Raw genomic sequence first — 144,179 nt, 5'->3', positions numbered from 1 at the left:
AATACTGTGTTTTTACTATCAGACAAGGAATTAAAAACACAGTGAAAAGAAGGAACAAAAATGTGACTTGTAAGGTCTAGAATGGGTCTGTGAGAAAACAAGGCTAGGGAGAAAAATGAGCAGTATTTAACCAATCAAAAATAAAGGAACAGACAAGAAAATTCAGCTAAAGGGAGAACAATAAGGAGATATATTCCATATGCAGCAGGGAAAGGCACAGCCAAAGTCATATGCTGACAGCTTGACTTTAACAGGAAAAGGAGAGAAGATTATCTGGGTGTTATGAACATTGTCAACAGGTTGACATTATCTTCACTAGGAAATGGAGGGGAAGTGCAAAAAGAGAGAGAGAATGACAAGATGAAGAGAGCCATTTCAGTATGTTTGATTTAATAAGCTAAAATACCCAAAAGAGCGAGAACCTGTGCTACAGAAAACAAGTATTTTATCACAGAGATAATTACTTTCCAGTCTTCCAACCCACCTGGTTTTTTTGAGGAGGAAGAGAAAAATCAGCTGTCATTTTTCCCATTCTTAAACCTAAGTGTTTATAACTTGAGTTTTTAATATAATATCTGTTACAAGGGATCAGCAAATACCGTTCCTACTCTTTATTCCACCTTCCCATAGGAAAGGCATTACTCTCTCCTTTTCTTAAAGCTCAAGGTTCGGGAGCATTGATACAGACTGTAAAATCATTTCTAACCTCCACAGGCAGTTCAAACTAGGAAAATACAACCAAAACATGAAAAGACATTACTTCTTTACAAATTAATTGTTTTGGCCACTCAATTCTGCCATATTATTTCTTCTTGGCTGCCTCATCTATTCAATCTCTTTCAGTGCACTGAAGATGCTTATATAGACTCAGGTGCATCAAGGTACAAGAAAACATTGTGGTGAAGTGCAAAAAGCCCTTTCAAAACAAAAAAAAAGTACATGAAGTTCCTGCACAACATTCTGTACCTCATAGGAGCCGCTTTCCTACCACACAGGATCAAAATTATGGTTTGCAGTTCACAGATATAAGCAGTGCTGCGTTGTGCATTAAGATTTTCCAATTGCCTTTTATTATTACTTCAGCTCCACATCTGCTGTTCAGCTAGTGTCCAAACATGCCTGACCACAATGAATGTAAAAAATTTTATGCAAAGCTGAAAGGACAATGAAAGGAAGGTAAAAGTGAAAAGACTATACTTACATTTTAAACCAGCAACTCTCCTTTCAGCTTGTTTCTTTTATCTAGACAACCTTGTGTAAGGATACCTGTATTTTTAATAACTTTTTGTCCTTAGCTTCAGCAGCAAACCCACCAATATATTGTTACTTAACACCTAAATTGTTTCTTTTTACTGAAACATACATTCATCTTAACCATGGATTAAGTCTTTAAGTACGCATGCCTTTATTTACTAGCAATCAAAATATGAATTGCAGTGTCAATCACAACACAAAGTAAAAAGGCAGTTAAAAATTAAAGGCAAGATTATGGTCTTAGGACAGAGAATTTTTGGATTTTGATCATTAATCAGAGAGCATGAGATTGTGGGGAAAAAATTCATCATTAATAAGCTTTAGCCAACAGTAAAGCTGTTCATCTGCTGGTTAGTATATGCTGGATAAAATCCTGTATACACCAGCTTTGTGAGTATTTTTACTTAAAAAATAGCAAGAGAAAACAACAGAGCTTATGAATTGTTAGCAATATGGCAGTATTGCACATAGGTATGCACCTTTTCTTTATCAGAGACAAGGAAACTAATGTTAAGCAAGTACCAAGTTTCTGGAACACATATTAAAATCCATCAAGAGAATTAGTTTCTTATTTTTTAATGAAAACTGCCAACACCCTCGTAAACTTCTAGCACCACACTCTATCCCTGTTTCTTTTTCAGCCTTGGAAGGAGTTAAGAGCACATCTTTAAGAATAGTCAATGTATAAAAACAAAAACCAAATTCTAACAAACAAACAGAATATAAATACATTACAGCAACTTTAATCAAACCCATGCAATTACAACAGAGATAGCTTTAACCCACAGGCTTAGCTTAATCAGAGAGTGCTCTCATGTACAACTCTCACCAAGAGTACCGCCTCTAACTGTACAATTAGAGGTTCAAGCATGAAGACAGGAATACAAGCCCTAGTGAGCAGTTTCTAAAATGTGTCAACAGAACACATAGAGAATAATTCTTCCTAACCTGCATCTCTGTCCTTATCTCATCTTACTATTTTGAACCGCTGTAGTATCAATCCAGCAGCTCAAGGCGCTTGCTGGTTACGCTTCTGACATCGCTTACAGGATAAATATAAATTCACTAAATCTCCTGCCTTCTGTCTACATAATCCCTTAACCTCTCCCTTTCCACAGCTATGATTCACTGCCTTTTTTACATCTCTGGCCTCGCCACTATTTTCATTCTGCCTTCCCTTTTCATGCTGCCTTCTCTTTCCCACTTATTTTTTTTAAATCATTGGCATTCAGCATACCTTCACAGTGAGACTTGTGGTCACTGCTCTTTTGCTTCACAGCCTGCTTCAGCATGTTGTTTTGGTTTTTATTTTTTATTGAGGGGTGGGAATTTTAAATAGTGTTATCTGGTTAGCAAATATCTATTAAATTTAGCATTTGCCTATAAGACACAGACCACGCAGATAATATTAATCAAGTAGACAACTTTTCAGTGATAGATGTGCTACAAAAAGAACTAGAAAGAACAGTGTATGTCACATTTAAAAGAAAATTAAAAAAAAAAAAATTAGTCAAGCAAATAAATTATTAGCCAAAGTACAGGCAGCAGTATTCAAACTGCACAGAAGCTGCTCCCAAAATTAGATTAGCAAAGCACAAGACCATTCTACACTATTGAACTATCAGCAACAGAAGGAAGTGAGTTTTCTCAGATTTTATCACCTTCATTTTAAATTCTGCAAAAAAAGTTAAAAGGTCTAAGAACAGACCATGAGTAAATCAAAGCTTTATTCTGCTATATTTTCTCCCTGATTCCTAAACCAGTTTTTAAAAATAACATCTTCTCCTTGTTCAAAATCTGGACAAACATAGAAATTAAAGTTTTTTCTTTTAAGCAGCAATCAAATAACTGTTTAGACACAATTAAAAATAAAAATCAGTATTATAGCCAAATTATATTTTTGGGAATATCAAAACAGATTTTTGTACAGGAAAGCTCATTCAAAGCAAAACCTGTGTCATTAAAAAGGCCCCATTACAACAAAATTTTACACGTGTGCTGAGGCACAAGAAACCCAGTCATGCAGTATTTCTGCAAATAAACACACAGACAGCAAAGTTCATACCACTTTCAATAATAAGCTCTAAATGAGAGGAAAAGCTTCAGTCATGCCAAACTTATCCCCAGTTATACACAGCTGGACCTGAACGTCTCAAGTAGTAAAGCAAAACTTGAATTAAGGAGTAAGCAAGTGGCACGGGTTAAACCAAGGCTTGGTCTAGGCTATTGCTACTAAAAGGCTAAATTGCTGCTTGAAGTTGTTGCTTGAAGTCGGCAAAACTGGAAGATTTTACCCATTATGTCATTGAGTCAGAAGAGAAGTATCTCATTAATACCTCCAAAAAGGAGGTCTTCTTGCTGCTCCAAACTCATTTCCAATAGTTTTGAAGACCTACTTCCCCCACTGCTCTCTTCAAACCTTGGTTCTGTGCTTTATCAGGCAGGCTGCACAAGCAGGTCACCTCTTTCTCTTGCAAATGGAAACAGACAGTGGCCACTGGCCCTTCAGGCTGTTTTTCATAACCTCTCCATTTCAGCTGAGCCGCAGCCGCTTCACGGTCCTGCTGCTATACGACCGTCTGACTACAGAGAGCCTTCACAAACAAAAATCATGGGAAAATAAACATCACCATAAGAATTAGTTAGGTGTCCCTCGGGTCCCAGCCCATTCTTGTGTCTGTCACCACTTCATCTATTCCGCAATCACAAAGTCTCTCAGAGGAGGAGAAGGATGCATTGAGTCTTGACCTCTGAGCTGCAAACCTAGCCTTGAGCAACTTGGTGACCTACATGGCAGATGCACAACTCGATAACTAGTTGGCTGGAGTCTAAAAATGCATGATTCACTTCTGATTCTCCCCACACTGCACCATATGCTGTCACTAGACTATTTGCTAAAAAAATGTAATTTCCAAAAGCGCTTTATTAGTTTGGTGGCTTGATGAAACACTGATTTGAAAGAACTTTAATAATTAAAAGAAACATGTATTTTCTTTTCCAACCTAAACACTGAAATTTAGAGAAGGAAAAAAATACACACATATGTATATGTAGCTTTTAAGTATATCTGTTTCTGTTTATTTTTCATAAAACAAATTCCCAGTGTTTTAGATGAGTAACATACAATTCTGGTTGCATATTTTGTAGGGCCAAAGACCTACAGTACATCTGAAAATTAGCATACACTCTGCCCAGATATGGTACCAGGTTCCTGTGATACTAATCTATGTGTACAAGCCAATTGCTGGAAAGATACACTTGAAAAAGTAGGGTTTGGTAAAACTTGGTGTGCTAAACAGTATCAAATCATGCCTACACACCTCATCATCTAGACTAGCTACGTATTTCCCTACCCTTTTCCCTGAAAATGCACAGCAAGAACTTCAGTTGTTACATTCCTTCCTGCATCCTGTGTCCCTAGGAGACTCTGATGGCATTTCTCAGTGTTGTAGAATTAGGATTTCTTATCCTCTTAATGACCAAAACACAGCTGTCCAACATGTTCCAGCCAGCACAACCCTGGCATCTCTACTGCTCACCCAGCAGCACATCATCAGGGCTATTTTGTCCCAGTGAACATACATCAATATGCACATATAGATATAACAGGCAACTGGCAGTTCCTTTCATTAAAAAAAAAAAATAGTATTGTTAAAGCTCCAAGCAAATTTTGTCCACATTATGAAGTTCAAATACAGGTCTGACAAAGAGACTAAAGAAAAAAAGTTGAATGGTTGGGGATTCATTACTTCATTCTAGTGTCAAAAAAGCTATGCACACACAGGAGGATAAAGAAACAACCTGAGCTATTCCCACAATTTAAATGCTTTTGTCAATGTGCAGACACAGGCAAACAAGTTCTAAATGAGATTATAACAGAATTCAATCTTCAGAATTATCCTTAGGACTCTAATAGTTAAAATATTTTCAACAGTGATTTTTCTCCTGCCTGCAGAATGAGCCACAACAATGCAATACCATACAACTTGTTCTGAGCTCATTGCTTCACCTTGCCTAATATAACAGCTAAAGTGTTAAAGAAACTCTTTTTTTCTACCCTGTAGGCATTGAAGGGAATACTCTCAGCGTATGTAAATCTGTTGAATACTTCAAGCCCAAAGAGCTGTCATAACACCATCTCAGAATCTGACCTTAAATTTATGATTTTTTTAAAGAGAATAATTTTTAAATTTATTAAAATAAGTTATGCAAAGCTTGCATTAAACTTCAAGAAAATACTCTGAAAGCCATGCTGCTTGTTACTCAATAAATCTTAGAACCATCTTATAACTTCATTAATGAGAGCACTAGAATGATACATGTACAAAATGTTTTCAGTAATTTCCCGTTACTTCCAGGTTACGTGTTGTTCAAGAGTAACTAGTACACAATGGACTGGAGAGAAGTGTGTGTAGAGCAGCCCTGCAAAAGGGATCTGGGGGTGCTGGCTGGCAGCAGCTCAGGGTGAGCCAGCAGTGTGTGCCCGGGCAGCCAGGAGGGCAAACCCCATCCCGGGGTGCAGCAGACACAGTATCACCAGCTGTGATTGGGATCATCCTGCTGGATTCAGCCCTGGTGTGGCCTCACCCCGAGTCCTGTGTGCAGCGCTGGGCCCCCCACTCTGGGAAGGGTGGGAAGAAGGTCCTGGAATGGTCCAGAGGAAGACAGCAGAGCTGGTGGAAGGGCTGGAAGGCAAATCCTGTGAGGAGTGGCTGAGGGCTCTGGGTTTGCTGGTTTGGAGAGAAGGAGGCTCAGGGGTGACCTCATTGCTCTGTACAGCTCCCTGAGGAGGGGACCTGGAGAGGGAGTGCTGGTCTGTTCCTGGCGTCCAGCAACATGGAATGGGAATGGCTCAAAGCCACATCTGGAGAGGTTCAGCCTGGATACCAGGAAACATTTTTTACCAAGAGGATGGTCAAACACCAGAAAAAGGCTTCCTGGAACTGATGCCTCAAATCTGCCCGTGTCTTATAAAGAGACACTTGGGCAATGCCCTCAGTAACAGGCTTTATGTTCTGGTCAGCCCTGGAGAAGTCAGGCAGTTGGACTACATGATTGTTTTAGGTCCTTTTCAGTTGGAACTATCTCACTCTCTTCTGGTGTTATTTAGCTCCATTGGAACTAACAAAAACATAGTTTGGTCCCAGCAAAAATGGAACTTGCATTTCATGGCACTTAGAGTTTTTCAGCCGTAATGGTCTTAGTATAAGATTACCAACCGGATTTAAAGCTGTAGTTCTTTCTGTCAGAGAGGCAGAAATACCAACTGTGAGTGACAAACAACTTCCTAAAAGGCCATCCAGACCTTCTGCTCTGGATGCCAAGTTCATATCTGTTATTCTGTGAACACTACGGAAATTTCAGAGGGTAACTTGATTTTAATGCTTGCAGTTAAAACTGTAAGAATCTGTAAGTCTTCCATAGTGTAACCAGAGTTACAGTTCCTGTTAGAACACCTGAAATACCCCTGCTTTTGCGCATTACAAACATCGCTGCTCCACCACAAAAGCACAGACTCCTCAGTGTTAGCATCTTTATCCTTATTACTTGGAGGAATAAAAAGAGGGACTAAGTAATTAGGAAGAAGGACTCCGGCGAAGTTGGGATTTTTTGGGGTTTTTTTCCACAACCACACAGCAACTACTATCACTGAAAAGCCTGCTCCAAGTTATCTTTTGTCTTAGATGAAAAGGAAGAGGGGGCAGAGCTTCATTTTGAACTCTGCCCACTATCTCGGCAACGGCGGTTCCCGACACCGCACGCCGCGGGCCTTCATTCCAAGGCAGGGCTTTCCCAGTGTCGGAGAGCGAGTCTTCCCGCACATGGGCTCAGCAGCCTGCGGTGCCGTCTGGGGCGCCCCGTTACCGCCTCGCGGGACGGGGAAGTCGCCGCCGGGATTTCCCTCCTCGCCCGGGCCACCGCAGCCCAGAGCGCCGCTCTCGCCAGCGGGGACTCTGTGCCGGGGGTGCCGGAGCCCGACGGATCCCGCGGCTCCTGCAGCGGCCGGGCGGGCTCCACGCCGTGCAGTGCAACGCCGTGGCGCAGCACCGGGAGGCGGCGGAGCAGCCGCTGCTGGCGCGCCGCAGGTGCGCGGAGCCCCCGCCGAGAACGGGGCGTGCGGGGAGCGGAGCTCCGGCCGCGACCGAGCCCAGCCGAGCCTGGCCGAACCGAGCCCAGCCGAGCTGCCGCCCGGGCCCTGCGAGCCGCCGCCCGCACCCGGCCCCCAGAGCCACCGCCCCCCGAGCCGCCCCGCCGCCGCCGCCCCTTTCCGCGCCGGCACCTGGATGTGGCAGGAGATCTCGGAGTCGTCCAGCAGCCGCACGGTGCATTTCATCTCCGCGCTCAGCGACCTGATGCTGGAGCTCCGGAACCGGATCATCCCGGCAGCCGGCCCGCCGCTGCCGCCCCGCAGGCAGCCGCAGGGGGCCAGCCTGCAGAGGCGCCCGGCCGACCACAGCACGGCGCGGCACAGCGCTGCGCGGCGCGACACGGCGCGGAGAGGCGCGGCGGCAGCGCCACCCCTCAGCCCCGCGGCGCTCCGCCGCCGCCCGCCATCCGCCCGCCCGCCGCGGCTCGGGCCGCCGCTGCGTCAGGATGCGCTCCGCTGGCCGGCCTCAGCATCCTCCTGCGCCCGCCCCCGGCATGGCATGGCACGGCACGGCACGGCCCGCGGAGGCACCTCTCCGCCCTCACCTGCTCCTCCCGCTTCTCCGCCCTACCGGTCCCGGCTGCGCTCCCTGCGCGGCTCCGTTTCGTCGGGCTGGCAGCGCCCAGAGGGAAATGGACAGCGCGGTTGTTTGTTTTCGCCGCCACGGGCGTGCCTCGCCTGGTTTTGAGTCCACCTGGGCGACTGGCACTCTCGTGGGAATGCCCGATGCCCTGCAAACGGGGGACAACCCCTAGGCTGCCGGCGGAGAGTGGAGTCCCCACGCTGGCGGGCCGCCCATGTCTCCGGCGTATCCCAACACAGCCCGAGGCAGGAGGAGAAGCCTGTGAAATACATATATGGAGTCATATAAAGAACCTCACCAAAGATTAGTGTACCCTAATGAAACAGAAGAAAACAGAAGGCTTACTATAAGTGTGCAAGCCTTGGAAACTTGTTTCCTCAGGGAAAAAAAAGGACCCATTAGGGAGCAGCAGTCATACCTCATTTGTTGTCTAAGTGGGAAAGAAAATAAAACATCCAGTGGTTTCACTAGTATGTTCTGCATCACAAAATGGTGTACACATTTGTGTAAAACCTTGCTGGCAGAAAGCAAGCACCAAACTTAACCAGCCTTAAAACAGGGATCAGCACTGTGTTAAAAAATTAGCACTTACCTTTGACATATGAAACGCAAAACAGCCAGGGCAAAATGTGACATGACTGTAAGCTTAAAAACATAAAAGAAGCACTGACAATCAGACAGAAGATGCATTTCAGTTATTATTGCCTAGTTGTCTGTGATTACCTCTAAATGTCCATATTTTGAAAATAGCTCTGTGTGAGTGTGTTGTTCTTTAGAAAATCCCGTGTAAGAGCCTAAGTGCTGCTGCTGCTGTAAGCTCTTCCTTTGGCTTTCTGCTGGACTGCTAACAGCAGGAAATACAGGCAACCACAAACAAATGTGAAATATATAATGCTCACTACCATCAGCTAATAAATATGCAGAGCCCTTTAATGTGGAACATAAAAGAAAATCTCTAAATATATGCTTCTCAGAAATGATAAATGCTTTCAATTCCATAGTGAATAGTGAAGCAAACCAGTGAGTATTTAAAATAGATTATTCACCTCAGCAGCCACAGTCAGCCCACAAGTTATGGAAGACAGTCCTTATCAGCTGAGACACCAGGTGTGGACACCCACTCATTAATAATTAAATAACACTTTATGTCTTACAGTCCTGCAACATGGGAACTCAATAGCAGGATTTAAGCCCACATGCAGATTGACTCTCAGGTGACACAGATTTTCCTGCTTCTCAAAGAGAAGGAATCTTCTCTTTCTAAGCCAAGTATTTTAGCTTTCCTTCAGTCTCTGCAGCACGGTTTTCTCCACCCAAAAAGGGGAATTACAAGAGAGAGTTGAGCCAATGATGAAGATTAACTGAGCAGGTCATAGTCTACCACTGTCTGAAGGGGGGTTTTGCTTTACCTTCAGGACTACATGGAGAGGGATGAGCTTTCCAGAAGTTCTCAGAGTTACAGCAACAGTGATGACTACAACATGAAATCTGCACCCCCAAATAAGTGTGAGCACAGGAAGCGTGAACTAGTGTGTACCAACCGTAACACAGCTGCCTGAGCACAGAGCTCAGCAGAATTTTACTTGCCTGTTGTAAAAACAGGTCACTTCTGTCTTTTTGTTCACTTTATTTGCCTCTTTAATATCTCATACCATGATGACCTGAGGTGCCTGAGAACTCTGTGAGACATGTAACTCATTTCTGCATTTCAGCTACCACAGCGATAGTTTTATGGCACAGAATGTGCAGCCATCTGACAGAAAGACACCAGATAAATGAAACAATCAAAACCAAATACTCCACCCAAAAAGAAAAAAATCAAAGAAAAACCAAAAAAAAACTAATAAAGCAATGAAGGTTGTTTTTGGTTGAAAACCAAACACTCTGCGCAGTTGCAACTTCACAAAGTAAATCCATCAGATGAATTTTGCATCACATATTAGGACTACCACCCCTTCCTTATTCTAGGCTTTCCCCCCCCCCAAATCTAAGGCTCCTAAAATTCTCTTAGTATCATAAATTTTGCAGAAAACCCCACAAACTTACCTCAACACATATTACAGTGCACCTTTTTTTTGCTGAATCTTAGAGGCCAAACAGTCCTTACATAGCTTGTGTTTGGAAATACTACCTGAAAAGTCAGGTACTTCAGGAACTGACAAAATACTATGACAAATACAGGAAAACACAAAGCAACCCATAGATAAACTTAATTCAGTTATCAGAAAACATTGAGCTGATGGAGTATTTAAAAAAATATGCTGCTTGAACTTGCAGAATACGCTTTTGACTCAGGGGAAGCTTATCAGCTACTGCTGTTGCTGCCAAGACCATGTCATGTTATTGAGGTGTTTATTGAAGCTGTCACTTGGCTTTGTACTGCAGACCTTGGAAGTTCCAGCAGGAGACCTCAATACCAGGTAAAGCCAGCTGCAAGAATTGGTTGGTGGTGTGCAGACACATGCTTGAAACGCATTTTAGATCCATCAGTCTCAGAACCATTCCGTGCAATAGCCACGTTCTTTCTTCACCTCACTGGTCACTGAATGACTTTGCTTTGGGATGAGTATATGTGGATGGCCTAAAGGACAGTCGACAGCTTACCTAGGAATTGCTGCCAGATATAAAGTGGGACAGCAGGGAGCACTAATGAGCTTGAGTAGTTCTTTAGTATCTGAATGATTCTGCACTGAGTCAAATTACCAAATATAATTGTCAAGGATTTTTCCTTCAGTAGCTGAAAATAACAGCAATTTAAGATCTTTCAATTAATGTTTATAATTTAACCAAATATATAGACACTTGATTTGAATTTGTTTGGGGTTTTTTCAAAATACTTGAAGATAAATCCATAGGTACACCTGCTATGGCTGTAAACTCTGCCTGCCATGCGTCAGACCTTGAGTTCCAGCATAGGTGGGCCAAACACACAAATCACTGTCCCCAGAGGGGGTCCCTCAGCAAAGCCCACACCTCCTCATTGCCTCAGCCATGGGTCCCTCACAGGACTCTCCCAGTCATTAGCAGGCACAGCAATTAGCCTTTGCTCAGAGATCATGTTGTCATGAGGAAACAGTGACTTTTTTGTGAAGCCTGTGACAGTTTAGATTTTACCCAGTTCCCTTCTACAATAGTGTTAGGAACTCCAACACTTAAATATTTCAGATGCAGAGGCTTCTCCAGAAGCCTCTCATATCCTAAAGAATGGGAGGTTGAGGGTTGAACTAGCAATGAATCAATAGTTCAGGGAGTAGATTCCTGTAGTAAGGAAAGTCTGAGTTTTGCTGTCAAAGGCAAAATGGCACATACTGTATAAAGGTAAAATATATCTAGTTACTAAGCTGAAATTAGCAGAGAGGTAATTGAAGGCTGGGCATACCAGGCAACATGCAAAATTTGAAAACAAGTAAGAGATTCCACACATGTGGGATCTCTTCTGTTTCTGTCTTAAGTAGTTGTCTAAAAATCACTTCGAATCAAAAACAATTGAAAAAATAAAAACAAAATACCAGAGAGTTTGCATCTTGAAATAAAAGGTTTCTTACATGTAAATATTACACCAGTAACTTGAAAACTGTATAAAATATTAATGCATATATTGAAAAAACCCTAAGAGTATTAAAATATACATAAATTACAAAGAAAAATATATTTAAATAGCAAAAGTTCTACTGTTCACTGGGGGCAGACTTGAGTCAGAAGGTGAACCTTGAATTCACATAGGGTTTCTACTTTCTTTTGCATTACAAAATCAGTACAAAACCATCACATATTTGTTGTAAGAATGAGAAAGCAAGAAGATACATAAAATGCTACATTATTTGACAGCAGTCTAAAAAGACTCAGGATGTTTGTGTTGTACTCTAAAGGGAGCTGTCAAACCCTAAAGTTCACTAAAAAATGCAGGGCTATCACTGATATATTTGCCCATAACTGCCCCATTAAAAAAGAGCTGGAGTGTTATTGAAATCTGCAGGGCTGTATCACCACCTGCATGGCATGGATGGTCCTGTCAGCCTCCACCATCCTTGGGTGTACTTGTGCACCCCAACCATGGATTTCAGGGGGAGAAATGGTGAGTCAGAAGTAGGTATTTTCTTCCACGTTTGAGTTTAGCAATCTCTATAAAGATTCAGAACAAAGTACGGGAAGAACATTACAGAACTCACTTTCAGTAGAGAATGACGGGTTGAATTTACTGTACCAACTTTTCAGCAAATTTCCTGCAGATGTCATCTGGAAGCTCAAATTCCAATCAGCATTTGTCTGAGTTAAACTGGATTGCACAATACCACACTTGAAATTTGCTGATGGAAGCAAACTTTACATTGATTTTAATCTACATAGTACATCTACCAAAAAGGCAAATGTCAGCTTTTAGCCTTTGGTTTGAAGCGTACAAAGTCAGTGAGATGATTCTTGTGATTTACTGGGTCCTGAGACTTGCCAAGCTTTTCTTATCAGTAGGATCAAAAATGTTTCTTTGGTATGCTCTTCTCTTTTCAGGGAATATATAGCCAGTTATTCTAATCTCATTCTAATCCAGTGAGTCTAATATCCTTCTCTGGAAAAGTGTACTCTCTGTTTCCCATGCTGCATCTCCAAGAAGTGCTCTGAGGACCAAGTTTGTTCCCAAAAACTTTGTTCACTACAGTTTCTCTCTAGCTGCTTTCCCACAATCCAGTACTCTTACAGGCTTGGTAACAGCCCCAGAGAAACCCTGCAGCTACCACTGCTGAAAGATTTACAGTTTTTGCACGTGACACCACCAGGGGTTTCAGAGGTCTAGAGTTAATTCAGTACCTGGGAGAACCTGATTGTCTCATGCTGAATGCAGAGTGGCTGCCACATCCATTTATCTCCTTAGCCTACGATGAATTTTTAAAAAATTACCATACCAATGATTTGGGAATCCAAAAAAAAGACACTCTACCTCTTGATCAAGCTGCAAAGCACAGCTCCATTCTCCTGACAGTATTTCTGCATAGACAAAGAATACAGCAATCTGATCAATAAAATAGTTTGGTTTTTTTAACTAGGTAGAGATATCTTTGCAGGCAGTCTTGATAATTGGAGAAAAGAGATATTGCCTATCTGTAGCTTGAACAGTTCTTCCTTTTATAGAACTTATCTAATTAAATTGTTTAGTAAGACTCCAATTCAAATGCAATCTAATGTTACAACAAACAACCACATTTTTCAACATTATTATTGCAGGTAGGATTAAATTTGATGCTTCCTGTAACAATAGAATCATCATAAAATATATAAAAAACTGCTTTAGCATCAGTTACCTGGTGGCCAGTCCAGTAAAATATTCAGAGCCAGGCTTTGAAGAGCTCTCAGCATCCCAGAAGCCCTGTTTAAGGAGCACACAGAGAAACAGTCCCCACCACACACCTTTCTGTTATTGTTTTATACTGTTCTTGTTACTGGGTGGAATTTGGATGCTCATGGACAGAATTCTCTTGCAGTAACATCCTGTTTCCATGGCTGCTGCACGTGCACTTTGAAAAAGCTCCAAGTGTGGAGACCAGTTTCAGCTGATTTTATAGCTCCTTTTCTTCTTTTGGGGTTATTCTGACTTTTAATACTCCCATCATATGATTTGAATTTTACTTCATTTATCTGCAGTGGCAGTTGTCTAACTTTAAATGTGTTTGTAGCACTTTTCCACCCAGGAATGGTCCTCAAAATTGAGGTCTAATGAGGAATCATAATCTTACACCACGTCTAATTTGCAAAAAATCAATGTAAAGTCGCGCAAAATAAAACTTCTGCTTTGCAAAGATATGTCAGGTTCCTAGTGCATTTTGTGAACAAAGTAGGTATTACAGGGAAAACATGTATGATATACAACATGTATTTCAAGTTTGTTCATCTTGTCAGCATCTAATCTGTATCCAGAATCTGTTATTAAAGTAATTAGCACCACTATTTTTAAATAATAATATGCAACAATATTCAGTTTCTGACACATCTTCCTCTATAGCTTCTGGGTTCTGTCATTAATTCCTTTCCAAATTCCTTTCCAGTGTGCGGACTGTTGCTTTTTATTGGTCTGGCTCTTTTAATCACGTAAAAGCTAATATGACAGGATTTGAAGTTGAAATAAACCTTGTTGTTGAACCTCCTTGCACATGAGGGACTCTATGGCGTAAGAGCTAAGTGTGCTTGTAAGTGATTGCAAAAGGGAGGTTTGGCTACCCAGGGAAGAGATGTGGACTATATGGAAAAAAACCATCAGAGTCACTAAGACAGCATACTTCAAAAGCCCTCAATAGAAAATGCTCAGAAATTGTAATCCTATTACCTACTTGCAGAAGCAGCATTTTAAGATACATACTCTCCCTGACACTTTCCAGAGCCAGCGGGTGGCTCCATCTTACTAATGCTTTGAGTGCTTCCAAAATTAATGGTTCTACATCAGTGCACATTGTTAGTATTGTAAGTGATGTTGAAATATAGACTGCATAACTTTTCCATCCTGGGTCTTACGAGACAAGTACAAGATGAGAAGATAAAATAATTAATCTGTTGCAAAACCTGTACTTCCAGTGGAGGCCAGAATCTTTTAAAGCAACAAAATACTCCTGTAGAAGCAACTGTTACTCACACATGGACTGGAATAGAAACAGTAAAACTCTCCTAGATGCTCCTTTCAGCTCTGCCTGATCCCCTTTTGAGGAGACTAAAGAAAAGGAAATAGTCTTTCTGTAACCCTGTGGTCTTCTTTATTTCCATTCTGTCCCTACAGTAACACTGAAATTACACCAGACTGGATGTGACTGTGGCCTGCAAGCAGTAGCTGTGTGCTACCTCTGCTAGCAACTTTTCCAGGCAGAAAAACCCATGTATTTTCCTGACTGTGCTCTGAGTGCCACACATAACCCCTTGTCTCTCACCGCCACTTTTGGACCACACTACTGCAGCTCTAGTTGCTGCTCTGGACTGAAACTATTGTAATGTTCATATTTTTTATAGTCTCAACATGGCAGATAAATAAAATGGTATTTTATAAACGAAGTTTCAAACAAATTTGCTTTTTTTGAGAACTTCTCTGGAGTATTTATGCTAATCCACTGATTTTGGTCACTTCACCCAAAAAAAATTTTTATGTGGTAAAACACTGGGATTTCTTATACAATATTACATTTGGTAGGATGTTCATGCAAACCTGAGTTGTTATTGAAAGATTTAGCTAGGATTACACTGATAAAACCAAGTCCATAAAATGAAGAAATTTTCAAATCTAAGGAACAACCATGTAAAAAATGCAAGTAATTTTCCATTTCTTACCTACATGAATTTTATTGAAAGTCAATCAACTAGCCGTTATAAGCAAATCATAGTATTTCCTTTGCTGTTGTTAGGAAAATTTAAATAGTTTAACAATATCTTCTCTGTTTAGAGCTATGTGTATTTGAACTTTAGATAAATGTTTTCATAGGCTTCTCTGTAGAGAAATTAGCAAGCTAGGACATGTTCAGGTTGTAGTATGGTAGTATGCATTATAGTGTGGAAGTACTGCATTCCTCTTTTACCTTTTTACCTTCAGATGATTTTGTCATTCCTACAGCTTTGGAACCAAACTAGAGAAAGTACTTGTGTAACAAGCAAAAAATAAAAATTGTTCCCATTCCCTCTTACCTATTTGTTTGTTTGTTTGTGTTTGTAGTGCAAACTGGAAAAATAAGAAAAGATATTTACATGCTCCTTTTTTATTTTGTGAACATCAGCTCTGAGTTTCAGTATTTAAAAAAGGGGATGAGGTAATGTGATTTTAAAAACATTTAACAGCTTTAGTTTGATTTACTTACCCCGAATGTCTGAAAGTTTGACTCATTTATCAAATTGAGTATTTATTTTTCTCAGTACTGGCAAGGCCTGTTGGGTGCAGAAAGCCCTTATGCACTCAATTCTCCTGAGAAAGGACTTCAGACAATGTATTGACTGACTTTGCATAGCATAAAAAAAAATTCTGAAAATTGTTGGCCATGTTCCAATCAACATATCTGTAATTTGGTGATTATTTACTTCACAATGAGGACTGTTACCAACAGAACATGGCAGTATAATTTCTTTCAGCTACTTTTCTCAGGGTGAACATATTGTATTAACACTCTCTGCCTTGTATTTACTATCAATGCGTATTCAGGAATTGATTTGAACTCCTAAATGACTCGATAAATCTGGGCCTTAGCTTAGCTGCTTGAAAAATAGTCTTACTCCCCTTAAGGTTCAAGAAGCTCAGATTACTAATGTATCTGAGCCCTCACTTTTACAAGAAGCAGATGTCCATGAAAATGGATGCTCCTGGAAGGCTTTAAAATGCCTGTGCACTTTTAAAGTAGTTCATCTCTTGTACCATGGTAAGTTTCCATTAGGAATTACCATGGGAATGTTTTTTTCCTACTTCGAATTTGGCAATATTCTGAAGACAACAGACATTTCCAACAGACATCCACAGGAAGGAGATAGATACAGTGAAGGCAAACAGAAATAACTCCAGAAAAATGAAGTTCTCTCATTCATATTTCATGTAACCCTTCTCTAAAATTAGGCAGCTAATTTAAGTAGGAGATGAAGTTTTACTGAATTCCATAAATTCAATATTAGTCAATTAGTCAAACCAGAAAGGCACAGAAAGGCACTGAAAATACTCCCAATAGCCATAAAATATACCACATGCCATTTAAAAAAGTATTTAAAAATACAGTATCTAGAAAATTCTTTGGGGGCTGAGAAATACTTGTTGGGTTTTCTGATAGGTATTCTTGAGGGTTTTTGGCTTTCAATTCTAGACTGTTCATCCTTCACCATTATATTGTAATTTCACCTATTACTAAATAAAATCAATAAAACATCAGAAGACATTTACATTCCATTATCTCCTATTTCAGCTAAGTGAATGTACTCTGGAACTCATGACACCATACAAGATTTTTTATGCAGCTACATCAGAGATTCGGAATCAAGTTCTACATTCTGACAACATTAGAAATAAAAATAAATTTAAATGATAAGGAGAAGGCACCTATGCCACTTCCAGCAAAAGATCTTCAAAGAATAAGCGTCAGGATAAATTTCCTAGGATGTATATATATCACTAAATGATGAAGACTAATATGAAACTCTTCCATATTATTAAAGAAATAGTAAGTGTAAAGATATTTAACAGTTCTGTGACTACAACAGAGTGAAAGGGAAATCCTCCCTCACATTAAAACGATCCACACATTTTATTTGACCTACAACTTAAGCACATCTTAAATTCTTAACTAAAGCATATTCAACTTGATGCTGTTAAGCCAACCACTTGGCTGAGTTTTATCCAGTCATCTCTCCAGCTGACTACTAACATGAATTATATCTGCACAAATCAGATCAGCCACACAAGCAGAAATTCTGAATGTAATTGCCTTCTTCACATTGCCTATAGGCTCCTGTGTTTGCACAATTCAATCAGCTTTCTCCAGATCTTGTTGTCCTTCCAGCAGCAGCATCTGCAGAGCACACTACTGTCTGTAAAGTGCATGCAAACCCTGCCAGTGCATGCTCATGTTATGTTTTCCTGGGATTTAGTAAAAGATGGCACAACTTCCTGCATGAAAAAAGACATAAAATAGCTATTAGATAACATCACACCAGTCTAACATGGCTCTTCTTGCAAAATGTGAGAATATGAAGGATGAAAAGGTATCAAATAGAGAAGCTTGTTAAAGCTGGTTACAACAAAAGCCATTGAGTGTGCACTGTAGGCAGGCTAGTCAGTTGCTCTTCACGTTAGCAAAATCTGGGGAATTGTTATGACAGAGCAATTAAAAGTTCGACTTTTGGGAATGGGAATAGTAATTGTGATGCTTCCAGGGTCAAAGTGACCGTTGGTATTTTTGAGCTTGTTCATTTGGATCTCCCAGGAGCTCTCATCCAAATTAAGCATTTTTCCCTGTCTCACAATTAATAAGCCAACAAATGGAAAAGATACATGCAAATTCAATTACTTTAGCACAATCATAACCTATTACAGCAAAATATGTATCCAGTCTCATGGCGCCTTAAAGAAATTGTTGTAGTCTGTTAGTAATCCGAGAACTGGCCTGATTCAATAATAGCTTAATAATGTTGAAGGTTCTGGTCCTCATTAAGAATTTCTTAATAGGTATGTGAAATAGGTATATGAAATTCCAGATCTCAATTAAACGGTAAGAGACAGGCAACAATTTTAAAAAAAGATACATGTATCATTCATAATATTATTTGGCATGTCATTCAAAGGAACTACAATTTCATGCAGACTGGGAGACTTAAATGTACATTCTGAGAATTTATTCCAAGGTTTTATTGATGTAAAAAATATTAAGGGGGCGCACATCGTGCCCTCCTGAAGCCACCGGCACTGGGTGGAGCAGCTCTTACAGATGCAGCAGATGCTTCTCCGTTGCACCGGAAAACTTCAGCACTGGTTGGCAGCATCACTGCATTGGATCTTTGCAGAGCCTTAAAAATGTTGCTAGGTCAGATTTATGTATACAACAATAGCAAGAATGCTTGCTCCCTAAGAGAATTTCCACAATTTTCCATGATCTTGCCCTTCTTCTCAGCTCTGGTGAGGCCACATCTGGAGTGCCATGTCTGGTTCTAGGCTTCACAGAACAAGAGAGTCATGGAGCTCTTGGAGCAGATACAGCAAAAGATGATTGAGGGACTAGATCATTCTTATGGGGAAAGGCTGAGGGACCTCGGCCTGTTCAGCCTCAAAAAAAGACAATTAGAGAGGGGACCTCATCAATGCTTATCAGTATCTGAAGGGAGTGTATCAACAGGATGGACCCAGGCTCTGCTCAGCGGTGCTGAGCAATAGGACAAGAGGCATTGGGCACAGGCTGACACACAGGAAGTTCCACTAGAACATCAGGAAGAACTTTGTTACTGCGAAGGTGGCACTGAAACAGGCAGCCCAGAGAGGCTGTGGAGTCTCCCTCACTGGAGATACCTGGACAGAATCCTAATGTGCTCTGTAGGGTTCTGGCTGAGCCAGGGGGGTTGAACTAGATGACCCTATTAGTTGTCCTTCCCAGCCTCACCCACCAAGTAATTCAGTGATTTAAAAGTATGACTGAATTAATGCTTTAACAAATACTAAAATGGAGTTAGTCACAGCATGACTGATGCCTTAATTAAATTTTAAAGGCAGACCTTAATCACCAAAGGCTAATACAGAATTCAGTGGGCATCAATGCACACTTTAACATGCACTGCAGAAATTATTGTTTCTGTTAAATTCGACTGTGTTTCTGAGCCTGCAAATGACGAATACTGTGCGAGGAACCGCTGGAAGAAAAACGCCCGACGAGACTGAAAAGCCAGAGACAAAGAGAGTTCGGGAGAAGATCAGGTAACTTCAGCACAAGGAGCGGTCGGGGGAAAGAGAGAGCGGGGGACACGACACGGGTGTCTCGGGTTCCCCTAGAAGGGGAGCGGAGGGTCCCGAACAGCCGCGCGGGGCGGCGGCGGCGGGGCAGGAGGAGGCGCTGGGGCCGCCCCACGCCCAGGGCCCTCGGGCGGGCCCGCACCCGCCTCCCGCGGCAGAGGCCGAGGGCGGGCCGGGGCGGCGGCGCGGGAGGGCAAAGGGGCAGCGGCAGAGCGCGCCGGGCCGCCATGGTGCTGGTGGTGGTGATGGGCGTCAGCGGCTCAGGGAAGTAGGTACCTGGCGGGGGGCAGGCGCGGAGCGGAGCAGCGGCGGCGCTGCGGCTGTGCCGGGCGCTCGGCGCTGCCGGAGCCCTGCGGTGCGGGTCGGGGTGCGGGTCCGGATGCTAACTGGCCCTTTGTGCTTCCCCGCAGGACCACGGTCGGGTCGCGGCTGGCAGAGAAGGTAGGAGCGTGTGGGAGCCACCGCCTCGGAGGCGTGCCGGGGCGGGCAGGCACCCCCCTGCGCCGGGCCGACGGCCTTCCCCCGGGCTGCTGGTCCCCCGAGCCGGGCTTAGCTTGGGCAGTGTTGCCTGCACGGACTTCGGCTCAGTACCGTGATGCAACAGCTGCTTTAGTGTTTTTTGTTGTTTGGTTTTTGGTTTTGTTTTTGTTTTTTCTAATCATCATGCTATAAACGGTGATTCATACTGTGGTGCAAGAAGCCTGTAATTTCTTAGGTGTCGTCTTTGTAAATTCTGAAGTCCTTGTTGCTTCACCTGGCCTAGCTGAACAATCCATAATTAATTTATTTTTTTCTTAGTTGGGATGGAAATTCTACGATGCAGACGATTATCATCCTCTAGAGAATAAGAAGAAAATGAAAGAAGGGATACCACTAAATGATGAGGTACCTTGAATAAGCTCTGAAAAAACTGCTGTCCACACATTTATCTCTGTAACTTCATGCAGATCTTGTTGAAGTAAATTGTGGTCTGACTGTAAACACAGGTCTGCATTTGCTAAGGTGAGGGAGGCTTCTTGTGTAAAAAAAAATCTGCATAAAAAAGTAGTTTATGAAATGCTTGTCAGCTCGAAAGTGGTATGCTGCTGCTTCAGGATTTGTGAGAAATCTCCCCCTCTACAGTCCACACACAGAGTTGCAGTTTTGGATTTGAATCATAGAATATCCTGAGTTGGAAGGGACCCACAAGAACCACAGAATCCATTGTATGGCCCTGCACAAAACAACTCCAAAAATTTGTTACCCTTCTCTCAAATCACTTTACATAATTTATCACCACTTGTAGTTAACTTGGGAGGTCCCAGATGACTGGAGTTTGGCCAGAGTGGCCCATTTACAGGAAGGGTTGGAAGGAGGATCCAGGGAGCCCATAAGTCTGGCTTCAGTGTCAGGGAAGGTAATGGAACAGATTGAGTACATCACATGGCAGGTGCAGAACAACCACTGCATCAGGCCCAGCCAGCAGGGGTTTGGGAAAGGTAACTTTAACTCCTTCTATATCCAGGTGAACTAGTGGGTGAGGGAAAGGCTATGGATATAGTCTGCCTGGACTTTAATAAAGCCTTTGATGCCATTTCCCAAAGCATCCTCCTAGATGAACTGGCTTCTTGTGTCTAGATGAGTGCACTGTTCACTAGTTAAGAAGAGGCTGGATGGTCAGGCCCAGAGGCTGTTTGGATTGGATACAGGGATCAGCATCATGGCCAACTCTGGTTAATATCTATCAATGATATGGGGGGGTTGACTCCATTAAGTAAGTCTGCAGGTGGCACCAATTTGGATGGAAGTGTTGATCTGCTGGGAGGGCAGGATGGTGCTGTAGAGGCACCCAGACAGGCTGGATTAATGGGCTGAGCCCAATTATATAAGTTTCAACAAGGTGAACTGCCAGGTCCTGCCCTTGGGTCACAACAGCCCCAGGCAGAACTACAGGCTTGGGGTAGAGAGGCTGGAAAGCTGTCCAGCAGAAAAGGGCCTGGAAGTGCTGGTTGGCAGCAGGTGAACATAAGCCAGCACACACTTAGGTGGCCCAGAAGGCCAATAGCATCCTAGCCTCCATTAGCAACAGTGTGGCCAGCAAAACCAGGGCAGTGATTGCCCCCCTGTACCTGTACCTCAGATTGGTGAGGCCACACCTTGAGTGCTGTGTTCAGTTTTGGGCCCCTTAATTCAGGAAGGACATTAAGGTGCTGGAGTCAGTCCAGAGAAGGGCAAAGATGCTGGTGAAGACTCTGGAGTGCAAGTCCTGTGAGAAGCAGCTGAAGGAGGTAGGGTGTTTTTACCCTGGAGAAAAGGAGGCTCAGAGGAGACCTTATCAGTCTCTACAATTGGAAAGGAGGTTGGAACCTCTCGAGAAAGGAGGTTGTGGTGAGATGGGAGTCAGCTTCCTCTGCCAGGTAACAAGGAATGGGACAAAGGAAAATGATCTCAGGTTGTGCTAGGGGAGGTTCAAGTTGAGTGCCCGTCCCTCCTCTTCCTCTCTCAAGGAAGTTATAACTGCAGTGAGGTCTGTCCTCAGTCTCCTCTTCTTCAGGCGGAACAGATCAAGTGACCTCAGCCACTTCTCATACACCTTCCCCTCAAGGTCCCTCAGCATCCTCAAGGCCCTTCTTTGGATGCTCTCTAATATATTTATATTCTTCTTATATTGTGGTGCCCAAAACTGCACAGAGGACTCAAGGTGAGGCTGCCCCACTGCAAAGCAGTGCAGGACAATCCCATCCCTTGATGGACTGGCAATGCTTGAAGTACTAATAGCATAATGGTACAGCTTGAAAAAAAGGATTTTTCCATTTCCCATCAATTAGGACAGTGGTTTTACAGTTAAAGCCACTTTTCCTGTACAGAATCAGGAAGAATTAAAAAAGTTAATGTCCACTACTTCTGGAGAAATATACACTTATGACTGTAGATGAAGACTTTTAAACAAAGAATATAAACTAAACAATCCTGGTGAACACATGAAATCAATCTAAAAGCATACGGAGCTTAGAAACGAGCAAGATACAGTAAAAGAATATTTTGAAAAAGACTAAGAATCTAGCTGTAATAGAAAAATTTTGCAAAGCTCCTACCTCTTTTCTTCTTTTTTTGCAAGGCTTCCACTTTTTGGGTTTTTTTTTTTTGGTTTTTTTTGGGTTTTTTTTTTTTTTTTTTTTTTGGGTTGTTGGTTTTTTTTTTGTTTTGTTTTTGTTTTTGTTTTTTTTTTTTTTTAGGCCCTCAAATCTTTTGGGAGATGTCCTTAGCCAATTTAAACTGAAAAAAACCCTTCTAGTTTCTGGTTAAAAACTTGGATCTTTCACAAGTGGTTGGAAGCTTATATGTCGTCTGTAGCAGCATTATACACTTGAATGACTAAACCACTGGTGTAGGTTGCTCAGCAAGAGGAAAGTATCTCTTCTGAAAAATGAGAGGTGCAAAATTGTGAGGGCCTTCTTGAATGCCTAGAGGAAGTTACTGTGTAATGATAGCAACAAAAAATTGTGTTTATTTGCCCATGTTATCATTTGTTGTGCTCGCCCAGCAGTAACAGCATTGAAACATTAATGGGAGCAGTTGTTTAGTGCTCATTAGGCATGACAGAAATTTGCTGCAGCTTAAAATTTCAGATTAAGTAAGCATCTGATTGATCACTCATGTTTGCTTAAGTAATGGGCAAAAGTTTTGAGAAATTGTGATTGTGGTTAGATTTATTTGTGAGTACTACTGACATAATTATTGCAGATAACTAAATTTAGATCTGTTTCTGAAAGCTTCAACTTGGATCCAAAATGAGGATGGGATGTGTGTGTATGACACTATATCTGGGAAAAGAAGTAATGACTCTAGCTGTACATTTGAATAGTATAAGAGAAGCAAGAAGTAAGTTGACTGTCCTTCAGATGTTTACAAGGTGCATGCTGCACTTGCATACATATTACTTCCATCATATATTTGTAATATAAAAAGTACTATTCCACTAAAAGCATCTTATTCATAATATGCCTAGCACTTCTTATTAGACTTCAGGCAGTGGGAGCAAATCTATATAGGAAGAAAGAGATTCAAAACTGAACTTCCTGTATAGTTTAATGCTAATATTACCTCTAGTCAAATATCTGAGATGCTAGAAGCAATTGTTTCAAATTAATTTCTGAAGAATTTTTAACTAACTTGCTTTCTTTCTAGGACAGGATTCCTTGGCTTTGTGCACTGCATGATATACTAAGGAGGTAAGAGAATATCTAATTTTTAAATGTTTTAGCTAAAGACAGAAGTACCAGAAGTGCTTTTCCCCACTGCACTGCAAAGCAGAAATGTGACAGCGTAAAGAAATTTTGCAGGTAGTAAAGTCATTCTATTTTTACTAATCTAAACTGTCATAGTCATTGCGGATGGTGAGCTAATCTCTGAGAATTAAAATGGAAAATTGTTGCCAATGATGGTTGTTTCTACTATCTGTGTAAAAATAATTGCAAGGATCTAGTTTATTGAAAAGCCTGACTTTAGCTACTTACAAAGAATATAACCACAAAATACACCACCACCAACAGTAGGATAAAATACTGCTATTTTGAATAAGATACAGTGTCAAGTTTGCTTGACACTGTTTGTTTGCTTGAGTGTACTCTGCTAATTTGCAGATGACACCAAAATGGGAGGAGTAACTGATGCAGAGGGACCTTGAAAGGCTGTAGAAACTGATTGGTAGGAACCTTTTAAAAAGGCAAAATCCTGCCCCTGGGAAGGAACAACTTCAAACACTGGTATGGACACTGAGCTGGAAAGCAGCTGGAAAGCAGCAGAAAAGGGCCTGAGGTGGACAGCCTCAGTTGGACAAATGCCAGCAATGTGTTCTTCTGGCAAGGCAGGCCAGCAAAATCCTGAATTCTGGGCTATATTAGACCAAGTATTGCCAGCAGGTCAAAGGAGGTGATCCATCCCCTCTCCTTTTGCACGGTGAGGCCACACCTCCTGATCTGCTGTGACAGTTCTGGGCTCCTCATTATGAGAGAGGCATGGACATACTGGAGAGTATCCAGCAGTGATGAAGGGACTGGAGTATGTCCCAAACAAGGAAAAGGTTGGGAGGGTAGGGACTGTTTAGCCAGGCTTTACACTTGCTTGTGCACATTAGGTGACCATACCTCACTGAAAGTGAGATACCTCATTTCTCACTGAGAAATTTGTCTGGATTGATTTGCTGGATCCATTGTTTCATGCTAAGTGATAGCTCAATGCCACTGCCCAGCTCTGGAAACTTTACAAAATCAACCATATTTTAAAAGAGCCTAATGCCAATGTTTAATTATTAGTACTTATTAGTAGCTGAGGCTGTCACTGACTTACCTAGGTGACAATGGTAGGTATTAGAAATTTTTACTTCCCTTTGAACCAAAATCTGATAACCATAGAATGATTTTTAAATACGTGTATACCTGATTAAATTTTTTTATGAAATATATTTTCTTAGGCAGGAATTTTATTCACTCTTCATAGACACAACTAATTCTGGATTTGCTTTTTGGTGGAACAGACTCACCCAGAGTTAAATGCTTTATTTGAAGAAACCTTGTCAGCAGAAAATACATACGCAGTGCATTCACTGACCTGCAATCCCTTGTTTAAGCTGAAGTGAGTATAGATGCAATGCTACCAGTGAGTTGTAGGAAACTTAAATTAGAGTTAAATCTGAGACAGTGACAGTAGGTATTGAAAATATTGTGTATTTAAGAACAATGGTCTGTATTGCTTATCAGCCACTTACCCTTAGAGAGAATAGTATAGTAATTTTATAGATCAGAGATAGATGTTTCTATGGATATTTATTTCCTATTCTCAGCTATTTAGGAAATGAATTTGACCCTTCCTTGTGCTAGAATTGAATTTAATTTAGGAAAGAATAGTTGCTTAGAAAAGGCTATAGAAAAGGTCCCTCAGACTGAGATTTTACCAGAAGGTTGGCTAGCCTGGCCTCACTTTCAAATCACATCTTTACCTGGACTGGAAATTTGGTTTCAAAATCCTGTCAAAATTACCCAAAAAACACTGTCACAATGCCACTACTCCCATGGCTGGCCTTGTTGAGGAGCTATAGCATGTCTACTTTGTCCAGCAGAACTAACAAGTCATTTTTGTTATACCACATGTAGATATGTAAAGGTTTTTGGGGTGGTTTTTTTTTTTTTATTTTTGATAGAGAAGACACATCTAGACAAGATACAATCCTGGCCTGTTCTGCACTGAAGAAGATGTACAGGCGTGTGTTAATTGGTGGAGCATCTGCAATTGAAAGCAACCAGCCAGAGCAATCAGGAGAAAACCGAGCACTGAAGATCCTCTTTGTTCATTTGGATGGACCTAAGGACATTATTGCTGGCCGCCTGGAGAAACGAAGAGGTCATTTTATGCCACCTGAACTTCTCCAGTCTCAGTTTGATACTCTAGAGCCACCCAGTGCACCAGAAAACTTCATTACAGTCAGTCTAGAAAAATCTCTCCCAGAAATACTGCTACAGATTGAGAGTGCCATTCTTCAGGGTGAGGCTTTGCCAGAGTAATTTTCTGAATGACACATACCACATACAGAAATTCCCTGAAGGACAGCAAGGCAAAGAGACAGAATTTTAATTATTAAATTGATTATTAAATCAAACCAACTTATTCTTAAGAGCCGGTTTACTACTTATATTTTTTATCATGGCTCTGTAAAAGACATTTAAAATGTCTTTTACATCTTTTGCATATATAAGATACAAGAACTGTTAACTTTTTAAGACCTTCACTCTATGAAGTTAAAATTCTCCTTTTACTAAGAGCCTGCTTTTGAAAATCTTGGCAAATAAACACAGAATAGTTTATTTTCCTAATTTTAATATTTACTCTGTCAGACACTGAGATGGGCATATCTGCTATTACAAGATTAAATAATTTAGAGCTTTGTTAAAAATAATGTTATTTCCTAGAGGAGGCAGGAACATGCATGATGAATGTCATACATGTTACTACCCCTGTCTCACTGCTGGATTTGCATTGAGTTGTAGGTTGTGTTTGTACTCTTGCTGACCTCACCAGAGCACTGATCACTTCATGAGAATTTTTCTGATCTCTTACTGTATGTATTGGACACCAAGCTGAAAAATGTGAGAAAAAAAAAGGTTGTGGTGGCGATGCAGTATACAAAAATTTAATTGAATGGAAAGCTTTAGAAATAAAGTATAAGTGGCATCATACTGACTCTGAAGTTAGAGCTTTCATGTACAAAGTGCACATATTGAAGTCAAGTGTGAATCAACCAGTGATTTAAGGTACTGAATGCAAGGTTGATAGACATTTCTTTATTTTTGAAAACTTACTCTTTTGCAGTTGGACCTTCTCCTTCACTTCCCAGTGCTGGTGGGCACCTCAACGCATGTCAATGCAATTGCTTTAAAGCTTTTGATCACACTATTCCTAATATGTATTTTTCTCATCTTTTTTGATGAAGATGAGAAGAAAATTCCAAATACCCAATCAGTCACCTAGCTCACAGAATTTAAGCTTAAAGTCCTTCTTTACCACCAAGGTGTTTTTCAAAAAGAATTTCATGTCCAGGCAGTTACCAGTTTTAGTCTTCTACAGGGTGCTCTCACCAGAGCCAGGGTGCAAGGTGAAGACATAGAGGCAAAGTTAAATGCAAAAGACAGGGATGTCTGTATGCTTAATAACCTCAAATTTCAGAGACCCCTTCAGACCAAGTGACTTGTCAGATCTGTACAAATTTTGTAGCTATGAAAATCACAGATACAGCACCCTCTTGTGGCACCTCTGCTGTTAATGAGGTCTTCATCTTTTCCAAAACACCATTTTACTAACAGTTGACTAATGTACCCATTATAAAATACAGATTTATGCTTACTTCTTTCACACGCAATAAAGCCAAATCAGGACACTATACAGCAGCTGCATCCTGTTACACAGAGGTATGATCTGACCTTCAAATAATTCTTTTTTAAAGGTACATTTTTAAGCGTGAGTTCTAAGAAGGCCAGACTGATTTTCAGATCTACCTGTCCACTTTTATAGAATACTCTCAAAGTTGCTCCACCACTTTCACCACCAACAAAAACTTGTATTCAACAGTTAAAAATAATTCTTTTTCAGAGAGTTTTATGTAAGCAGCTTAGATTTTGGAAGGCTTCTAAACAAAGTTTGTACTTACAAACAGTTTATGCTTCTTCAAATTAGGTCAGGGTATTTCTTAGTCTTTGGTTCCATGTCGGGAATATTTCTTTCCCTTACCCTTTTAATATATTTGCATTTTGCTTTTACTTAAAAAATACTGCAAAGAAGGTTGTTGTCAACCTAATCAGTTGACTGTAACTTGTTACTCTGAAAAGACAACAAAGCATTATTTCTGTTCAGTTATATTCTGTGCATTACAAATTAATAGAATGTGAATTATTGCAATACTAATAACATAAGACTACTTTCAGATTGTAATCAAACTGTGCACGTGTGCATTGGAAGAAAAAGGTAGCAGAACAATCCCTACCCAAACACAATTCTACAATATTTCATTTACTTGATTTTGGTTTCATTTGTTTTTTTTGTTGTGAGGGTATATTTTTTGGTTTTGTTGTTTTGTTTTTAAACTAACACCACTATTCCAGGGATGTTATATTCAGGTTAGTTGGCAGGCTATTAATATTTAGCACAGCTTATCTGGATGCAAGTGCTGTGTGTGTATTTTGAAATTTATTAAGGAAATGCAGCAAAAACTGAGGAGAAAACACCTGGAGTTAGAAATTGCTTTCTCTGTCTCTAAGCACAAATTATTTATGCAAGGTACATGCACTATGCATCCTCATGAATTTATGCTAAGCACGGTTAGTAACATGCTGTATAAATACCGTACCTATTACAGCATAAAGCATAAACATTTTTCAGTGCTAAAATGAGGAAATAAAAATAAAATGCAATCTATCCCAAACTGAGCATTTTTCTATACAGGCAAATGAACAGACTAGCTGCCTGCCACCTCAACTATAAATTGATATGTGTTTTGGGGTTTTTTATCAATAATATTTATTTTATTATGCCAGGTTATGCTATTGGGGAATGGGGGTGGCCACAGGGTGGCTTCTGTGAGAAGCTACCGGAAACTTCCTCCACTCCCTGTAGAACCAATCCCAGCTGGCTCCCAGACAGATGGGGATTGCTGGCCAAGGCTGGGCTAATCAGAAATGGTGGTAAAACTCCTGTGATAACAGATTTAAGAAGGGGGGGAAAAAAAACCATGGTTGCACAGAAGAAACTACAGCCAGAAAAGAACAGGGTGAGAACACGTGAGAGGAATAACTCTGCAATCACCAAGGTCCGTGCACAAGGAGAGGGAGGAGGTGTTTCATGCACCAGAGATGAGATTCCCCTACAGCCCCTGGTGTGGTCCATAACGAGGCAGCTGTGCCCCTGTGGCCCATAAAGGTCCATGGGGATGCAAAGATCCACCTGAAGGTGGTGGAGGAGCCCCAGGATGGAGCAGGTATATGCCTGAGAGGAGGCTGCACCCTGTGAGAAACCTGTACTGGAGCAGGGTCCTGGCAGGGACCTGCACACCTGTGGAGAGAGGAGCCCGTGCTGTGTTGCATCTTTCTTCCAGCCCACCCAGGGACACCAGTTGACGGGGTCTCTCTCTCTAGCTGGTCAGAGTGGTCCTGAGAAAAGTTCAAAAGTTTCTTTTCCCAGCCCGGTGCTTGAAGAAGGAGTCCAGAGCTCTTCATTTTTTTGGTCTCAAGGTTGTTTATTGCATCTTATCTATAAAATTCTTTCTCCCTGTCCAGCCGAGATCCGTTCAGCAGGACAGTCAGAGGCACTTCCCTCACCCCCAGGGCGGTGTTATCTTTATATACTACAAACTACATGTACAATATTTACAATTATTTTCCAATACCTATCATCTATATTAGACAGTGGGTTTCTACTCTAGACCAATCTAAAAGGGCCAACATCACCAGTGAAGATGGAGGTAGAGAAGAAGAAGAAGAAAGGCTAGACACGCCCAAATACCTCCATCTTGTCCCCAGAAACCCCTATACCAAAAATCCTAAAACCTCCATTTACACCCTGTGAGTACTTTATTTTTACATTATCTAAACTGCCATGGCTTTTATCTCTTCATGTAAAGGTGGTAAGTTGTTCCATGGTTTGTAATTGAACCTGCTGGTATTCTGGGCTGTGTGCCAGAGTCTCCAAGCCCCCTGGCAAGGGTCCCGGACACTCCGGACTCCCAAAGGGTTGTCCTGAGTTCCGACAATGCTGGAGCAGGTTTCCTGTAGGACGTGACCCTGTGAGGGATCCACACTAGAGCAGCCTGTCCATGAAGGACTGCACCCCATGAATAGTGACCCACATTGCAGCAGTTTGTTGCCCATGAGATGTTGGAGAAGTTCTTGGAGAACTGTCTCCCATGGGAGGGACCCCCCGCTGGAGCAGGGGAATAACTTTCCCCTAAGCAAGTTTTTTCTGCCAAGGGGAATAAATCTCCCTTGGCAGAAAAAACTTGTGATGAACTGACCGTAACCCCTATTCCCTGTCTCCCTGCACTGATGGGGATAGAAAGTAGAGCTAGAAAGGAGGGAGGAGGAGGGGGAAGGTGTTCTAAGGTCTGCTTTTACTCTCCATTATCCTGCTCAGATTTTGTTACTAATAAATTCAACTAATATATCTAATTCCAGCCTGGTTTTCCCATGATAAGATTTGATGAGCAATGTCTCCCAGTTCTTATCTCAACCCATGAATCATTTTTTTCATTTTCTTGCCCCTGCCCAGCTGCAGAGGGGAGGGATACAGTAGCTTTGGCGGGTGCCTGGCATCCAGCCAGGGTCAACCTAGTATATGCAGTCACTGAACCAAGAATAAAATTAGGCAGACCACATCCTTTACAAAACCAGCCATTTTGCAGTCATATTCCCAATACTGAATGCATGGCTTCTGAGTATTTTAAATTATTTCTGTCAGTTCAGATCACCATAACTTTTTGATTTCTTTGTTTTGGCATCAGTTACATTTTCTAGCAGGAGTTTGATGATCAGACAAGGCAGTTTTGCAGACAATCCTCAGGTCACTTGATCCACAGCAGAGGAAAAGAAGAAAGCAGGAAAAAAAAAATGAAGAGACAACCTTTAGGCACACATACCCTTCTGGTCCAAAATGCAAGCTGCCGATTTCAAGTACAGGTTATCTAAGTACTCATCTAAAAGAAGAGGTAGATGACAACTCTGAAGAGAGAATTTTCAAGAGAGATGGATAAAGGGGCAATGGGGAGAAGTGGGGAGGGGTGAACAAAGAGAAACATTGTAACATAATCTTAACCCAGTAAATGTGAGTTTTCTTTCATCATTGAAGATGAAATAAAAAGTCTATCCTATCTATAAAGTGTGTTCTGCTTGCTATATTTTCAGACAAAACTAAAATTTCTATTAAAAAACAGCTCAGTGATTTTACCACTAGAAAGCCAGTTTAGTTGACAGTAGTTACTGATAAATATTGATTCTATTTCAAGAAGTAAGCTTAGCTAAAGGCTCAGTATAGAATTTAGGTCAAACATATCTCCTGCTGAATGGCAATGAGATTTTACTTCAAATGTATTGTCTCTTAGTTTGCAACATGCAACTGAAATGCTTAAAAAGGGTGAGCTGAATGATGTCTCGAGAAAGTATCTGTTCTAGTTAGATTCATTGATTTAGTGTCTTGGTAAAAACTGCTCTCCCCCACATCACCCTTCCATCTGACAGACTTTTTGGAAGTCATGGACTATTCTCAAAAAGATCTGCCTATTGAATGATGAGGGAGTCTGAACATTTTTTTTTTTAATCCAAGGTCTCAGTAAGGCACACTTAAGTAGAATTAGTTTCTTTGGAGATCCTAATAATCACTGTGAAAATAACTGTAAAAAAGTAGAGATTATTCTATAGAAATGACTTGCTCTCTATTCTTCCTTATCAATGGGTCCCATAACCTCCCTCTGCCTGAATGAAGGTCAGAATGAAACCATGAACAGAGGACAACAGGTCAAGATGCCTCCTTGCCCATCTCACCCTCCCTTTAGGTGCCTCTCTGCACAAAAATAGTTACAGGTAAGGAAGGTCATGCAACAGATAATGAGGCCTCTCCAGGGAGAGGCCAGACAGGCCTACAGGTCATAACAAGATCAGTTCCATGAAAAAGAAAATAATGGTTGTAGTGGTAGATGGTTCCCATCCAATATGCTTGGAAGGATATTCCCCTCAAGGAACTTTGCTGCAGCCCTGTGGCCAAGAAAAAGGAAGTCACCAGGAAATTTCTCAGCTTGGTACAGTGCTCAGACTACTACCCACTGCTGATCCTCCATGAGAGTGGTGATGAAGTCACAACATGAAGCCAGTCCAAAGGCCATCAAGAGACTTCAAAGCCTTGGGACAACTGGTGAGGGAATCAGGGGCACAGGTTATTTTTTCCTCCATTATTCCATGTGCAGGTAGTGATTGAAAGAAAAAAATTGATTGAGTCTATTAACATATGGCTCTGAGGCTCATGTCACTGCCCAAATTTTGGGTTGTTTGACAGTGGGATAGCTAAGATAGCACCATTCTTGCTGGCATCAGATGGGATCAGAAGCATCACCTTTCTCAAAAGGAAAAGAGGGTCTTTGGTATAGGGCTAGCAGTCATTGATACAGTTTTAAATAATTTATGATTGGGAGGAGGGAAGTATCATCCTATTTAATAGGATAAGGTGTGGGATGACTTGCCATCCTACTTATACCAGTTAGGTGCCAGAGTCAGAAAGAGACGCCCAGAGTGTGGAGAGGGATTGCAGGTCAGCAGGAGGGCACCTGGAGGGCAGCACAAAGGGATTCTAGCCACTCCAGAGAGAAGGTAATTTTCTGGGGGACCCACCTTAAATGCATCTATCCTAACACATCCAGCATAGGGAATAAAGTAGAGACAATATGCATGCCTGCAGGTCTACAATCTTACTGGCATTATGGAAACACCGTGGCAACTCTTACCAGTGGACTGTTGGATACAGTCTCTTCAGGAAGGACAGGCAGGGGAGATGAGGAAGAGGTGTCAACCTCTCTGTCAGTGACCACCTGGAGTGGAAGGAGCTCCACTGGGAATGGATGAGGAGCTAACTTAGAGCTTTTGGGTGAGGATTAAAGGGACATCAAGCACAGGTAACTTAATAGTAGAGGCCTGCTACAGGCCACCTTACCAGGAAGACCAATGAAGCCCTCCACAGGCAGAGAAGAAAAGCCTCACAATCACAAGGCCTGGTCCTCAAGGGTGATTCCAACCACTGCAACTCTTTTTACCCCAGCTTTTTATCTCCTGTTTTACCCCAGCAATCATATTCTACCACTTACTCAACACATGAAGTTTACTGTGAGATTTGGGAGCTAGTCTGAAAATTTGTTGTAGAAGTTGGAGAGCTTGCTAGCCAACTTTTTACAGCTAAATAGTAGGCTAATTTCTGGAGTTAAGGCTACTGTATAGACATGTGGACCTTGTTGAGACAGACAAGAATTTACAAGAAACCTCACACACACTTCTGGGTTGTGACAGCCCGTTGGAGGCTCAGGACAGTAGAGCACATATATTCCAGGAGTTTCACTGATGACAACTGCCCTCTCCAACTGATAAAGGAGCCAAAGAGGAGAGGCACTAGGCTGAATCTTCTTCTCAAAACCAAGGAGCTGACGGGGAATGTGGAGCCCAAAGGCAGGCTGTGCTGCACTGATCATGAAGCAGTGGAGAAGTGGAGATTGAGATCCTTGGGGCAACAAGGAGAGTGGGAAGCAAGATAACCATGCTGGACTTCAGAGAGGTGAATCTGGTCTCTTGGAGGATGTCTCTGGTTAAATACCATGGGACAGAGCCCTGAGCATAGTAGGCTGGATGACATTCAAGGGTTGTTTCCTCAAGGTTCAAGACTAATGTGTCCCAACAAAGAGGAAATTAGAGAAGAATGTCAGGAGGCCTGTATGGAACAAGGAGCCCCTGGACAAATTTAAAACACAAACAGGTAGATTACAGAGCATGGAAATGTAGCTTGGGAGTAATACAGAGCAATTGCCCAAGCACCCAGGGAGATGAAATTATTGCTGTTGTTATTATTAGTATAAGGAGAGAGAGAGAGGAGTAAAACACAAGAGAAACAAATGATGCACAGTGGGCTCAGCACCCACTGTCTGATGGCCACCCTGTTCCCTACACTGGCAAATGCTCCAGCCATACTGCCCAAGTTCCAGAAGGTAAAAGCAGGGAGATGGTTAGAAAAGCTAAAGCACTGACAGAAGTACATCTGTCCAAGAGCATAAGGGTAACAAAAATCTTCTTTAGGTACATTAGCAGTAAAAGATTAGGGAATGTGGCTCCTTTCAGGAGGGATTTGGAAGACCTGGTTATGTAGGACATAGAGAAGGTTGAGGTACTCTATTTTTTTACCTCAGTCTTCACCAGCAAATGCTCAAGTCACAGAAGGTGAGAACAGTGATTGGGAAAATGAAGAACTGCACTCTACAGAAGATTGAACACTGAAGGAATCTGAAGATGCACAGGTCCATTAAACTGACACAGAAGAGCAATAATAAGCACATTAATTCCAACTTTTGTTCTGCAATCCCCACTTCATCTAAGTTAAAAGTCTTCAACATCATCCATCTCTTATTCTCCTCCATCCACCTCACACCGCAGGAGTGGTTAACCAGTTTTAGCGCAAAACTGGTAAGTATCGCAAGAGCTTGAGTTCACTCAAATGCTCTTAAGATGGACTGTCAACTCAATTTTTAGGTAATGAACAACTGCAAACACACTGAAACAAGATGCTTAAAGATTTTTTTAATTCATTTATTACCTGTGCACAAGAGAAATAACTACCAATAGAAACTCAAAAGCTATACAGTATTTTTTTACTTGGTGGTTAAAAGTAATTAGAGTATCACATGAGCATGAATAGAAGTAATTTTTCCAATTACAAATCAGAATACATGTAAAAATCTCAGTGGAACAAACCAAATAGCCATAGAAGCAATTCCAGAGCACAAGGCTGTGGCTCTTTAATTTGGACAATGACAAAAGTAATTTACAGTTAATCTGTGAATATTGAAATAATGTTATAATGCAAGTTTCTGTACAGTTAAATGTAAAGAGAGAACCAGAACAGTAATTCTAGCCTATTTTAACTGAAGTTGCTTAAGCATTTTTTCCTCAGATAGTTACCAAAGGTCCTGGGCAGTTCTACACCAAATTCAAGTCCTATGACCCTTTTTTTTTTTGGTGGTTTTTTTGTGGGGTTTTTATTTTGGGGGGTTTTGGGGTTTTTTTGGTTGGGTTTTTTGGTGGTTTTGTTTTTTGTGGGTTTTTTTTTGAGGTTTTTTTTTGCTGTTGCTTTGGTGGGGGGGGTTGTTTGTTTTTTCATTGCTTACAATTTCATTCTATTGTATTGTGTACATCTCTAGAAATTAGCTGTCTCTGTTGTATATATTGTGTTTATATCTTGGACAAATTAAAGCAAAAGATGGTAGATTATTTAAGTGGTATAAATCTTCCAGCATTTTGCTAGTCAAGAAAAGAAAACATGCCAAAATCACAATAAGCAGTATTGGTACCCACAGCTTCAATTAATTTGTTTCCTTTTTAATATGTAATCTACATAAATTACTACTGAAGGATACTGTTTAATTAGTAAATAAATTGGCCATTTGTAGGTCAGACAAAACTTGTTCATCCAACTGTGAAAGCTGATACTGTTTCCAAAATATCACAAATGATGCTGAACAGAAGAACTGATGCACTCAAAAGTGAAAATGCATTGATTCCCAATGTCTGAAGAAAACTACTGCACTCCACCTTCAAATGCATCAGACTGGTTTTAGTTATAACAAGACAATCCCAAGAGTCAGAATGAAATAAAGCAATTTGAAAGATTAAAGAGCTGTTATCAAAAATAAATTACATTTTTTCAAGTTAAAAGAAACACTGCTATGAAGGCTGAGAGCCAAGCAGCCTTTCAATAGCTGCATTGATGTCTCCTCCTGTTGCTATTAGTGCTTGTAAATTTGCTTCACGGTTCAGAAAGCCCATTGCGCTCAGCTGTTCCAGTTGTTGCTGAAATCGAACTTCTGGATTTTGTAACTGCTAAGAACAAAATTTCAAGCTATAAAAGCATAATACATATTTAGCAAAATACACAATTTAAACACAGGTGGGTTCCGCACCACTCTGTCTTTTCTAATTTTTGATTATACCTTTTTGAAGTTCCAAAAAATATATTCAGATAAATTCAATTAGCAACTAATTTTTTTTTTTTTTTAACAAGTCGGCAACATCAAATAATCTACACATATATACCATTCCTGAACTCCAGGAAAAACTGACTGATAGTGGAGGATTCAAATTAAATTTGGTACATGTATGTCCCATGAACAGTTTCTTAAAGATATGCATATAGCTGTTTTTTTAAAACAAGAGTTCAACCTAGCAATGTGGAACAGCAAAGATTATGTTGTTGTCAGCAATCTTGAACATCACAGGCTTTACTTTTCCTCAACATAAAGATCAGCTCATCTGTAACACTCCCAAGTATCTGCTGACTAAAATTACCAAAATTGTGATTGTTAGAAAGCTTGAGTCTAAGGCAAACTGTTACCTGTGCTTTATAGGAAGATCCTGATTACACAAACTCATAACACAATTCTGCGTTGTCTTAATGGTATGACCTTCAGAGGCATGTTTTTAATCAGGGCTGAGAATTTTTTTAGTATTTACTTGCACAGCTGCAATAGCACTTTTACCCCTCTACTGACCTTTGACTAGAAGCATCCAGTGGGCTCTCCCCTCAACTATCTGTCTTCTTTCCAGTGTTTTACAATTAAGAATTAAGATGTATTCTATATCTAGAATATAATGATGTACATTACCTGAGCATTTGCACCAGCAAGTGCCTGCAACATCTGGTGGACAAACTGTTGGTGACCAGGTTCAGCAGTTCCTGAAGCTGGACTTGTATTTTCAGTAGAAACAGAACTAGGTATAGTGGATGCTGTAGGAGCTCCGCTGCTTCCCCCTCCACTCAAACCAGGATTAAATCTGTAAAAATTACAGAAAAAGAAATACACCAATTGTATAATAAACACTAGTTTGTCTCTTCTCATTAATTAGTGGGTACAAATTCTGTCAAAGAGAGGATAACAATTTGAGTAAAGTACTGAGAAAAAGACCAGAGTTATCACTGTTTAGAATTGCACAGCAGACAAATGTGACAGATTCTAAAAAAAAAATGGTTAAACTAAAAAAGGCAAGAGGATGAATCTTTATTAAAGTCTGTACAAATATCTAAATCTAAAAAGTGTAACCTAAACAAGGGAAGATTTCCTGTCCAAATTTGTAAGATCAATTCTTACCCTGGTATAAGCCCCGGTGCTTCTGTTGCTAATGTCTGCAAGCCCTGCTGAATCTGTAACAGAGCCTGCATTGCTCTGGGGTTTGACATAGCTGATAACGTGTCAGGATTCTGCATCTAAGAGAAGGAGAGAAACTTCATTATATGTAGATGTTCCAAGGTAATTTTTATTGCTAGATGTCTCATAGAATCCAACATAATTTCAGAACTTGGCTTTTGATTTTGTAGTTGAATATTACAGGAAATCTTTCAGTTATTTTTTTCTTCTGTGAGAAAACTTCCACAGAAGGTGATGAATGAACTCTCCAGATGTAGAAAAAGCCTCTTGAACAAGAACTATACAAGGAGAAGTATTTTTCATTACAGACCTCAATCTTTCAAAGGCCACAAGACGGTGTTAGTACATTATTTTAGAATTAGTCTCCTATATCATACTACTAGTAAGCAACAATGCTGAACAAGATGAAACTTGACCCAAAAACTACCTAAGAAAAAGTACTAAGCTGCTTTTTCCTAGCTGATTTCAGATCACAGCAATTTGATTGCGACTATTTGTACATATCTTCTTATCAGTAGTGCTCTTACAGCCTGAAATGTAAACAAACATATCGGAAAATACACCAGCAAGCAAATGTATAATATTCAAGGGTTCTTGGTCTAATGTGACTTCAATTACAAATTGGCTTTCACAAAATCAAATAATTTAGAAGGCAAATCCTTTTAATTTCTGAAATGAAACATCCAAAACCATCATTATTTTAGACACAAACTCAAAATCAGTGGCTTATGCTCACCTTTGCATAGAGATGCAACAGGTACACGAAAAGCAATGTTTCAGTTACAAATAACTTGGTTTTGGTAATCAGACCAAAGAGCAGATAGGCTTACTAATCGTGGCAGCTTTCCCCTGGCAACTAGACCAGATTACTTTTGCTGAAAAAACACATTTGATTAATGTAGAAATCACAGATTAAGGTGAAACTTCCTCTACTGCAGAGCAGAACTGCAGAACAGGACATGAAGAACTCTGATCTGAGTGCCTAAAGAGACTTCAGAAGAGCAATTAATATTCTCCATTAATCTCTTGGACTTTTATCTTCATGATAGCTAAAAGTCAACAAATAAATGTATAGCAGATGGAAAAGACTACTCAGATTTAAAGAGATAAACATTTTGGGGTCTCCAAAGAAAGCTGCTGCAACTACTTTATGAAAATATTTAAATCTTGACTTACTGTCTGATATTTGAAGCTGTCTTACATAAATGCTGGCCCAACAATTCTTAGAGCACTTAGGTGACCTGGATCTCATCTCTATTAATGTTATTAATTCCAGTAGCAGCCATTCTTCCCTAGTTCTGCTGGGCAATTGCCCTTAATTACAGAAGATGCCTTCCATTATGCACATTCCATGGTTTCTGTCTCCAAATCCCATAATATAAACACAGGCAGATAAGCAAGAAAACACAAACTGAAATATTATCAACATTGTGAGAATATCCAGCTATTTCTCCACTTCACATCTCACTTCCTAATGCTGTTAATCATCTAACTTCAGACAGTGAATACAACAGATAACTATTTGTGCAGATAAATTCCAAGGTGGTGATAACAAAAGGACATAGACAAAGGAAATCGATATTATGCATTCATTAATTACCAATTACTTACAGATTTCAAAACATAAATGTACTAGGTCCTCAGCTACTACTGAGTCATTACAAAGCAGTGGCAATACAAAACACTACAGCCATTCATGTGGTTCAAACAATATAAACAGTATCTTCTGAACACTGAACATGCCACTGTAATTCATGTATGTGCTCATTATTTTACTCATAAAACCTCCCGCCCACAGTCAGATCTTACAATGCGTATTTACACTGATTTGCAAGGACTGCCTAATGACAGAACTCATGCAGTGGATTAGGTTCTCAATTCCTACAAAAATCTTGCTTGCTTCTATTTAGGAAACAAGTACTACTACACACTGTGGCAACTAATAACAAGCAAATACCTGGGCTGCAAACACAATGTTAGTATGAGCAGAAGACAATGGTGGAGCAATCTTTCCAGGAAAGACTTCAGAACCCACTTATTTTAAATTAGCTAATCATTTAGGTCTTTCAAGACATGCTCAAGGACCTCTTTTCCAAATATTTAATGTAGCTGGAAGAGGTATGAGAAAAGCATACTGAAACTTTAACTAGTAATGTGAAAAGCACTATTCTTTTTAATTTCTGAAACAAATCTTGTCGCAAACAGGTGTTTTCTGGCTAGTGTGCAGTAAGAGCATTTATTCCTTCTAAGAAAGAAGCACAAAGAACAATCTTAGTGGTTGTGCTAGTCACAGATAACAGGTTTAACTTTTCAGAGAGATGGAGACATTAGCAAGAATATTATCAAGGGACAATCCAACTTAGTATCTAAAGCTAATGAGAATATATTACCAAATCTAGCTATTAGCCAAATCAAAGACAGACACCAGTTTACCAAAAATCTTGCTCATTGACTTGAAGACATTTATTAAGTGCTAGTATCTCATCTTACTTGCTGAAGGAAAGTTGGAAGTTGTTGTCTCATTTGTTCCTGAAGTTGAGGATTTCCAACAAATAAAGGATTATTCAACATCATCTATAGGACAAAAACATTCAACTTCAAAGATCAAGCAATAAAAACCGCTGGAGGTTTTCAAACAACTACAGATAATACAGTAATAGTCTATGAAAATTACCTCACAGAATAATAATCATCTACACCTTTGCCCAAAACTTTCTGTGGGTGTTCGTCTTTTTGTTGTTGTTGTTTTTTTGGGGGGGTTTTTTTGTGTTTTTTGTTTGTTTGTTTCATTGGTTCTTTTGCTTCATTGGTTCTTTTTTTCTTATAAGTGAATGGATTTCTCAGACACAAATAAGGCAGTCTTGCAGAATATTACAAGAAAATCCTTTTCTGTTCAGCCTCCACTACAAATCTAAGTAATAGTTTTGCTGTAATATCACCTGAAGTCAAGGACATTTCCAAGTGAGTATTAACACAGAAGAGGTAATATTTTTTCAATGTCAGTTCAGAATTTGAATTTCAATATTACCACTTCAAATAAAAATTCATAGCACTTCTACAACACAATGCATAAAACAGCATCTCCACTTTTACAGTGAGGCACAGGTCAAAAATGAGAAGTTAAAACCAGAGTAATATCCAGACAGAGCACAAGGTCCCCTCCCTTCACTTCTCCCAGACTAGAGGGGTATTTATTTACCGTTAGCTCTACCTTAATTCATAAACAAAACACTTGTTTTGTCTAATGCTAGATCACAAGTTTAGGGTGTGCAAAACATACACAACCCCACAATGATTTCTGCAACAAATCAGGCATGATATCTAGCTCCAAATTGAAGAAATTCAAGGCAACAAATTGTTGAAAGTAAGCAGCTAATAATTTTAGTGACTTAGGAGTTAACACTAAAAATTGACCCATTTGCCACATGCAATTGTTGAGCTTTTGGGTTTTGTCTTTTTTTACTTTAACACACAATATATTACTACACCAAATGCAATTTACCTGTACTGCAAGATCAGGATTCTGGCTTAACGATTGCATCATGCTTCTCATGTAGGGTGCAGACAACATATTCTGCATAAGTTGTGGATTTTCTGTTATCTGCTGTAATAAGCTCTGCATTCCTGGTGTGTTGAACATACCAGCTTAAAGAAAAGGTTAAGGGCACGTTAGTAAGCATTCGGACTACCATCAGAGAAAGTAGACTCTCTAAACCTAAAATATAACCACTTGATTTTAATGAGTTTAAGACCTTGAAACTTACCTCAGGGCTGTTCTACTTACACAGACACATCTACTCTCAAAGTTAAAGACAGACATTGTACCCAACACTCCCATCAGCCATCCACATTATTGGCTGTTTTCCCATTTGCCTTAAAACAGAAAAATTACTACAATTCATCTGCAGACTCACTACCTTTGTTATCTTAAGGCAGTGTACAATATATTATTATCACTTAGATTATTTTTCTTTTTTTTTTTTCTATTTTTCTTCAGAGGTCTTTAATAATGGTAAAATGTTCTACAAAAGTAAATAGCAATAAGAACTGAATACAAAACTCTCTGCCTAAGGAAAGAATAATTTCAGTAAGTTTGCAAGTAAGTGCGAATATATACAGTTGCAGTAACAAACACACCTCCAAGCCCAGGGCCCAAATTCGGTCCAGTTGAGCTCTGTCCCGTTGTGCCTGAAGTGCTATTTTCAGCATTACTGCTGCCACTGCTCTCACCGCTACTGCTGGTATTTGTTGTGGAAGTCTGTGAGCTGGACTGAGGAGCCCATGGATTTGGCAGAGGATCTCTATTTTCTGTACGAGATGGCTGATTGTCTCCTCCTGCTGATGCATTGCTTACTAAAGAAGCAAATGGGTTACCTCCAAACTACAAAGGAAAGCAAACACTTATCATCTACAAATTTCTAAATCAGACATGAAAATAAACGTCTATGGCTTCTAATCAGTTATACTCACTAGTCTACAGTAATTAAATGTAAATACTGTGAAAAGACACACTGAGAAATACTAGAACCGCCCCCCAAAAAATTAAATCACATTTCTTTTTGAAAGTAGTGCTGCTACTGCATTGTATTTTGAACAGAGTAAAATTGTGTCTTGCATACTAGTTCCTGACTGGAAAGTCTTTTATTCTTCTCACCTTCAGTTGAAAGTTACTAAACACACCCTTAAAAGGATTTTACTGGACCTCCAAATCTTAAGGCAGTGAATTAAAGGAATTAAAAATTAAGTAACAAACAAATGTATTAACTTTAAAATAGCTTCTCAATCACACAAAGTGATTGCTGTATTTCTTCAGGCTCAGAAGAACACAGGACTTTTAAAGCTCTTTCAAGAGTAAAAGGCTACATAACTTCAAGTTTCAATAATTATTTTGTCAAGTAAACATCGGGAAATTTTAATTACTTAAATTATTTTACATAAAAAAAAAAGTATTTCCTTTCTGCACCATTTGTAATCTTTTCTCACCTGTTCCTGTGCTGCATTCAGTATTGGCTCCTGAATGTCGGTGTACATACGCCGCAAGGCATTGTATCCCCCTGGTATACTTTCAAGGTTGCTCAACGCTCGGTCCTGGTTTCGCATCATTTCCTGCATCATTGCAGGGTTTCTAGCAAGTTCTAGGGTCTAGAGAAGTGGAACGTTTAATCTGCATTAATAAGAAATCCATTCTAAAGTGAAAACGTCAGCACTTGGCAATATCTCAGCTACACCTGTCTTACCCAGTTTAAAATTATGATTACAGCTGAATCGACCAGTCAGCTCAATGTGAATCAACACAATTAAGTATGTAGCCAGTATTCTACGATAATTCTTACTATTTCTAACATCACTACAACAGGCAGCCTATAGTATGAAATTTAAAACAAATACATACCATTTCAAAAACATCTATTATTCTCTTTGGGTTTTGGTACATTTTGCTACACAATATATCTTATTTATCTTTTAATTTAAAAAGCATTTAGAATTACCCACAGTGAGACACAATGAAAATAAGTAGTAATTCTCCAAAATACTGCATATGGTAAAATTGCTGGCTAGACAACAGGTTTCAAGGGCAGACAGCCACATCCAGTTCTAGCCTCAGAAGACAAGTATTCAATGACTTTCAAAAACTATACTGCAGATTTTCTGAAATACCAGTCTATTTTGGACATTAACAACAAGAAATGTAAACACCGGTTGTCTATGGCAACCTTTTATGGATTTTGACTAAGAGTAAATACTGTAAGAATGTTTACACACTCCACTAGCATGTCCAATTCCTGTTCCTGTTGTTTACATAACAGCAGAATCACAAGTAATCAACTGATCTTTCTACATACCTGTCTCATTATATCTGGATTATTCAGCATGTGACTGATTTCTGGATTTCTCTGTATCAGTTGCTGCATTTGAGGGTTAGCCATAATTAACTGCCTCATCAGGTCGGGATTTGAAAGCATGCTCTGAACAAATGGATTCTCCATTATCTGAACCATCATTTCCGGGTTGGACATAAGTTGTCGTTGCATCTGACTTTGCAACTCCGAGAAGTTTGAAGTATTTAAGCCCAGGCTACTCAGGCCTGCCAAACCTCCAAGGCCACCTTCAAGAGGACAAAAAAATGTGACTATACTTCCAATCACACCCAGTTTTTTCTAAATACAAAACGCTTGAACGTATCTCATACTTCAATCTAACAAAAATGAATGGAAAGTCCCATCTTTTTCAAGGCTGTTCAGGAGTTACTAAGGCTATGCTTCCTTCAAGAACAAGACACATAACTAAAAATCCAACAAACTTCATTCTTAAATAAAATTTGTTATAATTCTAACAACTTTTCTTCTCATTTTCCAAAGCCAAGATACAAGAAATGTTTGAGTTTGGGGGTTTTAAGGCCATGTCCCACTCCCACGAGCAACATTTAAAGATTGCATTTGTAATAATCATTTATCTGTCTCCTTTTGGTTAGACTATAACAAAGAGTGAACTCCCAATACGAGTAATATTCCCAATTCTACTTAAATGCAGAACCTGTGTTCCTCTTGGTAATAATGCATAAAAAGTAAATTACATTTTGAATTTTTGTGCTTTGCCGAATCCCGATAAAAAATTTCAGAAGGTACTAGACAGACCACAGAACCATTAACCTTTAAATCATCTGCTTACTCTAGTTGGCTTTTCCAATTCTACCTCTTCACCACTCCCAAATGCAAAAAAAAAGACAAAAAAGAATGAAACAAAACCCCACCACAACTATGGAAATAGGTTATAATTTTTAAGTCAACAGACTGCAGCCTCTTCATTCTTAGAAGTGAAGACTCGTAATACTATTAGACTTGAAACCTGAGAAATACTTAATTGTAAGATTAGCAGCAATTTTGTTGCTTTTATTGCAGATCTTGGCTTCATGTCACAGGTCCAAACTTCTATGATTCATCTGTAGTCATATTACAGGAATTCAGATGCACTTTTAAGTAGAACAAGGACACTGGAAGGCATTTCATTACCAATAGTGTCAAAATATAACAACAGTAGCACCTTACCATTGAAGGTGAAACAGTACAAGTCTTGTAGTGAAGTTTGTGGTGAAACACTGGCACAGTTTATCCAGGGAGGTGATGGGTGCCCCATCTCCAGAAACATTAGAGGTCAGGTTGGATGGGGCTCTGAGCAACTTAATCTGGCTACAGATGTCCCAGCTAATTGCCCTGAAGCTGGACTAGATCACCTTAAAAGATATCCTTTCCAACCCAAATTATTTCGTGATTCTATATAAAACTAATGAAACAACTCTCTTCTGGTGCCTGACTGATCAGAAACCTTCTACAGCCAATTCAGTATATATCTGTAATCAATTTCTTGGCTGATGTGATTGTTTGGGTTTTGTTTTTCAAGTTTTTTCTACACTGTAATAAAGCTTTTGGGACAATTATCGGAATCCAAGAGAAGATACCCACCATTCTACCTAACAAATATTCTTACCCAAGCCAAAGGGATTACTATTTGTTGATGCTGTTGTTGAGGTGCTACTGCTTGAAGTTGATGTGGTAGCAGTACTCCCGGTGGTGTTTGCCTGTTGAGTTGGGTGCTCTTGCGATCTAAAAAGCAATTTTAAAACTTTATAGAGTGTAACAAGTTATTTTAAGTAGTGCCATTAAATGTAGCTAAAGTATTATACTTCAGAATCTTAAATTACATTTTGATTCTTGGTCAAAACCCAGGGATAACCCCAGTTATCCCCAGATGGCTTCCTGTAACAAATGTTTCTCAGACACCTGTCATATCATCAGTTTTGCAGAACAGTAGTTTCAAATAGTGAAAAAAACAGATCAATATCACTGCAGCCATCACCACCTTTTCATCCTACCCCATGATGCTTGCCAATGAATTATTTTCTCTGTCCTTTAAGGATCCATGTCTTATTTCACTATACTCACATACTACTGATAACATGCCGAAACCTTCAAGAAATAAAGCCTGACAAATTTAATGCAGAATTTATTTCATGCCACATATCCAATAGGATGCTTTACTGAATGTGAAATTCAATTAATTCACATTTTATTAGAAGACAAATCTCAAACTCTCAAACCTTTAAGACTTCAAAATAATGATATTACCTGTGCTAAATTATGCTGGCTTTAGCTTCACGGGATAATGAAATCCCATGAAGCTAAAGCCAGCATAATTTTGCACAGGTACTAAAGGCTGCCCAGGCTGTGTACCTACGCCACTCTTCTACTGCAGGCAGAAAGACAAATGCTGCCATGTAGTAAAAGAGATCAAGGAACTGAGCTTGAATAAAGTTAACCTGGCCTCTCTGTTTTAAAGAAAAGAGAGTACTTTGAAATCCAAATCAATTCCCCACTGTGGTTTAACAATCAATAAATGTCTATATTTGCAGTACTACATAATAAAATACTTTTCAAAACTATGAATTCAGACATCATAAAAAAGATTTGAGAATTTGGCAGTACACTAGATTCCATATTTCAGTTCACCCTGAAGGACCTTTCTCCTTTAACATAACTCTACACTTGCTCTACTCAAGCAAACATCAGAAAATAAAATGCAACCATACAAAAAAAAATCAGAAAGATGCTTTTAAAGCAGAGATTCTCCTGAGTTTCCTAAGAGTTCTTTAACTTCATTATCAGCAACTGCAAACTTTGAACACAGGATGACTATAACTGGCCAAGAACCTGTAACTTGACTTAAAAAGATTATAGACTGTATACTGATCGTAATTCTCCTGCTAGAGATATTGACTTTTCTTTCATCTAGAAAACATATACATCATTCATCTATAAGCAAAATAAAAACAATAAGAATCAAATCCAATTTGTATTTTCAACAGAGAAACTATTTTGAGAAGCAACTATGCTGCTTCATGTAGTAGATATGAAAGGTTCTCAAAAATGTGACAGAAAAGTAGATGACATTGAAAGTTGAAATTCAATAGTGCTCCCATGCAAACCGGGCCATATTCCCTGAAGATAATGGTTCATTGTGAGTGTCAAGCCTGTGAGCCTCCAGTCTTTCAGCGATATTCCTGTCAAGTGCACATCGCCTTTTATACCCATTTTGCCATTATGTTTCCTCCCAGCACTTGTGAAGAAATGATACCTGTTGACCTAGAACTCTATTCAGAAATTCTATATATCTTCACTGCCATTGCTAATCACTCACTGCTATTCTGACAGTATAGAAGATAGGTTACAAGATTGCACTGAAAGTCTGTAGCAGTCTGGAAAATGTAGCATAGTAGAAACGGTAATCTTTTTTTTAAGAAGCATTTGGCTGGGATATATGAGGGCTGGGATATATTTTGAAATAACAAATCTAGTAACATAGTTTAGAAGAGAAAAGATCACTTTCAGATCCAGTTTCGGAAAATAACTTTTACTTTTTCAGATACACAGCAGCAACAGTAACACCAAGAGTCAACAGAAAAGTAAATTGCATAGTGTAAAGTACCTGGGAACAAATGAATCTTGATAGTCATGGCAAAAAATCACCGTGTGCCAGGCCACACTGGCATGGTCTAAATCTTATCTATATTTTATGCTTGTCTTGAAAGACATTTTAGCAAGAATACAACTGAGATATTTCAGGACAATGCTGATTTTCATTCTCTCCAGCAGGTTTTACCATGTTTTTAGTTTATTCAAGCAAAGCTAGTAACTTCAATGCATCATTTGAACACAGCACATTTACATACAAAGGATCTGTAGTTCTTAGTTCATACTTTATTTTCCCAGACATGATTAAAACATTCTGCAGATCATAGAAATACAGTCTTCTAAAATTATTCAGAAAAAAGCAAGCATGAATGCAGACATGGATTGCAATGCTGGTAAGACAAATACAGGAACACTGAAAATTCCCCAAAAGCCACACATTTGACATTTGTGTTCTTGAGGGGTCCTCTGCTCAGAGGCAAAGTGCAAGAAGGTCCCAGAGGCTGGCAGGGGTATTTCAGTATGTATAACTATAGTAGGTCCAAACTATAAACCCTCTGAAGACTGTGCAAGTCAAAAGCATCCTCCTAGTAGTACTCATAGTGCCTCTCTGTCACACTTAAGACTGTAGGCAAAAAAGCAACAAAAAAAAAACCAACAGCAGAATACTCATTCAGATGCAAAAGGAACTGAACTGCAGTATTACCTAATACCGTAATCAAGACTAGCATGGCTTGTATCAGCCTAAATTTCAGGCAGAGGAAGCATAGGGCAGAAAAAGGAGACCTCTGACAAACATGTATTTTGACTCCAGGACTGAGTCAAAATACATGTTTGTATTTTGACATAATACTTCCAGGGCATGAATATAGAACTGAAGGTATCAATTTCAAAAAGTACCTCATTTAATGCTAATGATACTCATTTCAACAAGAATTTGTATTTAATACTAATGTTACTAGCCAGCCCTTGTCTTGGTAAGGCCTTGAAAGGGAAAGCCCACTTCTGTTCTCTCCTACACTTCATGCTCTTTCCTTCAACATATGACACTTTCACATCAGAGGGGATCCTCACCAGAAAAGACCTAAGTAGAACAGAAGCAAAACCACTTTCAATCTAAAAGAATGAACATGCTATTGACTAATATCAAACTGCTTTTGAGGGATCTACTGCTCTACTTGTTGGAAAGATTTTTGGGCACTTCACAGGAAGTGCACACACCATAGCTAACTCATACAGCTTTTTTACCATCATTCTAATGCTTCTTCCCCAAAGGAAAAAAACCAAACAAAACAAAACACCAAAACAAAACAGACGCCACAAAAAACAACATCCCAAAACTCCTTAAAATCCAAAGTCTATTTAGACAGATAAATTCATTATACTAAAGCAGTTCCCAAAAATTTTCTTTCCTTTTTTTATCAAAACAGAATCTTTACTCACTGTGTTGGTAAAACAAGGAAAGAAAATTCACTGCAGAAAAAAAAAAAAAAAAAAAGAAAAGATTCACAGCAAGTTTTCATATGTGAAAAGAAAATCTGCATAACATATATTAATGGACAGTAAGAGAAGATATCTAACAACTGTGAAGCCAAAACATAGCTGAAACAAACAAACAAAAAAAAAGCTATGTAACAAAAACCAACCAACCAAAAAATACCCCCCAAAAAAAACTAAAGTCAAACAAATGTATTTAAAAACATAAACCAAATTAAAATATGAGATAAATTAAAAAAACCACTGTAATTTCATAATTTCACTGTTGTCCTGAAGCAGCTGTAACTAAGGAGCTGATAAGGGGATTTAGTCAAATCTAATTTTGCCCAACAGAAAGCTATTAATAATGCAGAGTACTTTAACTTCTCTAGAGGTAAACAGAAGACCACTTGTTATTAAGATTACCTGTTCTGTGTTTTGATAACCAGGTGAACAGTGAGTCCATCATGAATTCCATGCTGAGTCAAAGTATCTTGATCTTTTAAAATTTTTCCAGCAAATATCAACACAAGCTGATCAGTGTGGGACTTGAAACGCTTAGAGATTTCTTCCTTGAACTAAACAAAACAATTAATATTATACATTTATATAATTAAATACTGAACTGCAATTTTTAAAAATAATTTAAGAACAATCTGGTTTTTACATGTGCTACACTACCTCACTTGTACTGCATATTCTGTATTTCACAAACCAGAAATGCTTTTGTTTCCTGAACTTCTTTCTGTCCATAGGAAGATGAGAAATATTTCTCTGTCATTCAGAAAAGGAAATCTGGAGAATTTCACATCTAGATCATTAGTTACATAAGTGGTGACAACAAAAATCTGATTTATCTTCAAGACTCCTGTGACTTCAATCAAGCAGGCATCCATGATATAAATACCTACTAGTATATACAGTACTTAAACACACCCATATGTATATACATGGTAGAGTACACATATAATTAGATACTAGCAAGTACACACAAATGTGCATACTTCTGAAGCCATCCATTGCTGAAGGATTGATGACACAATACCATAAAGAGGATAAATCTGTCCAGACTTTTGCTTGAACTGAGCATACTCTCTCCTTAGATTGTTGCTGCCTTCCTTCCATGTGTTAAAACTAGCATTCCTTTCCACACAGACAAAAGTTATATTTTAGGTGGCTCTGCTTTCTCATTCAATGCATGATACAGCTACATTAAATGAAGTTACAGCCCAGGTCACAGTGAATAAACACATTTTTCATTCATTGAGAAATCATTACCATACAAGACGTTTTACAAAAGAGATGCTTGCTAAGTATTAACTGTCAAAAACACCTTAAATAACAGATTAGCTTCATACACTTTTTTTTTTTTTTTTGCTTTTTTTTGTTTTCCTGAGGCAGAGGAAGAAAAATCATCTACACATATGGAAGACAGAATCCTAAAAACATTGTTGAAAAGGAATGTAAAGATCATCTAGTTCCAACTCCCCTGCCAAAGGCAGGGAACACCTTCCCCTAGACCAGGTTACTCAAAGTCCAGTCTGGCTTTGAATGCTTCCTGCAATGGGGCATCCAAACCTTCTCTGGGCAACCTGTACCAGCGTCTTCACAGTAAAGAATTTCTTCTTAATATTAAAGAGGGTAAAGTGATTACCCCCATATCATCACTCCATGCCTTTTTACAAAGTCCCTCATCATCTTTCATGTAAGTCCCTTTTTGCCACTGAAAGGCTGCTCTAAGGTCTCCTTGGACCTTCTCTTCTCCGTGATGAACAAAAGTCTCTCACAGCCTGTGTTGACAGGACATGGACTCCAGCCCCTGATAATTTTGGTGGCCTCTTCCTGGCTCACTCCAACAGGTCCATGTCGTCCTCTCTCAGGGTCCTCAGAGCTGGATGCAGCACTCCAGGTGGAGTCTCATTAGAACAGAGCAGAGGGGCAGAATCCTCCTCGCTCACCCTGCTGGCCATGCTGCTTTGGATGCAGCCCAGGGAACAATCAACTTTCTGGGCTGTGAGAACACATTGCTGGGTCATGTCCCGCCTCTCATCCACCAGCACTCCCAGGTAATTCTCCTTAGGGCTGTTCCCAATCCACCCTGCCTGTATTTGTATTTGGGATTGCCCCAAACCAAGTGTGGGACCTTGCAACTGGCCTTTTTGAACTTCATGAGGTTCACATGAGCCCACCTCTCAAGCCTGACAAGGATGGCATCCCTTTCCTCCAGCAACTCATTCATATCACACTGATTGGCACACATTGTTGAGGTGCACTCAGTCCCAATGTCTATGTTACTGACAGAGATGTTAAACAGTGCTTGCCCCTGTACCAGTCCCGAAGGACACCACTCATCACTGGTCTCCACTTGGACAATGAGCCATTCACCACAACCCTTTAAATTCGTTATTCACTGAGTAGTCCATTGGTCAAAGCCATATGTCTCCAGTTTAGAGACAAGCAATGTGGCAGTGTCAGTTCACATATATGCAGGTAGATGATATCACTCACTTTTCCCTCATCTGCCACCACTGCAACACCATCACAGGCAACCTTCACATTTGTCCTTAGTGAAACTGTGTTGACTGTCACAAATCTTCTCCTTACTTTCCATGTTCCCTAGCATAATTTCAAGGAGGTTCTGTTCCATGATCCTGCCAGGCACTGAGGTAAGACTGACCAGCCCGTAGTTCCCTGAGTCTTCCCAATTTCCCTTCCTAAAAATATATGGATGTTCTGTTTCACAGTCTGTGGGAACTTCCATGGAGAACTGCTACAACCTTGCAAATGTGATGGCTAGTGGCTTAGCTACTTTCCTGCCCAGTTCCCTCAAGGTCCATGGATGTATCTCATCGGATCCCATGGGTCTCGAACCTGATCTTCTAGAGAGGATGGTTCTTCATTCTCCCAACCCCTGCTTTCACCAACTTGGGCAGTGTGGCTGGAGCATTTGCCAGTGAAAGGAACAGGCTGGGCATCGGACAGTGGGTACTGAGCCACTGTACCGTGCATCATTTGTTTCTCTTGGGTTTTACTCCTCTCTCTCTCTCATTCATTGCTATGATTGTTGTTATCTTTTTTTACTGCTGTTGTTTTAAATATTATACTGTTTTTATATCAGTAATTGAGTTTTACTCTTTTTTTTTTTTTCTCTCTTCCCCACTTCACTAGGCAGGAGGAAAGTGAGGAAGCAGTTCCATGATAATTGCTGGCTGGATTTAAACCATGATAGATTATGATGATGGAAATTCAGGCAGTTCTAAAAAAATTAATTTTTGTCTTGTTTAGGTCTTCAGTTTGCACAACATAACTAAGTAACAGTATAAGTAAATTACAGTTAAAATACTTCATCCACTGGGAAAATCAAAAGCAGAAGGAGTTCAGCATCACTGGCTCCTAAGGCAGTGACTCATCCTTTTAGTTATCATGTAACAATTCAACCAACAATGTCAGCTAATTTGCTTTATTGTTCTAAATGCAAGTTTTACTTCACTGCAATAATACTACGCCTTGTGGTACTACAAAGGTATTCAGTCATATCTGGACATAGAAAAGAACTCAAAGTTGTGAAAATAATATTTCAACATACTTGAAACCTAGCGTATTCATGGAAACTAGTTCACTGTATTCCTTTAGTAACTGAAAACAGTAGAAATAATGTAAAATCATGCCAATTTTTTACATGATTATTAGAAAAATACGTGAAGAGAAACACACTGGGAATCCGACTAAAACACTGGACTAATGTCTAGACAGAGGCCTGGTTTTCCTAGGGAGAAAAGTAAAAAGCATTCTTAACCAGAGTGAGTTGATTCAAGGTTACATTCTCCTCAAAACACGGCAACTTGTAGATTTGAAATTAATTAGAACAAATTCAAAGCTTGTGTTGTTGGAGGACTTTGCCCAAATTGCCATTATACCTCATGTTACTTTGTTTACATAAACAATTATTTTTTGCTTTGAAATACAAAAGCATTATAGTTTTTCATATTGAGAACACTCACTCGCTTTTTAGCAGCACACCAGCGCTTTTTGTTTATACTTTCAATTCCATACCAAACACCCTTATCTTCATAGCAACTTTAAAATAATCAGCATTAACAAAAGCTGCCTTTTTTTGTTCACTATTAAGACACACGGAAAAAAAAGCCACAACTCTCTGATGCAATCCAGGACTTTCAATACACCTCCTCAACTTGATTGCCTCTTAAGTTTTTTTCAAGGTACAGATGGACACCATAAAATGCTGATGTCTAGTGTCGAACAAATGCATACTGGTACCTGAGCTACTTAAACACTTTGTCACCAAACAAAGCAAATATCTGAACACACATGAAGTAGAAGGGCTGACTAAACCAGATATTGTTTTGCACTGTCACTTTGCAGAGCAGATCCACAATTTAAACATTAACCTATTAACATCTGACAACCTGGCCTTGGAAGAACCTGGTAAAGTGCTATTCCAGGTAAAGTGAAAGTATTAACATTCAAACTCTCCTTTGACATATTACAACCATATAATGTTTCAAAAGCATCTGTTGACTCATTTTATGACATCAGAACCAGCAACTGTAATAATCTTATTATCCACTCACAAAACAAAGTGTTGTGATAAAGTAATAAAAAGAAGAAAACAAATAAATTTAAAAATACTTTCCCAAATTCTCTCAACCTCAGCTTAATAAGTCATATTTAAAAATTAAGTTACAGCAACAACCTGGAAGACGTCTTGGGCAATTAACATCCAAGTCCATTGAAAGTAACATAAAACAGGTTCCTAAAAACTTCAACTACTTTGACAATGTTAAGCGACAAATTTATCTAGATGACTGTGAAAAAAAGTAAGGTTGCTGACTCCCCCCGCAGGAAACTCTTTTTTGAACACAATAGGGGAGGCCATGGAAGCAAATGTTTGTACATAGAAGGCTGAACTGCAGTTTTCATTCTCAGCAGTTTCTCAAATAGTTCTACTCCAAAAAGAGATTTTGAAACAGCATTACCTTGTTTGGCTCTGCTGTTTCAAAACACACCCATAATATTTAAACTTTCAACTGTCTTTCTTAACAACACACACAGTTAAGCATATTGACTGAACTCCAGTCTGTTTTACACCCACACTGAGCAGTCTCAGAAGTAAACTTTGATGAGCTCCAGCTTTCTTTTATACAACAGAATTAATGGTTACAGGTTGTCTTGACCCAAGAAGTAAGGAACCAAACACACTCATGGCCATAGCTGATAGCTGTGGTTTCCTTTTGGGATGAATCATGACCTGGACATCTTACAACTGACTTAAAAGTGAATCAGTAAAAACAGGGTTTCATTACACAACTCTAGGACACTATACAGGAAGGAAGACAAGAATTCGTCATTTCAAGCAGGAATACAAGCATTTTTGGCCCACAACAGATAAAGCATAGCTAGAAAGAACACATAAAATAAGGCTCCTATGTAAGAGTACTGTCTTTCACATCTTAATGGAGTTACTATCTTATGGTGGCTTTGCCAATGACCCACACTAGTTTCATAATAAAATTATTTCCTCAAATGTCTGCAGTCAAATCAAACTCAAAAAAAAAACACACTTCAAAAAGTCAGATTCTTGATGAGCTTAAAAGGCTAGCAACCCATAAGAGTGAACTGCAGCAGCGCATGGAAGTGGTAAAGAGCTCACAACTCAAGTTCTAGCCATTTCTATTCCCTTCAGGGATTCTTCAGCAAGCCACTACACTTCTCCAAGCCTTTGTTTGGAGAAGCAATGCTTCTCCCAATAAAAGCACTTGGCAATCTACTCTCTTCCTGTTTTGTTATGTACCTGATCACTGGCAAAGCAATACAAACCAAAAATAAGCACTGTCCTGGCTCAGGCCAATAAACAGTTAATGTGGAAACCCAAGGAACCGGGAATATTTTTTTGTCTGCTCTGGGATGCCCTGACCCCCAGGAAAGCACTGATTTTGAGCCTCATTCATGGAGAAAGTTTCTTAGACTTCAAGATAGACTGGAATTGGTGAGAAATTTAGGTTTTGGGATTTTTAGTATGTTGTGGATGCAAGCAAGATGGAGGGCACAGGGTGTCATCCTGGGTTTCTTCTTCTTGGTTCTTCTTCCTTCTTCTTCATGGGTTTGGGTGTCATTTTGTAATTGGGCAGAAAAGTCTGCATTGTGGGCTCTTTGGGATTAGTCCTTGGGTTAAAAGGGAAAATAATCTAGGTGTCACTTCTTAATTGGATAGTTTAGTCTTAAAAGACCTTTTAACAAGAGATTGTTGGCCAATTTGTGCCTTCTAATGAAAAGCTGCCAAACTCACAGTAGTGATACTGTTTTACTGATAAGAAATAACAAACACTTGAGTCTGAACTACGGTCTCAAGTGCCTTCAATCCAGACCCAGAGAAACCGACCACTGGTAGCGCCACAGGTTATTTTTTGCAGAAGCCAGGAGGGGGTATGGATTGGACTCAGAGGTTATTCTATACCACCTCTTGACCTTGACAGCAGCTGGGGAAATGGAATCTCTTCCAGGGAGAAGGGGTTCTGGTCAAGAAAACATGGTGGAGGGAGATGTCCAGTATTGTCAGTAATCAAGGGAGATTTTTGTGTCAATCATTGATTTTCTGGCACCCTCTGCCATTAGTATTGTTGCTGTTAATATTTGTTTTCTTATCTCATTGCTGTTTCCAGTAAATTGTTCTTATCTTGACCTGTGATCTTGACCTTTTGTGCTTCCAACTCTCCTCTCCAGCATGCCTTGGGTTGACTGACAACTTAAGAGTGAAAAGAGAAAAAAGCTTTGTAAGTTACAGGACACTAAGATTCAACTAAGATTCACTGAGGCTTTTGCACCGTGAAAAAATAGAAAATGCTTCAACTCTTCTCTTTCAGTGTTATTTTCATCTTGAAAACTCTCAAATGTATTATACAATTCAACTAATTTATACAACAGTCAACGTTATTTAAAAAGCAAATAAAGTGCTTGGGGAGAGAGGAGAGAAAAAGGTGAGGTGGGGAGGGTGGAGGGGGAAGAGAGAGAGAGAGAGAGAGGCAGCGTGGTTTGGAAAGTCTCAGTGGGGTCACTGAGTTAGGGAGTAACATTCCCAAAAAACAACACCACAGTTTAGGAAGAGCCAAAATTGGTGTGTTACCAAGATTATTCTTGCACCTAATACAAAACACAGCACCATATCAACTACTAAGAAGATTAGCTCCATTCCAGTCAAAATCAGTCACCAAAGATATGTCACCATATCTTCCAAATTGTTAAGATTTTACCCTAAATTTACTCCCAGACAATGACCCTTTTTACAGAGACAAGGTTTACAGTCACTTGATTAAAATATTGATTGGTTTTTAAAATCTTTACATGACACTTTTACCACAGCTAATTATTCATTAAGGTTTTCTATGCTGTTGGCAATTTTGAACTGTACACATGGCAATTTTTTAAAACTGCGTGACACCCCTGACTGAGGGTGAGGGATTTTAGCAAAACAAACTCACAGGACAAATGCATCTGACATAGATAACATTTTTTAAAAATAATTTAAAATATAAATGTCGTACTATTATGCAGAGAGGTACCTACACAAAAGATACTTCAATTACTACTTAAATAGGTTTTCTTATTTTACTCTGTTTGCCAGTAATTTATCAGAAAACACCTGTTGAGTACTATGTCCACTGATACCTCTGAGTTACATCTAACTAAGCCAATAAAAGTCAATATACTTTTACTTCTGAAGGTTCTTCTATCAAATAATCACCTACCATTGCTCTAAAACAATTCTGATATCACAAAATGTGGGGGGGAAGAACTCCAGGTTAAGAAATAAGTATAATCAGAGCATATCACAAGGTAGACTCCATAAAGAATCACACAGATGTGTTACAATGCACTGATGATGGAAAATCTAGCACTAAATGCTTCGTGTATGTAAGTGCCTTGAAACATCTGAGAAACGACAGAAACCTGAATCACAATTCTGGAAACAAAGAGCAAACTGGATTCCATTATACAGTTTCAACCTAATTTGTTTGTAGTATTCAGTAATCCCTGGATTACAGATAAACAGTGAAACAGAACTGGATCATGGTAAAAGAATTGTTCCTATAAAGTATAGTTTCTTGAAAGGGAAAACATTACATAAAATACTAAAAGCATATGCAAACCAGGAAAGATGCTCCCCTACCAAACTACCCAAAGCTTTAACAATTTACCATTTACACCTGTGTGATCTTTATAAAGCAGAAAACTACAAATTTGAGATTATGAGATCCAGGCACAAAAATGAAATCCTGGATTTATGGATTTAAAGCTTCAAACATAAACAGTACTGTAATTTCAATCAAAAATTTAAATACTCTCCACTTGACAAAAATCAGTAGTCTCAACACAGTGGATACATGTACACTTAAAATTAAGTAATTCAGTAATTTAGTCTAGTGCAGAAAGCACATTTGTGTTCACCTACTTTTAAAAACAGACTAGAAACTGTTAAATATGCTTTTACTGAAAACTGCATTTCACACTGAAAATATATTCTATTTAAAGGTTGAAGCTAAACAAAAACGGGGGGGCGGGGGGAAGCCCTAAACCAGCAAAAGGATCTAATGTGTTTTCTGTGGAGCAAACTCAGTTTCACTAACTCTTCCTAGTGGGCATTGTCCTGAAATTTTCACATAATCAAAGGACTGGCAATCATTCTCTGCAAGAACTTGAAGTTTCTGAAATTATTAGCACAGATTTACGGTATCCACTGTTTGTTGTCCCAGCAGTTAATAACACACAGCTAGACATGTTACTCTGTCTCAGAGTTGAAATGCTCTCAGAATGGACAACTCAGTATCTTTCAGTGTGCTACATACGCACAGACAGTAATTATGGACCAGTTATAATTAACTCACAAATACAGCAAATGTCAACACAGGGCACTAAAACAGCATCAAGAAGCATCAGCAAGCTTTAACTCTTCTAAAACTCCCTTATTCTAAATGATGAAGGTAAAAAAACTTTTTCCATGTAACCGGTTCCAACACCTCAATATTCAAACAATTCAAGGCACTCACTAAAACATGAATCACTCCTAAAATGAGCACACTTTTTCTTTATATACAGGCTTTACCAAACACATTAAGATAACTCTGCTAAGCAAGAAATTGCAAAGACTGTAGTGCCACAAACTCAGAAAATAAACCAAAGGAAGAAAACACAAGACAAGAGACAAACAGTATTAGTGAGCTGGAGTATCAGCTTAAGTCAACAAATTTACAGGTACTCATCTTTTACCCATCATGTATTCATTAAGTCTCTGCTCTGAGAAAGATCAGTATCATACCCAGTCAAGAATGCAAATATTTGGTCCTTCTCCTAATACTGAGCCAAACTGTGCTAAGCACAATCAAATAATTTTCAAAGAAAAGACAGACAGACGTTTAAATCAACTGATCTCCCAGAGTAGCTTTGTACTTAAGTTTGTTTTCCATACCAACCTGCATACTCACTGTTCTAGCTGCACAACACAGGACCACAGTAACAAATCTGTTCTGCTGAAGTCTTCCTATACAGGAAAAAGTCTTGACAGAAAAGTTGCAGACATGGTTTACATTAATGGGGCAACATAAAATTTAATTTTTTTTGCCCCTAAATTTGGCCCTGATAACACAAAATATTTTCCTAGAAAATCTAGGTTCATGTTCTAGCAGTGTTCTGAAATGACCATAAAGAAATAAACAACTCAATTCTTTAAGTTCTAATGTTGGCTATAGAAATATACTGAGGGAGTTTCTTTTGCTGGGTTTTTTTTTGGCTTTTTTTTTCAGCCTACAAGTTACTGGCCCGCCTATCTCAACTGTACAAACCACCTGCTGACCACAAATGCATTTGAACAGATGTGCAACCTGCCTGGTATTTGAGATTAACCTATTTTCAAGGCTGGTTCTAGAAACACTGCATCTACTTTTGATGCTTATTATTATCAACAGCTCATTTTTGCAGTTAAAGAGAAAAAGCCAATATTAGTTACTCTACGGGGACAGTGCATTTTTTAGTGCTATTACACTGCCTGGGACTTCAATCCAATGGTCTACCCAGCAGGGCAATTTTACTTCACAAGAATTAAGTTATAACTGCAGATCTAATATTTTAACAACAGTTCCAAGAGAGACAACACCCATAGTTTAAGATATCTGTAGACAAAAAAGACACCTGAAGTAGTGTCCTCTGTTAATTCCCTAAACTTGCATGACTGCTTTCAGTAAAAAGTCATGCTCTTGACAGGTTGTACAACCATTTCAGTTTATGACAACTGTTAATTTGAAAACCTAGCAGCTCCATCAGTACTTAAATATGAAATAAACCTGTTAAACGTGAAATGTATTACAAAATTCACAGCCAGAGTAAATCTGTTTATTATTTCCAAAGGACCCAACTAATGGCTGACTGCTTTACAGGACAAACACAACCCTCAGGTTAGATTCAGTTTATGAATCTCTCTTTTGAAATATCCTAACAAAACAAAAGCCCCAAAACTGCAAAGACTTTTACAAAAACTGCATTGATGCTGCTCACAAATCTGAGGAGAACATAGAAATGAAAAGCACCCCTTTCAGACTGAGATTGCTAGGAAAGCAGTGGACAACATTAAAAAGCAAACACGGACATTTTACTTTTGGGTGAAATGCCTAGATCAAGCTTGCAGAGAGAGTAGCTCACAGCACGCAACACTGCAGCTGCCAAAAGACTAGAGAAGACAAGAAAGCAGCTTCAATGCATTGGCAGCTGGATAAAACCACAATGAAACTCAGGTCTGGGACACTTCTAGCCCAAACACTGACATACAAAAGAAAAAAAAACAAACCAAACCAAACCAAAAAAACCCACAAAATCAAACAACGTAGATTAGACTCGAGGACAAAAAAATTGAAATAAATATTAGCATTTTCTCTATTCACAACAGCGAGGTGACACAAAAGTCTGACAGTCTAGTTGAAGTGCTAGTACTGCATTTGAAATTTTGGGGCCTTTACTTCATCTTTTGTCTCTCTTCTATTAACGAGACAGTGTCCTTCAGCTCACACTTAAGGAATAACGCCAAGTTCTGTATCTAGACTCTAGAGGTGCTTTCAGACATGTAATCTTTTTTTGATGAGGTCCGCAATACCAATTGCACACAAAAAAAAATTGTGGAATAGGACAAAATTGCCACATTTAGAGCCATTTCAAGGAGAAAACTGGGAATTCCTATGGAAAATGAAAGAAGTTCTGAATGCAGCGATGTCTACATTCTTTATAAGCAGGAAACTCTGCGTTTTTGCATTTTGATAGCATCTTTCCTATGGTTTGTTGCTTTCCAATTTAAATAAATTACGTTTTAGTCAATATTTGCACAACAAACCTTCTACAAAACTAGAAGACTCACAGGAAACAGTGTCAGATGAATCAGCAGGTGTCACTAGTTCAAGACAGAGGCAGCTGGGGAACAGACTTTCACAGGAAGGCACAAAATCCCTAATACCTTGGTTATCTGACATAACCACACCATGCTAAGTACCATATCCATAACTAGATATTAAAGTACAGGAGACTGCAGATTTTACAAACACAGTGCAAGGCTACAGCTTCCTAAAGTTGAAGGCTGACTCGCTGTTTTTAAAGACAGTGTTAGATCAAAATAAACACTGGAAACAGAGAGATACAAGTGACTGTGTATGTTTTCTACAGTCATGTTAGCCAGCCAGCGAGACAACTACCACCAAAACCAGTCAATTCAACAGGACAGCTCACAGCTAGAAAATGAGAGAAGGCTTTCAAGTGACCTAATTGTGGCCTTCAGTACCTGAAGGAAACTTACAGGAAGGATGAGACAAGACTTTGCAAGAACATGTGCTGACAGGACAAGGGGCAATAGCTTCATAGTGAAAGAGAGTGGGTTTAGACTAGCAATTACGAAAAAATTCTTTACTGTGGGGGTGGTGAGGCACTGGAACAGGCTGCCCAGAGAAGCTGTGGATGGCCCATCCCTGGAAGTGTTCCAAGCCAGGTTGAACGGGGCTGTGAGCAACCTGGTCTAGCTGAAGGCGTCCCTGCCTACGGCAGGAAAACTGTAAGACTTTTAATGTCTCCTTCCAATGCAAACGATTCTACAACTCAATGAGTTCACGAATGAGCTACATGCACCTTCCAACCCGGCTCTCTGCAGTGCAACAGAGAAGTCGGTGAGGAGGGTACGAGGCGGCATATTTCTCCACTACCCCCCCTAGCCTCAGATGGCAGCAGTCCTCTCCTAGGCCGGGATCGGTGCTTGTGCTCGCCCAACAGCGCCCGGTGCGACCCGGGTGAGCAAAAGCTGCTTTGTCACCGGGCAGGGCCCTCGCCCCGCGCTGCCGGAGGCGGGAGCCGCGGGCCGGCGCTGCCCTGCCGGGCGGCGCTCGGCTCGGCCTCGGCCCCAACGTGGCTCCACCGACCCCCGAAGCCAGCTCCGCCGCTCCTCACCTGCCGGATGCTGCTGGTCTCGGAAACGGCGAACTCCTCCTTCTCCTTGGGAGTCTTCACCGTAACTTTGATGATCCGCGGCTCGGAGACACCGGCAGAATCGCAGGTGGGGGAGCCAGGAGGGCCCCCCGCGGGCCCCTCCGCTCTGTCCGACATTGCCGTGGGCGGGTGGGCCGAGGCAGAGCGGGCCTGGGCAGAGCAGGGCGGGGAGGGACAGAGCAGGGTGGGGTGGGGCGGGGCGGGGCAGGGCAGGGCAGGGCAGGGCAGGGCAGGGCAGGGCAGGGCCCGGCAGTGCCGGGCAGTGCCGGGCAGTGCCGGGCAGGGGGCCTGGCTGCCGGCTCCCGGGTCCGGGCGGCTCCAGCCGAGCGCTCCCGCCGCGCCGGCGACACCGGAAACGGCTCGGCCTGGCCGCCGCGCGCCGTGATGACGCAGCGCAACGGGGAAGGTACTGGAAAGGGGCACCGCCCGTGCGCGCGGCCGGCGCCGCGCGCGCCCCCGAGGGGCCGAGCCGCGTGACTGAGGCGGAGCCTTCCCGCCGCCTGTTTAGTTTTGGGCTGTCACATCCCTGCCCCTTGGCCATTTCCCGCCTCTACCGATATGACTTTGTGAGGACGCGTCAGGAGTGCCGTGTCCAGTCCTGGGCTCCTCAGTACAAGAGAGACAAGGAGCTACTGGAGAGGGTCCAGCAGAGGGTCACAAAGATAATTTGGAGTTTGAAACATTTCTCTTATGAGGAGAGACTGCAGGAACTGGGTCTGTTTAGTCTGGAGAAGCGTGAGAGTGGATTCATCAGTACATGTAAATATCTCAGGATTCATCAATACATGTAAATATCTCCAAGGTGGGTGCCAAGAGGACGGTGCCAGACCCCTTTCAGTGGTGCCCAGTGAGTGGACAAGTAATGGCCATAAACAAACACAGGAGATTTCACTTCAGCATGGGGAAGAACTTTACACTTAGGCTGGCAGAGCGCTGGAACAGGCTGCCCAGGAAGGTCATGGATTCTCCCTCCCGAGGCATTGAAAACCTGTCTAGACATGTTCCTGTGTCACCTGCCCTAGCTGACCCTGCAGAAGGCTTGGCCTGGACGATGATCTCCAGAGGTCTGTGCAGGTCTCCAGTTCCCCAACGAGGGTCTGGGAGTGCAGGTACTGGCCTGGTTACTGTGGTTTGATGGAGCTCCAGTCCATAAAACGAGGTATTTACAGAGGCCTGTGGTGAGATGCAGGGGTTTGGTGTTGGAAGATGCAAGGAAACTAACTTGGTATAGTTTGTGTGTGAACTTACATCAATGAAATAATTCAGTACCTGTTGCTTTTAAGTTACTTGGCCCCAGCTGAAGAGTAATAAATACTAGACCTTTACTACTTCAAAGGTATTGCTACAGTAGCATTCCATAGCAGGAAATCACATCTTCCTCAAACTTGGACCAAAAAAACATCAAGCACAACTTAAAATTGCATTACCAAATTAGGTATTGTCCCAAAATATTCTTGCCTCTCAGGAAATTCAAGATGTCTTTTCCTGTTTTGGTGTAAAGTATGTATGTGGCTGAATTGTAGAATCAAATGTCCTTTTTTGCTTGGATAAGAGCAAAAAAGGACATTTGATGTCCTTTTACTTTCTAAAAAAAAGTGTAATACAGCATGGTAGGCTAAAAATGCTTAACATTTTTACTTAAAGAATTGAAGACCTGCTAAGAGACCTTAAAATAGGAATACCATAGATTGGCTGAAGGGAATTCCAGGTTTTGTCTGATCTAGAGCTTTTGTTCATTGCAGATAAGAATGATTTCAGGCATATTCAAATATTAAACCTTTCTTTAGTCACACATGTTCCTTTTGCCCATTGGTTGTGATGCTACAAGGCATCGACTTCTGCTGCAGCAGAACACTTGGTCGGGTGCCTGTGCCACATTATCTTGTTGACTGGCAGAGTGAGGGACATCACACAGTAGAATCCTGCACTGCAATCAAGAAGGGATTTCAAGCAGAAATTAGATCAAAGAGCAAGGCAATATTCCTCATCTCAGGCTCTTCACAGTTTATGGATATATCTCATGCTGACTGTATCATTGCATGAATAGACTTTGTACAACAGTAGCTCAACTTCTACCTGGTTATAGCTAGCAGAAGTTTACAAGTTAGAGGAATTTGAGTTATTTACTGAAGTATATTTGTTGTAAGTGGCAAGGATACTAAAAATTTATAGCAAAGAAGTTGGAAGTTATTCAAAGTTCTTAACTAAGCAAGGAGGGAACTTTAATAAAGCATGTTTTTATCTTGTTAATTTTTTGTGCAGATAACAGGAATATGGGATCTCATTTGCCAGAACTGAAAGGGTCCAGATGGAAAATACCCTAAACCAGAACAACATGCATATGGGTTCTCATCAGATAGCTGAGAGCAAAGCCTATAAACAGCGCATGGAAAATTAAAAAGATACAGCAAAGAATTTTGAGTTCTTAATCCTCTTAGCCTGACAGATTTTTAAAAACACTTATTTCTTTCCTCTTGCTTTTCCTTTTATTTCCCACTTTCTTCTACCTGTGCTTTTATTTCCCCTTTCTAAAACCACCTGTGCAACTTTTCTTCATTAGTTGCTGATATCAAAGAACAGAATTCAGCATGTTTATTAGACCAGCTTAATTTTTATGCCACTTCATTTTGCTCACCTACGGTTACTGGTGTTTACTGCAGAAGTTCAGCTAAATTCCCAACTTTGACTAGGCAGCATCAATTTGGTATTTTTTTCCTAGTTGATATAACCAATGCACAGCCATCTAAATTGGCTACAAACAACTGAAAATGGACATGCAGTGACCAAACAGTATTTTGAATCAAAGTGAAAGTAGTGGCTCACATCGAGTTGAATCAAATTAAGAATTTTAGCAAAAGGTTTTGAACCAGTTTGGCTGAATTCTGTTTAATGTTTTACCTGATATTAGTGAAACAATCTTGACTTTACATGATGCCTCAGGTGGTCTAATGACAGTAAAACTTACATAAAATATCTCCAAAGTTCTGCTGTAAATGACTCATAACATTCCTTGTATTTCTGAATATTCAAACCAAAACATAATACAAACACCTGTGATTTATTTTTAATGTAAAAAATATAGACTTCTACTTTCATATGGCATTAAAGAGATATTCTATATATATTTTTTTTTCCATTCCTGATTTGCCAGAACAAAGGTTAGGGCTTTTGATTTAGACTCAGTTAAAGGAGTCAAATTAAAAAAGCTTCATGCTGAAGCGTAACTGGGTAGACAGCAAGTATCTCCCCAGTTAATGCCTACCCAATTACATTTTAGGGGGCTTTAGACCCAGTTATGCTTTACAGGGGCCTCACTGTGCAGATTCTCTGCATTTAGTACAGCAAATTTCAAGCACCACATGCCCTTGTTAGGTCTCAACCAGAAGGCAGCATCCTTGTCAGGTCTTCAATAATTCTAATAAATGAAATTATCTTGTCTCACTTTCAGTGGGATTTGTTTTTTGGTGATTGCTTTTCTAGTTCTTACAAAGAATCACCCATTCAAAAGTCAGAAAAAAGAATAATCCTTTTCATTATCCCAATCCATTAGCAGATGTTTTCCCTAAATTGTGCCCTAACCTGAGTTATTTTTGTTAGTTTGATTCATAAAAATAATATTTAAAGTTTTGTAGTTGTCTTTAGTCATATCCATCCCAGGAAGTTTTTCTCAAGTTCCTTTCTACATGTACACTGTGCTTTTGTCTTTCCAACATGCCGCTTTCCAACAAGTCTCCCTAGACTCTGTTATGTGGAATTTTTTGTTTCATTGGGAAAGTGATTTATTAAAATTATGGATATTGATCTAGTACCAATATCCAACTGTGACGGACAAAGACTCTAACAGTTTAAAGTTAGAAAGTGTATGTTTACTGTGATGCTGGGCAGCCTGCAGGATGGCTCCCAAATACACACTGCAATTTACAGGTGATTACAGAGTCCTTTATCTATACAAGTATTGAATACCCAAAATACAAATGCATATTCATAACTTTGGCACATCCCATTCCCCGCTTTGTATGGTAATGAGTCCAAAGCTATTAAGCATGTGCAGTTTTTCCTTGAAATGGGTCGGTGGTCCTTTTCATGGGGAGGGGTCCCAAAATGAGGAAGTAAATGGAGTCTTCCTCATTCCGACCTTTCTACCTTTTCAATGCAAATACAACAAATGAACCCTTGGTAGAACTCCCATTCCCTGTCTTCAATTGGTCTCAGAACAGAGGAGGCCTACAATTGTCTTATGTTACTAAAAGCTATTTATCAGTTTCTATATTCTTCATTAGAAATCCAGCTAACCAAACATTATGTTGATAAGCAATCAATTATTAGTTAACTACTAACTCTTAACTTCATCAAGGCCTACTCTTTATTTTGATTAACTCTAATGAAGCTTATCTCTAACTAAAATCTTATCTTCTCTAAAATCTCTAAATTCCTTAAAGTTTATGTCTCAAAATTTCCTCTCATTTCAGAACTTTAACTGAATATTTAAAGGTAGCAATGGATCTATACAGTCTAAACTCAGTGTTCAGTAAATGAGACCCTTTTGCTCTTCATCTGAATTCTGGCTTTCTCACCTCAGCCTCAGTTATGAGAATTTGATTTTTTTTTTTTAATTAACCTTTTTGAAAAAGAAAGAAAGGTTTTGTTGTGTTGCGACACAATTTACAGCTTATTTCAAAGTAACTAGAACAGATACAAATAGTGTTGAACATTTGTACAGGAAATCAAAATAATAACAAAGCTGTCAATTGCCAGTTTATATATAGTCACATTCTAAAGTGACTCATTGTGAGAAAATAATATTGAAACAATTGCTGAATTTTCCAAAGAAAGCATAAGAGGGGTATCCTTCCTGAAACAAACTTCAACAGCTACAAAAAAGGGCTTTGTCTTTGTGAATATTCAGTTATTACAAATGTAAAAGAAACTAGATATGAGAAAATATTTTTTTTCCCAAGAGACATAGAAAGAATTTAAGAGTAAGAACAGCTTAGAAGAGAAAAAATCAGCTGATTGAAGAATTTCTGTGTTATTAAGTCTAATTCTATACTGGACAGGCTAATACAGCAAGTGGTGAATGGAGAAAGGAGTTGTGTTGAATAAGAATGGTATTCAGCATTACCCAAGTGTGTGTTTCTTTAACACTTAAAAACTGTTTTTTGTAGATGGTATCAATAGGCACTTCTAGAATTCAATTTTGGTTTCATTTAAATAGAACTCCTATTAATCAGTAAGCATAATACAAACTAATTTTTATGTCAAACTTAATAGCACAAGAAACAACACAAGTTAGTTCTGCAGTGGGGGATGACAGGGCAGGGGTGGGTGAAACTATAAATTAATGTCCTGAAAGAAAAGAACATCAAACTAAATCTGTCAAATAGGGCTAGGTGAACAAATTAAAACTTAAGGGAAGACAAATTTATAGAATAGCAGGTAATTGGTCTTTTGGATTTTGACTTCTATTTTATAATATAGAATAATCAAATGAGTCTCTATAAAAATAATTTAGCAATTTAGTGGTACCTTGAAACAGACTAATTAGTTTTTGTGAAAAGATAAATATCCCAGATTTCCTAATTCAAAATTTGTTACAAACATGTTGGAAAAGAAGTCACATCTCCAAGTTACAGGCACCACTGATTTGATTAAAGTGTTGTTCTTGTAATCCTTGGTAAGTATTTTCTGTAGCTCAGGAGATAAAGAAAACACATACCACCTCTCCAGATGAAGGGGTTTAGTTTGAATCAGACTGAAATAAAACAGATTACTTCATTCCACCCTGTAGCATTCTATCTGTCAGGATATAATTATGCACACTTTATCCTCCGTGGTTACAGGGTGCACAGTTCTGAACAGTGGCATCAGTGCCATCAAATATGAAGATACCATATTTGAACATTATTTTCAAAGAGTTGGCCAGAAAACAAACAAACAACAAACAAACAAACAAAGATAGGACAAACAAATTGGTGAGTCTACAATAAGACTTTCAGCATTAATATGAAATCTGAAAAAATATGGACTGTTAGTTACACTGTCTCATTTCTTTGAAAAGTCTTATTTCACTGTTAGCATCTTCATGAAACTAGTTTTCAGAAGTCAGTAATAAGTTGTCACAGCATTACAGATTCATGATACCTTTATTAATGAAGAATTTTGTCCTACTTTCCTCTCCTGCTGCCCACCAATATGAAGAGCTTTCTTCACACATACTTTGCTTTGGAAATGGCTTAGTGCTACAGTGTGTGGGAAAAAAAGTCTTTAACTTTAGACTTACAGGTATTTTGCTTTGTCTACTCTTTGGTCTCTTCTCTGGTTCTTTCCCTCTAACTTCTGTGTTCCCTGCTTTTTTCCCAGGTAACTGACAGAGGTTTTGTAATCTGCCAGCTCTGTAATCTCAGCCGGCTCCTATTCATAGTTTAACATTCTGTAATGTTCAACTTCAGCAACTATCACTAAGTAAGATCCCAGGATTTAGTACCATATTCAGTGCTGCACAAACAAGTCTGTGTTTTTATAGCCATATTTCATTCAGTGACAGTTAACATGGGACAAAGTAAATGTTTGAGCTTTGCGTTTGTAGTACCAGTGGAATTGTTTATTACTAGGCTGGCTCTGGAGAATGGTACTTTCCTTAACAGGCAGGGAAGAACATTTTCTGTGGTAGTTGCACATGTTGGCATCTGCAGTGTCCAGCTGAAAGTCATGTAGCTATAAACAAGACACAGACCATAAAATTTTAGAATCACAGAATGCTTTGGGTCAGAAGGGACCTTTCAACATCTAAGTCTGTTATGTACTTCTGTTATGTACTGTCTTGGCAGTCCGACTGGCAGTCCAAGGGCAGGGACATCTTTCACTAGGTCAAGGTACTCAAAGTCCTGTTCAACCTGACCTTGAACACTTCCCTGAATGGGGCATCCAAAATGTATTGTTATCCAAAACCTATTTACAACCTATTTGTTTTCTTAAATTCTATTCAGATTTTCTTGCATTTAAGAGCTAGATATTGTTGGGAATATTTCTGTACATTAAGTCCTATACCAAAGTAGTTTTAAAAAAAAAATCAGTATTTTCTCAGGTTTAAGAGAAGTTCCTTCAAAGCCGCAGTATAACAAGAATAATGACCTGTATTTTGCTGTATTTTTTCCTATGACATATAACTGAAATTGGAAATCTTATTCACCACCAGGGAGAAAAGATTTGTTTGTTAATAATTACACAGTTCTGCTATTCACCACAGTGGCTAAGGAAAATTGACTTCTCTCCCTGTTTTCAGTCCATGTTACCATTTTCTATTTTTTGCTTTAGATACTGTTTTAGATAGTATCTAAAGGAAAACCCAGAAAACTTCCATGAGGAATTGGCACTGTAACAAAATCCAGTAAAGCAGTATAGAATTACTTTAAATTATTTTATTACTATTTATATTCATTGCTTAAAGTACACTGAGCAGACTGACAGAATGGGAATTTTCTGATACTTCAAAAAGTACTTGTAGTTAGTAAAGACATGAACTTTGTTAACAGCTCTTTTCACTTGAATTCATCAGAAGTAACTTCTGCTTCCTCTTGACTGGATAACAACACCAATACTGTTATCTAAAATTAAATAATCAGCAGATAAATAACTAAAAGTTACAACTTCTCTGAGTGCCTGACATAGGTAGGCAACATGGTTTTACAGCATCAGCAGCTTACAGCGTGAACATGGTAAAAAGTTATCAGCACCTCACCTTTTGCCCTTTTTATTAAAAAATTCACCATCCTCAGAAACATGGGAGTACTTGCCATTGCTCTCATCTGAGAAGGTGCTGTTAATACAAGGCTCACCATTCTAACTTGTCATGTATTCTAGTAAGCAGTCTAAACCCAACCGAACCGTGACAAATATGAAATTATTAATATATTGAAAAATAGCAACTATACTAGTACAACACAAAAAAGACATTCAACAAATTTGACTGGAATATAAAAACAGGGATTTTATCATCTCTAAAGCCCAGTAACAAATTATGATTTTATTGCATTGTATAACAATAACAACATGTTTCATAATGTACTAAAAAGAAAAATAACTAAATGCAGAGTACGTCTTATAAAACTTGCCAATATATGCATTGGAAAAAGCTGGAAATTTACAGGGGTCTTCTCCCTTCTTTCCACCACTACAATTTGCCAAGGATAAGTGCCCACATAGATACATATCCTAAACTACATGCTTCTGTGTATACTAGACACAGAATAGTATTTCCCATGCTCATTTATTATCCAGTCTCTAGAATCTTCATGTTCACAGTTTGATAGTGTGCCTTATAGTAATGAATGTGCAGGCTCATTATTTTGCCTAGAAGGAAAGGGCTGAGCCCTAATTCACTCTGGGAGCAGAGGTGTGTGATCAGCGTCTCTCTGTAGGAAGGCATGGCACTGAGTGGAAAGAAACAGAAGCATCCATTGGGAGGAAGAACCCATCTTGCTGAGCCTTAAAAAGAAACACCAACAGGCCAAGAAGGCTGTATTGGATGTGTGAGGTATTGTGCTGGCACAAGAGGTATGAGACAACAGAAACAGTCATGAAACTGAACCTTCTTTTCTCCTCCACATGAATAGCTCTGTTGTACATCTGGATTCTGGCAAGAAGGACATGAAACAATTAAAAACTTACACTAACAGTTGGTTGTTGTGTTTGGTTTATTCAGTTGGTTGGAGTTTTTTATGTCAAAGCACAGAGTCACAATAGAGACCACTTCTTTTTGCCCTTCAAGTGTGTAAATGCTCTTTCAGCTTTAGTAAGTAAGTAGCTAAGATAAGTTAGCAACTGGAAGTGTGGCACATTTCATTCACAATCTCCCAGAAACTTTTAAGAAATCAAATGCATGGCATAAAACAAAGCTGTTAGCAACAATAGATTTCGGATGCTTTCAGAGAGCAAAATTCCTTTGCCTTAACCTTAACAGTGTGAGACTGTAGATGCTGAAATTGTTAAAATCCAGAGAAAACAGAACAAGAATTTAAACCATTGGCACACCTCTGCTACAGCTACAGCTATAAACAAATGTCTCTCACTTGAAACGCAAGTAGAGGTAGAATACATACCTGAAGAACAGTTAATACAGTAAAAATACGATGTTTTACAGCTATCGGATGTAGTTCTGTGTGTTCACCACTCTTCAAATGGTCTACTGACAATTGCATAAACATTATCAGATAATATGTTTACATTTACTGGATGACAATAATTATTCAGATGACTCTCCAAGAAGGCCCTTCAATTTCTTCTTCAGCTGTCTGCTGGTTTTCTTATAGAAAAATAAATCTTTTTCCAGTTGCTGAATTTTTACTTCATACTCTTTCAGGGTTTCTGCAATACCTTCACGATTTTGTTCTAGGAGAAATAAAATCAGTTTAAGAACCAAGTATCTGTGTCAAAAATCAGGATGCCCAACTAGGCAGAGTATCTTGACGGCATTTTGCTTGCAATGTACATGTTTTAACTAACATAAGATCAAAAAGGCTGTGCAAATCCCACCTTTTAGTTGTAATAGTATTTAGAAGATCAAGATCAATAGAACTGGTATCTTACGACTTTTCAATATCTGTAAATTCAATATGAAAATACAACAATTCTGATACCATTTTAAAAAATTCTGTTTTGCATTCATATGGACACCATGTGTCTGTTCCTTACATAGCGATAGAATTAGTGACAGCCAAAATATATCTCTAAACCTTATTTGTTTTTTCTGTGTTTCTCTGTTAATGACCAAAGAAAATACTTGGTGTATAATCCCCACCCAAGAAAACAATACCTTTGAAATTATTCAATATGAACTGTATTTTTTTCTCATGTTCTTGGCGCTGGTGAGTCAGCTGCCTGTCACACTGCAACTTGATGTGTTCAAGTGCAGATTCTAATTCACGCATCATGTTGTTCTGGTGTATGGACTTCATTTCCTGTTCTTCAATCTGCACTTGTAATTTTCGTTCAGACTCACGCAGGCCAACAATCTTAGAAAGAAACACATTTTATTTTATGAAGTGGTTTTAAGAAAATGTTTTACCCTTCAGCCTAATAGATTAAAACATACAAAAGCACTGGATCTCTACAAGTAATTAAGCTTATAGGCTTGCCACTGCTACAGGTTGACTCTTCAGAACTAAAATGCATACATTTTGATCACATGGACTAGTGGATTTTTTAATACCCTAAGCAAAATTTAAACTGAAAGAACATTGCTTTCCAGACTTCCAACTTTCATGCCACAGACAATTTTTTTACAAAATTACCAAAGGTATTCAAAGTCACAAAGATCCCATGTCATAATGCATTTATTTATGTTTCCAGATGTCAGTATGATTCCTAAGCACGTAGCTGCACACACTGCAAAGTATCAGCTTATACTGGTGTTTTGGTTTGATTCTGTCTAAAAGCCGGACACTCACGAAAAACTGTTCACTCATTTTCCCCTGCTATAGTTTTGCAGTGGAGAGGGAAAGAAAAACTAAAGGGCTCATGAGTTAAGATCCAGGAAGAAACACTCTAAGGGCAAAATAGGCTCAAATTTAAATGGTATAATGAAAAATTTATTAACAGAATTAAAAGAGGATAATGAGAAATAAAGTTTTAAAACACTCTTTTTCTCCCCCTTCAGGCCCCCTTCTTTTCCACTGACAGCACAGGGAAACAGGGTGTGAAAGTTTTGCTCCATTTTTTTCACTTGAAGTCTTTCTTCAGTTCACTTAGGGAGAGGATTTTCTTTTACTATGCTGTGGGGTCCTTCCCACAGGAGACAATTCTCTGTGAACTTTTCCAGTGTGGTTCTAATTTTCACGAGTAGCAGTCCCACCTGACCTGCTGTAACATGAAACCCTCCCACGGTTAATGCAGTCTTCCCAAAACTGCATAGCGTGGGTCATTTTAGTTCATAGGGTGTAGTCTTTTAAGGATAAGCTGTTCTAGTTTGAAAGCAAGGGCTCGCTTTATCTTCTCTGTTCAAGTTTCCAACTAAATTACAGCTTTTCAGCATCTACTTACTCCAGCAGGAGCACCTTTTCTTATGGGCTGTGAGTGGATCTCTGCATCCCCCTATGCACTTCATGGAATTACAGGGAAAGTTTGTTGTGTTATAGTCTTCACTGCAGCTTGTAGAAGAATGTCAACTCTCATGTTTGGAGCACCTCCTCTTCCTGGAGGAGGTTTTTCACTGACCTTAGTGTCACCATATTGTTCTCCTCATGTGTCTTCACCGTTTTTCTGACTCCAAACAAAATTGTTGTCTGCAGGTTTGCTTGTTCTCAAGTTCTATCCATTGAAAAGTTCTTACAGGGTTTTGCAGTGCTAAAAGTCTGATCTCCTCTGGGCTCTGTATTGGGGAAATGCTCACTGTGCCCCTCACTGTTGGCCACATGGGCAACGCCAGTCACCACACACCGTTCAGCGCCTCTCTTGATGCAGGGCGCCTGCAAGGAGATGCCACTACCGCTGTCCCTGCTCTTCTGCCTGCAGCACGGCCGGCTAAGAGTGGCCAAGCAGGCACAGTTCCCTGTGGACGGTGCCAAGATAGCTGTGGCTGCACCAAGAAAGAGAAGCTGCTGCCACCTTTCTGTCGGTGGCACGGTGGGCCAGAAGTGGCCAGGCAGGCATAGTTCGCTGCTGGCCATGCTGAGGTGGCAGCGGCCACGTGGCCATGGCGGCCACATGGCCACCCAGGCGCTTCCTCCAGACCTCTAAAAAGAAGAACTGCATGCATATTTTTTTCCCCTCTTAAATATGTCATCACAGAGGCATTACCAGCTTCTCTAATTCGGCCAGCAACCTGTCCATTATCAGAGCCTTCAGAGATTGGCTCTGCTGAACACAGTAGAAGCTTTGAGCAGCTTCCTCTCTCAGAAGCCACTTCTGTGGCTTCCTCTGCCCTCTCTAAAAGCCAGGCTGTGTTAAACCAACACAACGAGATTTAGGAAAAACACAATAGGAATAGCAGCCTGAACTTTATGAAGCTTTCTGAAATTCTGAAGTCAGGAAGAATTTGAACACAACGCCACTACTTAATCACATTGTTTCTCCTTAAGTTAGCAATACAGAGCACTGGAAAAGGGAAAGGTAATTTCCAGATTTGTAGCAAGTTTCTATCAAAACAAGATACACAAAGTTAACTCACAAGTATCCTATTTAAGTTAACATAAAAATTAAAAACAATTTAATAGCAGATCTATGTAGCCTGAAGATATATTAACCAAAAGCTTAAGCTTCTTAAATTTATTTTTATTTCCTGCCACCATCTCAATATCTAGAATAGTAACAGAAAGTGGAATAAAATAGTATTCATTAGCTAAAACAAACCTTGTTGAAATAACTGATGATGATAGCTCTGAGATCAGCAGCAGACAGGGAAACTAGTTTCCCTATTACATTATGCTTGCTCTGTGAAAGATTCTGAGAAGATGACCAAAGTAAGTGCTGGCGATTATGAATACTTTCATTCTTGTAATCAATTGCAGCTGCAAGGGCTTCAATTCCTTCTTCTAGCTGGAAAAGAATATGTTCTTCCTACAGAAAAACACATAGTGAGATTTTTACAAACAAAAAGCTCAGAATTAATCTTTCAAGACATCTTTAACTTCATTCTCAAGAGTGAACCTAAACTTTGTGGTAAGATGAACTAGCACAGACAGTGGAGGGGAAAACAAGAGGTAGAGTGCAAATCTAGAACATTTGTCTATTCCTGCCACAATACAGAGGTTGATCAAATGGCTTATCACAAAACTGTAAGTCATGTTTCTCTTTTTATCCTTCCCTCATCCTCAGCACAGTTTGACCTCTGCTTTTTTTTTTTAATGTACTACTTTTCTGTTGGATTAATGAATTAATCATTCAGTCAGTAAAGAGTTTGATGACCATGATGTGTTTGTGGCAGAAAAGTGGCAGAAATGCCTGGCCTGAAGCACTGCAGACTTTGATGAGTGAGGCAAGTAGGGGTCTTTCTGGAACAGTATCACCTCAGCCACAGTCTCATATTGCTTCTCAAGACCTAAAAGTAATCTCTGCATTTTATTTGAATTTATTTTATCTTCAAACTAACAATACTAATCAACTCCAAGAAATGGGCCATCCAGATAATATGACTTATTTTCACTGTAGGACTATGTAGTCCTTCAGGTAAATTTTACTTTTTTCACAAGATTCTATGAAAAAAATCAAGGGGCATCACTATGTGAATACCTTGCTTGTTCTGTATCCTGACATTAAAATGCCTCCCTGTGATAAACTGATTAACTTCTGGTTCCCTTACTTCTCATTATATGACTCTTAGGCCAATAGAGTTTGGCAAGGCACAATCTGACTTACATTCCTTTGATCTTAAACTTCATACACCAGTACATAATTGGTACTATCACAGCAGTACTCTAAAATTGGTATTTACAAAAGTATCCAACTTCTCTTCCTTATTCCTAGCTTACCTGGTATTTGGAGACATTTTAGGTTCTGACTGGAATTCTTTATTATCAAACAATACTTAAACCTGTATTTATCTCAGAGGTTCTTACTTACTTCAGGTGACAACAGTTTACCCTCTTTCAGTCTCTCATCCATACTATTTCTCCTACTGAGCAGCTGATCCCTTTCCATTTGAAGAGTCTGAATTTTTTCCAAAATGTCTGACTTGTCAGCAGTGCTGCCCTGAAGCTGCATACTTTTATCACACAGCTCCTGATCCAGCATACTTAACCGGGTAGACAATTTCATACTATCTTTGTTCAAAGCCTAAAAAAAACCACAGCAAACACAGATATAAAAATGAGATATTTCTTTCTGGTAAGAAAAAAGTAAGTGACACTGTCACATTCTGAAGTGAAAAGGTTGCTTGTTTCTTGTAATGGGACCTCATTTACTTTGAGTGGACAGAAACCATTAAAAAAAAAAAAACTTAAACATGCAGTTTTCTACATAATAAAAATTAAAGGCACTAGTCATTATATGTAACAATGATACTTTGTATTCACTCTTTTTACTGGAAAGTAAATATTGCAAGACATTTCCCTGCTGTGTTCTCTAGATAGCAGAAAGACTTAGTCATATTCATAAATAATGTATCATAAATATAATATAATTTAATATTCTACAATAACAATTCCACAGTTCAGAATTCTTTGGTTTTGGTTTTCGTTTCATTGTTGCAATTTTTGGGGAGAAAAGTGAATTAAAATGATTGTCTGTGTTAATTACAATTTAAATGACAACTGGTCAAGTTACATAATATCTGCATCACAGTGGTATAGACAAAGGAGGTCCCTTGAGCTTCCTCTGCTATCTTATCTGCCCTCTCCCACCACCAGTCTTTCAGTTAGCCTTATTACTGTGGTGAGTTTTGTGGCTTTTTCTTGAATCACCTGACTAGATCTCAGTTTCTTGATTTCCAGGTAGCTTTTCTCTTGCAATAATGCTTCTTTTTTTGCTACAATGGCTTCTCTTTTCTTTAAATCTTCTTCTAGTTCTGCTAACTGCTGGTGCTGTTGAAGAATTCTTTCCATTTCTTCATCCAGCCACTTCTTCTGCTCTTCTAATTTCTAAAGTTTCAAGAGAGATCCAAAGAGCATTAACCAGGACATTTTGACTCAGAATGTTATGATTATGTTTTACCTTTCTTCAGAATCATTGATAAAACTGTAGAAGACATTAACATTTCTAATGTCAGTGTTAATTCTGCCACAGTATCCTTACTCGAATACTACAGAAACTGGACTGACTTAAAAGGAGCCTCAGCAATATTACATTGCTACATCTCACATAAACAAAATTGTACCAGATGCAGTATCTTTTCTAAAAAGTATCTTTTTTAAAACTACTAACATAAATAGATGTCATCTACCCAAGCACAGAAAGTAGGTTTAGATGGTACCATGAAATTCAGCTAGCCTATCTTCACTGCATTTTAGTGGCCCAAAATCAGCTCTTTGCTGGACCTGCAAGCATGGTCCATAATAAATTTATTCTGAAGCCACAGTTTATCAGAAGATATATTCCTGTTAAGGCTAAAAATTTCCTTTATTTAATTTTTTAAATTTCTTTTCACCTTTAAAGACTTAGGGTAATTCATATTTCAGTGTCCATGTCTGAAATAATGTAGGTGGCACTGCTCCACAGGATACTTTTCTAACAACCTGTTATCAAAAACCTGAAGCCACTGTAATTTATGTCAGAGTAGAAGCCAAAACAAAATAAAACACCTGAACAAACCACAGAACAATTAAAACATAGCACATCAAGGTCACCCTGAAACCTACTGGATAACCAAACCTGCTGAATTCACAGGTTTCTGAATCAGTATTTTTGACAAATTATAGGGGGAAAAAAAAGACACTAAAGGCCTGCCTTTCTTTCATTCCGAAAAAGTACAGTACAAGAGCTCTAGGCTCTACTTCCAATGTTTGCTATGGCAAAAAAAAAAAGACAAAACTATGATGGAATACTCTTCATGCAAATAGTTTACAAAAATAGATGACTAGAGATGAAGAAAGATTTTTTTTATTTCAGGGGTCACACATATTTGGAATAGATTAACTACCTGTAGTTTCTGTGGAGCTCCCACTGAGTTATTTGTCTTCCTTTTAAAAGCATCAATTTCTTTATCCTTAATTTTAAGGATCTTCTGTTGTTGCTCCATCTTAAGTTGAAGTTCCTTTGAAAAAACAAAAAACACCATTCTTCCTACATCAGTCAGTCAAATACATTTCATGTGAGAGTACCCCCAAGATATAATCTGACATACTGACTCTAAATTTATAAAATTGCTATTCAGAACTAGACACCAGGTAATAAAATTAAAAAACAAAAAAGCTGAAAAAGAAAGGCAAAATGGAGATTAACATAAAAGGTTTGTAGACAATTTTTTTGGTGCATTTATCAAGAAATTCATTAGGGCATTATTGAAAATAAGGGAAAGACTGGTGGTGTAGTTATTGGGGAAGCAGGGGCAAAAATTATACATCCTAATCTTTGTCACAGGGAAATAGGAAGAATCCTACTTTCATTTGTTGCTGGTCCTGCTGAAGCTCTGCTTCCAGTTGCTTCTTCTTTTCACTCTCCTCACATAGTCTCTTCTGTATCTGGGATTGCTGATGCTTCATCTGAGCTACTTTCTGCTCAAGTTCTCTTGCTTCTCTCTCACTTTGGTTAGATAATGAAGCCAAATTCTTGGTGTCTTGCTGCTTCTTCTGTAAGGTCTGAATGTTCATGTAAAATTTCAGCTTAAGAGCAGGAAAACTTGTAACTAAAATAGGACTCATCTTCATTTACTGAATTCTTAGTGTCACCAAGATTTACTAACTTCTGCGCAAACAATCACTTGTTATTGCTGTAGTTTTGAGCTATCTGGTGATGTTGGCACAGGCAGAATTAAACATGAAAAGGTATGGTTCATGCTTGATAATACAGTAAAAGTACTAAAATCTAGCAGACACCACAGTTCTGGACAATTTGTGGAGACACAATGGTGCCAGAATGCTGGTGCCAGAATGCTGTCCTGAGTTCAAGTCAATAAGCAAATGCTCTCTTTCTGTATGGAACTTTTCTGACATTTCATTCTAGGGTTGAGAGGCACAGAGCACCTAAGCTGTTCCTATACAGAATACTAACTTAGATAAAGCAGAATTTAAAAATAAAATGTCAGTGTCAAAAAAATATGCCTGTGTGGGCCTGATCTTGCAAGGCATGACAGGGATTTGCTTAGACCTACAATTTCTATAGTATTTCCATTAAACATCAATTTTATTTACAGCAAGTAATAAATTTGTAATACCCTCTCTTGGATAAATTCCTCTATTGGACTATATACAATGTTGTATGGAAATCTCATATCTCCCAATACATTCTTAGCCTCTTACATACTAAGCAGGTATTTTATGTATCTAACTATGTAAATGTCAACCAGAATTTTGAGTATAATAGTATTAAGCTTCCCACTAGCTACTGCAATCCCACCAGCTTCCAGTGTGTAAAACAGGTAAGAATTTTACAGAGTGTTAAGGTTCAGACAGTGAGACAGAGATTTGCAAATCATAATAATCAGATAAGAAATACCTGCACTTTCAACTTAGCTGCCTCCATCTTCTTCTGGCATTCTTTCTGTAACATGACTTTGTCAGGAATATCTCTCAGCTCTTTACTGTCCAGCTCCTGAAGCTGCTTTTGCGTTTCAGCCAGTTCTCTTTTGGCCTGGTCAATTTCTTGCTCCAGTTTACTTATCTTCAAAGAATACTGCCTGCTTACAGACTGAGCATCCTTACCTTAAAGACAGCATATACAAATAGTTTAAAACCAACATGATAAACAGTTGAAATGTGTTATTCACTTCCGGAGTTGAAATATTACTTACTTTGTTCTGGCTAAGTCAGTAATTTCTGATACATTTCCCAACACTAAAGGAACCTGCAGTTCCTTTCTAACTCTGAAATGGACATAAAGAGAGTCCCAAATCTGAACATTTCATGAGTTACCTCGTGCCACCAAATAAAGTGCCATCTGAGTGCCAGAGTTAAATTCTTCTGCCTACTGTAGATTTTGGCAAAATGACTATCCTGTATTTCATAATTTTGTTTGTTTTCTTTTCCCAGAAGAATATGCCATTTATTTATTACTCAGCTTTCAGCTTAATAATTGGTATATGATCTTGGATTGTGTTTCTACTCTGTGACTTTTCCCATTCAGGCAATCTGGAATGGCACAGAATCTTCCTCAGACCACCTCAAGAGAAGATGAACAAAAGAGAAGAGTGTGATTGAAGGGGCTGAGGAAAGAGATCCTTACTGTCATCACAAGGTTCGTTTCTCTGTCAGGACAGATGTGTAAGGGACGTATGCTACCAGAGTGTCCCGGTTTGAGAGGAAGTGAGTTTTTGGGATGCTGTGGTCAAACCAATAGGTGCTCAGATTTGAATATTGGCACCTGGTGTGGCCACTGAGGACATGGATTCGCCTCTGAGAACACAGGGGGGTTAAAAGCTGAGAACTCCCGTGGGAAGCTCTCTCTTGGTTCTGGTAGTGAAAGAGACAGAGCTGCCCTGCCCTGGCTCCGAGCTGGGCCAGGGGAGGGGGAGCCATGAGGCTGGAGGAGGTAGGCCAGGCCTTGGATAGAGAAGGGAGGTGAAGGCCCTGCAGGATGGAAGGGTGGAGGAGCACTGAGAGACATCGGGCAGCGCCCCAGAGAAAGAGAGAGAGTGAGAGAGAGAGAGAGAGCGAGCTTGTGCCACCTTGAAATTCGGCATCATGTGCTGGTAGCATGGCCAGCCAGGGAGGAGAAGGGGGGTGGTGAGAAGGTGCCCGGCTGCTGGCAGGGCAGCGGCAGGACAGCATGGGAGTTCTGGACAGGCAGAGCCTGATATTTTAACCCTTTCTTGGATGATGGAAACCTTACAAATGCTGATCCTCCTGGAGCTGAATGAGGAGAGAGATAGAGATGGAATAGCAGGAACTGGGCAAGTGTGATGCAAGTTTGTGCAAGTGAAAGATGTCCAAGAGAAGCTGAGAAGAATCTTAGGTGGGAGGAGATGAAGGAGTGGCCTTTGGCTGGACTTTTCTTGTATGGCCATGGACAGAACCATTTTTCCTGTGACACAGAGACTGCATTTAGGGGGAGGCCATGGCTCGGAGCCAAGAGAGTGCAGTGATGTGATGTGAAGGAGTGTGTGAACAGAGACGGCAGGTGAGGATGGTGGTGGTGGTGCCCTCAATCTTCGGTGAAGGAGAAGAAGATCTCTGTTCTTGAGACCCCTCGGCCCCAGGGGGTGAATTTCGGGGGGACAGGTGTCCCAAAAGCTGTGCTCTTTTTGGAACTGGGCAAAGCAGCCTTAAAAGGAAAACCCTAGAAGCAGCTCTGGTCCATGTGCAGTGGTGAGAGCACTGGACATGGAAGGAAGATGTCACGATGGCAAATGTTCTCTGGGCCGTGCCACGTGTGACATGGAAACATGAGAGGTTTCAACTGTGTTTCCTGGGGAAGCCCGTGGTGCAAGAGGGACTCCTCTCTTCTTGATGAACTGAGAATTGATTATCTTAAGGGTGGTGATGGACTGAGATTGAGTGATCTGAGGGATGGTAACTGAATTTTGAATCCAAGGTTTTGTCTTACTGTGATGTGTTGGGAATTTGGTGGGAGGAGGAGGAATGTTTGGAAGGTTTTCATTCTGAGTTCTGTAAGTGTTTTTTTTTTTAGATATAGTTGTAGGTTAATAAAGTGGTTTTTTCCCTTTATTCCTAAGCTGGAGCCTGCTTTGCTCTATTCCTGGTCACATCTCACAGTAGACACCAGGGAGAATGTATTTTCATGGGGGCGTTGGCATTGCAACAGCCTCAAACCATGACAGTGATTTTTTCCTTCATCCACTTCTGAATCCCAATTCTCTACGGTTATAGAATAGAGAAGATACAATGATGTATCTTTTCTCCAATCCCAGCCATGATGTCACAAATACACATCGACAAAGAGATAGCACTGACCATACATTAAAAATTACACTACTGTTGGATAAAATCAAAAATACAAAGCACAAAAAATATTTAAAAAACAATCTTCATAGTAGAGTAGGCTGTAATCAAAATTTCAGTGTGATCACAGCAAGTAATTAGCAAAATCTGTCGATTTCTAGGTTGTTAAAAGTATTCTTGTCTAAGATAATTATGTAGAAACAAAGACATACAGGACTTTAGGTTTTCAGTGTCTTTTCCTTTGTTTCAGAACATCTTAATTCCCTACAGTATCCAGTATTCCTACAGTAACCACTTACCTGTTCTTACTAACTCTTTAATAAGTTCCTCTTTCCTTTTGATATTAAGTGCAAGTTCTCTTATTTTTTGCTCAGCCTTAGCAAGTCTCAACTCTGAATTCTTTAACTTCTGCATGTTAAAAACATGGATTTTCTGGAGGCTGTCCATCTCTTCACCTTGAAAAAAACAAAGCAGAACAGTTATAAAATCTGGAATAGATGCTGTATTCAAAAGGTAGTGCTCTGCAATATTGACTGTGTGCAGTTCTTCTGTATGAAGTACAAGAATCAAAAGGAGAGAAGAAAGCAGGGTATTCTTCCCTGCCATGTGTCTAAACAGAAAAAAAGGATGGTATGCACTTGCATTCAAGACTCTAAGTATGAAAAATATTCCAGAAACTACTTCAGTATTTCTGGTAAGATAATAGCATCGATATTCTTTCATTGAAGCAGTACTAAAAATTTATATTTTTTCACTTTTGATAAGTGAACTGCTTTCTGGCTAGTAGGTCTTACTTAAAGGTTCCTAACATCAGTTTCAGAATGGGAAAGAAAAACAGAAATTGTATGTAGGAAAACCTACATTGAATTATAACCAAAATAATATTTGTAATATTATTTGCATATATTTTGCTGGGAACACTAATTATATGTGCTAAAGACATTATTGCATTGAGACATAAACTTTAAGGAATTCAGGGATTTTAGAAGAGCCGTGGTTTTGGTTAGAGATAAGCTTAATTGGAGTTAATCAAAATAAATGGGTAGGCCTTGATGAAGTTAAGAGTTAGTAGTTAACTAATAATTGATTGCTTATCAACATAATGTTTGGTTAGCTGGATTTCTAATGAAGAATATAGAAACTGATAAATAGCTTTTAGTAACATAAGACAATTGTAGGCCTCCTCTGTTCTGAGACCAATTGAAGACAGGGAATGGGAGTTCTACCAAGGGTTCATTTGTTGTATTTGCATTGAAAAGGTAGAAAGGTCGGAATGAGGAAGACTCCATTTACTTCCTCATTTTGGGACCCCTCCCCATGAAAAGGACCACCGACCCATTTCAAGGAAAAACTGCACATGCTTAATAGCTTTGGACTCATTACCATACAAAGCGGGGAATGGGATGTGCCAAAGTTATGAATATGCATTTGTATTTTGGGTATTCAATACTTGTATAGATAAAGGACTCTGTAATCACCTGTAAATTGCAGTGTGTATTTGGGAGCCATCCTGCAGGCTGCCCAGCATCACAGTAAACATACACTTTCTAACTTTAAACTGTTAGAGTCTTTGTCTGTCACAGTTGGATATTGGTACTAGATCAATATCCATAATTTTAATAAACCAGCATATTCTGATACTGTAGTAAGATTTGCTCTGATGACTCCCATTATACCTGTAGTTGTGTCGGTTTGTAGCGCAGATTTATTGGACACACCAGACTTGTCTACTCGGCATTTCATGTCACTTACATCAGGAAGGAAGCACAGAGAAGTATGATTTTTTGTCCATGTTCGGTTTATGGAACACCTGTGAGAGAACAATAAACATGCCACTCTGCAAATACACAGGGATTTTGTTTTTTCTTTAAGCATCATGCAAAGTAGATGACCTTAACAGAGAAGAAGCTCAAAGTTCTTCTCTGTTAAAAAGGCATTTTTACCTTCTTCCTCATCCACACCACTCCCACACACACTGTCACCCAATCCCCCAATCTTCAAGGTAGACTGACCCACAAGCAAGGATTATGCAATCTTTGCTAAACCTACATATATTAAATTTATTTTGCAGAATGCCCAGTTGGTCCCACAGGTTTACTGTAAGTATTATTACAGATGGTCTCATATCATGGAAGGATTGGGCACTAATACTACCTTTCCTATACATTTTTCTGTAACAAAAGTTAAAGAACAACAAAAAATTACTTATATGAGGTTTCCTCTTCTCTGCCTGCATTGTCTTCCTCTTCATCACTCTGATCAGAGAGGTGGCAGTGAAGGACTTTATCTTGATCTTCTAACTTGCTCAGTATAATCTGCCTGCGAATATGGAATTCTGCCATTATCTGGGCCAGAGACAAGATGGGGGGGCTGGTATACCCCTGTCAAAAAGCACACAAAAATAGTGATGGGTAAAAATACTTGCAATAATTTAGCAATTCATTACTCATATTTTAAAAATTATTTCACCACTTGAGCTGGTAAGCAAAATTATACAGGTTTTCTATAATAACTCTGAATACCTTTGTAACAAAATGTTTTGCAAGAGCCTAGAGGAGTTGTTCTAAACGTGAAAGAAGGCATTGGTAGCAATTCATTATCCTGTGTACTCAACATATTGGTAAGAATGATAATTAATTTTTTATAATTTTTCATACTCAAGCCCTCAAAACCCCTAGAAAACCTGCTGGGGTGTGAAAACAGCCATAGCACTTGTAAGTGGGAAACTTAAGCCTAAATCTTTTGGATAATTGTGGCATAAACAAATGTTACAAAACTAGTTTTTCAGTGGGAAAAACAGTATTTGAGAAAGAAGCAGTATCTGAGAAAGACATGATATGTTATCATGTCATGTCTAATGACTGGCCTACAATAATTACAAAGTAGAAGGGGGAAAATCTGGGTAGACCTTACCTTTTGGATCTCTGTCTCTGAAGGCAGGTGAAGGGGGCGTAGCAGATTTTTTGTGACTGGGACACCATAGAGCCTCCTAGCAAATGCCATGACAGCTGGCCCATCTTCATAAGCACTTGGGAAATCTAAAGCTTTCACATCTGTAAACTTCTCTAATTTCAATTTTAGCTGATCAATGAGTATGTGCTGTTCCACCATTTTCTCAATCTCATGGGAAAAAAATAAAGCAAAAGCAAAACTGAGCTCTGTATCATATTCTCAACTTCTATCTCCTCAAAAAGGTCATGAATCTTGTAAATCACCCAATAACCCTAAATTATTGTGCAGGGCGCAGGCAAATTCTGCAACAAACTGAGAATTCTATGACATTTGATCAGTCTCAGAATCCCCTCCCCGCATCCCACTCCCCAATCCAATAAAGTATAGACACGTTTTTGTTCAGAAAGACCTACCTGGGTGTCCTGGGTTACAGAGAGAGTGCCAATGTGGGGTGTAACCAAATTGAGTATTCTATGCCATTTCTGACAAACTGTTAGTGATGGGCATTTTGCAGTAGATGCCCAGCAGATGCCCAGCTGACACCTCAGGTTACAAGATGGGTATTAAATGAGGTAAGGGGGAAGAGCCAAACCCTGTGAGAAGGGGAGTGTTTCTTTTTCTTCACATGTGACTCTGCAGTGCTAACTCCTTCTGGGGAAATACCAGCACAGTCCCACTGATCCTGAAGGGGTCATCTCTGCCAATGGCCCATAGTGGCTCAACAGCACCACCATAATGGACAGCTGTAACAACTTACACCACCAAGGATTCCCAAAAATATCCAATGACTTTCATGATTACATCACTCCCATTGTGCAACTGTTCACCCTGGAATACTCTCCCTTGAACCTGACCATACATAACTGGAGACTTGGAACCCCCATCATGCCTGGACAGATCCAGACAAGGACCAGAACTTCCACAGGACCACCACTTTTCACTTCCACCCAGCCTCAGGTTTGTTGATAATGCTAAATTGGAGACCTTATCTGCTTCTCTTACAGCATTCTCCATACATTGTTCAAAAGTACTTATCTAAACTGATTCATCCATAAGGCCAAGATTATATCCATTATTCAACTCGCTCTATCACTTTTGATTCTTTTTGAATATTGTTAAAATCTGGCCTAGCAAAAACAGAGAAGAAATATAGTGCATGATACACTCTGCATTCTTCTACTTCGAGTAACATATTTTTATTCATTCTTTATGTTGTTGTCTTAGATTGAAAGTTCCTTCCAAATACAAACAATGCTTTACAAGTTATCATTCTTTTGGAATACAATACTTATTATTCCTATGTCACAGAAAATAGAATATAGGTATGAATATCATTTTTGTTATCATTTTGAAAGAAGTAACAGCCAACTGATCCACCTTGAAGGTATTTGTCCCTGATGCAATTGCACATACAACTCCACAGTGTAATACCCATTGCATAAATACATACGTGTATAAACATTCATTACCTCCTACCTCATACCTGCTACTCTAGAAGTCCTTATTCTATCATGTACCATTAAATTACATATGCCTGTGAATGCAATATAAAATATTTGACAGAAGCACTTGCTTTACATTGTATGTTTTTAAATAGAAGTGGCAGTTTAGTCAACTAAATGCCAAAATGCTGCCTGAAAGCTCTCAAGCTTCCCTCCTGTCCCTGATACTGAAAGAACCTTCTATCTACACTGTGACAGCTATCTTGTATCCTCCAAAATTCATATAAGCATTATTACAGTATAAATTGACACTGTGGTGTTCAGGCTAAAAAACATCTATCCAGAAGTGACAGAGAAGAAAGAAAGTGACAGAAGGAAGAAAAAGATCATGACTAGTTTACTTACCTTTAATGCACTCACTCTCCCCAAGCCACCAGAAAGGAAAAGGAAAAAGGAGAAAAGGTATAATAAGGAGAAGACCACTAGCTATCCAGATTTATGCTTTTCTCTTTTAAAAATTCACATAATAAATTATCTGTAATCCACACGTCTGGCAACACCAGCAGAATATTAACTATTCTAGGTGCAGTCTTCTCAATCTTGAAATGTTATGCACATAATAGCCACTGCAATTTCATTAGCAAATTCAAGGTCTACAGACGGAAAGAGACTCTTTGTCACTACCTCACTTTCCACTGTGTCATTCAGTTTTCTTTAATGGTAAATGATCAGAAAGTCAGGATGGAATTCTGTCTTATAAAGTCAAAAGGGGCCAATACTCTAATTCTTAATAAAGGTATAACAAAATAAGTTTCTATACAATTTTCAATTAAATTATTCTATAGGATCCATATAGTCTTTTTCTATTCTAAAGCATCTTTCAAAGTCTTTCAAATCCTAATCTATTAATTGTCCTGAAACTCCTTAACAATTATACAAATCTGGGGAGAGGGTTGTGTGTTATGGCTCAGGAAGCATGGAGAGCACGAATGGCTCACTTCTAGTGATGCAGGAGCCTTTGGCACAGCTAGGCTCACATACAGTCTCCAGGAACCATATTATGGTGATACACCCACTAGAAGAACCCAACTCATTCTGTGAAACTGTTCTAATTCAAACAAAATGTCCCCAGCATTGACTAGTAATAAATAAAAAAATTCTGAGGAACCTGTTGAATGTATTCACATGGTAGAAGGATGGTTCAATGCAGATAAATGTGTAACCGTGGAAAAATACCTGTAATCTTTGTATTTCTTGAGCCTCCTTTAAAAATTCCTGTTGTTCTCTCTTTCTTGTAGTAATGTCTTTATCTGATTCTGCAGTACCTGTATTTCATGATTCTTCTGGCTAAATAGTTCTTCATCCATAACTAGTACCTCCTAGATAATAAAAGAAAAGTTCAGCTGGGCGAAAGGGACATTATTCCTACAACAAAAAGGGACATTATTCCTACAACAAAATAAAACCTCATTTGTTGTTAAAAGTTTACCAGAACTGCAAAGTCTTTAAGTATGTATAGCAAATTGTCTAAGTGGTTATCTGCTGTTTCTAGCAGCTATTTCTTCACTTCTGTTCCATCTATTGATTTTGTTCTGACAAGTTTCATTCTTCCCAAGGAGATAATGTAACATTATCTAACCAAACCTAATTTATTGAAGTATATATTAAATTCAATTATTCTCTTTAGCATGCTGTTACATATAGCTACAAGATCACAGCATCTTGTGATTGATAATGTTAATAATTGTTCTCTAATGAAAACAATAAGAACAGCTGTCCTCAATCTGCAACTTGGGTAACAGTTTAAAGATTAAAGAAAACACAAGAATGCTTGTTCATATGTTCTTGTGAATGAAATTATACCGATTGATGGAGACTTCCAAATGTTGTCAAATGTTGTTAGTCTTCTAGAAAGCCTGCAGAAGCCAAAGATAAAGTATTGAAACATTACATCAACCCACAAACCTTTGTATTCCTGCTCTTCCTATTTTTTTCTCCAAGAGTCCTGGTGGTGGACATATGAATGAGTTTGGGTGTTAGCTACAGCCAGTCCAGTATTTTAATATCATGTAAGACAGCATTATTCAAGCAACAATAGCTGCTAGCAAAGAAATCTGTATGTACAGACAAGAAGAGGTCCTCTGGTAGTTATTAAACCTGTCCATATGCAAACGCTGCTCTGGAGTCTATAGTGTCTCATTTATTTTAGCCTTTCTCTAACCATCTCTTCCTGGCTGTAGATGGCATACTCCCTGGGGAAGGGAGTTTGAGCTAAGTTTAAGCTCAGCTTTTACGCTGTTTTGAACCAGGGAAACAGAGGTTTAAAACAAGCCACAGAAGAAAATCAAGAAGGAAGAAAAAAAGCTGTGATTTAGATTGCTTGAGAACAAAGAAAAGACAAAATTTGTTTATGCAATTGCCTAATAACAATCTATAGCTTTATCAGTTTGGTTGCAAACCTAAAAATGGGTTGATGTTACAAAATTCTAACTTATTGGAGCACTGCCTCCTTCCACACAAGACAAAGCTCAAATTAGTTTCTCTGAGGTGTTCATCTGGCATTAGAACTTCACGCAGAATCCAACTGGTGTACAGCTGATTTAAGTAATAAAATTATTTTGATTTGAGATTATTTTCACTGTACAATAACCTGCATTTCTTTTCTTTTGATGTTCACAGTCAACATTTTAACTCAACACATCCAATAGAAGTACTTCCTAAATGTCAATGGGGATGTTTCTAAAAAGAATTATTTATTTGATCATGTGTCAGTTCTGTTAGGAGACATGCTTTCAGAAGGCTGAGAGCTCTTCTCCCCACAGGTCATCTCTAGGACTATTATCTGTTGTGAGAGAAACAGCTAATCAGCACTAGCGATATGACAGGATCCTCATGGGATATCTGCATGCTAAGACTCCCAGATGTTTTGAAATTTTCACCTTACTTGGAAAACCATAAAGAAGTATGATGTCATCAAAAAGCAAAAGTTGATGTTTAACACAAAAGCAAATGTTAGAAAGTGATTAGACAAAGAAATCTGCAAATAGTTTAGAAACTCTGTTAGCTAAAGGCATGGTAATGGAAAAGGAAATACAGGATGTTTTGGGAGACCATAGCTGAAGAAATACAGTTTAGGAAATTGCTAAGAGATAAGAGATGAGACTGTAACTTTGTAATATTACACAGACTAGACTATTACATACATAGTATTAGATAATATTAGACAAAAGTTGCAAAACTTAGTCCCTGGGTTATCTGTAAATTCACTGATATCTTTGAAAATATCTGTATTGTAATTATATCTGTAATGCTTCTGACGGAGTAACATCTTCCCAGGATTCAACACAATTTCTGGGTTCACAAGACAACTGCTGAGGGAATGCAACAAAGTACACACTTCCAAGAGAAAGAAAAGTTCTCTTTCTCTTTCTCTCTTTCTCTTCTTTTTCCCCTAACTAAGAGGAAAACTAACTTACCTAACTAGGTACACTCCCTCTCTTCCAAGCCCCCAGTCCCAAGGCAGAGTAAAAGAAAGAAAACTTGTGGGTCAAGACAGAAATTGTACAGTAAGTGAAGGTGAAGTGAAAGAACAGAGAAAATAACAAAAGTAATGCAAAGGTAGTAAATTAATGCAAGGCAAATCACACTCTGTCTCCCCCAGCGGGTAGACTGATGCCTATTAGCTCCTGCGCAAAAAGACAGCTAACATAACTAAATCCCCGTCCTCCCCGTTTCAATTTCTGAGTACGTCATATGATATGAAATAGCTCTTTGGTTGACTTGGGTCTCCTCCTGTCCTTGGGCACACTGGCCTATCTATTCACTGGTGTCACAGACAGAGAGAATCAGTCCTTTGATGCTATGCAAACACTCTGCAGCAAGACCTAAAACACTGGTGTTTTATCAGAATTGTACTAGTCAGAAATGTAAAACATGGCACCCTGCAAGCATTTATGAAGAAAATTAATTCCATCCTGGTCAGACTTAGTACAACCCCCACTTTATAGTCCACACCACTTATGTCATACTCAAGCCCCACACTATCCAATGCCACCTTATTAACTATCCTTTCTTCCCTTCTCATCCTTTGACTTATGCACAGATACCATTACTTTAGTCTACAGACCATTCCTGTAAAATACCCATAAAATATCCACCAAGTTTATATAGTCCATGATGTGAGTTCTGTCTGTTTACAGTGATCACTCAGGATAGGAGCCCAGGCTACAAAAATAGTATCCTACAAAATCCTACAACAGACTAGCACAGTCCTTCCATCATGTCAGAGACTGAATGTTATCACTCACGGTTTAAACATTGTCATAACGATTTTCTGCCCAGTATGGGAAAACTGTACAATGAAGCAGCACCACCAAAACCCAGAGTGAATGTGCCTCCTGATTGAAACTCTGTGAGTTAAACTGACTAAGGCTATTAGAGAGTAGAAAAGTGAAAAAAAAAAGAAATTGGTTAAAGCACCTCAGGCCTGGGAAGTAATGGATAAAGCTGGGAGAGCATTCACAGAAGAGCCAAGCCCAGTGGGCTCAGGGTGGAGGCCATGGCCCCAGGCTTATCTGTTGCCAGGTTTGCAGAAAATCCCCACCCCAACCAAAGGGTGGGGGAGGAGGGTTTCGGGTGCATATGAAAACCTCTGGTCAGAGACCGTGAACACCCATCCTCCACTGTGAAGACTAGCTCAGCTGTGGGACCTCCCACCCCAGGAAAGTCAAATCTATGGGACATTCACATGAGTGGGAGCTAAGGGGGCATCAGGGTTCATCAAAGGCCCCCTGAAGGGTTCCCGAGACCCTGTGCCAGAGGACTGCTCATGATACAAAATGATGCAACTGACCCAAAGTCTTTCAAGGGACAGTGTCAAACATGCCCCACCCTCAGGGGAGGCACCTGGGCATTCCCACCTGGTCCAAATGTACACTAATCCATCGGATACTATGCTTTTGGCAGGGGACACTCACCACCAAGAAGAGCAGATGGAGAGGATCTATGAGACATCATTAAGACCCATGGAGGGGTGGTATGTTTCTACTTAATCTGTCTTTGTCATTCTTCCTCTCCCTCCCTCCACTCCTCCTCCCCACTCCCTCCCTCCCGCCCTCCCCTCCCTCCCTCCCTCCCTCCCTCCCTCCCTTCCCTCCCTTCCTTCCTTCCTTCCTTCCTTCCTTCCTTCCTTCCTTCCTTCCTTCCTTCCGTCCTTCCTTCCAGCCCTTCCGCCCCACTTCCGCCACTTCCGTCCACTTCCGCCCTACCGCCATCTTCCTTCCTCTCCTTCGGCCCACTTCCTTCCGCCCACTTCCTTCCGCCACTTCCTTCGCTTCCGCCACTTCCTTCCTTCCGCCACTATGCCGTCCTTCCACCACTTCCGTCCCTCCTTCCGCCAGTTGCCTTCCGCCACTTCCTTCCGCCACTCCTTCCGCCACTTCCTTCCGCCACTTCCTTCCTTCCTTCCGCCACTTCCTACCTCCTTCCGCCACTTCCTTCCTTCTTCCTTCCTTCCTTCCTTCCTTCCTTCTTCCTTCCTTTCCGTAATCTCCTTCCTTCCTTGCTTCTTCCGCCACTTCCGCCACTTCCGCCACGTCCGCCACATCCGCCACTTCCGCCACTTACCGCCACGTCCGCCACTTCCTTCCGCCACTTGCCTTCCTTCCTTCCGCCACTTCCTTCCTTCCCGCACTTTCCTTCCTTCCGCCACCTTCCTTCCGTCCTGTCCTCCTCAGCACATCCTTCCTTCCGCAACTTCCTTCTGCTCTTCCTTTCCTTCCTTCCTTCCTTCCTTCCTTCCGTCCTTCTCCTTCCTTCCGTCTTCCTCCTTCTTCCTCGCCACTTCCGCCAACGTCCGCCACTTCCGCACACGTCCGACCAATGCCTTCCTTCCTTGTCCTCCGTCCTTTCATTCCCTCCTTCCTTCCTTCCTTCCTCCTTCCTTCCTTCCTTCCCTTCCTTCCTTCCATGCGCTGTCCTGCCTTCAGTTCCTTCCCTTCACGTATTCCTTCCTTTCCTTACTGCCTTCCTTCCTTCCTCATGCCGTCCTTCCTTCCTTCCGTCCTTCCTTTCCTTCCAGTCCGCCACTTCCCTTTCCGCCACTTTCCTTCGCCCAACTTCCTGTCCTTCCTTGCCGCCAACGTGTACGCTAAGTCCTGCCGTTCCTTCCTTCCTGCCTCCCTTCGCCCTGTCCTTCTTCACCTTCCGGCCTTCACGTCCTTCCTGCCCTTCCTTCCTTCCTTTCCTTCCTCTACCTTCCTTCCTTCGTTCCCTCTTCCTGCCTTACCTTCCTACCGACCTTCCGTCCTTCATCAATTCCTTACTGCAGTAAGTAATTCAGGCATTCAGCTCATGATTCCTTACTGCCGTCCCTTCTTCTCCTTCCTTGACGTCCGAAATTCCTTCCGCCGTCCTTCATTCCTTCCTTCCTTCCGCACTTCCTTCCTTCCTTCTCCTTCTTTCCTTCCTTTCCTTATCAAGTAATGAAGCAAATTCCTGCCTTCTTCCGCCCACTTACCGTCCTCTTACGCACATTCCTGCATTCTGCACTTCCATTGCCTTATTTCATTCCTTACGTCCTTACTTCCTCTTCTTCCTTACTTCCTTCTTCCTTCTTAATTCCTTCATTCCTCCTTCCTTCCTTCTTCCGCCAACGTCCTTACTGACTTCAGCAACTTACTTAAGCCCACTGCATTTCCGCCAATTCCTTCGCCCACGTACTCCTTACATTCCTTCAGTCCTTAATTCCTTCCTCCTTCTTCCTTCCTTCCTTCTTCTTAACTTCTTCATTCCGTCCTTCCGCCTTCTCAGGACATTCCGAAAAGGCCTTCCGCAATGCCTTCGCCACGTCCTGTCAGCACGCCTATCGCCAATTCTTCCTGCGTCCGACACTTCATTCCTTCCCGCAAAAGCCGCCGGACGGAGGACGGGGAAGGACGGAAGGCCGGACGTCCTGCCTGTACGGCACGCCGGTCCGGCATGCGGTCCTTGCGGCCGTCCTTCCCTTGCCTTACTTCGTCGTCCGGCCGGCAGGCCGCCGGCGGCAGGCCTCCGGTCAGCCGGCCGGACGGCCGCCGGCCGGCGGCCGTCTTCCTCGTACGTCCCGGGACGTCATTCCTTGCATTCCTCTTCCTTACGTCCGGTCCTCGGCCGTCCGTCTTCGTTCTCCTGCGGAAGGCGCAAAGGCACGGCCGCCGCAACTGCCGGAGGTCAGCCACGGCCGGAATGCCAGCCACTGCCTTCCGGCCGCCCATTCCTTTACTTCCGTTCTTCCTCCTTCCTGGCCTTCCTTCCTTCCTTCCGGCGGCCCGGGCCGTGAAGGCCGGACGGAGGACGGCCGGCCTGCAGCGGAAAGGCAGCAAACGGTCAGGCCGCCGACAGGCACGGCCGGCCGGAGGCAGGCCGGCAGGCCGCCGGCGGGCCGCCGCCGGCCGGACGGCCGGGCGCGTGCCGGGCCGGCCGGGCCGGCATGCCCGGCGGCCGGCGGACCGGAAGGCACTGGAGGACGGAAGAAAGGAAGCGAACGGAAGGCAGAGGGCAGAAAAGGCAGGAAGGACGACACGGAAGGCCGGACGACGGCGGCGGCACGGAAGGCAGGGAAGGCAGGACGGCGGACATGCCGCAAGGCCGGACGCCATGCGTGCAGGCAGGCCGACCGGGCAGTCCTGACGGGCGGCAGCAGGAAGGAGGGCAAGGAAGGGAAGAGCACGGGACGGAAGGAAGGAGGAAGGAGGCCCTACTCTTAATGTCTTCAAGTTCCTTCTCCTCTGTTTTTTTTTCTCTCTCTTCTCTCTCTCTTTGGCCTATTTGATTGTAAATAATATATCAAATTGTTTGTTTATCACCTTCAAACCTTGTTGGTTTTGCGTCATTTCGGGGGACTAATCAAACTATGTTTGGTTTAAAGAGGATCTTCTGTTTTACTTCACAGAGAGTTCTCATTGCTCCTTGGTGATCAGAGCAGACTGTAACACATGGTAGAAGCATGGGGTTGAAACCCACAGAGCTGTAAGTCCACTGAATCAGTATCTGAAAGAGGAAGAGGTCTCCTGCATCTCAGGAATTGGCTGACAGCAACCAAAACAGTAATCTTCCTGGAAGACCCTTTTAAACCACTGCCTCTTCTCCCTTTATGTACAGATTGCTTTATGTGCAAAGTTCCAGGACCAAAATAGGTGTACTGCCCCACTTTTCATATCCTTTTCGCAGTCATGGAGATAGAACTGTAGGGTGGGAATTGTCATGGGCCCATGGTTCCCTTTCCCTTAAGCAGAGGAATTCCGGGTCATGGTAGCCAATATGCTGGCCTGCCCAAGCAAGGGGGTAAAGAGATAATGCACATTATCTTTTCAGCTGCTAGACTTTGTGTAACAATCTTTCCACAGCTGAGATGCAGGCCCATATCAAGGGGAGGGAGTAGAGATTTTCAGTAAATCTCTAGGGCTGGCAAACTGTTCTATACAAAGTTGGTGCCACAGAGTCAGCTTAATTCAGCCTTACTAGGTTGCTGTCATATGATGTCTGTGTGTTCTGTATAGACTTCAGCCACTCAGTTGTTGTGTACTGTACATTGTTTGGATCTTTTGAGGCCTGATTATGGTCCATGTCACTGAAGATCACCTCCACCACCTCTAATTCCCTCAAACATAGAATATATTCCTCAGTAGTAGTCCACATGCCTCACTGGATGACAGTATCTTCCTTAAGAGAGTACTTTGTCTTCATGCTCAATAGGAGTCATCTCTGGAACCTGGAGGTGGCTGACCCTCTTCCAATCCCTCTGTCAGTCCCCACAATCCTTAGCAAAGAATCTCAGCAATTGTGTTCTCCTTCCTTTTAGTTCCAGACTGTTAGCCCTACTATTCCAGCTCTGGAGCAACCAGACAGCAATTAGCTCATCTTGTCAAGCAAAATCTTTACACATTATCTTGAAGCTAGGCCATGGACAGCTTACCCCTCTCATGATTTCTGTCTCTTTCCTTTCCTATCCTGCTGTGGAACCGGCTGCCTGTTCTGATTCTTCCTCTCTCCTCCTCTGAGCATGACCTGCCTCTTCTCTTATTAACTTGATTTTTGCTTCTACTGTTTCTTTACTACAAGGTCAGCTATTACAGTTGAGGGTTCAGTCTCTGGTTTAGTGTCTCTGTGGCCTCAGACCAACACACCTTCTCAGTCTCAGACCACCACAAGCCTATTAGTGGGCTTTTAGACCAGACCCTCTTGCATTTCAAAGGGCACTGGACACTGACTTTATAGGCATGGGGCACATCCAACACAGCTATAGAACACACCATGTTTACCTTCGCTCCTTCAAATAATGTATTACTTTGATGGGTTAGTGATATGAAATATCAGATATGAAATCACAAGCTGTCAGAGGCAGCAATGGCCCTGTGCTCCTGCCCAATTCCTCCCATACCTCCCGACATCCCAGGGATCAGTTACATTAGAGCATGTTCCTGGCATGCTCAAACCATGTGGCAACACCAAACAGCTGCTTAACCTTAGGAATAATAATGAAAGTTGGGATCACAACACATCAGTATGAACAGTCTGATTACATAAGGATACTGAAGGAACTCAGAAGCCTCTACATCAAGGCAGTCCTGGACGAGACGAAGGGAGAGGTACCACTTTTTCCCCTCTCTCCGCAAAATGTCTCTCAGAGAAGAGGGGAAAAGTGATTTTATCCATGAGGATTAAAATCCTCTTGGAGTACTGTACATTGTGGATGTACAGTACTCCAAGAACCACCTCATGGATTTTATGTACCAGATTAGGCTGATGGCCAGTGGCTTGTCATAGCTCTCCCAAGCAAAGGAAAACAAAGTGATAAAGAGCAAACAAAACAGCAAAATCTGAAAATAGTCATTAATGATTCTTGGATGCTGTTGTACAGCTAGAAAGGAATCAAGCATCTAAATATTCAAGGACACATACAAATCATCACCCAAAGCAAATATGCAGCTTCATGACCTGCAACAGTCATAAACAGGTATTAACAAGTTTACCCTAGCACACAATAATTTAATCTGTTATTATCTTGAAAGCCTTGAGCCACAGGCTGGGTTCCAAAATAGACTGTTGTGGGTTACCCCAGGAGGCAGCTAAGCACACAGAGCTATTTCTTCACTTCCCCCTACCCCCATCTCCTATGAGGACAGAGGAAGAGCAAAGGGAAAGTGAAAGCAAGAAAATTTGTGAGTCAAGATAGGAAGTGATCAGCAAGTGATGACGAGGTGCAAGAGAGAAAGAAAATAAAACAAAAGAGATGATGCAAAAGCTATTGCCCACCACCTCCAAAGGCTGACTAATGCTCAGCCAGTTCTGGGCAAAATACAGCCAAGTCTCCCTAAACCTCCTCCTCTCCCTTTTTATTGCTGAGCATCATGTCATATGGTATGAAATCTCTCTGATTAATTCAGGTCATCTGCTTTGCTTCATGTTTATGTCTCCAACTATTCACGCATGCTCCAATCTATTTGCTGGGGGGTGCAGGCAGAAAAACAGAAGGCCTGTCACAGTACAAAAAGACGTTCAGCAGGAGCAAAACCATTAGTGTCTTATTACCATTGTATTGGTCACAAATTTAAAACACAGCACCCTCAGGGATGCTATATAGAAAACTAACTTCATCTCAGCCAGACCTAGCATACAGCATAGCTAAAACCAAATATCTAACAGATAAAACAGCTCAACCTCAAGAATCATCTTGAAACTGACTAGAGAAAATATAACATCACTTCACTTATCTCTGTTCTCACTGATTGTGTATTCAAACATCCATTACAAAACACCTATGTCCTACAGAATAGCCAAATGAAATTCTACAAAGCTGTAAATTAAATTTAATTGTCAAATTAAGTACAGGTGACAATTTTATCCATCTTTCAAAACACAGTTCAAATTTTGGCAGATTGCTTTTTTACTTAGTCATTTAAATAAACAGCTTATTTTTAAATACCTGGCATTTCTTTAGTTCCCTCTTCAGCTGAAGAATTGTAATGTGATGTGGTACTGGGCTGGTCTCAGTCCCTGAGTCAGTCTCCTGGATGGTGAGAGCCTCCTTCCTTACTTTCTGTACCATAGTGATCCAGCTCTGCAACCTGTCCCGCTGACTTCTTCTTAAGCTAACATCATCATTCAAATCAATCAGAAAAGGTAAGGCTTCATCTACACAATTTCTGTAACTGAAATATTGAACCTGAAGGCGAGTGAGCTGCTCCTCAAGTGAACTGATACGGGCTTTTTCTTCATTTATATCATGTAAATGCTGATTACTGGCCTGCTGGCTCTGCAAAGCTTCCCGAAGCAATCTGATTTCAAGTTCCATTTCATCAATTCGGTCTTTTTCTGGGTTGTAATTTACTACTGGTTTATTTCTAATGTTTTTTGCTCTGTTGGCATATTTGAGGGAATTTAAAGATTCATCAAAGTCCAGTGAGGATGGACTTATACATGTTATCATAACAGTCTTGGCATTTCCTCCAAGGGAGTCTTTCAGAATACGAGTGATTTTAGCATCCCTGTATGGAATATGTACACTTTTCCTTTTTGGGTCTCCAAGGGCACTGATGACATTTCCCAAGGCCAAGAGACCACTATTGATCTGAACTGATTCTTTGAAGCGTTCACCAGTATTTCCAGTCTTTGCCACCCTCTCTGATCCTGCCAAATCCACAAAATGAAACTTTGAAGTGATCGAATCCTGTGCAGCATTCTGATACTCTGCAGACTGCTTCTGATGAATACTGATGGTAAAAATGGCATGAGATCGACTAGAGTGCTCATTCATCTGTGTTGTGCCTGTGTGACGAGCTGCATTGCCGCTTTCCAGCAGGCTGATCACTTCATCTGCACATTCTACTTGGAATTCCTTAGCACCGACAATCACTTCAAACACCAAAGTAAGAATAATTTAATAAATTCTAAATAGCAATAGTTTACAATGATAATTCTTCAGCAATAGTTTACAGCAATAATACTGTATTAGAGAAACATACAAGCCTGCTATGGCTATGACTTACCTATAAGATCATAGCATATAGCTATAGAAATAGAAGATAATATGTGAAAAGCACGAGGTACAACACATCTGAAACCTGCAGATATTGAATGTAGGTGTCTATTGTGCCATAACATTTGAAACAGTATCTTAGACAAAAGACACTACTCATTTACACATTGCACACTGCACATTACCTTTACAACTTATAGTGGTGCTACCTAGAAAAAATATGAGCAAAATCAGCTCAAAGGATGTTCTGTCAGTTAAAAAAAAAGACAAAGAACTATAAAGTAAAAATTACTATTAGTAAAAAGTATTTATTAATAGTAATTTTACTATTAATTTTACTAATAGTAAAAAGAACAATTAGTAAAAATTATTCCAAGCCTGTACTAAGAAAAGAATTTCTATTCTGAATAGTGCAGACATTTGGGCCTTTGGAACAAGTATCTGTTAGTAATCTAATAAAGTGTAAGTGTACTTCTACCAAGTACTCTTACTAATCATCTTTTTTATCATATTTTTCTTTTAATGAGAAATGGAAAATGTACTAGTCCAAAAAGCTGATTCTAACTGTACTGAAAAGAAAATAAATAATTTAAAATATATTGTGGGCTCCTTTTGAAGCAATGATATTGTCTGCAAGATTTGTGCTGAACTAGTGCTTTCTCCCAGCTACAGACAAAAACCCATGACAGCTTAATGTAACAGTGTAATAATACTAGAGTAAACACAACAATTAGAATATTAATTTATAAAAAAAATCCAAAGCTAAAAAAGATTAGGTACTTTCAGAATAAATACCTCTGATGTGGATTCTTCTAGCATTTTTCATGGGGTGAACAGGATACCTACACAGCAAGTATTAATCTCAAAGCCTCTAAAAATATCTACTTCCTCTCCTCTTAATGAAGTGGTCTCTTCCACTCATTTCATTGTAAAAGGGGACAAGATATTTACAATGTAATTGACTTAACAATTGTAATTTTGAAGGAAGATACAATGGTTTAATCTTAAAATATTTATTCAAGTGAATAATCACACACTATTTTGTTTCTAGACAGAACTTGCAGAAACAATAATTGTGTTATTTACTTTACCATTTGTTGCCACTTCCATCCAAACAACAGAACATCTATATTGCTGACAGGCATCTAAACCCCAAACAGCTAAACTGAGCTTGTATTCTTAAACTTTAATTTTTTTTTCATTTTATTTATAAGTAGTGAATAAGCACTTTCAAGAGAAAGCAAGAGTAATTTGGACACAAACTGAAGCGCAAAACCCCAAATTTGAGAGCTGGAATCCTACCTGTATTTCCCTTCTCATCTTCTCGAATATGTAGATCTTTCACGGAAGTCTCCAAATCCAACAAATCTCGAAGTTCTTCCTTGTAAACCTCTATATAGGATACCTTCACACGGAAGTTAATATTACGATGTTCAGAAATATGATGAAATAATTCCTGAATAGCCCGTGGGATTATGCCCCTTTCATCCACTGCAACTGATGCTAAAATATAAACACAAATGTCACTGGGAACTGCAGTCATTCTGTCACATAAATTACAAAGACTGAAAGTTGAGAGAATCCTGCAATATTCAGTGTGCAACACATTAAGGAATCTGAAGAGGTCATTGTTTACAAGGATTTTTGTAATTGTTTTGTGTGTGTGTGTCAGAAGTTTTGTTTGCATCCAGTACTAGGATTCAAACTTAAGTTCTAAATGACAAAATTTTATAGTTATGGAAGTTACAAAAAACATGGATTCTGCTTTAAAACTATACTTCTCAGAGTACAGATTTCTTCTTTATCCCTACTTAATATGGCTAGCAATGATATCTCAAGGGTTTGAGAAACTATAAATTCTACTTATATAAAGCAAAATCATCAGTAACATAATGAGACAAGATTTATGACCAATATTAACAGTAATTTCCTATTTTTTCATAGACATGGAACACTGGTGCCAAACTCTACTTTTTTAAAAAATATTCAGCATAGGACAATATTTCCATTAATAATCTGTATTCTTTATCCACAACTATGGAAGCTGTTTGCCTATGAGACAAAAATACCAAGAATCTCTTTTATCAAAAAACTAATGGGTTGCTCAAATCTAACTATTAATTTAGTAAATATATTCATTAAACTAAAAGGGTATAATTGCAGAGCTATGATCAGCCTTAGACTACGGCATCCACTACCAAAACAATTTAGCTAGCAATGGTACTTATAGGAACATTAAATAACTACTAGAGAAGGGAATAGAAGTGAAGTTACAATAAGGCGAAGAGGCCAGTGGTATGAGGTTCAACCAATCTAAGTGTGGAGTCCTGCCCTTGAGTCACAACAATCCCTTAAGCACTACAGGTTGGGTGGGGCAGAGTGCCCGGAGAGATGCTCAGCCAGAAGGGACCTGTGGGTGCTGGTTGGCAGCAGCTGATCACAGGCCAAGGTGTGTGCCCAGGTGGCCAAGAAGGTCAATGGCATCCTGACCAGTACCAGCAGTTGTGTGGTCAGCAGGACCAGGGCAGTGATTGTCCCCCTGTGTTGGGCACTGGTGAGGTCACACCTCCAGTGCTGTATTCAGTTCTGGGCCTGTTACTCTAAGAAGGACATTGAGGGGCTGGAGTGTGTCCAGAGAAGGGCAGCAGAACTGAGGTAGGCTCTGGAGGAGCAGCTGAGGGAGCTGGGGTCGTTTAAACTGGAGAAAAGCAGACTCAGGATAGACGGTATTGGTCTCTGCTACCACCTGACAGGAGGGTGTAAGCAGGAGTAGGGAGTCAGTCTCCTCTCCCAGGTAAAAAGTGACAGGACAAGAAGAAATTACCTCAGGCTGCACCTGGGGAGGTTTATTGGATATTAGGAAAAATTTCTTCACTGATGGTCAAGCAATGGAATGGGCCTAGCTGTGGAGCTGGAAATGCAGGTTAATGGTTGAACTTTAAGATCTTAGGCATCTTTTCCAACCTACATGGCTCTGTGATCCTATGATTCTAAATAAAAGGAAGACTCTACAGAGATATTTACAATATTCTATTTATATCCATTTGGAAGAATTAAATAATAAATTTCTCTGATGTCATAGAAATTTCTCTCAAAAGCCCGAAAAACGCAAACAACTCCAACATAGAATGAGCAAGTAAACAATTAAGTGCCCACTGAAGACATTTTCAAGGTAAGATAAATGTAGTAAAAATTTTAAAAACCACTATATTTCAGAAAAAAAAGTTCTAATATAAGTTGCATGTTAAAATGTGGAATGTGAAAGAATACTTAACAAATTGGGTTTTTCTTAGATATTTTTGGTATAGTCTAATTTATGGAGAAGTTTTTAGAACTTATCACATAAACTTCAGAAGTTTTGGGTTTTTTTACTACGGGTTTTTGCCTTCATCCTTAAAATTATGCAGCATTATCTGCTATGTAATAAATATTTAACTTGCAAAAATGCACCCTCTACTGATTAAAAAAACTCCAAAACCCAAAAAACTTTCTATAACCTACCAACATGGTCACCACCAATGGTGTAAGTCTTCCCAGAACCAGTCTGTCCATACGCAAACACTGTAGCATTGTATCCTTCAGTCAGAGACACTAGGAGGGGCTTAATACAAACAGCATAAACTTCTTCTTGGGTTGAGTTTTTGCCAAATACAAAATCAAAAGTGAAGGCATGGTCCTTTCCAATGATAACTTGTTTAGCATTTGGGACTAATCTGACACACGCTTGGTGGTTATGAAGTATTTCTTTGGAAAGCAGAGGTCTGACTCGGACTGCAACTTTAACTGGGATCTCCTCCATGCCAGACTCCACCACTGGGCTTCCCACTCAGTATTCACATAGCCAAGAAGAAATCTGTTACCACAGCTCTGTTCAGCTCATTCACATTGTCTGCAACTAAGAAAAAAAGTTTTCCATGTTAAATAATACAAAAGAATGTATTTCCTGAAATGAAAAGTTGAGATTTTCTAAGGAACACGTAAGTACCATTACATTCTTGAAAAGTACCTGATATAAATGCAGCTCTATTAATAACTATATAATCAGCAATAAATTATTTTGCATCTATTAATTCCCAGGTTAGCAGACTTAAGTCTGAAAGTTGCCTGATTTCCTATTTGAATATAACACAGTCAAACAAAGCAACAATATAGCAAGTTTTAATAAACACTGTTGATAAAGCAAAGGCTTACAATGGATCCTCTCATTTTCCTGTTCCTGCATTCATATTGCATAGGCAACACAAATGAAACAAAAACTTCTTCTCCAGAAGTTGTATATACATACATGTTTCAATACCCTCTTCCACTTACCAAGCACCAAACATTTCTAACAAGCACAAAAAAGTGTGGTTTTAAATGTATCTATTTACTACATGTAGAACATTCCTCTGATTTTCATCTGAAACTTTAGGCACATATGTAATTATTTTTTAGTAAATATAATTTTTGCATACATGATTCCTTATACTGCCTGGTGCATATTCATTCTTACAGCATAGTCATTGCACAGTAGCACAATTTAATGATTAAGGAATTGTCTTTCTTTATAGCTGTTCAAAAATCTGCATGGGATCCCACACACATATTTTCCATTGCTGTTGCTAACTCTGAGAATTTCTGTCATGCAAGGTAAAGTCTGCTGAACTTCCTGCTCCCACACACATTGTCTTCAAGAAAGCTGTATTACTAAACTGGCAGAAATCAGCTAAGCTCCCAAAATTCAAGTCTGTTAAAAACTAATAGCTTAAAACATTGTAATCTCGCAGCAGTAAAGAGAAGAGCTTTTGCATTTCATTTTACTCCTTTTAGAGGACTTGGCTGAACTTTGAAAAAAGAAAAGCCCCGTTTCACTGACTGAGAGCAAGAACAAATAAGCAAAGAATGAGAATAACTTGTATCATTAATGACACGGCCAATCAGAAACAGACACATAAACATACTAACTACAGATTAAAAACACCTTTTGATTGATAATTGAGTTTAGTTATCTGGGTGCATTATTTTTCTGCCCCCTAGCAAGTGCTGTTCTTAAATGCCAACATTTCCTACTCTCTTTTTAAAGTTACATTTATAAACAAACAGATTAACAAACAATGTCCGGGGTGTGGCAGTGAAACCGTATTTCCACAGAATCTACTTTGTAAAAGAACGTGGGAATATGAAACATTCCCAATACATCAAGGCAAGAGAGATACTCGGGTGTCGACGCCCGCGGCTGCCATAAGGCAGAGACAAACACACAGGCAACCTTTCCACTTGCAGGGATGCTCTGAACCCGGCCCAGCGGATTTTCCGTGTTTGCAACGTCTCCAAACCTGAGGAGCAGCCGGGATCGTACCACGCGTGAGTGTCGAGAGCCGCTACAGCCGCGGAGGCCACCGTGCCGTGCCGTGCCGTGCCGTGCCGTGGGCCCGGGCCGCAGCGAGGGCGGCGGGCGGCCGGCGCTGTTTGCGGCCCCTCGCTAGGCAACGGCCGCCATGCCGGCCCGCGCCGCGCGCACAGCGCCCCCCGCGGCCGGACGAGCGCGAGCGGGGCGCGGCCGGCGGCTCCCGCTTCTTCGCGCCGCCCTGCCCGGGAGTCGGTGAGGTGTGTGTGGGATGTCGGCCCCTCCGTCCCAGAAGGACGGTGAGGTGTGTGTGGGGTGTCTCCCCTCCGTCCAGGAAGGACAGCGAGCTGTGTGTGGGGTGTCGGCCCCTCCGTCCCAGAAGGACGGTGAGGTGTGTGTGGGGTGTCTCCCCTCCGTCCAGGAAGGACAGCGAGCTGTGTGTGGGGTGTCGGCCCCTCCGTCCGGGAAGGACAGTGAGGTGTGTGAGGGGTGTCGGCCCCTCCGTCCGGGAAGGACGGCGAGCTGTGTGTGGGCTGTGTCCAGAGAAGCGCCAGGGAAGGGTCTGTAGCAAAAGTGCTGTTAGGAGCACTGACGGAGCGGCTGAGGGAGCTGGGTCTGTTTAGCCTGGAGGACGCTCAGGGGGACCTTACTGCTCTCTACAACTGCCGGGAAGGAAGGAGTAGCAAGATGGCATTCGGCCTCTTCTCACAGCCAACAGATGCCAGTAACAAAAGGAAATAGCTTCAAGCTGTGATAAGGAAAGTTCAGGTTGGACATCAGGAAAAATTTCTTCACATAAAGGGTGATTAAATATTGGAACACACTGCCTAGGCAGGTGATGGAATCACAGTCCCTGGAGGTGTTTAAGGAAAGACTGGACATTGCACTCTACTAGACACGGTGTGCCGTGGTCTAGTAGACAAAGTCGTGTTTGGTCACAGGCTGGACTTGCTGATCCCAGAGATTTTTTCCAACGTAAGTGATTCTGTGATTCTTCCCCTCCCTTTCCTACCTTCCTCGCTGCATGGACTGAACACCCCCATCTCAACCCTAGCAATAAAAACACAGATACACCCCCAATGGCACGTCTGTCACTGCACTGTTTATTGGATGATTGGACAAGTTACACTTTGATCTCTGAGCAGTAAATCATCTGCCAAGCACCTGTCACCTCTGTGCAAGTATGACAGGGGACAGGCAGGAACAGGAGGGGCTGAGGAGCAAGGTACACCACAGGATCTTCACGCACACGCATCTGGCTGTGCGCACAGGTAGCCACATACACCAATACAAAGGTCAAAACAGGAGAAATAAACCCTACCTTAATATGGGCTGCCTGCAAAATTTACACTGTTAATTCCAGTCAGGACAAGCAAAAGATTAAAAGAAAGGTAACAAAAAGGTAATAAAACAATCAGGGGGATAAAAAGCACATTGTTATTTCATCACTAAAAAACAAGCATTTGATTTAACGGTTCCAAATTAGTGCATGACAAATCACCACATGAAAAGCAAAACTGCAGTTCAAAAGATAAGGCAGCAATACAAGAGCTATCAGGCTGGACCTAGTAATATATACACCGTACTCGGTGGAACGGGATATCTTTCATCTCTGCCCTGTGATCCCTGGCATAATCCCAAAGATAATAATCCAGTAAAACTGCATTGATTTTTTTATGCATGTCCTGACCCTTCTTCTGATAGAGCTCCTGAAGGTGCTTACAGATCAATGCACAACACCAAATAGAACAGCCACGGATCTCTACCTCTTCTTTGTCTCCAGACTGGAAAAGCGTTCCTGCAGACACAAGAGACAGCAATCCATTTACATGGAACAGACAGAAGGCCAGGGACTGACTAAATCTGTGAATTTTTTCCCCCTTCACATTTATTCTGTTCTAGGATTCTAGCTCTCATGACTTACCCAGCAACTATTAACAGTGTTGCTATACATTTTCTAACCATTACTTTAATTTTACCATACTGCACTTAGAAGCTTCTCTCCCATTCAATTCAAGCAACAGCCTGTATTCTAAGGAACTGCTTTAGGAGCAGGGTGTAATGCAAATCATACAATCATTTCTTTGCTTACAGAGACAAAAAAGATATTCTTTTATTATAGTATACTTTTTAGTATATAATTATTATACTTCATAGTATATTTTCTACCAGGGTGACTGAAGTCTAAGATTTTAAAATTAAAAATAACAACCCCCCAAAATAACTGAATGTAAAGAGAAATAGTGGAATTATTTAAATGGGAATGTTCTCATTAAGATTCATGGAAGGATAAAATGTCTATGAGGTCTATTTAGTTATTTAGATATAGATAGTTGTATGGATAAAAACATAAATACATGTACAGCCATTCTTTTAAAGATCATGGGCAACTGCATTAATCTGTTTATCTACCTGAGTATTTCTGAAATTGCATAATAACAGTTCTACATCCAAATACAGTCATTTTGCAGTGCAAAAGAGATTGACTTATTTTTATTCACTGAAATTCATAGTTAGTAAATATTGGGAAGATGAAATCAAGCTTAAAAAATTAAATCCTAGTCATGTGCAATTGACTTCATTTAAAGCAATATTTTTAATGGATGCTTATAATATTACTTTGCTTATTAACTAGCAATTCAGAGGAATTCCCATGCTTTTACAAATTTGAATTAATGACAAAAATAATTGCTTCTTTTATGTATTCAAAAATTGCAACCATTCTCATTCTCAAAAGTGGTTTTCCAGCAGCAGCTTTTCAGAAATTCATTTAGAAACTCAAATTATCTCTGAGTCTTTAATTCTTCCCTTATCAATGTTTGATCCACAAAACAGTTAGGTCTTTATAAAAAAGTAACCCTGAGATCTCACTCAAGATCATGGTTAGAGAAAAAGTTCCTTCTTGTTACCTCACCAGTGCCTAAGAAATCCCTGTAGGAAAAAAACTGACACGTAACCCTTACATGGACAACATATTACATTTTAAAACTAGCCTTAGTTCTTAGTATACAGTATCAGGCAGAAAGATTACTTGATATTAGCAAGGACAGAACAAACCTTCATGTAGTTTCTTCATTAATTTTTCAGAATACTTCATTGCTTTTAAGTGAACAAGGACTTGTGGAATTCTGTAGTCAGCAAATATTGTCAGACTGGAAATATCATCAAAAGAGCCATCTCCTTTGCCTTCTAAAACACTCCACGTGTCAGCCACAAGTATTTGTGCCCGTTTGTAGAAAGACACCTTCTTTTTCTAAAGAAAGAAATTATGGATTGTTTAAGTGCCTGATCAATAAATATAGCAAATAACACATTAAGCATGACATATTGTTAAGCAAACATCAGTTAACTAAAACAGAATAAAACTGCAATATTCTTAAATATCTTGAAATCTAAACAATATCAAACTACAAACATGGATTATGTGGAATGCTCATAAATAAACTGAAATAAAAAAGTAACAATATAAATAAAAGTTACTGCAGCAAATAAAAATTGTTTAGAATATGCCTGGATTTCAGAACACATTCACAGTTGTTTACTGCCACTTAGTAAACACTGCAGTTGAATGTCCAGCAACATTAATTTTCAGAACCTCTACAGTACATCCTACCTTTTATGTTGACAAGAGAAGCATAATAGGCCTGTATGGTACTAGGCAATTAAATAATTTTGTAAATCCATTTATCTGTACTCTTAAAGAAACAGAATTCTGGTGAAAACTTTAATGAATGCTCCTCTTTGTTTACTGCCAAGATGCTGTAACTATTCCTGACAGCAAATCACATTTCTTGTCCTTGAATTATATTCTCCAAAAAACACCGGGAAGTTCAACTACATTTCAAAGAACAACTTCCATAACATCCTCAAAACTCCTGCCTTCCCTATGCGTCATTCTATACTTGACATAGATGCACAAACTTACTCCTAGAGAACATAGGTGATTTTGTACCTTAGATAACAAAACATCACCTTAGACATCACATGAGAAGTGGTAACAAGAAGTAAATAATTAACAGATCAAATTTTATCATAGCTCCTACTGTCCCAAAGTAAGAGTGTCATTCTTTCATAGCATTAGGAATTTTTCAGTAGTAAAGTACTGATTGTCTCTAGCACCACACCATTTCACAAGAGTAGAGGAAGGCAGAATTAGAATGGAAGTTTTCATTTCATGCTGTAGCTTAATTAGGAAAAAAATATTGTCTAGGACTCATCACTGAGCAGGTAATTTATAAATTAATTGTTTCATTGTTAAATTTTTTGTTGTACAGAACATATTAAGTTTATACAAAAATCTTGATATGAAAAAGACTATGAAGCATTTCAAGTTAATTTTCCCACTATTTATTTAGAAAGCAGGAAAAACACTAGGTGGATGATACCATATGTCAAATTGGAGGAACTTAAGAACTTTTTTACTGTGTAAGTGACTGCACTGGCACAGATTGTTTAAAGAGATTGTGGAGCTTCTCTCATGGCATATGCACAAGAACTTTCTGGACACAATCCTGTGCCATCTGCTCTGGGATCACACTGCTTGAGCAGGGAGGTTGGATCCACTTTTGGTCCCTTAAACCCTTACCTAGTCCATGATTCTGTCTGTGAAAGACAGTAAAGACAGTACAATTTATCAAAAATGGAACTTTTTCAACATGGCAATACAACTATATCTCTTTTATCTTTTTTTCTGCAACACTTTGCCTTTCCAGGAAATAGTACCACATACAGGAACATTTGCACCTTCTCTGCAGTACAATCTGCTGATGTTAACGACTATATCTAATTATGACCTACTGACATTAAAAGAAAGGAGGAGTATTGTGCTGGCAAAGAGCAAAATGGGACAGCACAGACATTAAAAAAAAAGAATAGGATCATGAGAATTTTATAACCTCAGCCCCAGGTGATGGATGGTAAGTAAAAGATGAATACATGCAATATAGATCAAAAAGGACTCCACTAAGTCTCTGTCAGAACACAAAATCCCTGATATATGAGTACAATGTAGTCTAAAACTTTAACTGCTGTTGGAATCAAATGCAGCACAGCAACTAAATATGAATTATCCACCAAGGAGAAAAAAATGTTTTGGAGTTTTTGGTCTTGGTTTGCATTTTCTTTTTCAGAAAGACTAACACTGGCAATTTCTGGGATTACATGTGTAATTATTAAAAGTATTTTGTATATGTATTTGGAAAAACATACAGTCAAATAATTGTGCTAATTTTAGAAGGTCAGCTTAGCAGTCTGTGATAGTATGATTCTAATGTAGGACTTAACTTCTATATATTTCTCCTTCAGGGAGGTACTGAAAAGCACTGGTTTGCTGTTGGATATTTCACCATCTTTCCAGTTCTGACTAACCCTTTAGAAGTCTTACTTGTGAGAGCTCAACCTGCTGCCATAAAAATAAGATGATCTATGTCACTACCTTCAAAATACACATTTTGCTTCGTGAAAGAAGAAAAAAAGCTTCCATATTCATGCAACAGGCTTTATTACTAAGTCAGTGCTTACGGTCTGGAATCATTTTTGGAACAGCTTTTCGTTCTGTAGTCTGCTGCTGCTTTTAAGGAGGCTTGCTTTATAAAGCACTCATCATCATCTCATGAAAGATATAACATCAATGAATAAAGCTGCTATAAAGATAAGAAAATATCACTTTACTTAGAAAATACTTCCTTTTTGATCACAAAAATTGTCAAAAAATTACTTTTTATGTTAAAATAACCCAAATAAACCCAAATAAATGAAACCAGTAGCTTCAAAGATTAATTCAAAAGAACCTCTGATTTTTTATGTAAATATATTTTGCTTCACAGCAGGAGACAAAGGAAAATAAAATGACACCTCCTACTGAAGGGCAATAAATGCAATAGGTTCAAAGCTTCAGTGACTGGTATTCCAAGAAGCTGAAAAGACTGCACAGACCAGTAGTATAGGCTGTATTGTCATTAACAAAGTCTTCTAGATTTAATGATGTAACAGCTAAGTACTACTTCACATACAACTGAGCACACAAGCTGCTACATAAGTCACAGGTGCTAAATGAAAACCATGCCTGTTTAAGTGAAAATTGGGAGACAAAGAAACCAGATGATCCCTGCTTAATTCCCATCAGTTTCTTTCAGTAAACGCTTCAGTATACTGTCAACATTTGTAAAAATGTGGGTTACTTCTAATCTGTAGTGATTTGAGTAAAGCCTGCTGAATCAAGAGCCATTAGAGGGTGGAGTCCCAGTAGCTGTGCATTAATTCTACCAGTTTTACTTCCTTCATTAGCTGCAGAGACCCTTAAGGTAAAAGAAAAAGAAGATGGTGGGAAGAGGGCTGTCAGCCATTCAAAAGAAGTGGGAAAAAAAATATGAAAAAGGATTCCCATTTTTCAGGCAGGAACGATCTCAAGTACTATGAATTTTTAAGGGGTACAAAGGAGATGTGATCTAACTGGGAACTCAGAGCATACCAAAATAAATTACAGTAAATTGATAAAGAGACAGCATATGAGAAAAAAGGCACTCCTCTGGTGGGAAAAAGAAAGTGACTCTTGTCCTGACTAGTTATGGACTATCAAGTGTCTTTTACTGTTACTAAATAGTAGGATTTTTTCCCAGAGCTTTAGAATTAGCTTACCTCAAATACAGCTTCATCTCTGTAAGAAGGAAAATTTTCCAGTATGAGATGCAGCAGTTTCTGAGCACTCTTCTCACTCATTTTAACACAGGTGAGGAAAGACCCTCCAAACTTCTCTAACAGAACTATTCCACTTTCATTCAGCACCCGGTGTCTTTCTTCAATCAAGGGCAAAGGCACTTCTGTGTCAGAGCGAAATACGTGCCTAACTTGGTCAAGCGTCATGGTGGCAAAATAGGATGCACTGGTGATAGGTATTCCTTCAGAAAAGTGAAAATAAGATATTTAGGCTGTCACATAACATAACATATAGACCTAGTGCAGTGGTCTGCTAAAGGAAAGCACTTCCATAGGAAGATCTAAGAAGTCCATCAACTCTTAAACCCACCTTTGTTTTCAGCAAGAACCGCATCCACAGAGCTGGTCACAACTAAATTTATGAGTGCATACAATGTTATCCCTTACAGCAAACTTCCAACATACAACCACAGAACTGTTGTTACTTTTTGTATGTAACTTCCCCAACTGCTTAGTTTTGGTATTTCAAGTGTGATGTTTACATAGCAAATATAGTCAGGACATAACTAGCTTAGTCAGAATAGGCCTGTTTTCCCATGGGTCCTAATCATGTTGTGCATTTACAAGAAGTGTCTTAATGCTAATACCCCTTAATTTACTAAATAACTATGCAGAAAATTAATTAAAACCTTCATCTATACCTACTAACAGTTGGGGTTTTCTTCTGAGAATAGCAAAAGGAGTGCTAAAGTACTGGGTTAAAATATGAAACTTTAAAATACTGGTTTTAAAATACAGGTTAGAGGGGCATATGGGTTTTCAGATTTACTTTAGACACTGGCATTTGATTAGTCTAAAGGATTCTCACTTTATGCCTCATTTCTTCATTTGCTATGGAAATATGCAACTTAAGAATACATGTGAAATAACCCAAGTCACGCACAGCTAACTACTGGCAATCCTTAAAGTCTTTGGAATGGAAGAGATAACCCAGATAACAGCCAAGAGTTAGCTAGTTTCAGTACAAGGGTATTTTGAAAGCGCTTCCAGGTCCCTTCCCCAAGCTCAACGGGACGCCCGCACATAAAGAGCTACCGACACAGCGAGCAGCAGTTCCCAAGAGCGTGTCCCAGTTATGAGACGCCGCCTTCATTAATACACGACGCTCGTCATCCGACGCCCCTCGCCCGCAGCCCCGGCCCGACCCCGCTTCCCCGGCGCTCACTGACCATCGTCCAGGGCCCTGTTGACGGCGGCGCACAGCGACCAGTAGCCGCTGTAGGTTTTATCCTTGTACTTCACGAGGTACTTGCGCTCCTCCTGCTCGGACCAGAAGGAGAAGTTGAGGGTGTCCACCAGGAATACCCAGTCTACAGCCTCCTTGTCGGCGGCCCGGGGGTTCAGCTCGTGTAGGCTTTTCCACCCCGCTAGCCCGAACTCCGCCGCCGAGGCTTTGTCGAACAGGCTCTCCGCCACCCGCCGCGCTCCCTCCTCGTCCACGGAGACATCTTTGCTGTGCTCGGCTATGAACTTGGCGGACTCCAGGGGGGACGGGAACACCTCCATGCTTGGCAGGAAACACGCACGCTGCCGAGGCCAGCCTCTTAACCGCGCTTCCCGCGTGGCGCGCACGGGGAGCGCCTCCGCCCACCGGGGCCCGCCCCGCTGCCCGCCCCGCTGCCCGCCCCGCTGCCCGCCCCGCTGCCCGCCCCGCTGCCCGCCCCGCTGCCCGCCCCGCTGTGCTGCCGCTGCGCGCAGGCGCGGGCGGAGGCGGGGCCGGGGCGGCGCTCGGGGGCGAGAGCGAGCACAGACCCCAGGCCCGGGAGCGCTTGGACCAGCACGTTCATGGTGAGAGTCGCCCCCTCAAATCCTGCCAGGCTAGAGCAAGGGGCAGACTCAGCTTCATGAGTCTTCCAGAAGATTCCCATCATTGAAAAAGAGACGGATAAAAAAAAAAAAAACAAAAAAAAACCCGAGGAACGAACAAGAATGTGCGTGTTGAGTTGTTTAGCTCCTTTCCCCAATCAAAACAGAAAAGAACCAAAAAAAAAAAATACGGTCCAAAACCCCTTTTGCAGACATACACAAGCTGGAAGCACACAGAGAAATTCAGCCTGTTTTAGTTAACTCCTGTTTAGCCCAAAACCTTGGCCTTGATTGCAGACTTGACTAGAATTTAGGTACCAAGCTGTGTACCAAGCCAGCTGACTTCCCACTGACTAAAGAGAACGATGGCATTTCTACAGAACTCAGCATCGCTCTGCCAAGGGAGCCAGCCTTATGCATAACGCCCCTAACCTTTACCATGCCATTTTAAAGAGCAGCTACGTGAAATAGGCCAAGTTCACACACCACATATCTGGTGGGGGGGGGAAGGGGGCACAACAAACCAACCAACCAACCAAAGACAATAAAAGAATCTTCACTTACTCTGCACTCATCATATCTCTATGTGCCACACACCTTTAAACTTTTTAATCTGTTTTTATTCAGGAAGTGAAATTAAAACTTTAAACTATAAATACAAATGCCAATACTTCATGAGATATCCAGAGGCGTTATATTTTTTTTTAATTTCACACAAATAATTCTTACAGAACTCAACATACATCTGGGAAACAAGTTGAAGTTTTGCATACAATGGAAAACAAGTTACATAGTTATATCTCATCTTGCCAAATCGCAATTCCTACCTCATACAAACAAAAGCTCAGGAAACAGGTATCATTTTTTCAGTCAGGGTAGAGCAACTCTGCATTAAGCAAGCTGTCTATAACCAGGTGTACTTTATGACTGTTTACTCAGTGACATCACAAAGTTTTAAAGTATTTTATTTATATACTGTCACCAATATATATATGTATTGCAAAGAGGGCCAAGTTTTATACATTTGCGTGAGTATTTTCACCTTCCCCCCCCCCAAAACAGCAAAGCAGTCATTGTTTTCACACAATCTCTTTAATTTGTCAAAAAAATCCCACGTAACTCCATCTATATATCAAGGAAACTGAAGAGCAAGCTTAACAGCAACTTTAATTTATGAGGGAAAAAAAAAAACAAAACTAGGTGTATACATTTTAGTTATGACCTTATGTAGACTTGAAGAAAAATGACCACCAAGAATAGGTTCACTAAATTTATTTAAAAACCCTAAAATGTTTCTTACAAAAATGCATTACATTCTGCACACTGCTCTCAACAAATGCCAGGGACACTGTGGCCTAGCCATATTTTCCCCCTTCAAAGTAAGATACAGTGTACATAAAGCAGGGTGCTCACAACAATTACAGAAAAACAGTACAATTTACCACCAACAATGAACAAAAATAGAACTCATTCTCTCTGCCACTTCAAAATTTCAATGTTAGTCTTGTGCGCCCTTCCCCCCCCCATGTATCTGTAAGGAACTAAAACATTACATCTGGTGTACAGCAAGTATTCCACTACACCTCAAATGCAGAACACCTATGAAGCAGAGGAATGTTGGCTTTTTAAACAGAAGCAGATTAAAAAAAAAAAGGGTGCAGGACTCCTTCAGTTCTTCACTAGTCTTAGAAAAACTTTCCAGAATACTGCTTCACACTATAAAAAGAAAAAATAATCTTGCATTAGAATCCTTCAACATCTGCATACTGCTTCACACTATAAAAGAAAAAGAAAAAAGCATGTATTAGAATGATGGACCATACATCTTGCATCAACATTCATAGAGCATATTAAATTACAAATTACTAACATTTAAAAATACATAATTTTAAAATGTCAATGGCTAACAATTATATTAATGTATTTCAGGCATAGTTAAATATTAGTAATCTAATGCCAAACATCCAGTTAAGATCTTAAAACTGCTATAGCAGCCAGAATGTTAATACAGCAAATGCTATCTGTAGCTGTTAATATTTGGCAGAAAAGGCAAAGTACTGTCAGCAAGGTGTGAAATGCTGCGTAACAGCCCCAAATCGATTTCAACTTGTCCTGTAGAGGCATGGTCTGTGCCATATGGCAGACTGTGATTTGTTGTCAATTTAGTTATCTAAAAACAACAAAATCACTAGTCTTCCACACAGAACTAGGCCAACATCCACTGAATTCTTCTATATTTTCTACAGGCTCTATGTAATTTATTACAAGTAGTTTTTTTGCAGCAGTTTTCACCAGAGAAATGAGAGGACTGCTTGGTTAAGATGTCTTCCAGCAAGATTAGTTTTGAGGGTGTCTTCATTTTAATTAGAATGGAGAGCAGAAGAGAATCAAGGCAAAACTACTACTACTAGAGAAGTTAGGTTCAAATAGTTACTTAAAACCTGCCTTATTAAAAAAATGATTCACAGAGGAGAGCAGTTTTACAATATACATGTTAATTTGACAGTAGGGACAACATTAAACTTTAACTTGCCTGTTCTGAAGCAAATACTGTGCATTTTGTATCTGGTCCTGTGTCCCTGTAATAGTTATTATCCGATCTTCTGAGCCTTCTAGTGGTTCATCAATTTTGATCGAAGCTCCTGACTCATGACGTATTTGTTTGATTCTCTGGCCTCCCTTTCCAATAATAGATCCTGCCAACTGGGGAAGAAAGCAAAAACATTCATTTCCTGATACAGCTGCCTTTCCAAAAAGTTAGAAAATTACAACAATTTGAGTAAGTTTTAAGTGTTGCAATGAGAGCTTATTTCTTTTTAGCCTAAAAATATCGCTTGAAGTATTAATTGTATAAACACAAGTGAGATAAAACTGGGAGAACCAGCTCTCATTTCCAAAACATGTATTGCATGGGTTACAAGGACCATATCTATATCTATTACTGAGTATTAACCACAAGTAGAATTCTCTAATGCTTCTCTTAAGACAGAAATCGAACAGTCAAGCAATACACTGTTGCAAATAAGAAATACTTGCTTTCTATCAGAAGTACTTAATCAAGCATTTTAAGTATTTCAGATTTACTTAAACAGTCTGAGAAATGGCTGTGACTTTTTTTTTTTTTTAGAGAAAGCATGAGTTGAAAGCAAATCAACTTTACTTACATCTTTGGGAATCGTTACTTGTGTTGTGATGATAGGTCCACCAAGATCTCCATATGAACCACGCCCCCCTGCGTAAGAATAATCTGATTTAAGTGTATGCATCAAGCCCTTTAGTAACTACATAATGAACTACATGCAAAGATTCTATATGAACACTTACCATAACCAGAGCCACCCTCAAACTGTAAGAGAAAAGAGAAAAAAACATTAACGTGAACAGACATGTTTCATTAACACATTTTTATCTTAAGCATTATATTGTTAACTTTGAGCCCATTTAATCAAATATCACAGCCCTCAATCTGATATAAGTACAACAGTAGTTGGCATCCAGAGGCAAAGATGGAAGACCAGAGACAAAAGGGGTGGGTGGGAGAGATCCCATTAACCTCTGGTCTATTTGGGCCAGAGGCCATCTTCTGCAGGACCACAAGTTGGATGCAATGATTCTTATAAGTCCTGTCCAACTCCTGATAGTCTGTGATTCTTACCCTGCCCTATCAAAACCTTTAAGAATAACACATGAAATGACAAAGAATTCAGCCATGCCAGTTTACCAAGGCACTCTCACCATCTCAGCTTCTTGTAGCTGTTGATGCTGATCTACTTGTGACCTCTGTACTAAACATAAAAATTACAAAATCAGAGTAAAGCCTTATTAATACTACCAAAACATCTCAAAAGACACTCCAGCCTCCAGTTCCGGGGGAACTGGAACCCCAGAAAATCATCCTACACCTTTGATTTTGACTATGTTACAAAACCTTTACATCTTAGAATAAACAATCATGACATTAAGTACTTCTGTTACATCTGAACCACCACATACTGAATGTAAATGACTGCAACAAGCACTCCTGGCCCTGTTATTATTAGGATTTGTTAACTTGCATTTGACATGAAGCTCTCATTTCATCTAATGTGTTCTAAATGTGCAAAACCATGTTATTTAATACTTTGCTACAGAAGCAGAGAATAAGTATATGTGGTTCTCTCAAATTCACTTCTGAAGAGACTCCTGGGGTCTTGTGAGAGGAGGCTGCCTAAAGCTGAAACTGTCAGCCAAGATGATGACATCTCAGTGATAATATTTAAGAAAAGAGTAAAAACTTCCCAATGTGCACTGACTGCATGAGTGAGCAAAGATGAAAAAAGTGCTTCGGGAACTGGAATGGGGACTGCCCTGCAGCCTATGGAGAGAACCACACTGTAGCAGATCACTACACTGTAGCACATTGAGGGATGCTATGCTGAGAGCAGGCAGAAATGCCCAGAAGGAAGCTGTACAGGCAGATACCTGTGCCCTGTGAGAGGACCATGATACAAGTTAGTCTGTTCCTGAAGGACTGTACCACATGAAGGGGACCCACGCCGGAACAGTTCACTAAGAACTGCAGTCCACTGGAAACAGATAATTTGAGCAGCTCCAGCTGTATCATTCCATGGAAGGGACCCTACACTGGAACAGGGGAACAGCGCAGAGAGGAAAGGAGCTGCAACAGGTGTGATGAACTGATTGGGAACCTGCCATTCCCTATCACCCCTGAACCATTCACGGCAGGGAAACAGAAGAGTAAGGAATGAAGGAGTGAAAGCTGAGTCTGAAGAAGTGCAGGATGGGTAGAGGTGTTTTTAAGTTTCCTCACCATGCTACTCAAAGTGGCAGTAAACCTACTCAAGCCAACTCTGTTTTGCCTATGATGTTAATTAGTATGTTATCTGCCTGTGTCCGTCATGAGCCAGACTTTTGTGTCCTACTTTCTCCCTTCACTCTACTAAGGAAGGGGCATGAGACCAGCTGGGTAGCCCCTGGCAGTCAGTCAAGTTCACCCACTCACAAGCAGGGGCCCAGAGAAGTTATAAAGTAACAACTTTCCCAAAAAATCTTCCTTGCCACCTTTCTTTTTACATCAAAATGGAAGCTATTCAGATCAATGTGTTGAGCTTATCCTCTGTCTCTAAGCAACCTGTATTGTCTAATCATGTTACTAAGCAATACATATTATAAGACAACATAATAGAGCTCACAGTGGAGTCCAAAATACAAGACAATGAAGGACTCTGCTTAAGGTTAAATTGATAGCATACTGCATACACGCACATATTGCTGCGGGTATTTGCAACAGGATACCTTTTTGGACTAACTCCTCTTAGAGAGAACACCCTTCCTTGATCGCATCTGCCTCTCCACACTACAAAACAATAGAATTTGATAGCAGTTGCTGTGTATATAAGCGAAGAACTGACTTTTCACATGAATAAATCAAAAGTATTAATTTGGCGGCATTTTGCCATCTTCAAGACATTGCCAACACCTGATGTGCTCTGTAATTTCTATAATGGAGTGACTACATCAGCGAACAAGAGAAGGGCTACAGGTACCATGTACCCAGACATCTGTAAAGGCTTTGACATGGTCCCCATGTCCTTCCCTCCAAATTAGAAAGGGATGGATTCCACAGGTAGACTGTTTATTGAATAGGGATAGTTACATCGAGGGAGCAGTGTCAATGGCTCAGAGTTTCAACAGACGTTAAGTGGTGTTCCCTCAGAGACTGGCCTCCACTGGGACCAGTGCTAGTCAATGCCTTCATCAATGACACAAAAAGATTAGGTACACCTGCAGCAAGTATGTAAACTGAGTGGTGCTGTTGACAGACTTGAAGAACTGGATGCCATCCAGAGGAACCTGGACAAGCTCCAAAAGTGAGCCCATAGGAAATCTCATTTAATTGGTCTCAACAAGACAATGAGCAAGGTGCTTCACCTGACTTGGTGCAACCTCCAGTACCAATACAGGCTGGGGGATGAACAGCCCTGCCCAGAACAACTTAGGGATGCTGGTGGGTAAAAGGTGAGACATGACCCAGCAATGAGCACTTGCAGCCCAGAGCAGCAACCTCTGGGCCTGGGCTGCATCAAAAGGTCAAGCATTGAGATCCCAATATGAATACTGCATCCAGCTCTGGGGCCCCCAACATTAAGGGCATGGATTTACTGGATTAAGTCCAGAGGAGGACCACAAAGATTATTAGAGGGATGCAGCACCTCTCTTAAGAGAGCCTGAGAGCTGGAATTGTTCACCTTGGAGAGGAGAAGGCTCCAGGGTGACCTTGTTGTTGCCTTCCAGCTCCAAAAGGCAGCCTACAAGAAGACTGGAGAGGAGTTTTCACACAGGCATGTAGAGGAAGGACAAGGGGAAACAACTTTAAATTGAAAGAGCGTTGGTTTAGTTTAAGTATGGGAAAGAAATTCTTCACTGTAAGGGTGGTGAGGCACTGGAACAGCTTGCTCAGAAAAGCTGCGGACTCCCAGTTACTGGAAGTGTTCAAAGCCAGGTTCAATGGAACCCTGAGCATCTCAGTCTAGTTCAATGTTCTCTACCCATGGCAGGTTGGAATTAACCCTTAAGGTTACTTCCAACCAAAATCATTCTATAATTCTGTGGTAACACCCCAACACCTATCTGATCAAGTGATACATTTTCAAATAGATTGATAGTTAAACACAGTTTATTCACAAATAAAAGTGAGAAGCTACTTTAAATATTTGCTGCTTGAAATAAAATCCCACAACTTTATGGAAGTAAAACAAAACATAATTCATAAATTGATGCATCTATAGTGCATCAGTTATGGAGAAAGTTATCATTCACCAAAATGAAAATACTGTGTAAAGGAGGCAAAAGAGGTACAGAAAAGCTCCTCTATTTTTACCAGGCTACTGCGTAATTCCACATTTCTATTAACATTACCTGACTTCAAAGGACACACCATTAACTCTGCCCCTAAATTTAAAGTTAGAAGAATGGCTTTATAAATTTTAATAGGTGCAAGTTGCCACAGACTACACTCAAGATCTCTAAAATGTGCTTTATAACTTAACTCATTCAATAAAGCAGTTTTCAAAAAATAGGCTGGAAACACTCACCAACTCTGGGGGCTGCATGTCATCACAGGCATCCACATGACACTGCATCATCTTCCAGACGCAACGTAAGAGGAAGAAAGGAAATCCAGGTCATACAGACTTTTAGAGAATGTTGCAACTAAACAGAATGCAAAGTGATACGAAGAAACCCTTATACTATTAACAAAGACTTGAAATTATGTGATTTAGACCACTTTCAAGACTCACTGGCTTTAAATTTTACTTTGGGGCAACTCTAAATGGGCAACTCCTGTTTTCGTTCTCATTCTATGGTATTAGCAGATTTCTCCTCTCACTAAGAAGCTCAGAACTAATGGCATGGCAAAACTTAAGCCTTCTTTTTTCTTTCAGAAAATGTTTTTACATGTAAAAAAACTTTATCATTTTTTTAATTCTGCCATCTATTAGAAAAAGGTTTAGCAAGATTGAAACAAGTAATTGCAAGTGATTATGCCAGCTGTGGGTTAAGCAGGAAGGACACTGCTTCTTATGTTCTACTATCCACATACATCATCCAGCAGTAAGTAGACTAACAAGCTACTGCTGCCTAACTGTATTAGAAACTTAACTATGTTTCTAAAACATATGATATATGGCACTTCTTTCAGAATTTTACAGTTTCAGTAAGTGATGTTTATTTGCGCAAAATTAGTTTTTGAAACTAATTTTGGGTGTCTTAGCATACTTAACATTTTACATTGCAGACTAATTTGTGCCAGTCTCTGGGACAGAAATCAGATGACAGATGGGCTGGATAAGGCAAAGAGCTTAACTTTTACATAGAATAAAAAACCCTGCATGCAGTCCTAACTGATGTCAAATTCTTTTATAGTATGTTTTTCTGGTTTTTAAGAGTGACCTAGGAAAGTGAAATTTTGTTACTTCTTTCCAGCATCTGTACAAACAAATAGAAGAGTTGTCATACATTCTTCCTTCACTGATTTTTGCCTGCCCCTGATAATGAGGGTGTTAAAAAATACAGAAAACTCAGGATTTTTCAGATCACCATACCCTTATAAGGTAGATTTGATCAAAGGATTTGATCAAAGGATTTGATTTGATCTGGAGTAGTTACACACTGTAGTAGTTACACTTCTATATGCTGACAAACAAGTCTGTACTTTGGAGAAAAAGCTTCAGAACAGATTGTAAGTCAAATGAGCATCCAAACAGCAGTACATATTTATACTACAACTTTAAGCCAGGCTAACACACAAATATCATCTTAAGTGCTTAACTCTATTTGGAGAAGAGGAATTTACCCATCTTTTAAAATCAAAATGGGTTTTTCTCATCTCAGAATTTACAAAGTTGTCAATACTCTGTTGCATCTCTGGAACAGGAAAAACCACAGTTCAGCATCCAGTCTTAAAGACTGTCAACTGTTCAATCTTTCTGCCTTTAGTGAAAAAGAGAACTGGTAAAATAATTTGGTTTTGTACATTAAATTTTTCCAGTATTTTTGAGATGTTCGTCAATTGTTGCCTTTTATTACACCTACGTAGGATAGAATTCATGTGAAAAGAGCATTTCTACCCTCTAAGAGCAGCTTTTTCCATCACAAACTGCAGTAATACTGGTTTTGTTTAAACTTTTAGCTACACAACAGTTTCTACTTGATGCTTGTAGCACAGGAGGACTTTACCTTTTGGCATAATACTTGAAGCTGTGATGCCATTCTCAGTGTGAAAATTTCCTTTCTGCTTACACAATTTAGGATACTAGGATCATGATTAACTAAAACTAGAAATTAAATACTATCTTTGTTGGGAAGTAGTCCTCACTTTAACTAGCTATAACACTTGGTCACAAAGGAGCCAGAGTTATGAGCGGCTTCACTACGACACTACAAAAAAGAAACGAAACTGTTTGGTTTCTTTCATGAAAAAAAGAAAGAAAAAAAAAACAAACTAGAAGAAATTACTCTGCTTTTGTGTAGAAACTCATGACAAAGTGAAGGTCAACCTGACAGGCTAAGCCTAAATTAAAATGGATTTTCTATTCTAGCTGAACTGGAATAGAAATAGAACAAAACCAGAACACATTACTGCCCAAGAGTCAAGGTAAGTATGACTGTGCTCAACCAAATACCCAAACAAGGGCAGGCTTTTATGTATTCTAGCACAGGCTTTACAAGCTGCAAACAGAACACAAAAGCTCAGCTCTGAAAACATGTAAATACAGATAAGGAATCTCGGAGGTGTACTTCTTCATTCTTCCAGTTTCTTACCATGTACAGTAGCATGGGAAACACATATTTGCATGTGTGACTGCAAATATTTATAACTGCAAATCTTCCTTTTATTATTTCTAATTAGCACATGACATTCTTGCAATCTGGAATTCCAGTAATTCTTACTCCCAAGGAGCTCATGTGAAGCCCATTTGGAGGTAGCCCATTTCATAGCTCTTTTTCATTTCTATCTTCTACATTAATTTAGAAGAAAAAAAATAATGTGTCACCTGTCACCTTAAAGAAAGTGCCAAACAAAACCAGAGGAGAAAAGAATATTGCTACTATAGAGATCCACTTCTGTTGTGGTTAAAGAGCGCTAGCAACGAAGTGCTACAGAGCTGCTTGGTCACACACCCCCACCCAACCCTCAGTAGAACTAGGACAAGAACCAAAAATAAAACTTACAACTTGAGATAAGAACAGTTAAGTAACTGAGAAAAAGTTAAAAATAAAGCAAGGAAAACTAACAAAAAAATGAATCAACTACCACCACGCCCCAAAACAATAAAAAAAACAAGAATGAAATCAAGGATACATGATACAACTGTTCACCACTGCCAGACCCCATCCTCAAATCCCTACGGACTCCCTGTCTGGGTAACTGCCCCAGTTTATATACTGGGTATGATGTTCTATGGGGTGGAATATCTCTTTGGCTAGTTTGGGTAACCTGTACTGATTACAATACTTGTTTGGTGTACCTACGCATTGTCAGGGCATGAGACACTGATTAAATGCTTGACTTGGTATAAATGCTACATAGGAAAAACAAAAACATCAGCATGCTATTACCATTATTCTCATATTGAATTCAAAACACAGCACTGGACCAGGTACTGAGAAAGTAACCATCCCAGCTGAAACCAGGAGAACCTCCTGGATTTCCTACTGAGGGAAGAGGAATGTGGTCTCAGAACAGCAGGTGGCTACTGGGGCATGACAGTTCAGAATGCAACATAGAAACTATCTGTATCCTTTGTTTTAAGCTTCCACACACGATGAGATTTCTTTCTCGTCCTAGAAAGAATTGATGTAGGATTCAACTAAGCAGTGGTTCTACCTGCAAAACACTTGGAATTTAGAGTGGATTTTCTGTAGAGAAACTAGTAAATATAGAAAAATTGATTCAATAGAGCCATTGCCTTCCATCAATTAGAGCTCTTCTCAGATACTCTTCCATAATGTGTATTACTGCATCAATGCTCATGCTTGCCACCACCTTTAGTGTTAAGAATGCTTGTGTAACTCACCAGAGAACATTGTTTTGACATGCTTTCTCTATCTGAAAAATCTCCCAATTGCTAATCTCCCATTTTTGTTATGCTGATTAAAAAAAATCTGAAAGACAGCCAGTGCTCAAAAACCTACAGGGCTGAGCACAATCAAAATCACTGAATCTTTTTGATGACAGGGAGCAAGGAAGAAAACAGAAGAGTACCATTTACACCTCAAATATTCATGTACAGGAGGACAATTGGTATGGACAAAACATTTTGGTTTTACTATCAGAACCATGTATGTCCTCCATGAAAGTGAATGTAGTTCAGCAACAGGAGGTCAGCATGCTAACCGTGCTTAGTGACACAACAGAGCAAATTTTATGCTCATACCATGCCATCGTAACGGTCTCCCGGTCTGCCCCTTCGGTCATAGGACATCAGATCTCTAAAATGAAAAAGACAGCAACTTATTAATTGTGTTACACGTGTTATAAGCTAGCTTGTTTATTCTTATCTGAATTTTCCCATTCAGGGCGCACATATAACTTAGTATCAAACTATTCTACCCAAGTACTGAATAGGACAAGTTCCAGAACTACTGACTATAATCCTGGCAACTTACATCACAGCAGGTAAATAAATTTCAGTAAATTTCAAAATACTCTGGTCTAATACAGGCTCAATCCTGCATAATCACTACCAACATGGAAGCATGGAAAAATCACTGAAAATATAAATATGACTCAAGATACACAACATGAGTTTTTGTATAATGCAATCATCCAACAACTCACCCGCCACGAGGAGGTGGTGGAGGAGGAAGAGGAAGATTACGAGCTCTGCTGCCACCTCTAACACCACGACCTGGTGGAGGTGGTGGAGGTCCTCTGCGAGGACTCATATCATCATAGTCTCTTCTTGAGGGAGGCATAGGTCGTCCACCACGACCAGGAGGCATTCGATCAAAACCTCCTCTTCCACGCATTGGAAAGCCCACTGGCCGTCCCCTTCTATCATCAAACATCATTGTGAAGCCACCATAGTCATATGTTTCATCATAGAAATTGGGATCATAAGGCTGAGCCCGTCCTTTAATTGGAGACTAATACAAACAAACAAAACAATTCCCCAAATCAGATAGTTCTATTACAACTGGCATATTTAATTAAACTAACACATTTATGCATTTGGAACGTGTTCTTGATTTCACAATGCTGCCAAGAAAGGTAATGTTGATGTGCTTCCTGTGAACTTAACTATGACAGTAGAACTACTTAGATGCGGCAGATACATTTTGCTTTCCTTCCTCTTCGAATTTTTCATTCTGAGGACATGCAAAGCATAAATGGCCCAGTACTACCAAAAATTGCTCATAAGGTGTGTATTTCAATTCTAAACAATAGAAACAGTTCCCAAGGTTTGTAACTGTCCATCATTTGCTGCTGGGAAAGTAGGAGGTACTAAATTTAAACTAGAAACTGAAGGACACCATTTTCCATCCTGTTAATGTCTAAAACATTCATGAATGCCAATGAAAGAATAAAATTAATTTAATGAACATTACCTCAGAGATAAGATCCAAGATAATCTTGATGCACTCAACAACTCTATCAGGTTTTCCACCAATAAGCACCACTCTGTCAGTCGAATGAGGACAACACTCTTGAAAGAGTTTAATGGTGGTCTGAGTGTTCTGCAGAAGAAGAAAATAATCCAAGATTATCAAATATATTTTTAAAAACTTTACAAAATCATTACAATACTTTAAAAATAGATTTAAAAGACAATTAAGTTCCCACCCACTTAAATCTGCATGCTTGCTTTTGAGGTACCACACAAAATTTGAAAACTGCATATTTTAAAGATCTTGCTGCTCTAAGTTTTGTACCAAGATGAAAAAAAAATTAATCTTCTTCTATTTTAATTGTGACAAAGCTACGATGCATCATTTAATTAAGTATTAGAAAAAGGACTACGTAACCATTGTGAGCTTACAGGCTGTATTAGCTTTCAAATTAAACATGCCCTGGATGCTAAGAAAGCAATGTTGCTAGGATTATGTCTAGTTATCTTGCCTTTCTTAATCCATACAAACAAGTATTGGCTTATACCTGAACTGACCTGAAACTGCCTGACACAATGCCAAGAAACTCAACCATGTGTTTTCAGTTCATAGAGACCATTAAGTTTTTAGAATCTTACTCTTTCACTTGAAAAAAAAAAAAAAAAGGTCTTCCAAGAGTTAAAGAGTTAGAATTAAAAAATACAAAAGCAAACAAAGCAAACATGAAGTCTTTCCACAATACATCTACTGTGGAGATGGTTTCATTATCAACTGTTTTGTGTGTTCAACCACAAGAAAAATTCTACACTATGCAGCAGTTTGGTATAAAAGGAGAAATGAATGCAATTTTAATAAAATGAAGTAAAAATACTTTCTTTAAAAACAGTACTCTACCAAAAATATGTTTAACCAAGTCCTGGCTCTGCCACTGACATTCAGACTTCTGAGGGTTTGCGAGGAAGTTGCATCTTCCAGTTCTGTCCCACAACAACAAAAGCATGTATGCAACATGTTGAGAAGGAATTACCACACTTACATACTTAGATATGCCCCTTATTAACAGAAAACATTGCTTATAGAACAAAATGAAATCCCAGAAGAACAAAAAGCAAGTACCTCTCTGAGTTCTTTAATTTTAGCACCCTTGACACCAATAATGCCTCCTGCCAAACTCTGGTGAATAAGAAGTCGAAGTTCGCAGTCGAAGTCACTGCCTTTGTAGTGTTGATACTGTAAATACGATGCATATAGGGAGAAGCAATAAAGATTAATCACAAAAATTCAATATTTGGGGTTTTTTTTAATAAACAGAATGGGGTGATTTAATTTAATGCTGAATTGTACTCATGTATTTCTTCTGATACAACCACAAAAATTTAAACTCCTCGCTTCAATGTGAAGTATAGCTTTCCCTATTTTTTACATTATTTATTAAATTACACTGCACCGCTTGCTACAAAAATTAAGGCATCAAATAGCACAACACTTATTTTTTGGAAAACAGGAAGGCTGTTCAAAATGTTAGTTTAATAAACAATGATAGACTTTGCCCTATACCCAAAAAATGCCAACATGACAGACATAATCATTCTTTAAAAGGCTTTTGGCATTTTTCACTTTTCTAATTCCCTGTGTTTAAAAAGTAGCAAATACTCTAGAACAATCTCATTCAAAAGCTAATATTTTCATTCTAAACAGAAGAAAATTTCAAGATAAATACCTCTTCTAAAGTAGGGATAATCTTCTTCAAGATTTCTCCAATTGTCTCTATATCTGCACTTATACTCAAGATGCTGTTGGAAGCCACAACGACAGACAATATGGAGAAGGTAGAAAAGAAAAAGCAGAAGTAAATTCTTTTCATCATCACACACAAAATTTTAACAAGATTTACTACAAAGAAGAGTTTATAAGTATTCCCCAATTAAAGTAAACCTGTTTGCTCAATTTACAACACATGCATCTTTGTTTATGCCCAGTATATATGCATGAGAAATTTAAGATTAGGTAGGTCTTGCAGAGAGAGAAAGACAGAATGGGCTTTTGGAAGGGCTCAAATTAAGTGGGCAAGAAACTGACGCAGAACTGAAAAGTAGAAGTGAATACTCATGTTCCCCGCCACCACTAATTAGGATACCCTCGCTATTACATTCGTAGAACTGGCACACCTTCTCATATTTAATGTGAGGATATACAAGTGGTGAACGTTGGATCTGGAATAAGGTTATGGAACTCAGATTACTAATGGGCCCTCCAAGAAAACAAATACAAATGCAAGACAAAAAAAAGACGAAACAAATGAGAAGTGAAGGAAAGCGAACCGGAATTAGCACTTCATCAGAAATAATTATGAACAGGCAATGTTGAGGGGAGCAAGGTGGGCCACAAAGACAGAGCGAGAGACTATTTTGAACCAATCTGATTTACAATGCAGCAAATATGCAACACTCGAAGCTGTGCTCCTTCCATTGAAATAAAATTAGTGGATTGTTTGGGTGGGCAACTCACGTAAAAGTTCAGTGACAAAAAGACTTAATGGGGAAAATAAGACAGAAAACTTGAAAAAAAAACAATACACCGTCTATAAGGGGACACTATTTAATTATATCAAAGGCAGGTAATAAAATACATTTCTCTCTTTCTATTCAGGCAGTGAGGCATAAACTGTTGGGACATACCGCTCGGGGCCACTGCTGTCTGGGACTGAAACACTGGCATTGTACTGCATTGGTCATTGGCGTTCGTGGATGTTGGCATTGGGCATGGGTATTCAATCGGAAGTTGTCAAGTATGGTACCCGTTTGGCAACGAGCACATTTTTGGGCATAGCCAACCAGGGTTTTCACATGGGCGTTCAGGGGCGGATGGGCCAACGTCATGGTGGGCAACGCAGGGGCAAGTCGATCCAGTACATGGGCAACGGAGATATATGGCCAAAAAAACAAGGAGAGGGAAAAGGGGGAAAAGCAATAAATTTTAATTTAATACAAACTATACTCATTACTCTCAATTAATGAAACAAGCTTAAGTTGTTCTGAAGGCTAACACAATAACGGATTGCTACACCGACTGTGGCCTAACAGTATGGACTTTAAAAATGAGTCACTTGATCTGACTAAACTACTATTTACTTTTAATAAATGATGTTTCAGTAGCAGGCTGGCTCATGAGGGTAGATGAAAAAACTGTCAAGACTGATAGTACTAGAACCTTGGGCAAATCGGGAGTTTGTGATCCAGACCAATCTAAATTATCTGGACATAGGTGACATACTGATTTACTCAAAAAACCAAACAAAAAAAAAAAAAAATCAAAACAACAACAAAAAAAACCAGATTAAAAAAACCCTAAAAAAAGAGGAACAACTAGCTGCCAAAGTTAGTGAGCATATGTATGATTCCTGACCATTTCAACTAAAATCTCAACTCTAGTTGCGGTAGTTTATGAACTTAGTTGGAACTGATTTGTAATGATATACTGCCAAATCTTGTGCTGAACAGAGTCTTGATTGAAAGAAATTGTAGCTGATGTTAAGTACAGGAGTGTAAACAAATGGAATTCAAGAAGTGTTGCCAAGTTTTATAAATACACAACATTAACGCTGAGCATGTGTCTAATCACCAAAGTCAACCCCCTGTAAAATGTGAACAGGCATTAAGTCATGACCAGTTAAAAATGCTTCCAAGTAATAGAATACAATGTTCCTTTAGTGTTTTATACTCATATTTAAAGCAAGAAACCTTAATATTAATGCTTTTGTGCTTCATGTGCAAGCTGTTAAGAACAGATGGATGATTTCATTTTGCTTTTTTGAAGGAAGTTAAAGAATTCCTCTATCACTGGGTTAAGCCAGCCACCTGCAAGGATTTCAGCAGTACTGTAACTGATGCACACATATGGGGAACAGTACTATTGAGGGGTGTAAGTTTTGTCAATATTTTTAATTAGGATGGTAACTCACTTCAAGTGGGTAATTTATCAGAATCCTATTAAAAAGTGAAGAGATTTAACATAAACCTCTCCTTCCTTGCATCAAGCTGGGTTTTAATTGAAACAGAAATTGAAGAACTGTTATCTACTCTGACAATCAATACAAATGGATTGTAACTTGGATGTCTATAGAGTTGAATTGCTCCCATTTCTAGAAATGCACACAACCAAGTTTTCGATGTAGTGCTCTGAAAGAAGCAGTGTTAAATTAGTTCAAACTCATATATACTCACGTCTGTACGAAGTGCTTTAATATTTTTGCCACCTTTTCCAATCACTGCTCCAGCATTCTGGAAAATAGTTTACAGAAGTTACATTATGACAACTCAGCACAGACTAAGTTTTTGAACTCAAGAATAAAAACAGCAGATCTATTTTTGCTGGCCCAAGAGGTGGGGAGAGGCATCACTTTGGCATTAAAAAAAAATTACCAAAAACTCATACAGCCATGGAACACAGCACACAGAGACAGATAACTCAGCTTTGTCAGTAATATTTCAATTCTAAAGAGAAGTTTTAGGCAATTCTGCCCATGTTGAACTTCTCACAGACTAGATCTATTAAAAAACCAAACTAAATTAGTGTAATGCAGATCAATTATTTCCTCCATTATCAGTTTATTTTTATTTTCCCCCCCCCCGTACGGATTGTGTTTCAAAATTCCACTTTTAAGCTCCAAAAATTTGATAATTTCAAGTGTTAATACTGTTTTGCACATCAGTAAAGTAACTAATTTCTCAGAGCAATATAATCTGAAAAAGGCTGAAATGAACATTAACAGCTACCAACTTCATTAAAGCTACCAACAGGAATAAACTGACTAATAGTAAAAATATAGGAACTGGAAATACATTTTTACCAGGTTCTTTCAAGTATTCTACGAAAAATATTGCTTTTATTACACACATACCTTATGCTAAAGGCGTGCACAATATTTAATGGTACTCCATGTGACTCAAGTTTTGGTGAGAAAGACCAGAGTTCAGGCAACATTCTTTCACACCAACACAAAAGACAGATACTTCAGAAAGTATAAATCATCTGTAGCAACTGGAAACACCAGAGCAAATTCATACACACCAACTTTAACTCTTTACTCTCGTCAAAAAAATCACTGCAATCCCTGAAGAACTACTCCCATACTTCTTCCTGTTGATATAGCTGAACAACTTTAGTAGATCTATTTGGGAGAATTACTAAAATCTTAAGTTCTCATCTCACATATTTAACCTAAAAATCACTTATTTATAATCCACCAAACACCTTCTTTCTCAAAGACTCATATCCAGTCATTACCCTCAAAATAGCCACTTTCCACTCAAACGTAAAAATATCTTAGACTCTTTACTGCCCTACTTTTTAGCAAGTATATATTTTTTAATAAACCCTGTATTGTTCCTTAGGGACTTACCCTTTTAAGAGAACCTGGAGGACAATGCTATTGCAATACACCTACAACTATCATTCCTATATACTGAAAATTATTCTAATAAATTTCAAAAAAAGCACATAATCTCTCCACACTTTTATCTCAACATACACTTTGTCATCACCATCTTGAACAGTGCTACACACAAAACCAGTAAAAAAAGCATACTTTGCTCTGAAGCAAGATGCGCAGTTCAACCATCTCATCAGTGTTCCGAGATCTTTTGAAGGCCTGCTCTTCCTCCATATCTTCTGCAGGACGTTTGCCTGTAGAGAGGTCCATAGGGGGGAAACATAAACATTTTTTAACTTTCTAAGTCATAATGAAGTGGGACACGTGCCAAATTTATGCTTTGTACTATTACTACATTTATTCCTATTAGCACAAAACTAATTACAGACGTCCATTCTGAGCATCCAAAGCACAGAAACCAGCCTTCATGTCAACAGCTTTCTTACTGATTAACTACTGAAAATGCATTTAAAAAGCTATCAACTATGGGTTAATTAGAATGCTGCACACAATCAGTAAGAAATTCACAACATTTTAGACACATCCAAAGGAATGCAGCATCACCCACTTAGTATGTTTTTATAATTTCAATTGGGGAAACCTTTCAGGCATAAAGCTCAAATGTAGTTTGTCCAACACTGAAATACTGGTGAAATAATAGCAAAGTAGCACTACAGATGTTTTGGGAAAAACTGGCACAAATCAACAACAATAATGCCCTAACTTCCCTGGTAATTCCCAAAAAATTTTCCATTAAGCTCTTTAGCAATATTTCATATATTCATACTCCTGCATGTAACCGTTACAATGAACAAAATGCAATTAACAGATATGCCCTATAGCATTCATACATATTTACATTCCTCATACAGTGCAGAAATATTTTTCAGAATTTAGTCATAACTTTCAGTTCTCATGTCTAAAACATATCAACCAAAAGATTATGTACTAATGCTTCAAAAGCATGTACCCATGTTAATTAACAACACATTAATTAAAATAGAAGACATTTAATGCAGAACACAAAATTACTGCCGATGCAAACACATGGTAAAGGTAAATCATTATAAAATTCTTTGAAATACTCAAATTTTTAAGAGTCTTTCTAAAAATGAATAGTCCTTTAAAAAATTTACCATTTGTCTCTGTGTTGGTAAAGGTCTCCTCCTGTTGTTCAGTCTCCATTGTCTTTTTTTCTTATGTAAGCAAGCAAAACCTGTTGAAAAATAAAGACAGTACATTTTTTTGTCAAAAGACAAACTGTACCTCACGCTAAAGTGAAAAAAATAACAAAAATAAATGCCTGCTGCTAGAACTTACCGCTATTATATATCCTTGCTGACAAAATCTCAAGTATGCTGGGCGGGATCAAAATCCAACAGCCTATCGCTTCAAGAGCCTATGAAAACAGCATATATCAGTGTGAGTCTTCCCACGTTGTAAGTCTGCTTCTGCTACAATCAGAAACTGAAGGGCTGGCCTAAACAATTGCTGTAAATTTTTTCCTTATAAAAGAAAAAGCATAGCTAAGCCAAAAACACCACAAAGAGAAGTTTAAGGTGAAATCTGTAGACTTACATAAACTCTTAATGTCTGAATTAAAATTTTTGGGCACACCCAAGTTTTAAGTAACCACATAATCTCAACATTATATGATATGTGGCTTGGTTTCACTTTCTAAAGGGCACTACACCAAAATCTGGTCCTGCTATTTAGGTCAACACAATTTACACTTAATAAAAAGTCCTGTTACGGTAATCATCAGCATTTGTTCTACAAATTCTCTACTAGCACACATTTGACCATGTGTTCCTCTCAACTATGAATAAAATAAAAATTACAACTTCCAACTACACTAAAATAATGTGGTTTTAAAAATATTACCCTTTACATACAACCCACTGCATGCACACCACCCCAAAACCTCTAAAAGCACCTCTAATCGACAGACTGTGACCTGCTTTTAGTCACTTAGTCGTATCAGCGAGTAGCGTAAATGAAAAAAAAAAAAAATTTTCCAACTTACTATCATTAAAAATGTGATTTACAAATCCAGCCAAACAATCACATATTTCCCTTTGCATTCCATTAACATCCATTGCCTCAACAGGCACTCATTCTTGTATCCATAATCGGGGGAGGGGGAATGGGGGTGGGGAGGAAGCTGATTCTTATTTATTAAACGTACTTTTAGGCAGCTATGTAATTGCTGCCCGGCTTGTAGGGGCTAAAAGCAAGTTCTGCCTTCCCAATATATGCCGGCATTTCCAGATACGTGAAGCGGGCTAACAGGCATGCACAAGTTTAGTAATAGCGAGAACTCAGGCAGACAGTGCCAGAATTGCGCTGTTACGCGGACGGGCAGGAAGGAAGACCCGGACAAACTGTAACAGCCCTTTCAGACACCGATTAGTCTATTTCCAACTATCCCAAGAATTTTAAGGCAGCGGGGAGCTAAGTGTCATCAGCTGCAGTTCCAATTCACGGCTTAGTCTCTCCTACTCAAACTTCCCCACAAGTCATGTGTTCTCAGCAACCTCGCTCGGCTAGGTAAATCGAGGACATTCCCATAACTAATAAAGTCAGGTTTCTTATAACACAGAAGGACTAGCGGACACGAGAGGCGGAACCAACGACCACACACCCAAGAGCTGAGGAACGTCAGAGCGCCTCCAAGGCGCAGCGGCACTTCTAGCCTGCCCCGCTCTTCCCCCCTCCCTCCCTGCCTGCATCTCCAGCCGCCCACCCAGAGTGGTGGGGCAGGGTCGAGCGTGGCGGCGCTGCGGCACCCCCGCAGAGCAACGGAAATGGCGCCCTCCGAAATGGCGCCCGCCAGCCCGCTGCGAGGCGGAGCCGGGAGCGGAAGGGCCGCCGCCACCACCACGCGGCCGCGGGGAGCGTTACCCAGCTCGGCCCGGGCGGACACAAAGGAGGTGCCCGGCGGCTCCAAGCCTGGCGCAGCAGGCGGAGGAGGGTCAGTCCTAACGCCACGGGCACTCCGCCCTCCCCCTAAAGCGGCGAGGCCGCGACGCGGAGCCTCAGCCCCCCGATCGGCGCGGCCCGGAGCGCCCTCGCTGCGCCCGCCATAATCCCCAACAGAAGTTATCCCTGGGCAGTTACCACGAGTGGGCGCGGGAAGGCGGCAGCGGCCGCCGCGCCCCTGCCCTTGAAGCGCACCCGCTGGCGCTGCGAAACCCGCGCTGTCCCGGCGGGGGCAAGGGGGACAGAGACCACCTGAGGGCCCTCAGCAATAGCCGAGGCGGCGGCACACCAATGTCCTCCACGCAGCGTTTTCCTTATTCTACCGTCGACCCCACGAAAGCCCTGGGGCCACGGCAGCCCTCGGCAGTGGAGGCCCCAAAACAGGACACACAGGCCGTCTCGCACCGCTGTGTCACGCCGCGTCGCCGAGCGGAGTACATCGGCGGCTCTACCGGCCCAGGGAAGGCCTTAACCGGCCTGTGCCCTTCTCCCACCCCCCTCCCCTCCTCGCCGGCCCCGGCCGCACAGCGCCGCGGGCTGCGCGTACCTGCGCCCGCCGCCGGCCCCGCCGCGTACGGGAGAGAAAGGAGAGCAGCCCCGGACTCCAACGCGCACATCCACCAGCGTCACCCGCGATTGGCTCCACCACCGCCCCCCGCGCGGCACCACCGCCGCCTCGTTGGGTGAGGCCGCTGTCCGTCAGCACAAGAGGCGGCGCCGCGACCCGCACCGCCCTCCGTGAGGGAAAGGACGAGACGGACCCGGGGAAAGGGTGGCGCCGCTAGACCCATGCTACGGCCGGCCGGCCTGCCTTTCATACCTGGGCTGCGGGAGCCGCACTGGGAGCGGCGCGGGCAGCGAGGGGGCGGCCCAGAAAAACGGGAGCGGCTGCGGCCGGGAGGCGAGAAAATGGCGGCCGCTAAAACCCCGCCTTGTGCGTGCAGCCTGTCCCCGCTCTGGCGAGACTCTCGCGATGATTCGACGCGCACCTCCCATTGGCTGGTTGGTGCTCGCGGCGGTTTTGGGGAGCGCGGGCTCCGGCGCTGCCCGATCCCTCAGGCCGGAGGGAGCCGGGGTCGCCCCGCTACCACCGCTCGCTAGCCCCGGTGAGTTGGAGTTCTCTCGGCCCCTCCGAGGGGCTGCGAGCTGCGACCTGTCCTCATTCAGGTCTTCTTCTTCCCCCCGCCTCTGCTTCCCGTCCTCCCTCAGCCCCTTCACCTCCTCCGTTGAAAGGTGGCGCTTTATTTGGGCTAACTAGGCGGTATTTTCCGAGCGGTGGATCTTTTGGGGAGAGCTTGGAGGCAGGGTGTTCTTTTGTTCACTCTAAAGACCATAAATAAATGCCAAAAATACCCCAATAAAGGCAGCAGAACCCAGACCTGGTGTTTCTTAAATATTCTTAGTATACGTTTCGTTTTCGTTGTGTCCTGTAAAGAGATTGAGTTACTCCGTTGCCCTTTCTAAGGGATTGAACATGATCCGTGCACAGTTAGGCAACCTGGTATCTTTTCAATGTTTGTAGTAGTGACAGGGATGCCGGAGTTGAGGTCACCATTAGCAGGTGTGCTAGCGATACCGGATTGGGAGGTGCTGCTGACTTTCTCGATGGAGAAGAGCCTTGCAGAGGGATCTGAAATATATTGGAGCACTGGATAATCATCAGTGGCATGAAATTAAACAAGAACAAATCCAGATTCTGTGCCTGGGATGCAGTAAAGCTCTCCCCACAAGTATGAGCTGGGAGAGGAGTGTGTGTAGAGCAGCCCCGCAAAAGGGATCTGGGGGTGCTGGCTGGCAGCAGCTCAGGGTGAGCCAGCAGTGTGTGCCCGGGCAGCCAGGAGGGCAAACCTCATCCCGGGGTGCAGCAGACACAGCATCACCAGCTGTGATTGGGATCATCCTGCTGGATTCAGCCCTGGTGCGGCCTCACCCTGAGTCCTGTGTGCAGCGCTGGGCCCCCCACTCTGGGAAGGGTGGGAAGAAGGTCCTGGAATGGTCCAGAGGAGGACAGCAGAGCTGGTGGAAGGGCTGGAAGGCACATCCTGTGAGGAGTGGCTGAGGGCTCTGGGTTTGTCTGGTTTGGAGAGAAGGAGGCTCAGGGGTGACCTCATTGCTCTGTACAGCTCCCTGAGGAGGGGACCTGGAGAGGGAGTGCTGCTGTGTTCCTGGCATCCAGCAACATGAGATGTGGGAATGGTTCAAAGCTGTATCAGGGAAGGTTTAGTCTTGACAATAGAAATAATTTCTTTACCAAGGACAATAAAGCTGGTGAAAGGCCGAAAGAGTAAGTGGTGTTAGGAGTGGTTGAGGGAGCAGTGGTGGAGAAAAGGAGGCTCAGGGGAGACATTATTGCTCCCCACAATCTACTTTAAAGGGAATTGTTTTAAGGTCAGGGTCAGGCTCTGAAATAGACCTTAAGGTGTACTAAGGGAATTTCAGGTTGGACATCAGGAATTTTTCACAAGGGGTGAAAGGGTGTTTAAGCAATGAATAGGCTGTCTGGGGAGATAATGGAGTCACTATCCCTGAAATTGTTCAATAAGTGATTGGACATGGCACTTAGTGCCATGATCTAGTTGGCAGGGTGGTGGTGTTCAGTCAGAGGTTGGACTCAATGATCTTGGAAGTCTTTTCCAATCTGAATTATTCTAGTTCTAAGAGCATGATCAAACACTGAAACAGGCTTCCTGTAGAGGTGGCTGATGCCCTAAACCTCTTAGTTTTTAAGACATATCTGGGCAATATCCTTAGTAACATGCTTTTACTTTTGGTCAGCCCAGAATTTGTCAAGTGGTTGGACTAAATGATCATTCAAGAGTCCCTTCCAACTGAAATACTTCTGTTTTACTCCGTTTGTGCAGAAGTACTTCCTAAACCTACAAGTTAGAGTTTATTAGCCTCTGATATCCTCGAAATGATAGCTGCCAAGCTGCGTCTCTAGACAACAGTGTTTCAAAGCCAGCTTTCTGTTGTCACATACAAAGTTTTCAGTTGAGGACTGAAAGTTGCTCCTCTGGTATAGGCGTTGATAGACCTCAGCTTGGTTCTATAGGTCCTCTTCTGTTCTTAACAGGGCTGCTGAAGTGGGAGAGTAGCATCTCAGGTCAATTTCTAAAGTAAATTGTGTGTTAGCAGAAAGAAAACCACAAAAAAAGAGGAAATATATTTTAAAACATACTGCTTTTATGGTTTGGGTTTTTTGTGTCCATTCACTTTCAATCTATAAGAAAAGAGTTTCAGTTATATGTTTCTAGTTTAATCAACAGAAGTGTGGTTGCTTGTATAAGTCTCCATACTTTTCTTGTATTTTTCACTTAACTTTTATGCTGCTACTTGCACATACCTTTTATGCTGATTGAAATGTTAGATGTTGGAAATGACTATGAATTTCATTGTCTGTAGAAGTGTTTTTAATTTAAAATATAAGCATGAAACTTGTAATAATTTCAGTTTTTGTCAGAAGATTAAATATGTCTTTTTGAATTCAATTTTAGGGAATTCAGTCTCTTACCATAAATGAAAATGTCTACATCTAGCATTGTAGCAAGAGTGGAAACCTGGCTTTCATCCACATGGCACGTTAAAGTTCCTTTAACATGGCTGGAAGCATGTATTAATTGGATTCAAGAAGAAAATAGTGGTAGCAATTTAAGTCAAGCTCAGATAAACAAGCAGGTATTTGAGCAATGGCTTCTTACCGATCTGAGAGACTTGGAATATCCCATTTTGCCTAACTGCATTTTAGATACTCCCAAGGGAGAGTTATCAGGCTGCTTCTCCATACAGATTGATTCACTGGTGGATGTTAGCCAGCCAGCATATTCTCAGTTGCAGAAGCTAAGAGGGAAAAGCACTGTAAATGAAGAAGTGACAGCCAGTACTCAGACATTTCAGAAGCCCTGGGAAGCAAAACCTACTCGAATGCTGATGCTACAATTAACAGATGGCATACATCAAATTCAGGGCATGGAGTATCAACCAGTGCCCGTTCTCTGCAGTAACCTTCCTCCTGGAACAAAAATCACTGTGCAGGGCAATATTGCATATCGTCTTGGAGTTCTTCTGCTTAAACCAGAAAATGTGAAACTGTTGGGTGGTGAAGTTGATGCTCTTCTTGAGGATTATTGTCAGGAAAGAGTCCTTGCTAGGTTAATTGGAGAAGCTGAAAACCCTAATTCTGTTGGACAAGCTGGACATGAACAGATTTTTTCAAGGCCTGTGGATGAGTTAGAGCAAACTCTTGGCCCTTCAGATGAAGAGCTTTTAGCCAGCCTTGATGAAAATAATGAATTTACTTTAAACAACCGAACATCTTTAGAAAGTGGATACTGTACTAGAAGCAACAATTTTAATACAGCCTCAGGTTCAGTGACTGCACACAATGGAAATGTTTTGCTACAAAAATCTGGAAGTCCTTTGCCTCACTTAGATGAACAAGTTTCACCTCCCATGGAATACGCTGATGGCTTTTTAAATGATTTTCCTTTAGAAGATGACTTTCTTCTGGAAGAAGAGATGCAAAGAGAAATGGAAGAAGTGCCACCAGTGGAGATCAACAGAAACATGCGTTTCATTACTGGCAGACTTCCACATGCATCTAGAAGCTCCTGCAATTCATCTTTAAATGGCACTGGTGAAGAAGACAATGTGAATGAAAGAGATAAGCCCAGGGAAGCTATCAGCAAGGAAAAGAGCATGAGAAGAACAATATTTGATGAAGATGAAAATAGCATTAGGAACTTTTTGCCACACAAGGGCTTAAATCAGACCTGCAGTTCATCAGCTTTCTCTTTGGAAACTCCTCATGAAGAGGGGCAGAATTATACAGACCTAGATGAGAACAGATGTAAACAGCAACACACTTCTGACAGCAGGGTATTAAATGATGATCCGGTACTTTCCATAAGAATGGATCCAGAAGGAGATCAGCAACGACACGATTCACAGATCTTTCCTTGCAAGGCAGTAGAGGCACATTTAGATTTAGATTCTCCACCTTTCACATATATTTCCCTTCTCCTTGCAAAAAAACCAGAAACTGTTACAATTCTGAAAGTTAAATGTTTTATTGTAACTCTCACTGGAAACCTCACAAAAAGCAATGGGTCCTGGGGTATAAAGGCAAAAATTTCTGATGGCTCTGCTTATCTTGAAGTAGATTTTGCAGATGATATTCTAACAAGTTTCATTGGCTTTTCAGTGCCTGAAATTAATAAGCTGAAAAAGGATCCTGCTTTACATCCAAAACTTAAGGATGGTTTAGAGAAATGTCAAAAAGAGCTGATAGATCTTTGTTGTTTGATGACTATTGAGTACAATCCATTTCAGTCTAAAGCTACTGTATTAATTCTCCAGGATGCTGATGCTAGGCATCTAGAACAATTGAAGAAACGTTTGAATAAATAATATGTGCAAACTTGCAGACTATTAGATTAGGCTATTATTATTATTGTTGTTATTATTATTAGATTAATATTAATATTATTATTAGATTAGGAAATGTTTAAGTCGGATTTCCCTTGAAGAACTCTTGAAAGGTAAACTTCCAAGTTAAGTGGTGTGTCTTTTGTCAGGAATTATAATGTAAAAATGAGACAAGGAGGTGACTCGTTGGAGCAAAACTGGGCAGATTGTTTCTTATGGTGACAGTATTGGACTAAGATTTCAAATATTTGTGTCTTGACTTTTTTATTCTGCAAAATCCTGCCCGTTCTAGACTGGTAATCCTGAGTAGCAGAATTTATCAGGAAATGACAAGGAGCAAACCATCTTGTTATTTTACTTTTCAGGTACTTAGCTGATTTTTAAAAGAAAGGTGTAGGAGACTCTCAGTTTTTTCTTGGAGAAAATCAGTTGAATAAATTTAAATCAAATACAGTCCCTTCTTTCTATACCTGTCTGAAGACTCAAATCTATATTCACTGTGCAAGAACCTAAAGTATAGAAAAATGAAAGATTGTCTTCTAAGTATTCAGGTGCGAGGAAAAAAAAATCCAATCCTATGCCAAAAGGGGATCTAAAAACCCTCTATATTTTTACAGATAACTTAAAAGAAAGCCAAGTGTTTTAAAGGTTTATTAGCAGAAAATAATCATAACATATGAGGATTCTATTTTTTTTGCCACCTTAATGTTAATCATTGCTAGTAGTTTTGAAACCAGAGGCAACTCATTCACTAACTCTTCTAGTTACTTGACTAACCTTAACAGAGTAGTTAAATATTTTTGCTGCACACATGTTGTATAGTATACTTATTGCTGGTGTTAATTTTGATTGATATTTTAAAATTTCTGCTTCTAAAATAATATAATAAAGTTTTCATTTAAATTTTGGTGGATGCTACTTAGTCACTTTGAAAGAAATATAAATATTTTGGTGAGTGTATAGAGTGTAAGAAATTATTTGATTAAGTCTTTTATTTTTCTTTTTGCTTCTTCTCATTCTTTTCCCCTTCACTTGTTTTTAGTTTGGTTTGGTTTGGTTTTTTATGTTGGTTTGGTTTTTCCTTTGTTTGATTGGTTTGAGTTGGGTTCTTTCCCTGTAGATTCAAAAGAATACATATTCTGGCAGGAATAGGGAAACCAGTGACAAGAGCAGTCTGTCAGGTGTTGGTAGTGTTTGCAAAAAATGTAAAATTCATGGCTGGGAGAGGGATTTCTTTTTAATTTATCTGTCATTATATTTTTCCCGAGCCTTTCCATTCTCTGAACAATGTCTGCTAGGCCATAGAGATTTGCTGTGACAGATTGTCAGTATGGCCTTACTGCTCAATCCCAAATTGACAACCATGCTTGAAGCCTCCAAGGAAAACTAGAGGTAATTTGCCAAGTAAGAAGGAAGGTGAAGCATGGGACATCTTGGGGGTTTTTATGCTTGAGGTGTAAGGGGTTTTAGGCTTTATTTATAAACACAAACATTCCTTTCTTTCCTTGCCCCTCCCACTGTGAAGAAAACCTGAGGAAATTATAACCTCATGGGCCACCTCTGGGTTTATTTTCTGAGGATTTTGAGAGCAGTACATTGTTTAAAACTGTAACAGTAAAAGCTGTTGCCTGTCTGGAACCTACATTACTGGATCTTGAGTTACAGTTTCAGGAAAAATTGCTTGTTAGTAGGAAACTGACCAAGTTTCATTTCATGTAAACCTTGTTGAAGTTAATAGAGCTGACTGTAAACCTTCAGTGCTGTTTTATGGATATATTTCTCCTATAATGAGTTAGGAAACTTCCTTTGAAGTTTTTGCTTTAGCATGTAAGAGGTCTTAGCATGAAGTCTTCAGATTTCAAATGGCACAAATAATCCACAGATTTTATTCTCTTGTGCAAAGTAAGAGTCATGTTATTCAAATTGCAGAATCAAATTAAGTGTTGTGTTTGGTTTAGATGATGAAGTCACAACGGCCTCTCTTTTTTTGCATTGGTGTTAATATTTAGCCATCTCAGCTACAATAATTGCATGTACCTTCTGTTCTCTTCCTCCCTCCCCCACCTTCCTACCTTAAAGGCAATGTTACTTGTCTGACTTTTTTTCTGCCCCACCCCCATTGTCCTTGTCTTCTTTTTCAACATGTGCTCTCTGGAAAGCCACTGTCATGCCTGTGGTCCAGTGCAAGCAAGAAGATCTCAATAAAGCTGTTTATAGCATAACTTTGCAAATATTTCACTGCAATTTTCTGGTGTATAAGGCTTCCAGATCTGTGTTCAAGCTTTTAGAATTAATGAGAAATATTGCTTAGTTTTTTCCAACAAGAAAAGGAATTAAATTAGTTATATTGAGAGAGCATGCTTATTTAAGAGCTGATGTTAAACAGAAAATGGTTTGTGTGGCTATGCATAGCAGTCATTGGTTCTTGCCTTATCCACTTTGCAGTGGATGTACCTGGCAGTGGTGTGTCAGAGCCCTTCAGATAACCACTGTTCTTACCGGCTGAATTTGCAACACAGATTGCCCCCCGGAACAGAGGTACGGCCACATTTCTCTAGAGTGCCACAGCACTCCTGTAGCAGCTGCTGAAGGCATTTGTCGTGGCAGCTGCTCTCACAAGCTACATGTAGCCTTCTGGCAGAAGGCAGCCTCGGCACTTTCTGTCATCTCTTGTCTACAGTATGTCACCAACTAACAACTTGTTATCTTTGTTTCAGGTGCTAAGTAGACTTCTGCACTTGCAGCATATCTGACTGCAGTTTCAGGTTCTGTGTTCTTCAAGAATGTTTTCCTTTTAATGTGAAAATAAGCTCCTTCTTTTGTTGAAAAAAACCCAGTCACAGGTCACAGTGAAAGCTTTCAATTAATTCAGTGTCAGTATATTAAACCTACAGTATTCTCACACAGGGACATGGATGTTACCCTATTAACAATGAAAGTCCGTTCTTGCCGTATGGTTATTCAAGAAAATGAAACCAATGAATCTGCTATGGCAGTACAAGGTACCTGCATCAGAATGTCGTTGAAAAGCTCTGTCACTAAGGGAAGCTAGTAGAAAACAGAAGGCTCTCAGAAACTTCGCTGTGCCCTAGTTCTTTTCAAGGTATTCACTCAAACTGTGGAACAAGGCCATGACTGGTCCCAGAACTATGGCAGGTTTTCAAATAGAGTAGGCTGGAAAAAACAGCTTGAGAACTAGTCTAATCCTACTGGATATTAGTTTGGCCACAAATATGCATGTCACTATAACCCAGCAACCTCCTTCTTGTTTAATGCAGGCAGTGCTCTCAGGAAGCAACGGCTAGTTGAGATAATGTAATTTCAAAGTATGAATGAAGAATGTTAAGTGGTTTCCTAAAAGATATTCTGGACTGATCAGTAATGCAAGTTTACAGTAGAAATATATATTTCAGGTCATATCAAAAGCAGAAATTTTCATGGTAATGGAACATGATTAGATGGACCATAAACATAACATTGCTTCTAAATATAAAGACCTATTTCTTGATGTCTCGCTGTAATAATGTCAGACATTCCTGTTTTGAATAAAAAGGTAATGACTTTAAGCTTTTTGCTATAGGGAGGAAAGGATGATTTATAGTACGATGTTTCTAAATTATCTGGTGGCAAGGAAAATTAAATTGTATTTGTCTGAGAGGGAAAGGCAGAAAGGACTTTAAAATGTAGGTAACACCTTTTATTTCAGATCCAATACTCTGTTATGCTCCTAGAAGAAACAGAATACCAATAGTAATAACAGCAAATGAGAGGATGAAGGTAAACTGACATTGCAACTGGTGAATTCCACAGAAGAGTGTGTAAGTTTCTTACAAATCAGCATCTCATCTAAATGTGTATGACTTTTGTACAGTCTGTCACTTTTACTCTTTTCCTTAAGGACTTCTTTCCTTATTTTACTGGGCTTTCTAACAGGGTGAAATTGCAGTGTGTGGCTGTCAGAATTTGTTCAGCCTCTGATTCTTAAGGCTAAAAAAACTTGGCTCTCTCATCCTTTCCAGGAAATGGCATGTGCTCCATCTCCCTGATCACCTTGGCAGTGTTTGCTGGTCACCTGCTTCACTGTCAGCAGTATTCTTGTGCTAGGGAATGCTAAATAGGACACAACCCTCCACATGCAGCCTCACAAGTGATGAAAGCAGAAGGCAGCTTGCTCTCTGAGACCTGCTTGCTCTCTGAGACTGCAAGGTCACACAGCTGACTTCTGTTAAGCTGCACACAGGTGCACACGGCTCTTACTCTAAAGCTCCCTAACCAGCTGTTTCCCAACCCATACTGTTGCATGGAGTTATTTCTGCAAGAATGAAGTAATTTGCATTAGTCTTTGTTGAAGTTATATTTCTGCAAGTCCACGTATTCTTCCTGTGTTGTACTGGTTCTCTATCTCTCATTGCTTTATTTTCTTTTCTTGACTCTCCCTGCCATGTGTGGAAGCTTCTCTACCACTTTCCCATTATCTACAGAATCAGATACCTCTTTCTGGAGGGAATTAGTTTGGGCAGACATGACTTAGCATTGTGCTGACTGTTTCAAAATACCATCACCTTCATGTGCCTAGGTATGGATTCAGAGAAGATTTGCTCTAACTGCTGGGACTGAGGTCAGACTGTCAAATTAGTAATTCCCTGGAACATGGATGTGGCACTTGCCTTTTACTACTCATCAGGTACTGCTATAACCTTTCCAGTGTCATCGAGAATGTCTTTGTGGGACACAAGGCAGCACCCTCTCTGGTCCCATGGGGAGTTGTATGTGTTTGCAGGGTGAAGTTGTCTGTTGCTACAAGGAGGTGCTGATACATATGATTTCAGTAAGAAAGACACTCTTATTCTAAAATACCATTTAAAAACATCAGTGATGAGGACAGACAGAGAAGACTCTGAGGTGGGCAAAAAATCCAAATTCATTGTGGAGTACAACTGCTCATATAGTATTTTAGGAAGACTAGTGATGTTTTACTACAATGATTGGGTTAAAAATCGCATAAACAAACTTATGCATTTTAAACATCTCTTGCTTGTAGAAGTCTGATGTAATTTTCTTTTTCTTTGGTAAATCCGTCTGATTTGATCTTCTTGCAATCTTGACTTAATTCTCAAAGTTCTGTTTGTTCTTGCCAAGGCATCCTGTTATCAAATCTCTTAGGCTAACCAGGTCCAAAGTCCATCATCTGTCTTGTGTCCCAATATCCCAATAACTAGTTATAAGAACTAGTATTTTCAGATGAAGGCAAGGCCATGCAGGTGGGATAAGCTCTGGTAGAAGAGCTTTGTCGAGATGAGCTGCCTGCTGGCTTCCCCAACACTGTGCTGCTTGAGCTTGTGCCACCACCAAGAGATTTGCACAGCCCAATGCAGCCTGAAGGCCCCGCTGGCAGTGCAGAGCACAGACCTTGCCTGCTCAGGTTATCCATGACATGATGGGGGTCACTGAGCCCACAACATCTTTTGGTCAGCTTCACCGCATTCCCTGTCCCATTACTCACAGTAGGTTGTAATACCTTTCTACAGATACTGTTGGTAGGCTTGGGAAGGTTAGTAGGCTTCTTGTCATCTGCTCATGGATCACCTGCTTCTTCCAGTATCTGTGTTGCCTCTGTAAGCTGTAAGTTATTCAGGCTGTTATACAAGTCACAAATAATGCTAGCTTTAAATAGTTGTACTGTTGTGGCACTGCAGATGCTGAAGGAACATTTTTGGCTAGATGATACTACTTAAAAAGCCATGGTAATATATAACTTACTGCTTTGTGACAAGTGAATACCAAAACATCTTTTACATTATTTTCATGGATAAAACTAACATTGATTTCAGCAAAGTTCAGTTAATATAAAAAAAGCCAAAATGCAGGCTTCACAAATACCATCTGAATTGGTAATACAACATAAACCAGAGAGGTGAGCTGAGTTGGGTGAACTGAGAGAGATATTCACAGAAGCAGTAACAAATTGGAGGCCTTTCAGGATAAGGGTATTTCCCCGTGTACCAGAGGACCTCTCACGGAGTCATTGCGATAAAGAAAATTTGCCTCAATTCTGTGGCTATTCAAAAAGCAGTAGGAATTCCAATCCAATTGACCGAGACAGAGCATCTAATCTTCTGCCCCTTTATGGTGGAGATTGGAACTGGGAGACATTGCATACTTAATGCTTCTTAGTAGCTAAATGAGCATCTCCCTGCACACTGACTTAGATTTTTTAGCTTATTTCCTTGTATAAACTTCAGAGATATCCAATACAGTAATTTAGCTGGTATAGTCCACCTTGAAATGTTAAACAACTTTTTGTTTGCATACTTGGTAGGTTGGAATTTTCTTCTAGGATGAGAATAGCCTTTTCTATGGGGCAGGGGGGATGACGACAGATGGACCTCTACAGAGAGACCTGGAGAGACTCAATCAATGGGCTCAGGACAGCTTCATGAGGCTCAATAGGGCAAAGTGCTGTGTCCTGCACTTTAGTCACAACCACCCCATGCAGCACTACTGGCTGGGGGAGGAGTGGCTGGTGGCTGGAGCTGTTGAGCAGAAGGGGACTTTGGGGTGCTGGTTGAAGCCAGCTCAATATAAGCCAACATTGTGCCCAGGGGGCCAAGAAGCCCTACGGCATCCTGACCTGTATCAAGAATAGTGTGGCCTGCAGGACCAGGGCAGGGATTGTTCCCCTGCACTTGGCACTGGTGAGGCCACACCTTGAATCCTGTGTTCAGTTCTGGGCCCCTTGCTTCTAAAAGGACTTTGAGGTGCCAGAGAGTGTCCAGAGAAGGGCAACAAGGTTCATGAAATGACCTGAAAGCATGTCTTATAAGGAAAGGCTGAGGGAACTGGGTTTGTTTTGTCTGGAGGAGAGGAGGCTCAGGGGGAACCTCATCACTCTCCACAGCTCCCTGAAAGGAGGGTGTGGTGAGGTGGGGGCTGGTTTCCTCTACTGTGCCAGCAGTGAGAGGACCAGAGAAAATGGCCTTAAGATGAGACAGGGGAGATTCAGATCAGATATTAGAAGGATTCTTTTTCACTGTCAGGGTGATCAGGAAAGAGGTTTCCTTGTAGGTGCTCAAGAGGAGTCTGGATCTGTTGCCAGGTGGTGTGGTTTAGTGATTTAGGGGTTATTACAGGGGTAGTGCTGGACGGTGGGACTGGATGATCTTAAAGGTTTCTTGCAACCTTGGCAATTCTATGATTATTCTATGAAAAGCAGATTATTATTTCTGCTGAAAGGGTCAAGGATTTATTTTATTGGTGTTGATAATCACAGTCCAAGAATGATGCAATGGTAGCACTAACTGCAGAAGATTAAAGCCTTTTCTCACTTGACAGAATAACAACCTTCACAAAGCATTTTTCAAATTAAAATAATGCTAAGGTGAAAATATTGAAAGAATCTGTAATGGAAAAGATTGTGATCTGTGATAATTAAGAGGAAGTGTTGTGCTCCACTGACAGGATTTAGGAAATAAATGTAATTTCAACCTAAATATTCTCAACTGACTTTCCTGCTCCTAGGACAATCTCCTGTTATATTTATAATTACAGCACAATCATAATTTAACAGATATGTACTATATATAAAATTTGGGCAGGTATTATTGCAAGTATTATTAATGTATTATTAAACAACAAATCTATCATTTATCGTAAAAGAATACAGCAGCCCCCCTAATGCTGGCTGACTGCCTAAGCATGTGCTTAGGTATTTTACTCCCTTGTACCAACTTTTAGTGTAATCCCCTCATACAGTTTCTCTAAACTAGAAAGTGCCATTAAGTAGGAAGTGTAAATAGGGATCTACTTTGTAACTTAAAACATTCAAATTATCTTTCATTAGATAAGTTTTTATGAAAATATTTCTTTTGTCTTAAACCTTTTATTTACAAATGAGTGACTCAAATGCAAATACTGAAAAATTTGTTTGAGCTGCTGAGAATATTCTGCCAAGCTTATGTGCAGTAAGGGCCTGTATAAATAATATATTACTTTAAAATAAATATTAGTGTATGGAAGAGCACTTCCATGTGGATTTTACTTTTTGTTTTAGAGGTGGTCAGGTACAAAGGCAAGCATAAGCTGTTAAGTACTTGTATATTAATTCTACAGAAAAAGTCTGTAAACCTCTCAGATGCTTTGGGTA

At 40.0% G+C, this 144,179-nt stretch overlaps 7 protein-coding genes across 16 annotated transcripts in view; 2 read left to right on the top strand and 5 right to left on the bottom strand.

Moving 5' to 3' along the window:
* The window catches only part of FRMD3 (FERM domain containing 3), a 134,845-nt gene extending 125,984 nt beyond the window's left edge, over nt 1–8,861 (bottom strand). For 2 of the 3 annotated variants that reach the window (XM_030237053.2, XM_050987089.1), the window contains exon 1: nt 7,535–7,656. In XM_030237053.2, the coding sequence (XP_030092913.2) occupies nt 7,535–7,633 (99 nt within the window). In that variant the 5' untranslated portion in view covers nt 7,634–7,656. Of the gene's footprint in view, nt 1–7,534; nt 7,657–7,947; nt 8,245–8,708 lie in introns of those variants that run through there. The other variant, XM_050987090.1, reaches the window with a different exon arrangement.
* A 10,355-nt stretch (nt 8,862–19,216) lies between these two features.
* IDNK (IDNK gluconokinase) lies at nt 19,217–26,630 on the top strand. Of its 3 annotated transcripts, none has more exons than XM_050987048.1 (5): nt 19,217–19,383; nt 19,830–19,860; nt 20,218–20,304; nt 23,587–23,630; nt 25,598–26,630. In XM_050987048.1, the coding sequence occupies exons 1-5, from the start codon at nt 19,295–19,297 to the stop codon at nt 25,956–25,958; spliced, it is 612 nt and encodes a 203-aa protein (XP_050843005.1). In that variant the 5' UTR covers nt 19,217–19,294; the 3' UTR covers nt 25,959–26,630. The 3 variants fall into 3 exon arrangements, with proteins under 3 accessions (XP_050843005.1, XP_030093152.1, XP_030093153.1); XM_030237292.2 differs by lacking the exon at nt 19,217–19,383 and adding an exon at nt 19,579–19,687; XM_030237293.2 differs by lacking the exon at nt 19,217–19,383 and adding an exon at nt 19,589–19,691.
* Nucleotides 26,631–34,239: 7,609 nt separating this feature from the next.
* UBQLN1 (ubiquilin 1) lies at nt 34,240–60,540 on the bottom strand. 2 transcript variants are annotated; one of them, XM_030237160.2, is made up of 11 exons: nt 60,307–60,540; nt 48,247–48,398; nt 44,366–44,481; nt 42,724–42,986; nt 41,864–42,022; nt 41,018–41,261; nt 40,383–40,525; nt 39,371–39,454; nt 36,824–36,939; nt 36,341–36,509; nt 34,240–35,555 (listed from the first exon to the last, which is right to left on the bottom strand). In XM_030237160.2, exons 1-11 carry the CDS (start codon nt 60,460–60,462, stop codon nt 35,403–35,405), a joined length of 1,755 nt encoding a protein of 584 aa, XP_030093020.2. In that variant the 5' UTR covers nt 60,463–60,540; the 3' UTR covers nt 34,240–35,402. The 2 variants fall into 2 exon arrangements, with proteins under 2 accessions (XP_030093020.2, XP_030093019.2); XM_030237159.2 differs by having other exon boundaries at nt 34,240–35,558; nt 60,307–60,539.
* Nucleotides 60,541–67,792: 7,252 nt separating this feature from the next.
* Nucleotides 67,793–101,662, bottom strand: KIF27 (kinesin family member 27). Its single transcript, XM_018923000.3, is given in 18 exon segments — nt 67,793–69,732; nt 70,157–70,355; nt 72,691–72,897; nt 73,900–74,112; nt 74,739–74,915; nt 75,914–76,027; nt 76,374–76,571; nt 77,428–77,633; nt 80,129–80,284; nt 81,506–81,639; nt 82,035–82,210; nt 82,743–82,949; nt 85,460–85,509; nt 85,512–85,602; nt 95,187–96,115; nt 97,542–97,742; nt 99,741–100,134; nt 101,555–101,662. Coding segments are annotated over 17 exon segments (3,702 nt in total). The 5' UTR covers nt 100,039–100,134; nt 101,555–101,662; the 3' UTR covers nt 67,793–69,586.
* Nucleotides 101,663–102,647: 985 nt separating this feature from the next.
* On the bottom strand, nt 102,648–109,884 carry QNG1 (Q-nucleotide N-glycosylase 1). The gene is made up of 4 exons (XM_009097993.4): nt 109,449–109,884; nt 108,202–108,461; nt 104,623–104,818; nt 102,648–103,363 (listed from the first exon to the last, which is right to left on the bottom strand). Exons 1-4 carry the CDS (start codon nt 109,783–109,785, stop codon nt 103,131–103,133), a joined length of 1,026 nt encoding a protein of 341 aa, XP_009096241.2. The 5' UTR covers nt 109,786–109,884; the 3' UTR covers nt 102,648–103,130.
* Nucleotides 109,885–110,760: 876 nt separating this feature from the next.
* On the bottom strand, nt 110,761–131,589 carry HNRNPK (heterogeneous nuclear ribonucleoprotein K). Of its 5 annotated transcripts, none has more exons than XM_050986490.1 (16): nt 131,433–131,589; nt 128,951–129,029; nt 128,768–128,846; nt 127,787–127,897; nt 126,423–126,479; nt 124,878–124,921; nt 123,920–123,992; nt 123,316–123,429; nt 122,200–122,328; nt 121,430–121,737; nt 121,026–121,080; nt 117,180–117,230; nt 113,410–113,431; nt 113,250–113,332; nt 112,619–112,788; nt 110,761–111,861 (listed from the first exon to the last, which is right to left on the bottom strand). In XM_050986490.1, the coding sequence occupies exons 3-16, from the start codon at nt 128,813–128,815 to the stop codon at nt 111,828–111,830; spliced, it is 1,299 nt and encodes a 432-aa protein (XP_050842447.1). In that variant the 5' UTR covers nt 128,816–128,846; nt 128,951–129,029; nt 131,433–131,589; the 3' UTR covers nt 110,761–111,827. The 5 variants fall into 5 exon arrangements, with proteins under 5 accessions (XP_050842447.1, XP_030093243.1, XP_030093244.1 ...); XM_030237383.2 differs by lacking the exon at nt 131,433–131,589 and adding an exon at nt 131,160–131,324 and having other exon boundaries at nt 127,787–127,884; nt 128,767–128,846; XM_030237384.2 differs by lacking the exon at nt 131,433–131,589 and adding an exon at nt 131,160–131,324 and having other exon boundaries at nt 110,761–111,801; nt 127,787–127,884; nt 128,767–128,846.
* On the top strand, nt 131,589–136,944 carry RMI1 (RecQ mediated genome instability 1). Its single transcript, XM_030237379.2, has 2 exons — nt 131,589–131,718; nt 134,107–136,944. The coding sequence occupies exon 2, from the start codon at nt 134,129–134,131 to the stop codon at nt 136,016–136,018; it is 1,890 nt and encodes a 629-aa protein (XP_030093239.1). The 5' UTR covers nt 131,589–131,718; nt 134,107–134,128; the 3' UTR covers nt 136,019–136,944.
* The last annotated feature ends 7,235 nt before the right edge of the window (nt 136,945–144,179 follow it).

This window comes from Serinus canaria, chromosome Z (assembly GCF_022539315.1).
Source record: "Serinus canaria isolate serCan28SL12 chromosome Z, serCan2020, whole genome shotgun sequence".
Taxonomy (NCBI): domain Eukaryota; kingdom Metazoa; phylum Chordata; class Aves; order Passeriformes; family Fringillidae; genus Serinus; species Serinus canaria.
Note: the sequence above shows the minus strand (reverse complement) of the source record. Positions and strands in the feature narration are given on the sequence as shown.

Coding starts and splice junctions, on each gene's coding strand:
- IDNK (XM_050987048.1), top strand. CDS start 19,295: ATGACGAATACTGTGCGAGGAACCGCTGGAAGAAAAACGCCCGACGAG. Junction 19,384..19,829: donor AGAGTTCGGGAGAAGATCAG/GTAACTTCAGCA, acceptor GCTTCCCCGCAG/GACCACGGTCGGGTCGCGGC. Junction 19,861..20,217: donor GGTCGCGGCTGGCAGAGAAG/GTAGGAGCGTGT, acceptor TTTTTTTCTTAG/TTGGGATGGAAATTCTACGA.
- UBQLN1 (XM_030237159.2), bottom strand. CDS start 60,462: ATGTCGGACAGAGCGGAGGGGCCCGCGGGGGGCCCTCCTGGCTCCCCC. Junction 41,262..41,863: donor TGAATGCAGCACAGGAACAG/GTGAGAAAAGAT, acceptor TTTCCTTTGTAG/TTTGGAGGTAACCCATTTGC. Junction 35,559..36,340: donor TTGCTGGTGCAAATGCTCAG/GTAATGTACATC, acceptor TTTTGTTCTTAG/CAGTTACAAAATCCAGAAGT.
- QNG1 (XM_009097993.4), bottom strand. CDS start 109,785: ATGGAGGTGTTCCCGTCCCCCCTGGAGTCCGCCAAGTTCATAGCCGAG. Junction 108,462..109,448: donor CAACAGGGCCCTGGACGATG/GTCAGTGAGCGC, acceptor ACTTTTCTGAAG/GAATACCTATCACCAGTGCA. Junction 104,819..108,201: donor GAGATGAAGCTGTATTTGAG/GTAAGCTAATTC, acceptor TTCTTTCTTTAG/AAAAAGAAGGTGTCTTTCTA.
- HNRNPK (XM_050986490.1), bottom strand. CDS start 128,815: ATGGAGACTGAACAACAGGAGGAGACCTTTACCAACACAGAGACAAAT. Junction 113,333..113,409: donor TGAGGGTGGCTCTGGTTATG/GTAAGTGTTCAT, acceptor CACTTAAATCAG/ATTATTCTTACGCAGGGGGG. Junction 112,789..113,249: donor AAGTAACGATTCCCAAAGAT/GTAAGTAAAGTT, acceptor TTTCTTCCCCAG/TTGGCAGGATCTATTATTGG.
- RMI1 (XM_030237379.2), top strand. CDS start 134,129: ATGAAAATGTCTACATCTAGCATTGTAGCAAGAGTGGAAACCTGGCTT.